Source organism: Nelusetta ayraudi, unplaced genomic scaffold, assembly GCF_046127955.1.
Source record: "Nelusetta ayraudi isolate G7.1 ecotype Tasmania unplaced genomic scaffold, CSIRO-AGI_Nayr_v1 ptg000033l, whole genome shotgun sequence".
Taxonomy (NCBI): Eukaryota; Metazoa; Chordata; class Actinopteri; order Tetraodontiformes; family Monacanthidae; genus Nelusetta; species Nelusetta ayraudi.
Genome location: NW_027466083.1, coordinates 7,210,016 through 7,331,911, shown reverse-complemented (window position 1 = coordinate 7,331,911; position 121,896 = coordinate 7,210,016). Strand labels below are relative to the sequence as shown.

The window sequence follows — 121,896 nt, the reverse complement described above, 5'->3', positions numbered from 1 at the left end:
AGGACCTGTAGCTCATATAGCTCTCTTCATAACACTGACGCAGGACGATTCTTTTAAAACGGGTGTTTATTCATACTCTTGACGGATCAGCACGTTCACGCCGTGAGAACTGAAATATAACAAATTAACACATAATGCACATCAAGAGAATAAAACACAAAATAGCGCAAGGCGCCAACATCAAAACTGCATATACAAGCATATTATCTCGCTGGGCTGCTAGTCATGAATAGAGGCTTTAAGTATGCTTTGGAGGAACAGTCATATCAAAAATAAAAAGAAAAGACCCTTGCTGCTGTCGGTAAGGCCACCATGCGGTCTCAAGAAAAATGCACGTCAAAAGGTTTCCCCCCATGGAACAACAAAGAACGTACTCTGGTTCCTTCTTGTATTTCAACAAGAAAATAAAAAACTAGAACCTGAAATTCTATTTTTACTTTACAATTATTTATTTATTGCTGAATGAAATTATTAAACTTATTTATGTAATTAAATTATGCTCAATACCAAACATTTATAAAACATCATTTACAGCTCACCTGTGGTCTTTTGAGATCTTGTCTGTCTTGAGTTTAGCCAACTTGTTCGGCAGGCGGTTTGGTTTATGACGCAGTACAGCAATTAGAAATACTAGTACCAACATGTCGAACATTGGCATGCCGCCACCTATCACAACCACAAGATGTGCTCTTTTTCAGGGCCTGTTTACACGAAGACGGGTTTCACTGAAATCGGTAAACTGTAAAGCCGCCACTTCGCAACTTCAACGAGCCGCGATATGCAGACAACTATTCATAATAACGACAGTGGCAACAGATTTGTGTTACTGCTACAAAAGACCATCAGACTGAAATCTACTTTAAACAACAGCGAGATTAAAACGCGGTGCTCTTGGGTTGACCATGGATTGTGTGCCATGTGAAAATAATCACAACAAAAAATATTTGCAAACCACTTGGTTTCCTCTTTGTTTATTTTTTCTCTACTGTATATAGGCTGACTGGGATAATGAGCCAGAAGACCTAAATGACCAAAACGTCAGCGAATTGGCACAACTCCCAGTCAACCTCTTAATGAGCTTTGAGCCTTTGTATTCTAAAGTAAATTGAAGCAGGAGTTCAATTTTGTCATCTACCCATCCTTTTCAGTGACTTCAACTAAATGTTAATATTTTCTAGACAGATTTGTTTTGATTTTTTTTTTGATTTTTATAAACGGTTCAAAAATGGTTGGTTTCAAGAAACATTGTCTTCATGTAAATGGGGCCTGAGAGACAATAAACTAGCTTGGCCTGCACTCCACTTGTAAATGTCATCAGAGGTAGTCAATGCAAAGTTGTTGTTTTTTCCGTTTTCAGACTCAGAAAGACAGAGAGTGAGAATGTCTTTGTTCCTTTCCCAGTCCCTTGGGGACATGACGACTGGATGAGTCAACTGTCAACAATCATGTCTCCTAAAGAGGAAGAGTTTTTGGGTTGGAGGTTGAATCTTTCCCTCAGGGCCTTCCTTGCCTCTGGCACCAATTAACACCATGTTATTCTAACAACACAAAAACAATCTGCAGCGGTGGAAATGTCGATGCTGAGTTTACAATACTAAGAATAAAATTTCATGGGACAAAATTTCATGAACTTTTTTGCCAAAAGGGGAACAATACATACACTGACCCCTTTATTTGCAACCCTGTTAATGCAATAAACACAACTATTAGGGGGTTGAGTCAAATGAAGCGAAGGTTGCAAAGGTTGATAGAATAGAATTGTGAAATGACTGTGTTCAAGTGACATTGTGCAACAAGAAAACACTCTGTGTGTCTGTTTTCAAATTTGCAACGACTGAACTTGCTGCCAGGATTGTTAGGCAACAGAAGAGAAAGTGACTTAACATTAACATGTAATGCCTCATAAATTAGTTGTTACCATCATTTAAAAGTGAGTCATATAATTGTAAAATAATATACATACATACATACATACATACATACTTATTTAACATACAATTTCTGCCACTGGACAGAGAAAGTGAAAAAAGTCTGCAGCTACATCAGATTATCGTGACCTCGTCTTGGTCCTAAAGCGGTGCTCTTCATAGCTGGCATTGCTGGTTGACCTACAAGAACAATTACAACTTGGCCATCTGGTTTATGCTTGAATCTACAGCTGGTCCAGGATGTGACGCATAACATCACCAATTTTGTGTTTTGAGAGTCTCTATGGTGACCAACATGGCAACTAGAAGTGACAGCAGCAAGACTGAACCAGTGTATAAAGGCTGATGGAGGCGGCAAAGTCCTTGGAAGGAGGCAGGCAGGTGTTTGTGAATGCAGGCAAAATAAGACTACAGAAGTGAAGGTGATAACAAAATCTTTGACAATTTATAAAAATGACGTGTTTCAAAACGATTTGTTTTCCTGTGTCTTGACTGTGACTTTTTTTTTTTGTCTAAGAAGAATCTCGTTTTTTATGAGGTAAAAAAAAAAATCTACATTATTATTTTTTTTTTCAACAAATGTGTGATATTGAACTAATGGTTGTTCATCTGATGCAAAACATCCATCTGCATTATAATATATCCCATTCTTCTCTTTGCAGCTTGAGGCTGATGGAAAACTACACCATCAACAGTTTGACCCTCCAGCTGGAGGGGCTGAAAGTGACTGAGGTCTCTGTCTACCCTGTCTTCCTCTTCTTCTTCTTCTCTTACATGATCATTTTGCTGGCCAACGTTTTCATTGTTGTCCTCATCTGCATGGACACCGGCCTCCATCAGCCCATGTATCTCCTGTTCTGCAACCTGCCAGTCAATGACGTCATCGGCAATTCCATCATGGTCCCCCGCCTGATGATGGACCTGCTACGGCCCCCTGCCGAGCGCCTCATCACCTACTATGAATGCGTGGTCCAAGCCTTCAGCACTCACATGTTTGGAACCACCTCGCACACTGTGCTCATGATCATGGCCTTCGACCGCTACGTGGCCATCTGCAACCCCCTTCGCTACTCGTCCATCATGACCAACAGGATGGTGGTCAAGCTGACCGTCTCGGCCTGGGGTGTGGCTCTGGTCCTAGTGGGGGTCCTGCTGGGTCTGACCATCCGGTTGAACCGCTGCAGGACTCTCATCACCAACCCCTTCTGCGACAATGCCTCCCTGTTCAAGCTCTCCTGTGACAGCGTAGTCATCAACAACGTGTACGGCCTCGCCTTCACAGTGGTGCTGCTCACCTCCTCCATTGGCAGCATGATCATCACCTACGGTAGGATCACGGTGGTGTGTCTGACCAGCCGGAACAAGACACTGAACAGCAAAGCCCTGAAGACCTGCAGCACTCACCTGTTCGTCTACCTGGTCATGTTTGGTTGTAGCAGCCTCATCATCATCCTGCACCGTTTCCCTCAGTACTCAGACTACAGAAAATTCTCCGCCATCCTGTTTCACATCATCCCCAGCAGCCTCAACCCCATCATCTATGGCGTTCAGTCCAAAGAGATGCGAAAATTCATGTCAAAAGTTTTTCAGGGGCATAAAGTTCTGCCTTCAGTTTAGGCCAAATAATTCTGTTACATTTGTGTTCTTTTCAGTCTATGTTTGTTAAAAATAAATTACTTTCCACCTGTAATTCAAGTCAAATTCCTGGAGCACTAACTCAATATATTGGAATTCAAACATAATTGTAAGTTACAAAGAGTATTCAAACCAAACCAGGTCTTAGATAAACTCTCAACTTACTCTCTGTATCTGTCAGGATAGCGTTTACTGTTTTGCTCCCATTTTTCAGTCATGTTTATATTCCTAAATACATCATCAATGTATTATATTATTCATGATTGATACATATGTTGGAAATTAGTAACATTTATAATCTATCTTGTGAGTGAGTATCCATCAAATACTGAAGTGAATGACACATTTTTCACTGGTATGTATATATGTATAGTTTTCCAGTAATGTGATGCTGCTTATTAAAGACATGCTTTAATTTGAATGGGTTCCTTGTCTGTATGTGTTTCAATGTGGCCTCTACACAATAAGATGAAACAGTCAGCTGTGTTTCTTGGTCCTAGGAGACTCAGAGACCAACCTTCTCATGTTCATCATCCTCATGCCTTTGTTTATCTTGTTGACATAATAAAACAAATGTTTGCCAGCATCTTTAAGATGAAAATAGTGATTGTGTTGCACAAAATCCCCCCCAAATGAGAGGTAGTTAGAGGTAGCAACGACTGCTTTGACTTCGATTTACTTCGATTCGTGACTGAATTTTTATCCATTGATATTGTTGTTGTGACGTGTTTATTTGCTTAAATTCTGAAAATAGTAATCCAAAATATTTCAATTGAAAGAAAAAACAGCTAGAAATTGTAATTGGTGTTTTATGATTATTTTATGAGTATACAATAAAATGTTAAAAATATTTGACTTGATTCTGAGCTTCCTTAGATATCATGGCTAGCATACCAGGAGAGGCAGTTGATGATTATGACGATGATGATGATGATGATGATGATGGTGGCGATCATGTGGATGTTGTGTACTGAGTGGTTGTCAGGCAACATACAGCATAGTAGTATATAAAGGTCTAAAAGTGTAGTTTAGGGCAGTGTGTGTTGTGTATGTGTGTGCACATACACACCGGGGGTCTGTGAGGATCGAAATTTCATTCATCATGTCATATGTCGAGTATGTGTGATGTCTGACAATAAAGTTGAGTTGAGTTGAGTTGTGTGTTGCGGGGGTGTTCCTCCCTGCTGGCATAGTGTGCTTTGATTTGTTTCATTGCCACAGACTGGATCATGGTGGAACTCAGTATGATGGCAGTTTAAAGAAGGTGTGTGTTTCATATGCTGCGGCCGCTGACTTGAAAAGGTCACTTAACACTGTTCAACCTCTTGGTGTGCAGTTGTTGTTTTTTTTTGTTGCTAATGTTCATGTTTAATTAATGGCTTGATTGCCTATTATTTTTTGTTCACTTCTTAAGGTGCTGCTTAATGTCTTAGAGGTCCAGTGTGTTTGCTTTGCCAGCCCAGAGCAGATGCACTTTATGGATTGGTTTCAATCGATATTTTTAAAGGTTACACATGGGGGTCTTTAAAAAGTCTTTATTGGTGTAATGAGAAACACAATGAAGCACATCAGGAGTTTTGCAATGTGCCCTTTGTCATTCTGCAGAAAATGCAGTGTACCCTCCTCATCTTTTCAGAATTATTTGTGGAGAAAACCTCATTAAAATGCTTCCTGTGCCGTCCGCTTGCAACGCGACGCGGTAAAACATGGGGAACGAGACGGTAGCAGGGGATGTCTTAGTCCTTGAGGGCTTTGCCATCACCGCTCACATCTTTCACATCTTTTCACCAGTCCCATCTTTCATCCTCCTCTTGCTGGTTTACCTCTTCATCATGGTGTCTAACATCGGCCTGCTGCTGCTAATCCACGGGAGCCGCCACCTCCGGCAGCCCATGTACCTGCTCCTTTGCAACATGGTTGTCAACGACGCCTTCGGCGCCACCATTGTCATCCCCCACGTACTGCTTGACATCCTGGCCGCACCCTCACCGAGGTACATCCACTACGTGGGATGCGCAGTGCAGGCCTTCTGCGTTCACCTGCACGCCAGCGCCTCGCACACCATCCTCATGATCATGGCCTTTGACCGCTACGTGGCCATCGGCGACCCGCTGCGCTACAGCGCCATCATGACCCATGGGCTGGTGGCGAGACTGTCGGCCGGGGCCTGGGCTTCAGCCGCCATCCTGGTGCTGGTCCTCGTGGGCCTGAGCTTACGCCTGTCACGCTGCCGGACCTCCATAGCCAACCTGTTCTGTGACAACGCCTCCCTTTTCAAGCTGTCCTGCGAGAGCGTCCTCGCCAACAACATCTACGGCCTCGGGTACACCGTCGTCCTGCTGGGCTCCTCCATCGGCAGCGTCAGCGTCACCTACCTGAAGATCGCCGTCGTCTGCCTGCGCAGCAAGAGCCAGACGCTGAACCGCCGGGCGCTGCAGACCTGCACCACCCACCTGGTGGTCTACGCCATCCTGCTGGTGTCAGGCTTCATCATCGTCACCTTGCACCGATTCCCATCAATGTCGGGCCACAGGAAGGTGGCAGCAGTCCTGGGACACGTGGCCTTACCCGCACTGAACGGAGCAATCTATGGCCTGCAGATCAAAGAGGTCAGACAGAGGATCAGGACTGTGTTCCAGAAGGTCGATGTGCCTCTGTTTGCGACCAAATAGTGCACAGCGCAATAGCGGAACAATGGTGCTGACTAATCTTTGAAATAGAAACAAACAATATGCATGCTTTGCTGTTGTTTGTTAGCCAATTAATACTCACAATACTATACTACTGATAATCAAGAATTTAGTGAAATACTGTGATCACAATAGTTTTTTTTTTGTGAAAATCTTGTTTCTGAAGTTGAATGTTTTCTTTTTTTGGGGGCTGAATTTACTGTTTTCACTATGACTCTTTTATTTTATTATTTTTTTGTATGTGTGTGCTGGCTAAAGTTACAAATCGTTCCTCAAAATATACAATTGTCCCATATTTGACAGTAAAAGTGTTCCGTTTTGAATCGTTACGGGACGGGGTTTGTCCCGTATTTCTGAGTTGTCTTGAACGTAGCTTTGCAAACTCACGTCAAGACCCAAACAGTACCCCAAGCATCTCTGGAAGATGATACAGTAAGTTTTTAACTCTGCTGTATTTTGTTTCTGTTTTTTCCCCCCTGGTAGATCTCATGAGTTCCTGTTTGTTAGCCAACGTTAATATAACTTAGTCTTAAATAACCACATCCCATGACTTACTACTAGGGCCAGGCTTACTACTTACTACTATGACTTACTGACTGATCAGAACTGATGAAAATTTTAATCTTTTAAAAAACTGGACATACACTACCGTTCAAAAGTTTTATGTTACTTACTCATTTCTGCATTGAACTCCATTGTAACCAGTTTTATGCAATAATGATCTTGAATGCTCTGCAATCAGTACGAGTGCACTAAAATCAGTCAAGACGTGCTTAACAAGAACATGAATATTCCAGTGTTGAGCGAAAACTACTTCCAATGTCTAACTAAAAGTGATGGAGAGAATTCCAAGTATGCAAAATTCTGTGTGAACACATTAAAGGCGGCTGTTTTAAAGAGCCATAACCCATGATGCTTGGTTTCAGCTTTCTATGGTTTAGCACAACGCAACAAAGTGTGATTATAATACAAAGCTTTGTTTTAGAAATGTTCACTCTTTTTTTTTCCTTTTCTTTTTTTTTTCTTTTAGCAATTTTAAAGCATTCAACTTCTGTAATGATATATTGGACACTTGATATACATTCTCTAAAATCACATTCAATTAGACATTCTAGGCAACAACTGTCAAAGCCATCCCATAATGTGTTCAGCACATCCTAATTGATTTTCCTGCATATGTAATATTCTTGAAGTTTTTCCAGTAGATTACTTCATCAGTCAGTGAACTAAAACCTTTGAACGGTAGTGTATTTGCTCATTAGCGCCTCCTACATAGACCAAAAACACTCACACACACTGGGAAGGTCGTAGGGAAATGGGACAAAGACCCACAGGTTTGTCCAATCAAGACCCAGTTTTCGTAAATGTCATATTAATTATTAGGTACAAGAGTTGTGAAGGATAGATAATGAAATAATAGTTTTAATAAGACTCTTTTTGTGTGATGATGGTGGCTCAGTGAACATCTGATGTGGTTTGAACTTAGATGAACACCAAGTTGAGAAGGAAAAGTTAGATAACGAGTTAGAAGGAAGAAGAGCGGCAGAGAGTGAGTCACAGCCAGAGTGTTGAAGAAGGCTGTCCTGAGAGTCAAAAGACAGAGGCTGCAGTGAGACAGGTTGAGAGAGTCACAGCCCACAGAAAATGTAGGCTGAGTAGCAAGTGTGGAGGGTTAATGCTACTCTAGTAGGTCTCTCCCTCATTCCCTCACTCACTTACAAATATGAGTGTTCCTGTCCGTATAGATTTTTTTTCTATTCACTGTTCCTCCTTCCCCATTGAGGTCTGTCACAGTCAGGGCCAATTATAAAGCTGTAAGTGGTTATACTATAAGTTATGTTGTCTTCTTCGATGTGCCCCTTTTTCATCCTTCAGCACCTGCCCCTCTAACGGTCTCTGCACGGCCCTGGCAAAGAGTCCTTGTTTTTTTGAACTGCCGACAATTTATTTGACAGGTTTTTAAAAGTGGCTTATTTTTATCACATTCATTTAAAGACAACGAGAACAATAACAATCTACGATGGCACAAACAAACACTGATGAACAGCCAGGCTTCTTTGCTGTGTCTCTTGGTTGGAATCAGATGGGACTCCAAGGACTGAATACTTATTTCTGACGGTGACATGATTTTTAAATCAGAACCTGTAGTGCTGATTTGACTCCCTAGTCATGAAAACTAACAAACTGAACTTGATACTGACGGAAGGCAGGAATTCATTTATCTTCATGAATACTTTTAGCATGTATCCACTGCCCCTCCTCCCCTTTTCCCCCTCCCCACCATCCCCATAGCTGACCCTCAGCTATATGGAAAACGGCTCCTTAGGTGCAGACGTCATTTCCATCGAGGGGTTAAAGGTCAGCCCCCCAGTCCATTGTGCCCGCCTTCAACTTCCTTCTCCTCATCTACATCTTCAACTCAGGCCCTGTTTGCACTTGGTCACTTGCAACTGTTTTTGGGGATCGTATCACGAAGTAGGCATCTTGAAGCATCTGTTCGCACATAGCATTAACATGCGTCTCGAGCGTGCCACTTGTGATCGCATTAGTGCATTTTTAACCACTAGGGGCAGTAAAGCGCAAAACTACGGCTAGTTTCACCTGAAAACGAATAAAAAACAACTTCCTGTTTGTGGACTATATCAAGTAACTCGTTTTAATTCTACTGCAGCTCGTATGGATCCGAACGAGGAGTAACGACTGGTGGGACAGAGTGGTGACCACTTTATTTTCGGATCAACGGTGGCTGGCAAATATTCGGATGCAACGTCGCACATTTAATCACATGTGTGGGGAAACTGTGACCGCTGCTCCACTGACAAAATACGCTAGTGCGGAATGAAATTTATTAGCATCCTAATAAAAGAGTCCAACAAAAATTATTTGTTTTGGCTTCTTGTTTGTAACTTTATAATGACGACGCCGGGAGGTGGGGAGCCGACCAAGTACGTACACGGGAGAGGTGAGTGGAGTAGGCGGTCCTTAATGTGGACTGAGATCGCATTCTGTTCACACGTCCGTGGCGAATGCTATTCTATGCGAAGCGAAGCGTCGAAACCACCTCCCCGAGGTGGTTTGGGTATTCGGATGACAATACGGATTTGGAGTGTTTGCACTTGGTTACTTTGCATGTTTTTTGCCGATCGGAGTACGAAAAATGCTTGAAATGACCAAGTGCAAACAGGGCCATCGTCTCCAACCTGGGCCTGGTGTTGCTGACCTTGGCTGAGAGGAGCCAGCATCAGCCCATGCACCTGCTCCTCTGAAACATGAGCATCAATGTTGCCTATGACGACACAGGCGTCATCCCCCACCTACTGGCAGATCTCACCATGCTGGCACCAGACACACTGTGCTCATGGTCATGGCCTTTTGACTGCTCATCTGCTTCCCGCTGCGCTATGCAGTGTTGTGACGATTACTATGCAAATGCATTTGGTCACAATTACAAGTTGCCTTATTGAAATTGTCTTAGTAGTGTCCATCCATCCATTTTCTAGACCCCCACCCCACCCCACCCCAGTTCATTGCAGGGCCACACAACCAACAGACAAACAACCATTTGCACTCACATTCTTTTTTTTTTTTTTGGATTGTGGGAGGAAGCTGGAGTGCCCGAAAGGAGAACCCTTGCAGACACAGAGAGAACATTCAAACTCCACACAGAAAGGCCCCTAGATCGAACCCACGGCCCTCTTGCAGTGAGGAACAGTGCTAACCACTGCATCACCCTGTCACCCAATAATAATAATCTAATAATAGTGTAACTACTTTAATTACTTCAGCAAAGTAATGTAACTAATTACATTTGATTACTTTGATAAAATTTCAAAAAATGTTCTCATCTGTTTAGACCTGACAAAACAACAAAAACAACAAAAGTAACAGCCATTACATGGTCATACTTCAGTACCTCTGATACAAAAGGTCAGCAGTAACCTAACCGACCATTCAACATTTAATTTAGCACTCAAACCCCATTGAAAATGCAACCGTCTACGTGTTTGCACATTTTTAAAATCAAACTGTTGTCTGTGGTGCTAGAGCTGTCAACAGAGGATAGGCTGGCTGCGTTGCCCGTATGACCTCCAATTTGTCTGTTCGACTCAACATTTGACTCTGTTAGTTAGAACATCAACTATCAGTACAATATAAAAAATACTGTATCTTACAGCATTTTCATAACATAACATAGCAGATCACACCCAGCAATGTCCTCCATCCATCCATGCTGATTCTCATCCCAGCCACTTCACACTCGGCAAACATCAGCAACATATTTTCCTTTCCTGTAGTCAGGGGGATTTACTGTTTTAAAAACATTTCAAAGGCAAAACTCACAGTTTTCGTTGATGTTGAGTAACATGGACCATCGTGGAGTGACAATGCTTTCGGAAAACAATTTTTTTTGGCCATTTCTCATCCTGTTGCAACCAGATTTATTATTTTTTTAAACCCACCTCAACAAAAGTTCAACTTTGCTATACCTATCATACTTGAAAAGCACTATGGTCCCTTTGTTTTGTGTGTGTGTGTGTAGCAATCATAATCACGCCACACTTAGCTGAGTTTTAGGGACCAAAATTGTCTTATTTTATTCTTCTCAATCGTGAGCGACACATCTAGAAATTACCACAAGCATCATGAAAGGTGAAATGACAGAGGAAAAAAAGAAAAGAAAAATATATTCTGACATACAAACAGAAAAAAGGTTGTGACTGTTTTTAGGATGGTGAAATCTTCTTGGCCCAAAACACTTCTGACAAAAAGAGACGCATGTCTTTTGACTGCACACCATAGATGATTGGATTAAGACAACCGGGGATGATGGCAAACAGGATAACGTTTAACTTCCTGTAATCTGAGTATTTAGGTATCCGAAGTAAAGCGATGTTGATCATACCAGTGAAAACCAGGATGACAAAAATGACCAGGTGCGTGGTGCAGGTCTGCAGGGCCTTCTTGTTCACAGACTTGTTCTTGCTGACCAGACACACCACTGTGATCTTGGTGTAGGTGAAGACAATGCTGCCGATGACAACTGTTTTGAGCACCACAGTGTAAGCAAGGCCATAAACATTGTTGATGACCACACTGTCACAAGAGAGCTTGAACAATGATGCATTGTCGCAGAACACATTCTTTATCACCATCCGGCAGCGATTCAGTCGGATGGTCAGACTCAGTAAAATCGTCACGAAAACAATCGCCGATCCCCACACAGCTGCCGACAGCTTGACCACCATCCTGTTGGTCATTATGGTTGAGTAGCGAAGGGGGTTGCAGATGGCGATGTATCGGTCGTAGGCCATGATGACGAGCACAGTCTGAGAGGTGCTTCCATACAGCGACATGAAAAAAGCTTGGAGCACACAGTTGTGGTAGCTGATGAGGCGCTCTGAGAGAGGCCGCAGCAGGTCCATCAGCAGGCGGGGCAGCATGATGTTGGCGCCCAAGATGTCGGCGAACAGGAGGTTACAGAAGAGCAGATACATGGGCTGGTGCAGGTTCCTGTTCATGAAGACCAGAGCAGAGACGCCAACGTTCAGGGTGATAATTAACACATAGGAGAGGAGGAAGAAGACAAACGCAGGGTGGAGGTGCTCGGCTGGCATGGGGAGTCCCTCTATCAGCAACGTCAAACTGTTGAATGTGTAGTTTTCCATCAAGGAGAGACAAGAACTGTATTCTCACGAGCAGTGCAAAAATGATGACAACTTTAGACAGAAACTTCACACCACCAAGACAAACAGAATCACATATAGTCAAACATTATACAGAACAAGAACGTTTCAAATTGAATTCTCTGCCATTTGAAACCTTTCACCATTATATTTCTAACCCATATTTCCTCCATGAGCGATTATGATTTCAGAGTGATACAGCTATCTCATTTTATCAGAAGTGTTGCTTCAGAGCTAAATGATTGCAGGTGTGTGTCATGTGAATCAGAAGACTAGCTGGCATTGAGGAAAACATTGTCTTCTACCACACTGCTTTTATTACTAAGACTCCAACTTCAGGGACATTGGATCATGTCTGATGCAACATTGCAAAATAATCAGGAGGCTATGGCAACGGTAGGAGGAGAAAAAAGTTTCTTAGTTCTTTAATTTCAAAATCTTTGACAAAGTGTTTGCTTGGTTCCCAGTTGTTCTGATAAAAATAAAAAAAAAACCTCTGGTAATCATGTTTGGACATATGCTAGAAGTTGCTTTTCTGACATAAGGGATCAGAGGTCAGGGGTCAAAGGAAACTGTGGCTAGACATGTTAGAGAACATTGAAAGGCACCAGAAAAAAAAAAATCACTGGTTGCATCCTGAAGGATACGCACACGCACACACACACACACACAGTATATTTGTGTTCATGAATCATAACTTTGCACAAAACAGTTTGACATAAGCATTAAATGTAACATGGTAGACAAATTCATATTTTATAGGCGTCATTTAACAAAAAAGTTGCTGCATTTGTTTTTTCATTTTTACACTTTATAAGCCACTTCAAGCAAAACCTACAAATGATAGCTGTCAACGGATTCATTTTTGAATTGTGATGAATCTCTGACTTTCCACAGTTAACTGCGATTAATCACATTTTGATTTTCATATTTAAAATTCTGTTTTTTTTTCCCTTTTTGTGTCAATTTGCATGTAAAGCAATTCTTATCAGAGTCTTAATTGGGAACCAAATGAAAACATGATTTCCTTTTTGATTTTTGTATTATTATTGCTTTAAAACAGTGTATATAGACCTACTTACTACATATGCATTTTGTGGAATGAAGTTGAATGAAAGAAAACATGGCTTTTGTTATAAATCCAAAACAAACATGTCAGGAAGGTGTTAGGAACAGTTATCTTTTTTAATATGCACACAAGGAACCACGAGGAGGAAGGGAAACTACAGCTGAATCAAGCATCTGATGCAAACAAGTCCTGGCCAGTATATTGAGTTCTGGGGGGTTGGAGGGTGCGAATGAAGTCCAAGTGGGGCTGTTAGCAGTCTGACTGTGGTGTAGCCGTGAGGGCAGGGCGCAATATATATGCAGTTGCACAGCTGAGTTCAGAAATGCTTGTAAAACTACATTGTTTTCTTTGATTCATCACAATCCTGAGTGATTCATTTGCTACACTTCTAGAAATCACCACGTCAAGTAAAGATGGATCATAATCAGGGTCATGAAAGATAACAAAACACAGGAAAAACATATCAATTCTGGTACACAAGTGCGAATGGTTGTTTGTCTTTGTCTCTATGTGGCCCTGTGATTAACTGGCGACTTGTCCAGAGTGTCACCCTGCCTTTGCCCTATGACAGCTGGGAGAGGCTCCATCAGACCCCCATGGCCCTGAGCTAAGAATTAAGCAGGTATTGAACATGGATGGATGGATGGGCAGTGAGAGAAAAGAATTGACTATTTTTACGATGATGAAATCTTCTTTGACCAAAACACTTTTGACAAAATCAGTCGTATCTCTTTTGACTGCACACCATAAATGATTGGATTAAGACACCCAGGGATGATGGCAAACAGGATGATGCTGAACTTCCTATAGTCTGAGTATTTGGGTATGCGTTGTAAAGCGATGATGGTCATTCCGCTGAAAACCAGGATGATAAAAATGACCAGGTGCGTGGTGCAGGTCTGCAGGGCCTTCTTGTTCACAGACTTGTTCTTGCTGACCAGACACACTACAGTGATCTTAGCGTAGGTGAAGATGATACTGCCGATGACGACTGTTTTGAGCACCACAGTGTAAGCAAGGCCATAAACATTGTTGATGACCACACTGTCACAAGAGAGCTTGAACAATGATGCATTGGAACAGTACATGTTCTTTATCACCATCCGGCAGCGATTCAGTCGGATGGTCAGACTCAGCAAAATCGCCACAAAAACAATCGCGGATCCCCACACGGCTGCCGACAGCTTGACCACCATCCTGTTGGTCATTATGGTTGAGTAGCGAAGGGGGTTGCAGATGGCGATGTATCGGTCGTAGGCCATGATGACGAGAATAGTCTGAGAGGTGCTTCCATACAGCGACATGAAAAAAGCTTGGAGCACACAGTTGTGGTAGCTGATGAGGCGCTCTGCAAAAGGCCGCACCAGGTCCATCAGCAGGCGGGGCAGCATGATGTTGGCACCCAAGATGTCAGTGAACAGGAGGTTACAGAAGAGCAGATACATGGGCTGGTGCAGGTTCCTGTTCATGATTACCAGAGCAGAGACACCAACGTTCAGGGTGATAATTAACACATAGGAGAGGATGAAGAAGACAAAAACAGGGTGGAGGTGCTCGGCTGGCATGGGGAGTCCCTCTATCAGCAACGTCAAACTGTTGAATGTGTAGTTTTCCATCAAGGAGAGACAAGAACTGTATTCTCACGAGCAGTGCAAAAATGATGACAACTTTAGACAGAAACTTCACACCACCAAGACAAACAGAATCACATGTAGTCAAACATTATACAGAACAAGAACGTTTCAAATTGAATTCTCTGCCATTTGAAACCTTTCACCATTATATTTCTAACCCATATTTCCTCCATGAGCGATTATGATTTCAGAGTGATACAGCTATCTCATTTTATCAGAAGTGTTTCTTCAGAGCTAAATGATTGCAGGTGTGTGTCATGTGAATCAGAAGACTAGCTGGCATTGAGGAAAACATTGTCTTCTACCACACTGCTTTTATTACTAAGACTCCAACTTCAGGGACATTGGATCATGTCTGATGCAACATTGCAAAATAATCAGGAGGCTATGGCAACGGTAGGAGGAGAAAAAAGTTTCTTAGTTCTTTAATTTCAAAATCTTTGACAAAGTGTTTGCTTGGTTCCCAGTTGTTCTGATAAAAATAAAAAAAAACCCTCTGGTAATCATGTTTGGACATATGGACTAGAAGTTGCTTTTCTGACATAAGGGATCAGAGGTCAGGGGTCAAAGGAAACTGTGGCTAGACATGTTAGAGAACATTGAAAGGCACCAGAAAAAAAAAAATCACTGGTTGCATCCTGAAGGATACGCACACGCACACACACACACACACACACACACACACACAGTATATTTGTGTTCATGAATCATAACTTTGCACAAAACAGTTTGACATAAGCATTAAATGTAACATGGTAGACAAATTCATATTTTATAGGCGTCATTTAACAAAAAAGTTGCTGCATTTGTTTTTTCATTTTTACACTTTATAAGCCACTTCAAGCAAAACCTACAAATGATAGCTGTCAACGGATTCATTTTTGAATTGTGATGAATCTCTGACTTTCCACAGTTAACTGCGATTAATCACATTTTGATTTTCATATTTAAAATTCTGTTTTTTTTTCCCTTTTTGTGTCAATTTGCATGTAAAGCAATTCTTAGCAGAGTCTTAATTGGGAACCAAATGAAAACATGATTTCCTTTTTGATTTTTGTATTATTATTGCTTTAAAACAGTGTATATAGACCTACTTACTATATATGCATTTTGTGGGATGAAGTTGAATGAAAGAAAACATGGCTTTTGTTATAAATCCAAAACAAACATGTCAGGAAGGTGTTAGGAACAGTTATCTTTTTTAATATGCACACAAGGAACCACGAGGAGGAAGGGAAACTACAGCTGAATCAAGCATCTGATGCAAACAAGTCCTGGCCAGTATATTGAGTTCTGGGGGGTTGGAGGGTGCGAATGAAGTCCAAGTGGGGCTGTTAGCAGTCTGACTGTGGTGTAGCCGTGAGGGCAGGGCGCAATATATATGCAGTTGCACAGCTGAGTTCAGAAATGCTTGTAAAACTACATTGTTTTCTTTGATTCATCACAATCCTGAGTGATTCATTTGCTACACTTCTAGAAATCACCACGTCAAGTAAAGATGGATCATAATCAGGGTCATGAAAGATAACAAAACACAGGAAAAACATATCAATTCTGGTACACAAGTGCGAATGGTTGTTTGTCTTTGTCTCTATGTGGCCCTGTGATTAACTGGCGACTTGTCCAGAGTGTCACCCTGCCTTTGCCCTATGACAGCTGGGAGAGGCTCCATCAGACCCCCATGGCCCTGAGCTAAGAATTAAGCAGGTATTGAACATGGATGGATGGATGGGCAGTGAGAGAAAAGAATTGACTGTTTTTACGATGATGAAATCTTCTTTGACCAAAACACTTTTGACAAAATCAGTCGTATCTCTTTTGACTGCACACCATAAATGATTGGATTAAGACACCCAGGGATGATGGCAAACAGGATGATGCTGAACTTCCTATAGTCTGAGTATTTGGGTATGCGATGTAAAGCGATGATGGTCATTCCGCTGAAAACCAGGATGACAAAAATGACCAGGTGCGTGGTGCAGGTCTGCAGTGCCTTCTTGTTCACAGACTTGTTCTTGCTGACCAGACACACTACAGTGATCTTAGCGTAGGTGAAGATGATACTGCCGATGACGACTGTTTTGAGCACCACAGTGTAAGCAAGGCCATAAACATTGTTGATGACCACACTGTCACAAGAGAGCTTGAACAATGATGCATTGTCGCAGAACACATTCTTTATCACCATCCGGCAGCGATTCAGTCGGATGGTCAGACTCAGCAAAATCGCCACAAAAACAATCGCCGATCCCCACACAGCTGCCGACAGCTTGACCACCATCCTGTTGGTCATTATGGTTGAGTAGCGAAGGGGGTTGCAGATGGCGATGTATCGGTCGTAGGCCATGATGACGAGAATAGTCTGAGAGGTGCTTCCATACAGCGACATGAAAAAAGCTTGGAGCACACAGTTGTGGTAGCTGATGTGTCGCTTGGAGAGGGGTTGCAGCAGGTCCATCAGCAGGCGGGGCAGTATGACATTGGCGCCCAAGATGTCGGCGAACAGGAGGTTACAGAAGAGCAGATACATGGGCTGGTGCAGGTTCCTGTTCATGAAGACCAGAGCAGAGACGCCAACGTTCAGGGTGATAATTATCACATAGGAGAGGATGAAGAAGACAAACGCAGGGTGGAGGTGCTCGGCTGGCATGGGGAGTCCCTCTATCAGCAACGTCAAACTGTTGAATGTGTAGTTTTCCATCGTGACAAGACAAGAACTGTATTCTCACCAGCAGTGCAAAAATGATGACAACTTTAGACAGAAACTTCACACCACCAAGACAAACAGAATCACATGTAGTCAAACATTATACAGAACAAGAACGTTTCAAATTGAATTCTCTGCCATTTGAAACCTTTCACCATTATATTTCTAACCCATATTTCCTCCATGAGCGATTATGATTTCAGAGTGATACAGCTATCTCATTTTATCAGAAGTGTTGCTTCAGAGCTAAATGATTGCAGGTGTGTGTCATGTGAATCAGAAGACTAGCTGGCATTGAGGAAAACATTGTCTTCTACCACACTGCTTTTATTACTAAGACTCCAACTTCAGGGACATTGGATCATGTCTGATGCAACATTACAAAATAATCAGGAGGCTATGGCAACGGTAGGAGGAGAAAAAAATTTCTTAGTTCTTTAATTTCAACACGTTTGACAAAGTATTGGATCGTTTCCCAGTTGCTCTAATAAAAGAAAAAAATCTCTTGTAATCATCTTTGGACCTTTTGACTAAAAAGTCTCTTTGTTGATGTCAGGGATCAGAGATCAGGAGTCAAAGGTTACAAAGGACAGACACACACACACACACACATAGTAAGTTTGTGTTTATGAATCTTGCATCTGTTTTTTTTCGGGTTTTTTTTCGTTCTTACACTTAATAAGTCACTTTAATTAATACCTACAAGTTAGGGCTGTCAACTGATTATTTTTGAATCGAGACTAATCTCTGACTTTCCATAGTTAACCGTGATTTATAGCGTTTTGATTTGCATATTTGAATTTTTTTTTTTTTCCCCCTATTGTATCAAAATTTATGTAAATCAGTTTTTACCGGATTGTCTTAATTTGGAACCAAAAATTCACAAACTAATGATTTCCTTTTTGTTTTTTTTTGTATTATTATTTCTTTGAAAACCTACTTATTACATATGCATTTTATGAATGCATTTGAATGAAACAAAACATGGCTTTTGTCATGAATCCAAAACAAAATGTCAGGAGGGTTTTAGGAACACTTTTATGTATATACACAAGGAACCAAGGGAAGAGGGAAAAATGTAGCTGAATCAAGCATCTTATTCAAGCAAGTCCTGGCCAGTATAGCAAGTTCTTCGGGGGTTGGAGGGTGCGAGTGAAGTGCGAGTGCGGCTGTTACCAGTCTGCCTGTGGCGTAGACATGAGGGCAGGGCGTACACCACTGTGTAAGCAAGGCCGTAAACACTGTTTATGAACGCTTTGTCCACAGACTTGTTCTTGCTGACCAGACAAACTACTGTGATCTTAGTGCAGGTGAAGATGATACTGCCGATGACAACTGTTTTGAGCACCACGGTGTAAGCAAGGCCATAAACATTGTTGATGAACACTTTGTCACAAGATGCATTGTCACAGTACATGTTCTTTATCACCATCCCGCAACGGTTCAGTCGGATGGTCAGACTCAGCAAAATCGACATAAAAACATTATGAAGATAATTAAAAAAGCAAGATTAAAAAAATCTATTTTTGATTTTTTTTTTATTGAATAACATCATAAATCAGGCACAGGGACTACTTTCAGTGTGTTTTCCTGTTGACATCAAATTGACTAATAATAGTCTAATATATGAATTATTTAATTAATTACAGTGTTGCAGTGCAATATTCTATCAACTCACAGGCACTCACACTTCATTCTGAAATCACATACAAAAGGTCAGTCTGCATTTTCTTTTGAATTTTTGGGCATTAACCTTTTCTTGTGCAGAAAAAGTTGGACAGACACTTATTGATTTCTTGCGACTGCATTCCATAGATGAGAGGGTTCAGGCTGCCAGGAATGACAACAAACAGGAGGACTGAGATCTTCCTGTACTCGTCGTAGTGTGGCAAGCGATGGAAGATGATGGGTATCAAGCCGCTGATCAGCATGATCAGGTACAGACTGAGGTGCGTGCTGCAGGTCTTCAGGGCCTTGCTGTTCAGAGACTTGGACCTGCTGCTCAGACACGCTGCCAGGATTTTAGAGTACGTGAGAAGCACGCTGCCGATGGATGCGGTGAACAGGGTGACAGTATAAAAGAGGCCAAACACGTTGTTGGCAAAGACGCTCTCACAGGAGAGCTTGAAGAGCGAGGGGTTGTCGCAGTACATGTTGCGGATCAAAGTCCTGCAGCGGTTCAGCCTGAGGGTCAACCCCAGGAGAACTGAAACAAAAACAACGGCCGTACCCCAGGCGGTCGCAGTCAGCTTCAGCACCATCTTGTTGTTCATGATGGCCGAGTAGCGCAGCGGGTTGCAGATGGCCACGTACCTGTCGTAGGCCATGACCATCAGCACACCGTGGGCGTTGGTGCCGAATATGTGTGCAGTGTAGGCCTGTATCGCGCACGCGTAATAGTGGATGAGGCGCTCCTTGGGTGGCAACAAGACGTTTGAAAGTGCCTGGGGGATCAAGAGAGAGTTACCCACAATGTCGTTGATGGAGAGGTTGCAGAAGAGGAGGTACATGGGCTGGTGTAGGCTCCTCTGCATCCAGATCAGTGCCACCATGCAGCCGTTGGCCAACATGATGAAGACGTACGACGCCAATAGAAGGAAGAAGACCGGATACTTGCTGGTCATGGTGACCCTGAAGCCTTCCATCTGTAGAATCAGGCTGTTGTACGTGAAGTTCTCCATCCCAGCTGCATTAGATGGTGGAAGCAATGTCATTAACTGCACTCAAAGGGAACAGGATCCCACAAAACAAATGCAGCTTTTGCATCCAATTCAATCTATTCAGAGCCTGCAGTTTGAAATTGTTGAACCTTCAAGAGGTGCAATAAAAATACACAGTAACTGAAATACCCACTATTTTTCAACAAGTTTCAATTCCTTTATGTTCAAATATGAATGAAGGACAAAATGTTGAAAGCCCCTCAGCAACCTTTGGATTAAATGCAGAATCAACAAGGTGATCATCCAAACGCCCTGCTCCCTAAACACAAAGTTGTGGACTGCTTAGTAACGTGCAGTTTTCCTCAGGAGAACGGTCGGAGTCGATGTGAAGTCAGATCCCCACCAGTCAACTTTGTGTCCCTAACTACTCTCTGACGCGGATCTGATATTCTCAGCAGTCTTTTATAGGTCTCTGAAGGTTCTTCTGGGAATGGCCAGTTCGTCATCAGAGAAAATAATGGCGTAATGTACAATTTGTGGCTTACAGAAGTTAGTTGTTGCAACTATTAACTTTTGTTGCAAAATACACATCTTCCAAGTTACAACAAAAATGTGTTATTGGTATGTGTCTTTTGTGGTTATTTCAAAAGTTTTGGTTTTCTTGTCTTACTGATATCCTGAAGAACTGACGAAATGTTGACGCTGCAGGTCCACCATTGATCGGCTGCATCATATTCCAATATCACATTTATGGGACCTGTACTTAAAATTTGTCGCGTGTTGGTTTGTCCAAGGAGGACATTGTGCTTATTTTTCCCAATGTGGACAATGTGCTCAATCCTTCTTTGCTTCTCTGTGTGCTGTGTCTCTGTTTCGTGACCTTACAACGTTTTGACAGGGCAATGCTGCACTCGGTTTGCTGGTGAGGATTCCCTGTTTTTCCTACTTATCCGTCAGTTTTTGCTATTTTTTGTAACTCTTCTGAAAGAGGAAAAGGGATTCAAAACTGATGGGCACCAAGCCTTGATGCCACTGGAACTGTAAGTCATATATTACATATATACATATTTATTGTATATATGTATTTATTGTGTATATGTGGGTAACGTTAGATTCCTAGTTCATGTTGTAGTTATTACACGAACACATTGACAACTTGCGATTGCATTTAGTAACTCCCAAAACATATATTATTATATTATCAGGCATTACTAAACTCAAGAGGTTGAAATGTAGCCGAGGATCACATGCACACATGGGTTTTTCTCCCACGGCTCTACTACGTTCACACTAGCCGTAAAAAAAAATTATTGTGAGGGCGTTGTTTTTTTTGCCTGTACATGGCGCTATGGAAAACCTAGAGCTGTCATTGTTGGATAAAAAAAAAAATTTCGTGTGCCAAATTTCGTCAAAATTGGACGGGGCTTAACGGGGTCATAATTGGGTCAAAAGACGCGTAAGATGATGAAGAATAATAAAAAACAGTGCTTGAAGCACGTTGGAGCACCGTTGTTCGTCGGGCACATTCGAGCCCCGTCGTTCCTCGGGCCCAGCCCCAATAATAATAATTTTCTAGTGCATCTTGGCTCCACACCCAAATCCTGATTTTATCTATCACCTTTGTCTTGAAATTTACATTTTCTGTTGTGTCTGCTCACTCCGTTTGTTTTACCTTCTCTCTGTTAACTCAGAAGCCGTCCTGCATAAACATTAATAGCGATGTCAACTGATTTCATCTCTCTATCTAACAGATTTCAAAGACAAAAGTCACAGCTTTAGTTGATGTTGAGTAACATGGTCCACTGTGGCGTGATTGTACCTTTGGAAAACATCTTTTTGGTCATGTCTCATCCTGTTGTGACCACATTTTTATTTTCCAACACAACTTGAAAAAGGTTCAGCTTTACTTTACTCTTTACATAAACTGTGGTCGTCTTTGATTCGAGTGTAAAGCATCCATCATCAGAAATGCTTGGGATTTTTTTTTTTCACAATCCTGAGCAGTTCAATTGCTACAAATCTAGAAATCACCATGTCAAGTAATCATAATCAACGTTATGGAAGATGACAAAACACAGCAAAAAAAAAACATATATATATGAATAATGCATGCATTGATTGCTTTTAGGATGATGAAATCTTCTTGGCCCAAAACACTTTTGACAAAAACAGTCGTATCTCTTTTGACTGCACACCATAAATAATTGGATTAAGACACCCAGGGATGATGGCAAACAGGATGACACTAAACTTCCTGTAATCTGAGAATTTTGGTATGCGATGCAAAGCAATGATGGTCATTCCACTGAAAACCAGGATGACAAAAATGACCAGGTGCGTGGTGCAGGTCTGCAGTGCCTTCTTGTTCACAGACTTATTCTTGCTGACCAGACACACCACTGTGATCTTGGTGTAGGTGAAGACAATGCTGCCGATGACGACTGTTTTGAGCACCACAGTGTAAGCAAGGCCATAAACATTGTTGATGACCACACTGTCACAAGAGAGCTTGAACAATGATGCATTGTCGCAGAACACATTCTTTATCACCATCCGGCAGCGATTCAGTCGGATGGTCAGACTCAGTAAAATCGTCACGAAAACAATCGCCGATCCCCACACGGCTGCCGACAGCTTGACCACCATCCTGTTGGTCATTATGGTTGAGTAGCGAAGGGGGTTGCAGATGGCGATGTATCGGTCGTAGGCCATGATGACGAGAATAGTCTGAGAGGTGCTGGCGTAAAGCGACATGAAAAAAGCTTGGAGCACACAGTTGTGGTAGCTGATGAGGCGCTCTGCAAAAGGCCGCACCAGGTCCATCAGCAGGCGGGGCAGCATGATGTTGGCACCCAAGATGTCAGTGAACAGGAGGTTACAGAAGAGCAGATACATGGGCTGGTGCAGGTTCCTGTTCATGATTACCAGAGCAGACACGCCAACGTTCAGGGTGATAATGAACACATAGGAGAGGAGGAAGAAGACAAACGCAGGGTGGAGGTACTCAGCCGGCATGGGGAGTCCCTCTATCAACAGCGTCAAACTGCTGAATGTGTAGTTTTCCATCAAGGAGAGACAAGAACTGTATTCTCACCAGTAGCGCAAAAATGATAATCACTTCAGCCAGTAACTTCACACCAACGACACAAACATTGTTACATGTATTAAAACAATATGCAGAACACTCGTTCACTGTAATGTTTTACCTGACGTTTCCTCCTATGAGCCAGTGTGATTTAACGATTAGTGTTTTTTAAATCTAATCAGAAGTTTTGCCTTAGACCTTATTAGAAATTTATCAAGCTGCTGAATCGAGGGTGCCTGTCTCAGTGTGAATCAGAAGACAAGCTAACACTGAGGAAAACATCTCCCTCTGCTGTAATGCTTTTATTACCAAGTCTCCAACTTCAGGGACGTTGGATTATGTCTGATGCAATTTTAGGAGGCTATGACAACTCCAAGACAATGGAAGTTTTTTTAGCGTCCTTGTATCAAAAAAACGTTGACACTTGATAGTTGTTCAAAAAAAAAAAAAAAAAAAAATTTGCAGGTTTCCAACTTTGGGATAAGAAGTTGCGTTGTTGATGCCAGAGATCAGACGTTAACCTTCAGATGTTACAGTGGAGAGGCTGGTTGGAGACAATGCACAAGAAAAAAAATCACTGATTACAACCAAAGTCTGTGGGACACAAGCATGTACACACACACACACACACGCACACACACACACACACACACACACACACACACACACACACACACACACAGAGTTTGTCTTCATAAATAATTCCTTTTCACAAAACAGTTTAATGTCAGTATAATTTGTAACACAATGGACACATTCATATTTTAAAGGTGTCATTTAAATTTTACACTTAAGACACATTGAAACGCTGCTTTCACCGAAGATGATGAGATGGTTGTCTGATCACAGTAATTTAATTTATCTAAAACATTTTCTGTTTGTTTGTGTATGTTTTTCTTCATTGGCTCTTGTATAATTTATTTCATACATTTTGCAACAACACTCCACTAGAAAAGTCTCACATCAAACAAGATATCGTTCCCAGTTCCTGGTTCAGTTCAAGGCATCCTAACAGCAGCACCTACGCTCCAAAATCACTTCTGAACTGTTTTCTCTGATTGGACTCATCTCTAGACCAACAGTAAAGGTTTTGAGATGTGTCAAAAAAAAAAAAATTTGAAACCACAGTAGGTAGGAGTCACAGTGCTGTGGTCAATTTTTTTTTATGGCTAATGCTAATAATAATAACAATAATAATAATAATAATAATAATAATAATAATAATAATAATAATAATAATAATAATAATAATAATGATGATAATGATAATAATAATGATTTAGTGTCTCTTGGCTCCACACCCAAATTCTGATTTTATCTATTGGCTTTGCCTGGAAATTAACATTTTCTGTTGTGCCTGGTCACTGAGTTTGTTTTACCTTCTTTCTACCATTGTTCTGCATAAACACGAATAAGTATATCAACTGAGTTCATTTCCTTATCTCACTTTTCAAAACCCACCTCAACAAAAGTTCAGCTTCACCATACTCTTTACATACATTCTAGTCATTTTGGTTTGTGAGTCTGTAGCAGGCAGTCTTAATCACTCTTCACGTAGTTGAGTTTAGAAGTGTTTCAAAAACGAAAATGTTGATTTTTTTTCTAAACCATCCTAAGTGATTAAATTGCTACAATTCTAGAAAGACAGAGACACTTAACATACATCGCCTCATACGGGATTGAATGTTGGGCGGTGGTCAGAGGGGCCGTGTGCCGCAGATTGGCTGCCACTCTTCCATCAGTCTACCTCAGGGCTGCTGTGGCTACACATGTAGCTTACTGCCACCAGTGTGATTGGAGTGTGAATGAATAATGGGTTCAATGTAAAGTGCTAAGAGTGCTATATAGAGTAATATAGAAAAGCGCTATATAAATCCCTCTATCCATTTTCGATACCCGCTTATTCCTGAGCTCGGGGTTGTGGAGGTCTGCTAGAGCCTATCCCAGGTGTCATTGGGTGAATGCAGGGTGACACCCTGGACAAGTCGCCAGTTCACAATAGGTTGCAGAGGCCCCAAGTTCTTATGAACAGTAAAATTTTCAAGACTTGTCAAAAAATAATGCTTGCAACCACACTGAGGGCAAGAGTTACAGCGCTGCCGTCAATCTTTTGGACCAAAGCCACAGGAGAGGAAAGAACTGGTTGCAGAGATGACTGCAGGTAGCCCTTACCTGTGCTTACGTTTAATAAACATCCTGATTTTGATCTTGTTCTGATTGTTGAATGTCCTCCATGTTCGAGCAGCCCAGTGTACTGTGCACTGTGTGTTTCCCACCTTAAGGAAGCATTTAATAGTTTCAAAATCACTTCAATATTTCATTTACTTCAGGGATCTCAAACTCAAATTACCTGGGGGCTGCAAGAGGCAGAGTCTGGGTGAGGTTGGGCCGTATTAGGTATTCAACAAAGAAAGCTTTGTTAAAAAAATTAATAAATAAATAAAAACAATCTAATATTCTCCAATGTCATTACTAACAACTCCCTGGTGTTGGTATGAATGGCAGTTTAATGTAATTAAATGCTGAAAAAATGTGTTTAGGGACCCACAGACTCTCCCTTTGGTTCTTTGGCCACTTCTCATTCACCTTTTGTTCACTGTTCACTTTCACACATCCTTAGTGCTGCTGCAACCACTGATCATGTGGATGACAGTCCTGGGGAGAAAACACCATACATCCACTTCCTTTCCAGTGGGGTTACATTGCATTATTATGCGGACTATCAGGTCCCTCAACTACCTGACGTGTTTTGCAAAGAGGCCAAAGATCGCCATGTAGTTAACTGACAAAGACAGACTCTGATCAAAACAGTAAGGCAAGAGTTTTCGCCTTGAGTTGAAATGGTGGGACCTAAAAACTTAAGTCAGGGTTCATGCAGATTGTTCATTAAGTAAACAGACTTGACTTGCAAAGTTTGGTAATAGTAAGAGGGTCATCAAAACACAAGCCTCTGTAGATCCCTAGAGCTTCCATCACATTATCCCCCGATGTCAGATAAACATCTATTAGTGTTCCTTCTGTGCTCCCACAGGGTTAATTACCCTCAGACACAGTGTTTTGCTCAGCAGCCACTGACAGTGCTAATGAAACTCAACAACACTAATTACTGGCCGCTGAGCCAAACATGCAACAGTTTGTAGTTGTTACAAGTGTGTTTACTTCACTGCTCTAAACAGTTTTCAGTACAATATTCAACGGTCCACACGAAGCAGTAGAATTAAGCAAGTTACTAATTCTGAGGTCATCTAAAGTCACGCTAGTTTTCGAGCTGATGTCACTCCTGCTTGAAGAAAGTACGATGTAAGTAGATTCCATCCACCCATTTTCAATACCTACTTCTTCCTGCACTAAGGGCTGTGGGGGTCTGCTGGAGCCTCTTCCAGCTGTGAAATGGCGAAGGCAGGGTGACACCTTGGACGAGTCGCTAGTTCATCGCAGGGCCACATATAGAGACAAACAAAGATAGCCAACCATTTGCATACACACACACACACACACACACACACACACACACACACACACACACACACATTGGATTGTGGGAGGAAGCCAGTGAAACCGGAGAGAACCCACGCAGACACAGGGAGAACATGCAAACTCCACACAGAAAGGTTCCAGGCCCGGAATCAAACCTACAACCTTTTTGCTGTGAAGCGGCAGCACTAACCACTCTGCACCACTGACAAAACATACACTCAAGCAATAAACCTTTTATAAATTGTTCTGAAGCAGAAATGGGCAGTGGTTGGCAACAAGGGATGTCTTGTATTTATTTATTTTGGTTTTGCAGTGTCAAACATATTAACACAGCCCCAACAACAGGCTCAGGCTCAGATGTTGCACAGCAAGCATATGTGCTGAGCATTTTATGCAAAAACTCTGCAGCAGCGCCCTCTGTTGCAGAACTGCAGGGCTGCAGGCTGACTGCAAAATAAAAACAACTAAATATGCGGCACAATTATTTGATGGGAAGAGAAGGGGAAAGAGGAAGAGCCTTTTCTCCATGTTTGAAAATCTGTTTTGTTCAGTTTTTAAGTTTAAAAAGCACACTCCACAAGTTATTCTCATAGAAAATCTTTATTGTCTGTCATGACATTAACAGCGATATGTGCTCAACACCACACACACAATACACAGCAAGTTATTACAGTAATACATTTGGCATGTTGTTTTGTTGCAATTACCGTAAAGACACTACACTAACAACACATTTGGTTTTCCTCATATCAGAAAATTACTTCTAACTAATCCCTTTTTTTGCCTTCTCCCCTCCTATTTTTAATTCACTGTGTCTGAACGCAGGGGATGTGGCTTTACTCACCTGTACACCTGTCACTCTTTACTTTGTGGCCAAGCTCATTTTTGCACTTTTCTCTCACAAATTGTGGGTTTCTCACTGTCTTTTGTGTATTTCAAGAGTGAATATTGCAAACCTTTGAAAACTGCAGCGTCACAAATGAGAAATGTGTGAATACTGAAATTCTGCTATGTCTCACACTGTGTTCATTGGCATTTATTATGGCTAATACTGTTTACTTTTAATACGATTACAAAAATCTTGCATGCAACATTAAGTTGTCACAAACGAAATAACTCACTTTTTTTTTTTTTTTTTTTTTTTTTTTAATAAAAACTAGTTTAAATGTTGACACTGGCACTGTGTGAATGTTTGTTCCACAGTGAGACACACCGAGCCATTCAGCTTTAAAGTTAATCACAAAATGTAATGCTGCGTTTAATCATTGATTTAATAGCTTGGTGTGCAGATAAAACTTTTACTGAAATCAGGAGTTATTGTTGTTGAAGTCTCTAAATAATCAGCCTACCAGTATTTTTAGGACTAACTGTAAGATTATATAAGTGTATAACAGGAGCCAATTTAAAAAGCTTGAAAAAAAAGCAAAGTGAATAGTGTTTGTTTTGATTTGATTTTTAACTTTCGAACTGATGCATTAAGCCTTGAAACCCTTTAAAACCTTAACTGCTCATCCATGTTATCAAACTACACGTTCTTTCATTCTTAATGGGCAAAACAATATCCTGGTTTATCTCAAAGAAACGAGAAATATCAAAAGTAATAAATAGAAAGAATAAGTGAGTCTTCTCTCAAATAGTTGAAGAAGAGAAACTACTATTTTGCCAATAGATGACAGTAGAAGCAATAAACTGCAACATGAAACCAAAAACAAACCAAGTGGTTGCTCTGAAAACACAGTACTTGGCAAGCTAATGTTGTGGCGACTGAGGCCAAGGGAGAGTTTGGCTCTTTCTAATTTCTTCTCGCTACGTCCATGTTGCCGTGCATCGCAGGAAAACTGTAAAGGCGGCGTCAGCATGAGCAGCTGTGATGTGTGTTCAATATTTGCTACACCACACGTTATATAGCAAACATGTTTTCCTCTCAAGTTTCAACATTTAATGTTTATAGGATAAAACAATTTTTTTGCATGGTTGAGGATTTTGTTTTTGTTGCTTAATTATTTATCTTTAAATTCTATCAACTTTTTTTGAGGCCACACGCCAATCAGGGAGACGGACACCCAAGACACCATGTCAGTGTTTTGGTCTGCCATTACTTTTTCGACTCTCACTCAGATGGCCTTTCCCAGAATGAGGATGCTCATGAAGAAGACCAAGAGGAAGAAGAGCCACATGAAGAATCGATCCATGACTTTGGCCACTTTCCTCCACTCTCCAACGCGGAGCTGTGCAGCTCGCTGGTCCTGGTATGAGCTGGTGATGAACTCGATGTTACTGCTCAGTTCCGGGTGCTTGCAGATGCACCGGGGCTCCCTTTGGCTCTCCTTGGCTCCACCTCCCACACCTTTCTTTTCCTCGCTTTGCTCTTTCCCTCCTCTCACCCACTCTGCTTCTCCGGCTCCTCCCACCTCTGCACGGTCGACCGTCACAAACAAATCCTCCTTCCAGTCTGCCGGGGAGGTCACACCTTGTCCGGCTTTCAACGACTCCCTGTCCTCCTCCACCTTGTGTCCCCACATCTGTCCATTCACTTCCCAGTTAGCGCCCTTTGCACTGGTGCCATTGGCAAGCGGGGCCCCTGGCTCATCCTCTGTCAGAATCTGCGCCTCAGGTGAGGCCCCACTCAGGCAGTTCTCGCCCACCTCGTAGACAAAACAGATGCGAGCCAAGTAGTTGAGGATGAAGCGCTCCACCCACTGTGGCACTGGGCGAGCCTCGGGGCCACAGTGGTGGATGTTCATGATGAAGATGGTGAGAGCGGTTGACGCAGTGACCATGGTCATGGTGGCAATGTAGTATTTTCCTGTAGGAAAAAAAAACATTGAATCTCAGTATACAGGCAATTTTACATTTACTTATAATTGTGTGTACCAGGATGAGACACTCAGCGCCAAGTTGGTTTAGTTGTTAGGCAACATGCGTCTTTCTATCCTGTTGACACTCTCCTCAAAAAGAGGAGAGTCCATCCTTTATCCTTCCTCTGTCCACTTTTCAGAAGGTTTGCGCCAAAATAAACAATGCTGGAAATGTTTGCAATGATGTTTGAATTACTGAGCGTGCACAGTTAAGACCAGTTTCATTTTGGGTTTATGAATTTCAACTGAAAGAGTAAAACAAAAAAAGAAAAAAGATTTATTTTCTCAGTTTTTACTCTGGCCAAAATGTGCAGGAATTCAATCTATATTTGGCAAAACGGTCCAACGCGTTCCCTTTACAAGCACCAGAAAAGATCTCTCCTCCATCAGCCAAAGGATTCCTGGAGTTCCAATGTGGAACACATAGATGAAGCTTTCAATTGTGTTTAACAAACATGCAGTGGACAGAATGTGTTTCTGTTTCAAAACAGATTTTACTCTGGCTCTGGCTTTTACTGCAGTGTCAGAACAGGCAAAGCAAACATAAGGTGTTGAACAGGTTTGACATTTACAGAACCTGGCTGCAAATACTTCACTGGTCACGTTACCAATCTCAGTATTACAACAAAGAAGGCTGCCATGTCTCCTTGGATACCCATAATACCGCTAAGTAATTGTATCTAGACGCAGTACTAGTTGTGGAGATTTGAGGTTAGAACACCAGCACTTATCATTTTTGCTCTTAATTCACACTTTTCCCTAATTTATGTAAAGACAACATGAAAGACTCCTCAGTCTGCTGACCTATCAGTGGGACACTCTCAGATGGTGGCATGCTCTCGGCCACCAGTAGCTGAAACACGGTGAGAGCCAGCAGCACCGTGACACCCAGTGACACCTTCTCGCCCGAGTCGGCCGGCAAGTAGAACCCCAGCGGAGCCAGAAAGGAGATCATCATGCAGGGGATGAGGAGGTTGAAAATGTAAAAGGAGGCCCGTCTCTTCAGGTGGAGGGTGAAGGTGATATCTGGGTAGGGGTCTGAGCAGCATCCGTACAGGATGACGTTCTTCTTGGCCGGCATGCCCAGAACCTGGTTGTGGAAGAGGAGAGTTTGACCAAGAATTTGGACCGTGAGGAACACAGCGAGCTTCTGAGCAACGGCTCGAAGCTTACCTCCCACTCCACGTTGGGAACAAAGTCAGTCAGGTCGGCGGTGTCCAGAGCGTTGAACAAGTCCATTTGGTTGCCATTATGCGTCCACGAGCCGAAGGTCAGATGGCACTCCTGCACATCAAAAGGGAAGAAGGCCACGTCCACGGAGCAGGAGCTCTTAGTGATGGACGGCTGGTCCCACATGACCTGGCCATCGTTGCGAATCACCACGTTGGTCTCCATGGTGCTGGTGAACTCATCATCCGCGCTTGAGATTATTGAGAATGTAGAAGCATCTTTGAAATTCCCAGTACACATCCACTTGAGCTTTTTTTGTGTGTGTGTGGTTTTTTTTTTCATTTGTGGTTCAGACACGCCTACCTGTTATACAGGACAATGTCAGGGCGCCACACGTAGCTGCTGGGTATGCGGATGGTGTCCAGACCATCATAGTCCTCCGTCTTCCAGGTGAGGTAGGCATCCATCCACACCTGCCGTACCCACAAGTAGGTGGTCAGGATCTGGTTGCGCTCATCCTGATAGATGGACACACACACACACACACACACACACATACACATACAAGCAAAGGTATAGTGTGAGGTGACAAGTGGCCCCGGCTTATGGGCAGGCCGGATGGATGCCATTACCATGTCGATGATCTGTGAGAGGGTGATCTGCAGCGTGACGTTGATGATGTGGTCTGTGTCGTCCACGGGCCGCAGGGCATTGGTGTAGTTGGTGAACAAGTCGGTCATCAGCTTCTGAGCGTAGCGGCCATGAGCGGCCAGGTAGACTGGATAACAGGGTCACAGGGGGGAAAGTCGTGAAATAGCTGTCTGTTTAAAGTGTAAACGGCGTTTCTGTGCTTTGCTACATCATCTTCAGCTTGTATGGAGAGTTTTTCTCAATTTTCTTTCGATTTAGTCCTCTGGGTTTAAAGCAATGATGATGTCACGCTCCATGTTTCCAAAGTTAATCTGAAACTTTGACATCATTTGAGGTGTTACAAAGGTCAGACTGCAGGCTGCTCCAAGTAGGTGTCCCTGCTGTTTCCTGTTCCCTAGTAATGCACATTTAATCCTGAAATGTCCCTTCAAACACACACACACACACACACACACACACACACACACACACACACACACACACACTACTAGCCTTATTCCCCACTTCAATTAACCTGATAACCTCCTCAGGTTTTTACACATTCATCAGTCATCAGAACAGATTTAAATCCTGGAGATAATGACGGTGATGATAAAGATTGTGATGATGATGATGATGACGATGATGATGATGATGATGATGATGATGATGATGATGATGATGATGTATTAAGGATGAAACCAATATAGTACACTTCATCCTGTGTGGACAAAGTTGACAGCAAAAATAATAATAATAAAAGCAGTGTGGACCGTCCACCAAAAACCTGTTTCAGCACTTTGAACAGCAGTAAGACTTAATGATGATAAAGGCAAAGATAAGTGGTGCTAATAACACACAAACACACACACACACACACACACACACACACACACACACACACACACACACACACACAGATGCACACTACATGCTTTGCTCTAAAAAGGGAATGGGCGCCACAGTTGGATCAGTGACCTTCAGATGATCAGAAAATAAAATACCAAAGTCAGACGTGCGACTAGAGACACACAGGGACGTGGACGGTCGGAGTGTTCACATCCTTTGGACTAAAATGGAAATGTGGATGTGAAGCTCCAAGATGGGACGCGACTCGGAGGAACTGGGGGACCGAATTGCCTGATTATCCAGGCTGATTATCATCAGGGCTCCAATTTACATATTACATTTTTAAAATATCTGGTGTCAAGTGAGGGCCTGAAGTACTCTTCTGAGAACTTCCACCTGGCCTCCCTTTATATCCTGTTAAATTACTCCAGAACCAGGATGCTGCCAAACAATTATCATAATCCTTCCACAATAAAGGTAGACAAATAAAGGTCACTGTTTTGCTTTTAACCTTTGGTTTTGATCCTCTTGAAGTCCTGTACACTCAAGGGCTGAACTGTTCACATCACTGTTGTGGTGCAAACAGGGCCCTAATTTGAGGTCAACATATTTTCTGAATGAACGAAAATTGGTGTGGGGGGGGGGGGAAACAATTACATTGCAGAAACCACCGGAACAATTGAAATTATATACTGTTTTAAAAAAAAACTTGTGGAGCAACCAAATAAAAACATCATAAACTGATAACTCATATTAGTTAAAAGCTCCACAAAAAACAAAGAGTCTTTAACCAACAATATTTAAGACAAAATGATTCAAGATTCAAGATACCTTCATTGTCATTCCAACTAATAAAACAGACAGGAAGACGGCAGAACGAAATTTCGCTGTGACTGGCTCAGGAGGGTGCAAAACAACATGGTAACATTAAAAAGGCAATACATTTTTTGAATTATAAAAGTGATCCTGATACCAAACTCTGTCATCATTAACATCATCAACATCAGGTGGTTGATTATTAATCAACAAAAACACTATTCATTTTGTGAAGAAAAGTACTGAAATTTAGACTTAGTAACAATCCTGACACAAACCTTGTCCATGATCCTATTGTCTGAATTTAACAGAAAAGCTCACCTGGGAGGAAGAGGAGCAGGACCGAAGCGCTGAAAAGAGGTTTCATCCCGTCAATGATCAACTGGTCAATCAATAACAATCAATTGCTGGACGTGATGATAGAACACCAGAGTCTGACCGGCTTGTGGGAAGGATGTGAGGCTGTGAGGGAAAGCGGCTCGGTTTGTGCTTCATGTGGGCTCTGTAGTGCCACCAATAGACTGGATGAAGAACTACAAAAAAAGCGGGCCATTTCCATTTGGCCTCTGACCTCTGACCTGTCCTTTAAAAAAAAATTGTTGTTGTTGTTTGTTCATTTGCTTGTTTTTTTTTCTTTTCAAAATTATGAACAAGAAAGCCTGAAATTGATCTGTATGTAAAATACAATTGTATTAAAGGGCAGCTCACGGTCTTGTTCATTAATAAACCATTTTGTACGGTGCATTAAGAATATAAAGCTCTTGTAGGTTGGCTTTGTGTGTGATGTATGTTTTACAGAGCTTTTAAAATTCATCTGTGAGCCTGACCTGAATAATTAAAGGGCAGCACTACCCACTTGTCTTATTCCTTTGTAACTGGAACCAAAGGTTGCCTGGACCTCCAACACCTCAAAGTTGGGTGTTGCCAAAATTGAAATAGGTAATTAAGTAACCCTGACTCTGTTATAGCGTCAGTGCTCATTTATAGACTCTAATGAAATAAGATTCCAAGCAAAATACAACTCAAATTTCAGCTCTCAAATCTTATTGGTTAATTTAAATAAGGGGATTGGTATGGAAAGTTCTGTTTTAACGTATATTGTAACAGTTACTGCCAATCAATGAGACGCACCTTTTGTGTGAACAGCTGCCACTCAGGGAGGTGGGTTATAAATAATAAATAATGTGGTATGAGAAGTGAAAATTAAAAAGTAGATAAATGGATTAGCAATAAAATAAATTGTACATGAGACATAAAAGTCGTCACTGCAACTGCAAGCAGCACTGCATTTACTTGATAAGTTAGGCCGTCAAAAAACAACATTTTTTTCCTTGTACAGCTTTAGTTATTTAAAAAAAAAAAAAAGAATTGTATTGTATAACTTATGTAGAACAATCAAAAACCTATGTATCTAATAATTGAATTAGAATTATCCTTTAACACCATTCTGTGATAACCTGAATGGATAATTCCATTCAGGGCATCATAGAATAGCCTGAATAGAATTCTCATTCCCTGAATAGAATTCTCATTCCATTGTTTTCATTTTTTGTTGAATGTTGTATTTACTTTGACACATTATCAAGTGTTTATTTTTTAAATAAAGTCTAAAATAGCGTCTGTGGACCCTTCCCTAACTCCCCCAGTTGAATTGTTTCATTATTTCTATCCTCTAACTACTTTTGTTGAAAAAAAGCTGGAAGCATCAAAAGGTTAATTAAACTGGGACACCCTTGCAGGACATTCCTTTAAGCCTTCCTCAAAATAAAAGTATTAAAAAAGGCTATAAGCTGGTGTGGACCCACACTTGGGAACAGTTTTTCTCTATCTGGTATATTCATTCATTGAACTCTTCAGCATTGCCTATTTGATGTAAGTGAGCAGTAGGTTTTTTTCGAAACAGGGTGGAAAATATATTTGCCACAAGTACTGTTGGATCCTAAAAACACAGTGGCTTGAAATGGTAAATCAAAAGTCATTTAGATTAAAAAAAAAAAAAAAAAGAAGAAGAAGAAGAAGAAGAAGAAGAAGAAGAAGAAGAAGAAGAAGAAAGAAAAAAAAAACTAGGGTGTAATTACAAAGAGACTCCACTAAGTGACGCCAAATATTTATTTCAACAGTATTGCGTACTTACTTGGCATCGGTGTGGTCTTACTGTCTGACGTATGTTAACAGTAGGAAAACCTTTTTTTTTCTTTTCTTTTTTTTTTTACAACTGTTGAAACCAGAATAAAACGAAATTATTTTACAGATATCCACGATTAGTTTTCACGAAGGAATAACAGATAAAAAGAAACACAGTACAAATACATGAATACCGACAGTGGTTTTATTCAAATAATAATCTCTAATTTTCTGTTTAAAAAAACAAAAAAAAACTGCTTTCATCCTAGTGACGTAATTCTTCTATTTCATTGGCTCGATGCCCTGTCAATCTACAGTGGCGCGTCCAATGACGGCGGTCGGCAGGCGATACAAACTGGCAGCCGCCATGTTGTGTCTCCGGGGGGTTCGGAGCGACGTCCGGTAGTAAACACTAGATGACGTTACCGCCCGCTCGGCAGTTCACAGGAAACTGACCGCAGCTGGAGATTATGAGCCGTCCGTCTTCAGCCGGGGCCGGAGCCGGAGGATTGGGAGCCGGGAAAGCAGGCGGCGGAAAGCACGGGGGATCGGGAAGTGCCGCTGCCGCCTCCTCCGCAGCAGCCGCCGCCGCCGCCGCCGCCGGTGTGGGCTCCGTGGCCGTGTCAGCCGCCCCTTCCTCCACGGTGTCCCAGAGCTCGACCACTCTGCCCGGGCAGAGTCCCGAGCTCACCGCGCTGTTTGAGTGCCCGGTATGCTTCGACTACGTCCTACCACCCATCCTGCAGTGCCAGTCGGGTCATCTGGTGTGCAACCCGTGCCGACAGAAGCTAAGCTGCTGTCCGACGTGCCGAGGCCCCCTCACCCCGAGCATCAGGAACCTGGCCATGGAGAAAGTGGCCTCCACGCTGCCGTTCCCATGCAAGGTAAAAGCCCGCCACCGCCTCACAGTCGGACAATAAGAACATTCCCTTCTCGAACTTGCTCCCCACGTCTCAAACACTTCCCCACACAACTTCCTCGTTTTGCGACATGCTACTTGAGAGGTGTGTGTGTATGTGTGTGCGCGCGTGGCTAGTGACGTCATAGGAGCACCAAAACAAGATGTTTAAGTTTGACGTCATGTCTCGATCAGCATAGGAGAGGCACGCGCATACTCTGCTAGTTGGGTGTTGTGTTGTGTTTTTTTTTTCTTTTCTTCTTCCTTTCTTCACACATTGGAAAACTCGCCCGTGTTTCGCTCGCTTCCCCAGCAGTAAAACCAACTTGCATTTGGCAAGATATGCGGAGTGCGTTAGGAAGCTGTGATAGATGCCTCAAACTAAAAGGTGACCAGATTGTGTTCACAGGTGAAGATTATCAAAAAAAACAGCAACATCTGTCTTAGGCTTTTATGTACATTCAGGAAATAATTGGTCTTGGAATGTTGAAGGTGCTTGTCGTGAACCTGCACATTGGCGACAGTTTCATTCTTTACTAAACTAACTTTAATGCTATGGAACTCGGAGCCTCCCTGGACATCAAGGCTTTCTTTTCACTTGTTTTCTTCTTCTGGAAATTCCATCCTCTGCTTGCAATGCAATTGCAATCACTATAAAGGCATACATGGAAAAATAAAGAAATCAGCAACAGTGACTTGCCAGAAGTAGCAGGTCATCATCGGTGTTAGCCTTGACGGCCTTGACGTGATGAACAGAGACGAGGTTTTCATTTCCATTTCACGTCCTCCTGGCACTCTCGTCTGTATTCACCTTGTTATTCACCACCTCGCTGCGACTGCGTTGTACCTGCGTGTGTGCCTGTGTTTGCATGTGTGTTGTGATCCAGCTGCCTTTGTTGTTGGTGTGTATGCAGTTCCAAAGGAATTTGACACCTTCAGTGTCTTCTCTTTCACGTTTTTAGGAGAATAGTGAGCCATGTTTTTCAGAGTTTTGAAAATTAATTCTGGTATTGATTTCGTTTTGCACAAGTATGACTGCATTTAAAAACAGAAATCCGCGAGAGCTGTACAGCACATCTGGACGGCCCCTACACTTCCCCTCCCCCTGGTGGCCAGCCGCAGTTTGGCACATCAGCACACACCTTTCTATGTTGGAGGTCATGAGCTGCTGAAAGCTGCTCCTGATTGCACAGGTCAGGAACTTTGTCATTACGGCTCCATCTCCTAATTGCCACTGCACACTATGTCTGTCGTGTTGTGTCCATGCCTGCGAGTGACATCACAAAAGCCAAGATGGCAGCGCCCGTGTCCAGGAGTTTCGCCCATGGAGAGGTGGCGGCCATCTTTATTGAGCTTGGCTGTTGGCTGGAAATAGCAAAAGGGGGTGGAGGGAAATGGGACAGCCAGGGAATTGTGGGAAAGGGGAGTAAAAAACAAAACAAAAAAAACAGCAGCTGTTGGAATTCTGTCTTGTCTCTCTCGCACTCATTTACATACAGGTCGAACATGATGTTCACACTGCAGGCCCACTGTGTGTGTGTGTGTGTGTGTGTGTGTGTGTGTGTGTGTGTGTGTGTGCGCCAGGGGGAGGCGGACAGATGCTTGAAGGAGGAACAGGATTGCACTCTGTTGAGCCATACTCCTTCATTCTCCCTCTCTCTCTCTATTTCTCTCTCTTACTCCCCCTCTCTCCCTCTCCCACACAGTGTGTGCGTGTGTATGTGTGTGCTGCAGCGAGGCAGAGCTGTGCGGTGGTTGGAGCATGAGAGAGAGAGAGAGTGAGAGAGAGAGAGAGAGAGAGAGAGAGAGAGAGAGAGAGAGGACGAGCATTCCAACCTTGGCTTGTGTGTGTGTGTGTGTGTGTGTGTGTGTGCGTGTGTGTGATTTACAGCCGGTCAGTGGGACGGACAGGCACCTCACTGTACAGCCGTACAGAGCGTGTGTCTGTGTGTGTGGCAATATGTTTTGACAATACGTAGGCGTGTGTCGGCGCGCGGCGTCGTGTCTTTCACCACAGCGGGAGAAAAGTGTTGGCGCTCTTTTTGTTTTTTGTTTTTCCCTGCTCCTGCTGCTGCTGCTGCTGCTGCTGCTGCTGCGGCAGAAGAGGGAGAGAGAGAGAGAGAAAGATCTGGCGAGCGACACTGAGCTGCACTGCTGCTGTTTAGATTCACCCGCCGAGGCTGGTACATGTGTGTATCTGTGTGTGTGCGTGTTTTGTTGATTATGTACTGACTGGTGTTTTTGATGCAATGTTGAGGAGAACCTGCCGATGTTGTATTTTCATTTGATCGTCGCAGTGTCTTGGTAGCTTATTTTAAAAGTGAGACAAACACTAAAATCAATTGTCTTGAGTTGGTGTTATTGAGAGGCATCCTCTGTTCATTGCCCCAGTGTTTAAAAGATGCTGCCTTTATTCTGTCTGAGATTCAGACGATCAGCATCGGCTCGTTGATAAATGCTTTCACGAATGGATAAATTGCTGAGGGTTTTTTGTCGACGGTAGATGTCAAGGAAATGTTTTGGTGATCCTACCAGATCAGCTGTGATCGTTTGTCACCTGTCGTTAAAACCACACTCTCGCTGAGAGCTCATCAGATCCATGTGTTAGCCGACCTTTCAAACCAGGACAAAGTTCTCGCTCCGTGTTTGTCTTGACTGCTTCCTGCAGCACTGGGAAGCGAACCTTGTGGCGCTGCAGGCTGGTTGCTCAGATGATTCTACACATCTGAGCCAGCGTTGGATTTTTCACTGAGATTGCATTTTGACCAAAGGGTTCGCCTCCTCGTGTTTTGCGGAAACCTGACACGGTGCAACGTGCAGCCAGTCGTTTTTTAATCCCTCGGCTATATGATCCACATGAGCCTTTGCCGTCTGTCTGAACAGCTGCTGACCGCCTGTCCGGCTAAAGTGGTAGAGGACAGGGAGGGACGAACGATACGCAAACACTTTTGTTTGACATTTAAAATTTTAATTTTAAAGGAGCTTGGTGTTTACACAGCAGCTGTGTCACTAAGATTTCAAATCTTACCTTGTTTCAAAGGTTGCCCATTTTGCCAACCTTCAATAAAATGCTTTTTCTTTTCTCAATTTGTAGTCCTAATTTTCAAAGCATTCAACTCCATGTTTCTCTATTAGTCCCAACTGGTTTTTAGCAGGAATAACATTAAATACTTTTTTTATTATCAGCAGGAAGCCTCGAGCAGCTTGAAACCAGAAGTGGCAAATCAATTTTTCCAGCTGGTCATGCAACGTAAATCCCTCAGATTAGTCTGTATTATGAAAAATGCAAACTGTTCACGACCGGTGGCCTCTGACAATATGTTAATATTGGAAGCATAGTGCAGATTTTACCATATATTGTTCATGGTGCGTTGCAACTTGTATCTGAATTGTGTTTTTGAAGCATTACACAGGGGCTAATCCAGGTGTGTGTGTGTGTGTGTGTGTGTGTGTGTGTGTGTGTGTGTGTGTGTGTGTGTGTGTGTGTGTGTGTGTGTGTGTGTGTGTGTGTGTGTGTCAGCCAGCCGAGCGTGTTCGATGCTGTGCCCGGCCTCCTGCCTGCCTCTCCTCAGGGAGCTGGCTCAGTGGCGCTGCCTGCTGGGCTGGCATCGCCACCACAGCGTCGGTTCGGCTAGCATCGCCGAGTTAAGCGCTAATGCAGGGCAGCAGCAGCAGCAGGGGTCAGAGGTGAAGGGCGGAGCCAATCGACCTATCGGACGTACTAAACCGCTGCATGGCAGCCAGGTGAGTCCTGGACAGGATGGAGCGCTTCCATCTTGGTAAAATCTGGCCTGTTGTTGTTGTAGTGCTGTTTCTCATCACCAGTAGGAGGCGGGGAACAGATTTAGCTTGATGGGTCGCTTAAAGAAACGGGCATTAAAGGTCCAGTATGTGAAATTTTGAAGGGAGCCAGGGCATCGTCAGACGGGCTTCCTTCAATACTGGGCTTTCTTAAAAATGATGGCGCAAGACGGCAGCTAACTAGGACCATTGGCCTATGTATATTCTTACATATATTCTTACATATATATATATATATATATATATATATATGTATGTATGTATGTATGTATGTATGTGTGTATGTATGTGTGTGTGTGTGTGTGTGTGTGTGTGTGTGTGTGTGTGTGTGTGTGTGTATGTATATATATATATATATATATATATATATATATATATATATATATATATGTATATATGTATGTATATATATATATATATATGTATATATATATATATATATATATATATATATATATATATATATATATATATATATATATATATATATATATACATACACACACACACACACACACACACACACACACACACACACACATACATACATACACACATACATACATACATACATACATACATACATACATACATACATATATATATATATATATATATATATATATATATATATATATATATATATATATATATATATATATGTGTATGTATATATATATATATATATATATATATATATATATATATATATATATATATATATATATATATATATATATATATATATATATATATATATGTGTATGTATATATATATATATATATATATATATATATATATATATATATATGTATATATATATATATATGTATATATATATATATATATATATATATATATATATACATACATATATATATGAACTGTTTATTATTATGAAATTATATTTTTATGGGCCATACGTTTTGTTATTTTATTTCTTTTCTTTATGATTTAATAGGTTGATGCTTCCTGAATTGTATTTAGTGCAAATGAGCCAAAACGAGCAGGATAAAATAATGGGTTTGTTTGTCAACCAAATGTTAGCATCAGTAACGCAGAGAATTCCTGTTCAAAGAACCTGTTTAGATCCAAAACTAATTGACTCCACTGCTTGGAGTCTTCTAAAAATAAAAAAAAATAACACACTTAACTGCCTGTCTTAAACATACACACACACACACACACACACACACGCATGCACGCATGCACGCACACACGCAGTGAGTGCTCTCAGCATGATTAGTATTGATCGAGCTGATGCATGCTGTGTCTGTGCAGCAGAGACACAGTGCTGCTTACCAGCAGCTCAGGTGACTCCAGAGGGTTTGAAGGGCTGCGAGTGGTGCAGCTTTTATCCAGGTGATGACTACGCTGCCGACATCTACAGTCGGTTTTCATTTGCGCATTTGGTTTGTCAGGTGGCGCACTGATGGAACTGGAGTCAGTGTAAAAGCAGTTATGCGTTTGTGATCGAAGCAGCCTGCTGTGTTGTTGTTGTTGTTGTTGTCTCCCTGCATGATGTTGCTAGCAGGAAGCTGCTGTTTCTGACCTTCAGCCGGTGAATGTTAAATGAGACCAACACTGAATCCCCTGCTGTCACCTGCCTCAGTCTTCAACTCATCACTAATGCATGCGTCTGATCAGAATTCTGCTTGTCTGGGCCGTGGTGTCGAGCGATGGAGCTCTGGGTTTGAGTTGTTTCTCCAGAGTCACTCCTTTGTTTGTCAGACATTCTATTGTTGGAATGAAGAGAGGAGAGGAGGAGAAGACGTGATTGAGTTGGAGCCTTTGAGCTTTTAACTCATGCTCTACCCAGAAATCGACTGAAGCAGATCACAAAGCTTACCTCTGACAGACCACTTGCTTGGTAAAGTGTGGCAGCTTGTGATGTCAGGCTGTGATTTGTTAATAGTCGGTCCTGATTATGTCATGATGATTTCATGGCTTGGGCTCCATCACTGCAATGATTTATCACTGGACCAAATAATTAATTCTCACAAGGTGCATTGTGGGTCAGAAAGGCTCCAACAGCGGCGCTTCTTAATGTCTGCGTTAGGATAACCAATTTATTTTTTTTCATCATAGAATCTCTGCAATTTTGGTTCTTTGTGGGTTTTTTTTTTTTTTTTTTTTTTTAATAAATAGATAAATAGATAGATGGATGGATGGATAGATAGCTAGGATGAAAGAAATGTACTTTATTGATCCCAAATTGGGAAACTACACACTTCCTAGAAATAGAAAATGGGCTCGTATTTGGATCAGATCTCATAAGAATGAATTCTTTCTGTGTTCAAATGTTTGTTTACGTTTTTATCCTAAACACTGTGTTGATCCACAGTAGAGGACGTCGAAGTGAGATTTCTGTTGGTGCTGCTCTCCTCTCCTCATGTTTATGGATGCTGTGTCTCTGTGGCGATTGGTGTTCAAACGGCATCAGTGATGCTGCCGCTGCCTTCTCCCTCAGGTCCGTCGTCTCTGATTTCACGCCTCATTTAGCTCGCTCATCTGCAGCCCGCCTCAGCCGTGCGCCGCCATCTATTCCTGGGCTATCTATAGCCACTTTGATGTCGGAGATGAGTCGGGGGAGGGCGAGAGGGAAAATCCCATCAGTACTGTGACCTTCGGCATTGTCGCCAGAGGAGGAGGCTGCAATCGTGACATTGTAATGTGCTGCTGCTGCCGAACCACCGGGATGAAAGCACCAGCTTCTCAAGCTGGCTGAGAACCTGCTTGATTTTCTATCTCAACCTGCGGAACCTGCTGAGAATATTTCGCCCGTCTTACGTCTCGTAGGAAACAAACATTTTTCCCTGATGAAGAAAACTCAGCCTTTTCATAGGAGGTTGTAAACAGAAGGCTCCATATGGCGTTTCCCAGGGAGCCGTCGACTTTTTTCGGTCATTAATTATGCACGAGGTCTCCACTGGCGTCCAGGATGGATAAACAAAGATGTTAAAATGGACAGAAAATGGGGCATTTTACAGTGATGCACAGTGATAACTGAGCTACCATCTGCTGTTGTTGTTCAGCATTTTACTCTGACTAGTGATGCCATCACTTAACACAGCCTCCAAAAGGCAGAGCAGCGGGTGATCTAAGAGATGATTATTATTAAAAGTTATATATGAACACAGAGCTGGGATTGGCTTCTGCAGACCCCTGCAACCCTGAGTGCAGGTGGAAGTGGGTATAGAGATTGGATGGATGGATGGATGGATATTTATTAACACAGTCATAGAAGATCCTTAAAGTGTGTTTTCTACTACAGTTAATAAATCATATCCCAAGATCTATTTGCTGCCTTGTATGAATCATTTCTCATTAACTGGCCTGTTAATTACTCCTTCCTTCTCCCTCCGTCTTACCTCAGTACTCGTCGGCCGGCTGCCTGCTGACGCTCCACCACAGCGAGAAGCCCGACCACGAGGAGGTGTGTGAGTTCCGGCCGTACACCTGTCCGTGTCCGGGGGCCACCTGCAAGTGGCACGGCTCGCTGGAGGCTGTCATGCCTCACCTGATGCACGCGCACAAGTCCATCACCACGCTGCAGGTCAGCACCGATGCTCCCACACGGCCCACACTCTCCTGACGGTGCTCCCCCCCCCCCGTCCCCCCAAAGCCTCCCACTCTCCAGAAAGTGTGTGCGAAGAAACCCAAACACAGTGTGTGTGTGTGTGTGTGTGTGTGTGTGTGTGTGTGTGTGTGTGTGTGTGTGTGTGTGTGTGTGTGTGTGTGTGTGTGTTTAATACAGTCTGTATTTTGAAAAATGCAAACTACTCTGGAGCAGTGGCCCATGACAACATGTAAATATTGTAGACATAGTGCAAATTTTATGACATATGGTTTATGGTGCAGTGGTTAGCACTGTTGCATCACAGCAAGAAGGCTCTGGGTTGGATTCCGGGTCTGGGACCTTTGTCCTGTGTGGAGTTTGCATGTTCTCCCTGTGTCTGCGTGGCTTCTCTCCGGGTTCTCCGGCTTCCTCCCACAGTTTAAAAACATGCATGTGAGGTCAATTGGAAACTCTAAATTATCCGTAGGTGTGCATGTGAGTGTGAATGATTGTTCGTCTCTATGTGGCCCTGTGATGAACAGGCCACTTGTCCCGGGTGTCACCCTGCCTTCGCCCTATGACGGCTGGGAGAGGCTCCAGCCGACCTCCGTGACCCTGAGCCCAGGCAGAAGCGGGTGTTGAAAATGTGTGGATTGTTTAGGCGTCGCACGGGCACTAATCCAGGCGTGTGTGTGTCCTCCGTCCGCAGGGGGAGGACATCGTCTTCCTGGCGACGGACATCAACCTGCCCGGCGCCGTGGACTGGGTGATGATGCAGTCGTGCTTCAGCCACCACTTCATGCTGGTGCTGGAGAAGCAGGAGAAGTACGAAGGCCACCAGCAGTTCTTCGCCGTCGTGCTGCTCATCGGCACCCGCAAGCAGGCCGAGAACTTTGCCTACCGGCTGGAGCTCAACGGCATCCGGCGGCGGCTCACCTGGGAGGCCACACCACGCTCCATCCACGACGGCGTGGCGGCCGCCATCATGAACAGCGACTGCCTGGTGTTCGACACCTCCATCGCCCACCTGTTCGCCGACAACGGCAACCTGGGGATCAACGTCACCATCTCCATGTTCTGAGGGGCAGCGGCAGGACGTCAGCCGTGCGCAGCGGCGGCATCGTTTCACGGGACAGAAGCGGCCGGCCCTCGCTGGTTGGCTCGATGGAAAAGCTGTCTGGATCGAACGACGAGACCGAGCTGTCCAGAGTTTCTTCCAGCGAGCAAAAAGATGGATCGCCGGACGCTGGGCTTCGCCAGACTTTCTGCTGGCCCGTGCCAACAGTGCCGGTTCGGACGGACTCCTCTTTACCGGCTCGCTCTGAATGATGGGTTTACGTGACACCATGCAGTTGGCTGGCTTCTATTAGCTTTTTGCAGATCTCTAGTGGTGTTACGGGAACGTTCGACTTTTGTTTTGTTTTTTCACTCGCCGTGTGGAGAGACGCAAGATGATTGTTTTGGGTCATTTTTGTCCCGGTTACACATCGATTGGCTTTGCTTCTGAGGTGATGCTTCACAGAAAAATTCTAATCTATCAAGTTTCCTGCTACCTGTTGGGCTCATTGCACATCTGGACATTTTCGGTGCAGATAAATTGAGTTTTATGAAATAATGCAGTTTATCAGTTCAGCTCAGAGCGGCGAGAAAAGAATCGTAACGTTACGCGGAAAACAGGTTAAGAAGTAAAACAATACATTTGCCGTGTGGTAACTCGTACTCATCTACCGACTGTCGTCCATTGTGAGGAAGGAAGGGTTTTCCTCTTGGATCCCGTGAAGGGTGGGACACAAACAGCTCCCTCTTCAGCTGAGATGTAACAACTTGCGCTCTTGATTGTGTTCAGCCGTTCAGAGGAGTAAAATGAAATAAATTCTCAGGAACTCAAAAAATAAAAATAAAAGCTGCGAACCAACTCCCCCTTCCTCCAGACTAATGGTCTGCCATAACATGTGGGGTTAAACTGTAGGTCGCTGGTTTGAATCCGAGCGCACCTTTCGCTCTCCCTCTCTCTCTCCCTCTCTCTCTCTCAGTCTGGAGGTGATGCGTTCGACCTCAGTGGGAACTCACCATGCAGTGAATTCCTGTTAATCCTCAGTCCTTTTATAATCTCGCATAAAAAGCCGTGAAGTGGAGGATTAAACCTGCGCTCACGCTCCTCCTGCAGTCTGTTTAGCCGCCAGCGCCTTACTTTTCTACCACCGACTTCCTCCTCTTCCTGCTCACGCTGTTTTGCGTGGGCGTGGCTCTGCTGAGGAGCTTGAAATGGAGACTGGGTTGGCTTCAGGTCATTTCTGCCACTCACCAGGGAAACGCAACCAAGGATGAAGATGTACTTCGAAGAAGAAAAAAAAACAGAAAACCTGCATGTTTAAAGCCACACTGTCACAATGGGCAGACATGTTTATCTTTCAAAGCTTGTGTAAGTTGGATTTAAAAATAAAAAAAAAATAAAAAAATACAATTCCCAACATTCCACATCTTAAAATTTCTGTAGCAAGAAACGTGGGATACCTCTGAAAACAGGCACGTCTGTATTGTAAACCTGAGACCTCAGTAGCGTTTCCTCTGTCTTAATGGCTTTGTAACTATGATGCTAAAACATCTGTCATGCCCCCTGGTGGACGGTTGCATTATAGTTCATGAACCCCTAATTAATTAAAACTACTACAGAGGAAACGCTGCTCTCCGACAAACACTTCCACTCGACAACCGGCTGATTTTCTGCGACATGTTTGAAATGACTAAAAGAAGTTCTAGTGGGGATATTTTTTCTATAAACTGAGAAACTGCTGCATTTGTCTCCTGTGCTTGTTTTGTAACACGTTTATGTTGGCAATTGCACAGCTGAAGAGAGCTTTGTCCGAGCAACTTTTGGAAAAAGCTGTTTATTTGTATTCTCTCTCTATATTCTCCCCATTGTATTTTGACAACCTGTGACAGCTTGACATCTGATACACAGTACAAAGGCAGAAGCAAAAGCGTATGGAAATATTGTGAGTTGTACACGGGGGGGAAACCCCTGGTTAAATCCTATTTCAAAGACTTCATTTGGAAGGATAAAGTAATGAATGGGTGTCGCTGCCTTGTATCGTTACTGAGCAAAATCATTCTCCGAAACTAAACAGGTAATTTATGAGCGAGGTTACCCCCACCCCACCCCCACCCCCGCTGTATTGTTCATCACATCATTTAGACTAGCCTGCTAAAAACATAATGCCTCGTGTATTCTTGCATGTTTTTGCAGTGATGTTCGCTTTGACTTTGACCTCTGTGTTGTGGCTGGTCGTGGTTGTTTGACATTAATGGAATATTACATAATTCTTAGCTGGTTATGTCTGCCCTGGTGTATGAACGGACATTTTGATTCTGTGGCATGTCTAAACTAAGCTCGTCCAACAAATGAGGGAAACGACATAGACTTTTTCTTCTTTTTTTGTTGAAGTCTGACAGGATCTGGATTTTTGCAATTCACCTCACTGGCAATACTTTGTGATGTTGAGCTCTGCAGACTGTCAGTCTCACGTTTACTACCTTTTTACATCTGATAGTTAGCTCTCAGATTTTCTATTGTGGCTGCAGGGCAGTTATAAAAAACGAGACAAAAACCAAAAGACTGAGCGACCCCTTTCATCTTCACATCAGCTCAGTATGATATGAAGATGTCGACTGAATGTTTGTTCCTGTGTTCTGAGCAACTTTGTGTTCTTTCTACAATAAATCGGTGCAGTTTGTTTCTATCTGGGGGTCTTGAGTCTTGAAATCATGGATGTGCTCGTCCTGTAATTTGAGGTTAAAAAGCCAAGCATGTAAATGTGTTTGCCTTACTGAGCAGCAACAGGAGGTCTACTTGATCATCTACTTGGGTGTCAACTTTTATTTTATTACAAACATACAAAATTTGAAGAACTTTACAAGATCCTAGAATTCACCCAAGCAATATTCACACAAGTCGTTTAACAATGAAGTGGACTCATGACTACTAGTTACAGCGTAGCCTGGAGATCAACCACCTTTAGACCAGTAACTGAATTAAATCATTCCAGTTTGGGATCAGGGTTGATTCAAGACATCAGCTGCCACTAGGTGGTGCTAAGTGACTTTCTTGTGACAAAAATAACAGTTTTACATCTTAAATCTACATTTAGACAAACTCTGTGTTATTATGAACGGCCTCTGTCTCTGTCCGTCTCTCTTCGTCTTTCACCATCTTTGTATCTGTCTGTCTGTCTCCTGTCACCATCTCTCTCCCTTTCTGAGTCTCTTCTTCTGTCATACTCTCTCTCTGTCTCTCTACTTCTGTGGTATTCTCTGTCCCGGTCCGTTTCTCTTCTTCGCTCGCTGTCCCTCTCCATCTCTCTTCCTCTGGCAATGTCTCTGTCCCGGTCAAACTCCCTCCTCCGGCTGGCATCTCTGTCCATGTCCCTATTCCTCCTCCCTTCCTCCTCCCTCCGCTCTCGGTCTCTCACCCGCATTTTTTCCTCCTCGTCCTCCCCACGGAGTCTCTCGTTCTCCCTTGCTCTCTGCCCGTTGGAGCTTCCACCGGGTGGCTGGTTGTACTTGTCGTAAGCGGCGTCCTCCTTCTCCTCTTTGACTCTGATGGCACGAGGTGGAAGAGGTGAGGAGGAGGAAGAGGAGCTATTTGCTCGGCTTTCCCGTTCTTTCTCCTTCTCTGCCTTCTTCTTCTCCTTCTTCTCTTTCTTCTTTTTCTTCTTCTCTTTCTTGTCTGAGGCAATGACAGTTTTTGTTACGAAAATGCAGTGTTCAAAAATAAAGACGACGGTGTGTCACAAAAGTGAGTGCACCCCTCACATTTCTGCAAATACTGAATAATATCTTTTCATGGGACAAGGAAATGACACTTTGACACAATGTAAAGTAGTCTGTGCACAGCTTGATTAGCAGTGCAAATTAACTGATAGTTAGTTGCTAATTTGGACATTTTCACTTTTGCTGCCAGCAGTTTAGACATTTATTGCTGTGCGTTGAGTTATTTTGATGGAACAGTACATTTGCACTGTCTAACTACTACTACTTCACATTGTATCAAGTGTCTTCTTTTTTTCTTAGTGTTGTCCTATGAAAATATATAATTCAATATGTGAAGAAATTAAGAGGGTTGTTCTCACTTTTGTAAGATTACTGCGTATACACTGTGTGCACAATTATTAGGTAAGTGATTATTTTGACCAGATCATCATTTTATCCTTAATTTCCAACTCCAAGCTCTATGAACTTGAACGCTAAGAGGATATAATGCATATCAGGTGATGTGTATTTGTGTAACGAGAGAGGGTGTGGCCGAAGGAGATCAACAAGGTGTGCTTAATTATTAGGCAGATTCTTCTCCTCAGGAAAAATGGGCCAAAAAAGAGATTTAACTGACTCTGAAAATCTAAAATTGTAAAAAGTCTTTCGGTGGGATGCAACACTCTTGAAATATCTAAGAGATCGGGCCGTGATCACAGAACCAAACGTTTTGTTGCAAATAGTCAACATGGTCGCAAGAAGCGTGTCGAGAAGAAAAGACGCAAATTAACCGCCAAAGATTTGAGAAGAATCAAACATGAAGCCACCAGGAACCCATTTTGTCCTCCAGTTCTGCAATATTTCACAACTGCAACCTACCTGGAGTGTCAAGAAGTACAAGGTGTTTAGTTCTCAGAGACATGGCCAAGGTAAGAAAGGCTGAAACCCGACCACGTCTGAACAAGACACAGTTGAAACGTCAAGAATGGGCCAAGAAATATCTGAAGACAGATTCTTCAAAGGTTTTGTGGACTGATGAGATGAGAGTGACTCTTGATGGACCAGATGGATGGACCCGTGGTTGGATCAGTACAGAGCTCCACTTCGACTCAGACGCCAGCAAGGCAGAGGTGGGGTACTGGTATGGGCAGGTATTATTAAAGATGAGCTAGTTGGACCTTTTTGGGTTGAAAATGGACTCAAAATCAACTCTCAGACCTCCTGCTAATTTTTAGAAGACACTTTCTTCAAGCGGTGGTACAGGAAAAAGTCTGCATCTTTCAAGAAGACTTTGATTTTTAAGCAAGACAAGGCTCCATCACATGCATCAAAGTTCTTCACTGAGTGGCTGGCCAGTAAAGGCCTTAAAGATGAAAAACTAATGACATGGCCCCCCTTTTCACCTGACTTAAACCCTATTGAGAACCTTTGGGCCCTTCTGAAGCAGGGACACAGTAAAGTAAAGACAGTAAAGGAACACAGTAAAGGTAAACAGTACACCTCTCTGAACAGTGTCTGGGAGGCTGTGGTTATGGCTGCACAAAAAGTTGATTCCGACCAGATCAAGAAACTGACTGCCTCTGTGAAGCCCTGTGAGTGTTATTGAAAAGAAGGGTGGCTATATTGGTCACTGTTTTGTTTTTTGTTTTTGAAATTTCTGTAATGTTTATTTGTTAATTGAGTTTTTTTTTATTATTCTCACTTTAACAGGTGGAAATGAACAAGTGAGATGGGAAAATCTTTGTTTTTCATTTAGTTGCATAATAATTGTGCACATTAATAGTTGTCGTATAATGGTGTACATAAAGATATTCTCTTAAGAAAGCCAAAACTTCACTTTTACTACTTAAATGTTCATGTTTGAGGGTTTGTTAACATTTTGGATTGACCAAGAGCACTGTATTTGAAAAATAACAAAATGAATCATCAATAATACAACTTGCCTAATAATTGTGCACGCAGTGTATATGTACGTGTATGTTTTTTTTTTCCTGTTTGACATAGTTGAGCTTGCCAGTTGTCACCTCACCTTTTTTGGCCTTCTTCACAGGAACGGCATAAACCTCTTCCTCTTCGGAAGAGGAGGAAGCCACAGGGACCTTCGGAGCGCAGCCATCCTCCCTCAAGAGTTTGGTGATGTCGTCGATGTCCTCGTGGTCTTTGGGAGGACGGTAGTCTTTGACATGATCCACACGGATGGTCCGACCTTTAATCTAATAGACACAATAGTCAGGGACAGCCAGCTGGCATGGCAAAAATCAGTGGGAGGATGTTGCTTATCTGACTGTTAAATGTTCATCAGATCTTATAAGGCACGGCGTCCGTCATCACCTTGATACCGTTTAAGTTGTCCACAGCCAGGATAGTGCTCCTCTGGTCCTCATAGCAGAGGAAGCAGAAGCCTTTGGACTTCCCTGTCTTCTTGTCACGCACCAGGTTTATGTTCACAATTTCTCCGTACCTGAAAGTGTTTGAGGAAGACAAAAAAGCAGTGTGAACCATCGTTGCTCGTGTGTCGCCGCCTTCTAGAGGAGACGTAATATTGAAAACTTACTGGGAGAAGACACAGATGATGTCGCCTTCAGTTAACTCGTAGGGAAATCCACCTACAGAAAAAAAAAAGAAAAAAGGTAGAGATACAGTGCTCAGCACATGACAGTGAAGTGTAACAACGAGACTATGACTGCTGCTAAAATAAGGTACTTATTTATCTTACCAATGAATATCCAGGCACTGTCCTTGTATACACTGTGCCAAGAAACATTGTCGTTCACTCCCAGAGAGGCCTCGCGCTCATTCAGCTCATTGATCAACTTCACTTTGGTCAGTGGACTGAAAAACAAGAGCAAAACTTACAGCTGCTGTATCGTCATCAACAGGGTCAGTACCACAACCTGGAGGCTTTTCTCGACCCGCCAATTATGTTTACTTTCGGTAAACGCTACACACCACACACTTTTTTTTATGTTTTAATGAAACACAATCTTTTAAGTCTTTTTCATTGTCGTGGGAAAAAAAAACCTCGAGCCACTTCGGCGTTCTACATCTGAGAACCTCATGTGACGACTTCACACAGCCATTTTCAAAACAACTATTTTTACGCGTTTAAAAAAAACCGATCGTAAATATAAATAAAAGAAATGGTGAAATAATGAAATATCTAGAAATCACTAAAGCGAATTGTTCGAGCTTGGCTACATTTAGGAGTAAACTGTCAAGGCCACAGTAAACATTTCCATCTAGCTGGTTGATAATTGATACATAGGTTATGTGAGAGTCGATAAACACACAGAGACGGGCGGTAAAATATAGTTTGATCAGTCAAAATGAACTTACTTCATGATGTACTACATGCAGGCATAACCAGCGGTCTAGCGGAAGGAGGTAACAATCTCCCGAATGCTCGCTTCCGTATTGTGAACACAATTCGACTGCCCCCTACACTGTGGAGGACTTTACTACAAGTGTTGTTCACGTAGATTAATAACAAAATAAACCACTAATACTATTTAACGCAATAATGTAACCGAAGTTTTATCAAAAAAATAATTATTATTATAATTATAAACGCTCCAAAACAAAAGGATTTTTTTGTGTGTGTAGCTCTGTAGGAATGTCATTCATATGTCCGCACAGCAGGTGGCGGTCTAAACTTTAAAACGAGTCTATCTCCCCGGTTTGTATACACAGTTGGATGAGTCTCCCAGAAAGAGGCTGCTAATAATTTACGAACTCCGGTTCTTTTCTTCTGATATTGGCTGTTATCAAATCATAGTTCTTTTTTTTCGTAATATGAAGGGTTTAGTGCTTGAGCTAGTTTCACTTCAGTATATTTTTGTTTGTAGATGTAAGACAGCAACATGACTAAGTTAGCTAGCGTTAGCTAAGGCTGAAGTACCTTGTTTTCTAGTTAGCCTCATATATTTAACACTTGCCACTAGTCTGTTCAACTGAACCTGAATATAGGTAAGCTAAGCGAGTTTTCCTCCTAGTATTGTTGTTTAAAAGCTCAGTGAAAACATTTGAAAGATAATGTGACTGAGGTCTGGATCCTCCACCTCTTCTGTTCAATATGAAACATTTCATTACATTACATTTTGAAATGTGTTTTATTGATGAATTTGAAATGACACTTCATTAATGTCTGTGTCTTGTCAATTTTGTGTTATTTTAGCAACAATGATTTCCCAAGTCTTCATCTTGTCCTCAAAGGGTGACCAACTCATCTCTAAAGACTGTATCCTCAACTTCTTCTTTCACAAAATAAATTAAGGACCTTTTAAAATAAGAAAAGAAAGAAAGAAAACTGTACACACACTCACAAAATAATTTTATGAACTGTATTTTGGGATTATTATTTGTAAACATGGTTGGACAGGGACCTATGTCCCCCACTGCATTAGGAACCCTTATTTTAATTCTCTCTGTTTATTCAGTAGTTGATATCTGCATGTACACCACGAGATGTCTCTGAAAACCTCTAGCCTGTCCATTTCAATATGTTCCTAAACTTAGAATCAGTTCGGGGAGAGGGAGGAGCTGATGTTCAAGCTATTTTTTATGAGAAGGTCACGGCACTGACAGGAGATCAGCCTCCAGTTGTCATGGTAACATTTTTCTTTCTTTCTTACTGTGTGTGTGAGAGTGAGAGAGTGAGAGAGAGTGAGAGAGTGAGAGAGAGAGAGAGAGAGAGAGAGAGAGAGAGAGAGAGAGAGAGAGAGGGCAGATTTGACATAATCTGACTGTCAAATCTTTTCAATTGAATTTCCTCCGTTTCTTTTTTATTTTTAAATCTCCAGACTCACAAAGACCTTCACTTTGTCCATGTAAAACAGGGAGGGCTGTACTGGGTCGCTACGACTGCAGCTGCTGACTCCTCCCCCTTTACCATTATTGAGTTTCTCAACAGGTACCTTGACTTTTGCTTTTTTTTTTTTTCTTTTTTTTTCCCAAATCTGTCATCTGCAACACAATGTTGTGTAAAATCCATTCTTACTTTATTGTCATTGTTTTTTTTTTAACTTGAGATCCGTATTGGCTGACACTGCTTGTTGTTTGTGTCTTAGGTTGGCGGCGCTAGTTAAGGATTATTGTGGCAGTTTGTCGGAGAAATCGGTGCAGATGAACTTTGCCCTCATCTATGAGCTGCTGGATGAGATGGTGGTGAGTCTGAGTGTAATGACCCCACAAACAGCACCTCTAGCCACGGCAACGTGATGCTTTTGTGTGGCTGACTATGGTGTTTGAGTGGTGTGAGTCATATAAAATGCTCAGTCATGCAAGTGTGCTTCATCAGATTTGTGTATGTGTGTTGCGTCAGGACTATGGTTACGTCCAGACGACATCCTCGGATGTGCTGAAGAACTTCATCCAGACTGAAGCGGTTTCCTCCAGACCGTTTAGTCTGTTTGACCTCAGCAACGTCGGCCTGGTATGCTCAGTTGAAATACAACACTTTGTTCTGTGCTGGGTTGCTTGGGAATATTGTCACAGGGATGATCAACACATTTTCTGTCTCTTGTGCTGCAAAAAAAAAAGTTATAAATAAATAAATATCTGAACATGTGGAATCTTCATGTCTTCCTCTGTGGTTGGTTGCAGTTCGGAGCGGAGACGCAGCAGAGTAAAGTGGCTCCCAGCTCTGCAGCCAACAGACCCATCCAGTCAAGCAGAGAGCAGGTAGGAGGGACAGGTGATGTCAGCAGCGTCACTTTATTTTTCCACTTTTCTCTGAAATCACAGGGCATTGAGGGAGGGTTTCAGTAGCGATGTTTGTTTAAGGTGTCATGTCAGGTGTTAATGTGTAAAAACACATTAACTAATCAAAACAAGACATTGCAAAAGTGTTGGGCAAGCAAACTTGCTGGAATGAAATGCATAAAAAGATGATTTTGGTTGCGGAAAGAATGTTTCTCAGTGGTACTGGAGCTTCTTTAACATGAATAACAACTTTGAACAAAGTGAGGTATTTTGACAAAGTGGTATCGTTAGGGAACAATACACTTGAACTAGTCCACGAGTTTACCGTCTGCATGTGTGTTTCCAGGGAAGTAAGAGCGAGATATTTGTGGACGTGATCGAGAGGTTGTCCGTCGTCATCGGCGCCAACGTGAGTAACCTCGAGCTTTCCAGCCCTCAAGATGTCCAAAACTTCCTCCATGCCGCTGGTCTGAATGCTGCTGGGAAATGATTTTTGCTGCAGGGAATCCTGATGAAAGCTGATGTGGAGGGGGAGATCCGAGTCAAGTGCTTCATGCCAAGCTGCTCCGGTGAGGACAAGTGAATAAGGGACAGTATCACTATTGATCATTTACTGTCTGAACCGTTCAGTTCAACATCATGTCCACCTGTTTCAGAAATCCGCATTGGCTTGAATGAGGAGTTCAGTATCGGCAAGTCACAAATCAGAGGTAAAAAAACACAACACAAAAAAAACAGAGCTCTGAAATGTTTATCACACATCTGATCTCGAAGCAACTCATGCAGTCTGTGTATGTGGGACTGAGCTCCGGCCTCACTGGCTGCTGGCGGCAGCTTGCTGTGCCCATCATCACACCATCAGTGCTGTGTGTCATTGTTCGTGTTTCCCCGTCTGCACTTTAGCCAGAGGCGTCGCTGCATGTTGAATGTTCTGTTGAGTGTTTATGCACAAATAGCCGCCAGCCAACAGTCCATAATTATTTCCTGTATCTGCCTGGTAGCCAGGCAAGCGAACCCTGCTGTTGGCGTTGTTTAAACAATATTGGCTTAATTAAGAGTAGCAGATGCCGCCATGTCCCAAGTTTGTTAAAGTGGGAAGTTCACTCTGCACAATGCGAGTGAACTGTCCAAGCACGAATCCAAACAAATAAGGTGGCAGAAGAGGCCCTAAAAAAAACTTTGTGTAAACAACAACTTTTCTCAACCATTGACACGAAGGACGGCAGTCAGGTGGGGGAAACTCTCTGTTGATCCTGGAGCCCAGACGCAACACAAAGTGAAGCCTTAAAGAAACACCAGCAATGTGTTTGAACTGATGAGTGTTTCCCAGGCCCGAGACGCACTGTCTCACGGTCTAAGACCTGACATCTATGAGACCTGAGACCTCGTCTCTTTCCTTGCTCAGGTTATGGGGCTGCTGTCCGTGTAGATGAGTGCAGTTTTCACCAGGCGGTCCGGCTAGACGAGTTTGACAGCCATCGGATCCTGCGGCTGTGTCCCAGCCAAGGAGAGGTGAGCTCAGTGTGGCTGAACATCTTGAAATGGAAGAAAATGTCAGAGTCCCAAACTTTGTCTGTGTCGCTGGACCTAAAGGAGGCAAAGCCGTAAAGAAGTGAAAGACCACGTCAACGCTTCGGAGTCGACACTCTGCTCTCCACTAGAGGGTGCTCTCATGTGTGACGAAAGCTGGTCTTTGACATGCAGGCACCTCGGAAGCAGTTGGTACCTTGCAGACGCTCATTATTCCTTGTAATCGTATATATCAACATATATATGATGACACGACCTAAAGTCTATATGTTGATTTGTAATGAAAGATGGTTGTTGTTGCAAAGAAGAAAGAAAGTTGTTTTCAGGACTGTTGAATAATAGGATTTAGTTAAACTATGTCCCAGAATCACTTTTTTTTTCCTTCCATCCACAGCTCAAATGTTACACTAAGCCCCTGCACAGACTTCCGCATTAAAGGAGCTTATCTCAGGTTTAAAATGTCGTTTTGTTTTTTTTAACCTCATTTAATTTTGCCTTAACACTGGAGATTTGAATACGTTTTTTCATCCTTCACATTTTGACAAATCTGGCACTGCGTCTATTATTGTTTTCTTCAACGAGACACATTGTGTTCAAAGTTGTGTCAGTCACAGACGAGGCTTATTTCTGACCTCCCAGCTGTGTCAGTCCTTTTGAAATGGTGCTGCCTGACGTCATATCCTGTGTGATATCTGCAGGCGTAGCCCCCCTTAGTGCCGCCGCCGCCGTTGCTCTGCTGTTATTCGGCTGATCGAATGACAACATTGTCATCGTCTGACCACCGTCTCCTCCTCTCCCTGCCGCAGCAAACGGTGATGCAGTACCAGCTGAGTGATGACCTGCCGTCGGCTCCGCCCTTCCGTCTCTTCCCGACCATCGAAAGGGACGGCGGAGGAAGGTCAGAGTGCATCGGTGCAACATCAACACAATGAAAGCATTTTGATAAATAATTTAGATTCATAGAAATAAAAAATTATTAAAACCAGGGAGACACAGAGTGAGAAGGTGGAGGATTCGATCCCCGGGCCTATAGGGCCTTTCTTTGTGGAGTTTGCATCTCTTTTTCTCTTTTCTTTTGCATCATTTCGGACCTAAATAGTCCGTGTGTGTGTGTGTGTGTGTGTGTGTGTGTGTGTGTGTGTGTGTGTGTGTGTGTGTGTGTGTGTGTGTGTGTGTGTGTGTGTGTGTGTGCGGTCCGTGTTTACGCATGGCTCAAACATTAACACAAGGTCAGAGGTTAATCTGGTTCTCGCACTCTCATCCCTCGCCTCGGTGTTCTCCCTCCCCATCAGGCTGCTGATGTACTTGAAACTTCGCTGTGAACTTCCGCCAAAGAGGTTAGTTGGCAGTTATTGTCACGAGTGAGCAATGTCTTCTCTGGTGTGTCTCTGAGCTGTCGGCTCTTCCACTTGCTCCACAGTCCGGATGCCTCAGGTTTAATGAGTTATGCTTTAAAAGCCTGTGTAATAATCTCTGTTTAAAAACCAAAGCGAAGAAAAAGTGACATTACTCAATCATTTTTTCTATTGTGTAATGGGAACTCAAGTCTCCAAACTGGAGACTTGAGTTCACTGTTTTCTGCGGTTTGCGATTGTTATTACGTAATGTTATTACATTAGATGAGGCCTGTTCCACTTCCGTTTGACTGAGTCCCTTTGACACATTCTAAAGCTGTGTGTGTTGCCCTCTGCTGATCTGCGAGCACTTAGAGACACAATTTACCATATTAAAGATTACCTTGATGATGATGGTGTCAATTGTCATTGCAGTGCTGCCATCCACGTCTCCACTACCATCCCTGTCCCCAAAGGCTCTGTGAGGTGAGGCACTCCCAGGCAAATGCAGTATTTGTTATTGAAAACAGCCACCATGTAAAAACGCAGTCAGGTTCGTCAGCTGAACACTCTCGCCGTCTCCCCCTGGTTTGCTCATTTGAATCCGACTCTTTGTTTGTCGTTTTTGACTGAGTTCGAGTCGGTGAACACACGTCAGGAAAAAATGAGTTCAGCCTCGTAAGCACTGCACAGGCGGTGTGAGGAAATCGAGGTTGCAACTGTAGCTTTAAATGGGAAGTAGGAAACCGGTGGAGGCACCCTCCAATTTGTTATTTAAAGTTATGGAAATGTGAGTCAGTGATTGGTGGAGGGCTGCCCGCTCCACGGGCAGATTCAGATCTGCTGGTCGAGTCCAAAAGCTTTTGCATGATCATAAAGTGTTGGCTGCTGGTCCTTTAGCCTCCTGTTGTCACTTGTGAGGGAAAAAAAAGAGATAAAACTGCTCGTCTGTCATTTGCTTTTCTATTCAACGCTCCCCTCTGAGGGATGCTTTGCATTCCCTTGGATGTGACAGGTGAGGAAGGAGAGGAGGGTAAAGGTCTGCACTCAGTTTGGAGAAGAGCAGCTCTGTGGGTTAAACAGAGAAAGAGAGAAACTAACAAACGCCTCTTTCTCAGCCCATTAGCAACAACTTTCCTGGCGCTCTTAAAGATTCTTCAACTTCCTGTTTATTTTCTGGTTTTGCAGCCCACATTATGTATTTGACCGTGTTCGCCTCCCGTAGCCTGCAGACACTGAGGTGACCTGGGCTTGTTTTTAATTATTTGAGGTTTTCAGTGTCACCCAGAAGTCTTTATGGTTGGTAATTGGGCAACAGGTGTTGAGCGTGCTGCAAAATAACACCAAGGGTTGGCTAACAGCAAAAACAGTCAGGATGTCGATGTGAAATCCTTGATTCAATGATGAAACACAAACCTGCAGTTCCTGCCAGGGTAAAACATTAACACATCCTGCTTGCGACACATTTCACCAACACTCACTGATGCACACGAATACAGCGTCAATTCCAACAGTAACTGCTTTTGCCAAAGCGTTTATGCGAAAGCAGTTATCATGTGAAAGCAGGATTATTCATCAAATCTGACTGGCTCACCTCCGGCTCACCCTGCCTTGCCTCAGTCACCCCTCTCGTCCCTTAGCTTAGTGCGAGGTTAGGAGTGCGCATGTGCACTAATGAATCGTTTTTGTGATCAGCTTGTCGCAGGAGCTCAGCAGCCCCGATCAGAACGCTGAGCTGAAGCTGCAGAGTCGAGCCATCCACTGGAACATCCCCCGCTTCCCCGGTGGAACTCAGCTCTCGGCTCTCTTTAAGGTGAAACACAAGTTGTCCTAATTAGGATCCCTTAAAAGAAAACAGGATCCAGTGGTGTTTCTTCTTAGAGGTCGGGGTCAGCGTTTGACGTCAAATATTTCTGGTGCAGGTAATATAATGACAGAGCTCCCTGAAGTGGAGTAAAGATGACTGATGCCCAAACCTAAAGCTAACATTGTGTTAGATTGTCCTCAGAGGTCTGAATTTTTCAGGGGCTTGCAACATGAGTTATAACTGTGCAATATGTCATTTATAAACTACATGGTCTGACTGTGTGTCTTTTAAAAGTTGCAGTTACCTGTTAGTCGTTTTTTATGTTTTTATGCATAGGTTATTTGGTCGTGTGCTGATTATGTGCACCTTTTAATTAACACTGCATAGAACAACAGAACTTTCGATCTTCTAACTGAACCGTTCACTCCAATTCAAAATCCAAAAAAGTGGAATACTCCAAAAGAAATTAAGGTTGCCCCCTGTTGGCTGGCTATGGTATATCGCAAACCGATTGTTAATTTGCCTTATGGTCGTCATATTCACATCACGCTGTTGCTGTGTCCTGGCTGCAGCTGGAGGTCCCGGGCCTGACCTCGGCCTCCATGTTGGAGGTGGGTCCTGTTGCTCTGAGCTTCGAGCTCCCAAAGGTCACCGCTACGGGGCTGCAGATCCGCTTCTTGCGCCTGACGCCCATCCAGCCCGGCCCGTCGCAGCGATGGGTCCGCTACAGCACCCTGTCGGACTCCTACACCATCAGAGTGTGACCATCAGCTCACCGCCTGACCAATCACAATCGGACAGCAACACACTGACTGACTGACTGACTTGGAACTCTAGAGAAATATAGAAATAAAGGAAAGAAAATAACATCGATGGGATAATAAGTTATGTTGTGTATATTGTATATATTTATATTGATACTGTTAAGTTTCACAATATCTTGTATTTTGAGATTTTTCTTTTCTTTCCTTTTTTTTTTACACATGTAAAAACTGGAGTGAAGAAATTATTTCTCACACTTTGTTGGGAGGCCATGACTGCAATAAAACACTTGACTGTTGACTTGTTTAAGATGTCTGCCCATAGTTTTATGGTCTGCAGTTCTAAAGGGATGGTATTTGTAGCTTGTATATTTGTAGCTTGTATACAAACACACTCACACAGCTTGTCTGTAGAAGGTGAAGAGAGGTCTGGAGAGTTTTTTAAAAAGGATTATTACGCTGTCCTTCCTTAATCATACCATTAGACAAACTAAACAGAGAATGAAGACTTTAAATTCAGATTATTTCATAAAAGAACAACGCTTTCTGGGAAGTAGAGAGTAAAGGACCTTTTTGAGATTAAAACATTTGCCATCCTTTATTGCGCTACTCATACTGCATGTACTCTGTGGTGTCTACTCAGTGTACATTAATTCAAATCACTCTATTATTGATTTGTTGTTGCGTCATCAAGAAGAGGCTTAGACAAGGGAGAGATGAGCAAAGGTGATAAAAAAAAAACCCTTCCACGCATTTAGCTGTTGCATCAAAGTAATGAACAGATAAATACGGCGGTAATCTGAATTAGGGATTGACCTGTTTGATTATTGACAGTGGATTTTTTTTTTTCTGACATGCAAACTTCCAGGAGTCTCACAGGCTGCGGTAGAAGAACCTGGTGTATTTTACCGAATATTATTAATTACAATTCCAACGGCACAGTACAGAAATATTAAACCTTTCTTAAGTGCTGTATTTCAATTAATAAGTACCCTATCGCAGTGTTAAAAAGGTAAACAATAGCTAAAAGGGGAATAAATAAAGTACTTTCCAAAGGTAAGAAAAAAACTTGTCTTGCCTTTATGTTCAATTAATGCTTAATAAGTGGTTATGAGATGAGAAGTGTGAAGCCCAAAAACTGAAGCCTGGCTAAAGAGGGATACCATATGGTCAAATGTGTATGTGTGTGTGCGCGCGCGCGCGCGCTTCTTTTTTGTTATTTATTTGAACGAACTTAATGTTGTAAATATCGACTTGCGCAGAATAAGCAGAGGACAAAATGCAAAAGCCTCAGTGAAAGGATGGGTGCAGGTTGCAGATTGGATTTGGGACACACACACACACACACACACACACACACACACACACACACACACACACACACACACACATACTGCTTTCGACCAATTTTGTAGCCTTTGGATCATATTCGTGTACAAACGCTTCTGCTTGATGATGACTTTTCAGTGGCACAATCTGTTCGTAACGAGCCTCTTCGTTGTCGGATTAGTGAGTCAGTACTCAGCACTGAATCATCTTCTGTCGTTTTACCATCAAACGATTCTTGTTGTCATTTTTTCCTTCTTCTCTTCCCCTCTCCGCGTTGCGCAACGTTATCTGCAGCCGCTGCACGGCGCACAAACACACACGTACATGCGCGCGCGCACACATAAATAGATCCTGCCTTTGCGGAAGCCGGAGGAGCAGCCGAGGCGGGCGGCGCTAAATTAAATTAGCATACTAACTAGTTAGCTGCGCGTCGATGTGGATGGACGGCTGACTGAGCGCAGCTTCCTGGGCGAGCGCACGGTCTTCCAAAGTCACGACACCGCCGACTCCGAGGTTCATTTTGTCGGGATCCTGCTCACCGTCCGCCTGCCGAGGAGATGGGGGACAAGGCGGGCACTAGGTAGGACGGCTATTGCTCGCTTCACCTAGCCTCCGCATTCACGCACTGGGCTAACTGGGCTAGCCGAGCCGCCGCCGCTGCTTCTTCTACTCCCGCCGCTGCTGCTGTTGCTGCTGCTGGTGGTGGTACTGGCTCGGGCGGGGGAGTTTTCCCTCTCCTCTCAAGCCTGTACAGGAAAGATTCGACCGTTTCCTGAAAGAGAACCCGGTATAAAGGCAACGGAGTGTTCCCCCCTCACTGCGTCGTGCTTAAAACATTCTAACGCGATGACCTCGTTCGACAGGAGGCGAAGTTAGCCCAGCAGCTGGGTGGGGTTAGCTCTCGGCGACACTTCTCCGGTGGGTAGATGGGGGGGGGGGGGGGGTGCTCCGGCAGAAAAGCTGTCAAATCTCAGTTTGCGAGCTAAAAGGTTGCCTTTGGGGGTGAGGTGAGGTGGGGTGGGGGAAACACGACGCAGTCAAGGCGATCAAGATATCGCAAGCGTAGTCTCTGGCGCCGTGCATATGTAGTGTGCGCAACAACATGTAGCCAGTTGAACGTCCTCTGTGGTGTTGTGGACAGGAATTCCCACGGTGCTTTTCCAGCGAAACACGGCCGTAGTGGGCGGCAGTGGCGGTGGCCATCTGCGGCTAAATTACCGACTTTCAGTGTTGTGACTACACCTATTGGGTCAGAAGGCTTAAACGATGCATAACACGCAGTTAACCCCCCCCCCCCGTTTAAAGCATAAGAGACGCTTTAAATCAGTACATTTTTTTTTCTCTCATTTGGAATTCCTTTTCAGGGCGCATTTTCAGGGCGCTATGTGGGTTAGCATGAAGATAATGGAGGCTAATTTCGGGTTCTGGGGGTCCTCTCCGAAAACTCCTGTCTGTCAGGTGGATGCTAGTGTGATTTTTAAGAGGTTTGCGGGCAGCCTGGAAGCGGATGATGATGGTGGAGATGGTGGTGGTTGTGGTTGGCTGCTCCCCCAGAGCAGGAGATGCCTGTCGGCTCGGCTTGTTTTTGACACATGAAAATGACAGTGTGGATAATTGTGGCGCTTCTTTTTTTTTTTTTGCACAAACGCGCAGCAGAAAACGCGCCCCGTGCACAATGTGGTGGTGGTGGTGGGGGGGGGGGGGGCAGTGTTGCGCCTCCGCCTTAATCCTCATCCCGATTGTCTCCAGGTCGCGATCAATACCGATGTCAGGGCTGTGTTTTTTGTTTTGCTTTTTCTTGAAGGAGCCGCGGCACTGATCTGTGGATATGTTTGAGCTGTTCCGCTCCTCTGACCGTGTTTTTGTCATGTGTTTTGCCGCCGACGTGTTTTCGACAGTCTGATCTCCTGCACTCTGATCTCGCTGACTCTGTGTTTACATCCTGCATGGTTCTTCTCTGGCCTCCTTGGACCGTGGAGGGCTGCAACATGACACGTCTCGCTTGACCGGCCTGTTTTCCTTCCCGCCGCTGTATTTAATCAGGTGGTCTTTATCTGTGACAGGCGTTTGACATTTAGTCCCCCACCTCGGTGTCGTCCTCTGGGGGTTCTCCCCATAAACTGTCACTTCCTGTTAGGAAGCAGGTGGGAAGCAGGCACGGGGCCGAGCAGGGGAAGACGATGGGCGTATGAATAAACAGCTGATAGACCTGCTAGCATGCAGGAACTGGCAACTTTGGGCTCCGTGGTGGTCATTTGTTATCTGTCCCAAAACCAAGCGACCTCACTGTGAAAACACCCAGGGGTGGGAAGTGGGGGTCCTCTCTTACGTTACATGGGGACTGTGGCAGGAACGCTGCCAGTTTAATTGGGACTGCCCATCCCTCCGTGATAACTGTCAGGCATCAGAAAGGGCTCATTTTTACTTTGTTTGTTTGTTTTTTGAAATGTAAACTAAGGTAATGGCATGAAGGGATCGTATGGGATGCTCTGTCTGATGGTTTGTCCTATACTCATATGGTGTTGGTATACACATTTCTATCCCCAAACATTATTACTTTAAAGAAAAAGGGATGTTTACTAGTGTTCCCAAGACGGCGCAAACACAGATGTATTTAATATGGGACATTTATCAAGATGTATCAAGATGTGGGTTTTTCATTGGCCTACACTGATATTGGAAGAATAGTTTAATGCAAGTTAAAAATGGTCTGGCCTCTCACTGAGCTATCCGGCTGCCTAAACCAAAAAAAGAAAGAAGACAATCAATATAATTGATCTCAAGATGGTCATTTGCATCTTATGAAGTAAAACTAAGTTGTGCTTTAAGCTGTGAACAGATATGTAAAAGGGAGCCGACGTCCACGGCATTGGACCAATCACAGTCATGTCTGTGAAGTTCTCTGAGGTGGAGCAGATGGCGACGGCGCCTAAACCTCATATTGGGGGAGACCCGTGGTTTTTAGGTGGAGAGGAAACCCCAAAAACTGCAGCTGCAGCCGCCAGAAGCAATAGACAGCTGTGCCTGTGCATTAGTTATTCAGGGCACAAGTAGATATGACGTGAATGACACACGCACATGTTGTTGGCATAATGACACAACCCCTTGGGGACAAAGCGAACCGAGGAGCAGGTAAAAATACACAGGCACATTCTGCAGAATGGTTCGTTGGCCCATTTCCAGTGTATAATACAACTTAATGTTTAATTATATCCTGATACTGAAATCTAGCATGGACTAGAGCATCTCAGAAAGGCCCTAAATACTGATTGTTTTTTTTGTTAAAAAAAGAGGGAGATTTCAATTCATTTTGATTAATTTTCTTTTCATACAGCAATCTGAAATGCAATCACCTGCTGGCTTTACAATCTGCCTTCCCATCCCTCTGGGGTCTCCAGTGAGGAGGCTCAGACAGGTGATTAGTTAGCGGGTTCCTCTGTCATTGGATTTGATTCTACTGTCACTTTTAGAGAGCTGGCTGTTTAACACAAGTGACCATGGTGATGTGCCCAGATGAGTAGTTCACTGGCTTAATGAGGGTAAAAACCAATGGCTTAACCTAAAGTCAGTATCTGCTTGGCTTTTTAATCAGTCTACCTCTGATGGTCGTTGGCTGGAATGATGTAGAAAGGACTGTCTGTCCTGTAGCTGTGAAAGGAACTTTTTTTCATTTTCAGCGTGCAGTCAGACCACTCGGCGTACTAATGTATTTTGAGCTTCCAAAAAGGGCTTTAATGCTCACGTGTTGCCACTGCACATTCAGATGTGGAAGTTCCTACTGCCTGTTTCCCAACACGGTGGTGAAACACTGAGAGTGACGACAGCAGAGAGCCTCGAACGGTTCGGCCTGCACGAAGACCCGAAGCAACGGCCGTTTGTGTCATGTGACGTCAACGTCGTTGTTGGGCAGTCAGTCAAAGCATCTTGCAGCGTTTCTTTTAAAAAAATAAATAAAGTACATTCAAATTGTAAATAAACCAAATTTGGTCACCCATAGATGAACAAATGATTTCTGGAGTGTTGTTCTGCTGCTTCTGCTCAGCGCTCTCTCAGATGAGGGTTTCACTGTGGAGAAATAAAAATCGCTGATGTCACGATCTGCATGATGTTGTTATTTGTATTGTCTCTTTTTCATGGCCTTAATTAACAAATAAGCACACAGACATTTTTTTTTGCATTTAAAATAAATAAAAATATTTGGTCCATTTTAACCCTTTGGCTCCATATGGAAGAATCTTTATAAGGACACATAACGTGGTATTTTGGTTTTGATGATTGTTTAAAAACTTAGGTTGCTTTATCTTTGTGTAGATCTTTAAGCAGCTGATTGTCGATGTCACAGCTCAACTGAAAATGTGCCTTTCCAGTGATCTCTGTACCACAGCGGACTTGGCCAAAATGCATTTTTGCGCAGAAAGATTTCACTCTTGCTTTTACACATCACGCTGTGACTTTCCCCAGCAGTTGTACAGACAACTGACTGACACTCAGAGACCTGAATCATAGGTGGCAGGAAGACAGGAATGAAGTGCTGTTATTGCACAGTTTAAAGTGTGAAACAGCAGCTGCAAGATAAAGGCTGGCAGGACAGACAGGAAAGAGGTGGGACTACCAAAATAAGGCTCAACGTGTGAGGAAATGGAATTTTTCTGCCCCAAAGGGATTCTGTTTCCATTGTTCCACTATTGTTCCACCTCAATTTAAAAGAGGCATCAGATGTATCAGAGGACAGCATCTCTGTGAACCACATGGGGCGGAAAGATGAGTCCACAGAGGAAGTGCAGTGAGGAACCGGCCTGTGCAGGAGGGGGAAGTGCTATCAACTCAACTTCAGCCTCACCAAGAGTGAAGCTCACTTCAGATGTGTTTGGCTAATAAATACCTTGTGTGTTCTTAGGCTAGTTTTGTGTTAAGGTGCCTAAATCAGCATGGCTGTGTTGTGCAACCGTCCGTCTAGAAAAACCTCCTCATGCAGCTCGAGGATGTTCCACACTGTCGCATATTTTTTTTTAATGCTGTGATGCAGTGTAGTAAAAGTCCTTGTCAAGTTCAGACCCGACAGCATTTTAAGTTTGTTAACCTTGATACGCTGTGAAAACAAGTTTGAACTGATAAACGTGAACCTCGATGATGGTGTGACGGGTGTCTTTGCTGCAGGTGTTCAACAGCCAGAGTTGCTTCCTTGGTTTCAGACACACGCCATTAATGGCCCAGAATTTGGTAAAATCCTGAACGTTAAAGAATCCCAGCAAGTTGTTAAAACCAATAAAAGCATCAGGTTTAATACCTGGGCACAACTGGGTGATGCAATCACACGTTTTCAGTTGAGCCCTTTGGTTTCGTCCACATGTTGATGCATCGTGTCGAGAAGCTCAAGAGTTTACAAAAACAACAATGGCCCGGTTTAGAAAGCCACATTTGACTAGCAACTAATGGCTCTTAAGGTCTAGGCTTTATTTTCTTCTATAAACTCACTTTATTGCCTTAAAATTATTTTTGCTTTACCCTTTAAACCATAATGAGACAATAAAAGTCCCAATCCGCTCGCGTCACGTGACGTTTACGAGAACGGGTGAATTAAGTGGGTTCATCATCGGAGACATTTGAGCTCTGCTGTACGCGAAGTAAACATGATGTCATTGGGCGTCATCGCTTGTTCTTGCCCAGACATGACGAGCCGCCCCACTTTCTGCAGTCGGAGGTCTCAGGGGGCGCTGGAGACGCTTTAGCAAGCGAAGATGATGCTCGGCTGTTTTCCTCCAGAGTGCGTTGCCACGGTGACGGCTACAGCCCGACAGGCCTCTCCCAGTGATAAATATCTGATACAAACGTCAGTAGCTCAGAGTGAGACCACATCCAGAGTGGAGTCCCCGTCCTGGGGTTCAGTGTCGTTTATGGGAGGTTAAAAATGTGCATCAGGCAAAAAAGAAGTTGCAACCAGAGGCTTTCCACCAAGCAGGACTTTTTTTATTATTATTCTTCATACACCTTCTAAGTTTGATGTGACTGTTGTCTCATATGATGTGAAATTCAACTTTGTCATTGCTCTTTCAAGAAATGAAGAAAGTAAATCCTTTACTCCTTTCTTTCTTTCTTTTGAAAATACAGTTGTGAAAAATTCTCCGTTTGTAATGTCACAGCGATGCCGCTTAGCATGTTTGTTGGAGTTGTGGTCATAAAAAAAAAGACTACTGCTGCCTACTACGAAGTCCTTTTTCATTTTGCTTCCTTGTTTTTTTTTTTCCTTCTTGCTCTGAAATTCACATCTTTCCTCATATTTACCATAAACTGTCAAAGCCTTTATTGATTTACTGAAGGTTGCTTTGTCACTGAATACTCGTACATAATACCTGTCATTGCCTTCAAATAGCAGGAAGAGGGCAGGAGGTGTGAGCAGGAGCCATGTTTATTACTTCCTGTTTGTGTTGGTGGTTACAAGAAGTGGCGACCTTTTCACACATCAGCCCCACTGCTTTTTTTGCTTGTTTTTTTTTAAGTCTCTAAGGCAAAATGCCTGAGTAATACTGACTGAGTGAGGACCTCTTCTGATTATTTAATCACTACTTGAATGGACTCAAATCAAACCTTTAGATTTTGCTGTCAATTCCAGTGTGATAAAGACTGGGAAGTCGAATCGAAAGCACGTCTGAATTCTGTGGGTTTTGAGAATTGTCAGAGTTGTGGTTTCCTTCTCTGCTGCTCAGCGAACCCTTGTCTGTCAGGTTTCTTGGAAACGAAGCTGACGCCGCTCAAATCCACTTATCCAGAATTGCTACTTTTGGAAGTGGGTTGTCTCGGCACAGCCAATAGTTTCTACACTAATGAAGATTTTGGAAAAAATGGCAGCTTTGACTCTCATAAACAGTCTTTTGTAGAGCCTGAGTCCAGTAGTTTGACATGTACTCCACGCTAAAGCTGGTATTTGATGTTCTAAAGGTTCTTCTGTGTAATATTTAGAAATGGGTTAAAGAGCACCACAGTTTGAGTTTGAGTGGCGATGAAATCACCAGGGTTGTCACAAGTTGAGCCTGTAAACCTTCAACTTCCTGCTGAGCTGAAATAGACCCGCAGCCTCATTCAAGGTTTCCCCTCATCGTCAATGTCACATTTCCCCTCAACAAAACATTAACGCCATTCTCCTTTTGTTCTTCTCTCTAATTCCCATCAGAGTTTTTAAGAAGTCAAGCCCCAACTGTAAGGTGAGTGTGACTGGCTCGGTCTCCGTCTCCACTGTCCTATGAAAAATTCTCATACAGTTGACTTCGCATTAGGCTACTGAAGCACATGACACGAGTATTTAGTTCTGAGTGTTGTCTAGTCGCACTTCTGTCTGTGAAGTAGCTCTTCCAACATATTGTACTGTAAATAATTGCTGTTTATGTTGTGATGTCGGCTGTTTAAAATGACTAAAGTCGAACTGTCATTGGTCTTCGCAGGTCACGGTCTACCTGGGAAAGAGAGACTTTGTTGATCACCTGGACCACGTGGACCCAGTGGGTGAGTTTGCGCTAATGATATTAGGGCCCTCTGCTGGTCGGAGGACCTCCTTGGTGTCACATGTGGAGACTTTGGGGCCCAAAGATCCCGATCGATTGCACACGCTAGCATATTGCGCGTCCTCTTGGCTGGCGTACGGCGAGGGATCAGAAACAGAAACCGGTGCTTCAGTGGCAGAGATGACGGTGCTTCTTTTTTTTTTTTTTACCGGAGAGTTTTGCAGCCGCTACTGGTTTCCACCATAGAGGTGCTGCATAGTGACTGTAAGCGAGACATGATTGCAGCCACGCAGTTGTAACCCAGGACCGTAGAGTCGCACAGGGGGCAGAGAAGTGCTGCCTTTGACACTCGGACCATGGAGTCAGCGCTGTGTCACCACTGACCATAGACGCCAATGGCATGAGGGATTTAAATGCCTTATTAAGGGGGAAAAAAGAATGTGACTAGCATACAGTTTATATATAACATAAATGTGCAAGTTAAGCCTTTCAAACGTGCTAAAGAAATACGGCAATAAGTTTCAGCTTTGGTAATTTACATTGCTTGCACCAAGAGAATCTATATGCATCTTCTCCCCTCAACACCCGTGTCTGCATCTCCATGAAGACAAACACTCCAAATGGACTGCGTGTGCTATTTTGTCCGTTTGACAGACACAATCCTCATTGCACTTGCTTAGTAGATCAGCGTGGCCATTAGTTAAAGCATCTAATGGCATTTGTCCGGGTTTTTCCACACACAGATCTTTAGTAAATCTGCGCCCATAGTGTTCGACCGGTTCAGCTGGAAAAAAATGTGCTGACTCATCTGTGCGTCTCTGCTTCCTGCTGATAGATGGAGTGATCCTGGTGGACCCGGAGTATTTGAAGGACAGAAAAGGTAGCGCAGCTTCCGCCATGTTGCTCCTCTGCTCTTCCAGATCAGGTGGTTAAGATGCACAGGTGGATGCGTCTCTCTGACTCCTCCGCTTCCTCTCTCCTGTAGTCTTCGTCACGCTGACCTGTGCGTTTCGATACGGCCGGGAGGACCTCGACGTGTTGGGTCTGTCCTTCAGGAAGGATCTCTACATCTCCACCTTCCAGGTGAGAGCGCGGACCTCGCAGGGGTGCCGGTGAAACAACTCGCTGGATAAAAACGGACAGACGGCGACACTGCTCGATTTTCCCTCTTCCTCTTTCTTTTTAAGGCCTTCCCTCCAGTGCCAGAGGAAAAGAAACCCAACAGTCGGCTGCAGGAGAGACTGCTGAAGAAACTTGGCCAGCATGCACACCCATTCTACTTCACTGTGAGTCCCTGCTGAGCCCAAAACGGCAGCCATTGTAGCAGAGAGCGCAGACTGACTGAACCGGCATGACATCATCGTTGGTTTTGTTTCTCTGCTCTTCAGATCCCTCAGAACCTCCCGTGTTCAGTCACTTTACAGCCTGGCCCAGAGGACACTGGGAAGGTACACACACACACACACACACAAACCTGAGCCAATGACCCAAAATCAGCTCATTCCATTGACAAGGCTTTTGTTTACAGTTGGACAAGTCGTCCCCAATTAACTAGCCTTTACTCTGAAACACCGCTTAAAGTAGGTTAGGGGGAACGCACGCATACACAAACACACACACACACTTATTTGTGAGCGTCTTTTTCAAATTATTCTCGTATAAAGGAAAAACTGCTTGAACTGAAATTTCAGTTCTCATTTATTGTGGACCTGCAAATTAAAATTGAATTAAAAAGGACTGCACGACAAGTAGGTCATGGGTTTAATTCCAGCTCAGGTCTTTCTGTGCGGGATTTCCACGCTTTCTCAGTTCTCCGGCTCACTAGCCAAAGGAAATTGTGTTCAGAGCATCAGAAAAAAAACCTAACCCCACCGAGCGATTCCGAGCGGGTCGCATCCGCGTCGGGTGACTCGGCAGGTTTCCAGAGATCAGAAACGAGCTGCCGTCTCCCTGCAGGCCTGCGGTGTCGACTTCGAGATCAGAGCTTTCTGTGCCAAGTCGATAGAAGAAAAGATTCACAAGAGGTGAGATCGGGCCTGCCGGAGAGCCGTTGTCTGGCGCTGCGTTGAGCCCCACAAGGCTGACTGTGTGTTTTTGTGTAGGAATTCTGTGCGACTGGTAATAAGGAAGGTTCAGTACGCTCCAGAGAAGCCTGGTCCTCAACCCATGGTGGAGACGACCCGCAGCTTCCTGATGTCTGACCGGTCCCTGCACCTGGAGGCCTCACTGGACAAGGAGGTACACACACACACACACACACACTCACCTCACGCTAATGACATTGCTAAATACTTGAGTGTACGTATTCAGACGACTTATCTGCAGGTTGTCTTTTACTGGCAGAGGATGAGAAGGTTTAGCCGCTGATTTTTTTTATTTATTTTTTGCTATTTTCTTTTCTTTTTTCCCAAATGATTATGAGGCTACTGGGGCACTCAGGTTGGTTGCCATAGACAACAGCATTGTGGGCTTCAGGGACAGGACATGCCAGAGGTCTAGCACATAGTACATGCAAGGTATCATGGGAGCTGAACAGGATGTGGATGGACTTTTAACTACACTGATGAGCAGATAATGAAAAGCAGTGTGTCTGTGTGGGTTGGGGGTGGGGGGGTGGGGGGGTGTTCTTTCTCTCAAAATTTGATGCAGTTCACTAATTGAAGCCTCTCTTGCCCACAATGCATTGCCGAACAGCTGTACTACCACGGGGAACCCATCAGTGTCAACGTCCACGTCACCAACAACTCCACCAAGACGGTCAAGAGAGTCAAGATCTCGGGTCTGTTTGTCCTTCTGTCGCTGATCACCACAGTTAGGAGTCTAAGAGCTTTTCTGTAATGCAGAAGCCTGAAGAAGAATCCTTCAGTTTAAAGAACAACTGCTTTTGATGTTTGGAGAGAAGAGATTTCTCGTTTATTCTCACTGAGATTAAAAACTGTTGTTTTTTTGTTTTTTTTAAGAAGGGGGCGCTAGCGGCTTCCTTCTTACTTTCAGTGATGACATCACACAGGGCTTGTTTCCAAAATGACTAAACTGAAAATTGGAGCAAATTTAGTGGAAGGGCCGGAGTTCATGTCACATGACTATGTTTGAGACTGAGGCTTTGACCATCATGTCCATCACAGCAGCCACCAGCAGAAACAGCGCCACCTGCTGTTGGTAGGCAGAGTCAAACAGCATGAGGATTTATTCTGAAGGTTCACAGGATGTCGGGTGGCACATGGTGATGAACTTCCTGTTGCTCACTTGCTCGCTCTCTCTCTCCCTCTCTGTTTTTCCCTGTGTCTCTCTGCAGTGCGTCAGTATGCAGACATCTGCCTGTTCAGCACCGCCCAGTACAAATGTCCAGTGGCCCAACTGGAAGCAGAGTAAGACGAAGCTTCAACAGCGACCTCAGCTCACACTTTCATTCAGCTCACGTCTTGAATTGTCCTAAACCCGAGGTTAAACTTGCGCGAGACAATCTTTAATGTTGTTTCATCAGATGAAGAGGAATTAAAATTCGGATGAAATTCCTGATTGGACAAATGTTTGACATATAACGGATGATTCTTACTGAGGTGTCTGTCTGTCTGTGTGTCTCAGTGACCAGGTGTCATCCAGCTCCACCTTCTGTAAGGTGTACACTCTGACCCCGACGCTCGACAAGAACCGTGAGAAGAGAGGCCTCGCTCTGGACGGCAAGCTCAAACACGAAGACACCAACCTGGCCTCGTCCACCATGTAGGACACACACACACACACACACACACACACACACACACACACACACACACACACACACAAGCACTTGCCTGCGTGTCCACGAATGTGAACGCAGCTGTGTGTCACTGCAAGTCACATGACCGCAGCACTCTCTTATGTGCGTCTCAGTGTGAAGGACGTCACCAACAAGGAGGTCCTGGGAATTCTGGTGTCCTACAGAGTCAAAGTCAAGCTGGTGGTGTCGCGTGGCGGGTATGACACACACACACACACATACGCACGTGGGCACGGCTGTTGTGGCTCAATTTTTAATAGCCTGTGTGTGTGACGGTGCACATCCAGGCCTTAAGTCGTCACACTGCTGATCTCACATGAGTGTGTTTGTCCTCAGAGACGTGTCGGTGGAGCTTCCCTTCATCCTGATGCATCCTAAACCCGTGGAGCTGCCTGTGTCCCGCCCACAGTCAGGTGACCTCGCGTTCCGACAGCCAATCGGCAGAGCGCAGCCACACTGACACACAAGCGCTCGTTTGTCGGCCGTCTCCGTCTCCATCTACGTTTTCACGCTCTACATTTCCATGGATACGAAGCAGTTTCCATGGCAACGGCAGGGTGACATCCTAATGCGTGTGTGTTTTGTGTATTTGTTGTTCCAGCTGTCCCAGAGATGGACCCTCCCATCGACACCAATTTGATAGAATTTGACACAAAGTGAGTTCCTTTACTTGTCTCTCAAAACCTCTTAACACATTTTTTTTTCTTTTTTTTTAATTTCTTTGGGGATCTTTATATAATAAGTACCACACTAATATAAGTACCACAGCTAGGCAGGAAATGTGCATTAGAGTTGTGATTGAGATAAATCAAATCTCATGCTCAGTAGAGCAATGGTGACAAACACACACACACACACTCACACTCTTATCTTATGTCACAGCTTAACACATCAAAACATTTGAACAACATTTGACTGGTTGTGGACTGAAACAAAAACACTCATTCACAACTTACTATTCAAGGTCCAATGTTTAATATTTGGCTTGAGTCATGATTTTTTATATCAGTAAAAGCTTAATATACTGCTCATAAATACATGAATAAAAGTGTATACTCGCAGTACAATATAAGTCATTTGGTTTTCCTACCCTTACAACAGTTTTCATATAAGAATATACATAGTTAATGGTTCTTACTCCCAGTTAGCTGCCATCTTTCACCGTCATTTCTAAGGAAGCTCGGTGTGGACAATCCAGCTGCCTGACAGCGCGTTTAGTAATTAGGGTGACTGCTCCCATTTAAATAAACCAAGGAAGAAGAAGGTGGACAAGGTAACCAGGTTTGGGTGCGCAGGCCACCGTAGTTCACAGGGAAACACAGGAGGGGGGAGAGTCAAAGATGCTGCAATCTAAAATGTAAACACTTGATGTCGCTGTTTCTTTTTGTTTTGTTTTGTTTTTTAAATCTCCAAATATTACACACTTAACCTTTGAGTCTTGCAGCTGTTGGCATTAGCGCAGTCAGACAGAAGCGGTAGTTAATGTTTAACAATGCATCCATCCTCTTCCTCAACGTCCTTCTCCTTCTCCTTCTCCCTCTTCTACCTTCCCTCACCCCCCCCACCCACCTCCTCGGCCTCCTTCACGTCCTCCAGCAGCATCTCCCAGGACGACGACTTTGTGTTCGAGGATTTTGCCCGCCTGCGGCTCAAAGGCGTCGTGGACGACAAGGATGAAGACTGCTAGGAGGTCGACAACCCTCTTCATAGGCTCGCTTTGAGACCACCACACACACACACACACACACTTGCGTTACATTCCCCAGTGGAGGGGATGGATGGATGGATGGATGGATGAGGGCATGTTTGGATGGAGGTGTCGCAGGGGCATCGCCGGTGTTCTTCCTCTCTCGCTTTAGACATTCGTCACGCGCCATCGTCTTCTCCATCCGTCGTCTCCTCGTTCACTGAAGGGCAAAAAAAAAAAAACTTAAAAAGAAAAAAAAAAAAAAAGTCACGCAGCCACAATGCAGAAAACCGTTTGTCAATTAAACATGAAGGATTAATCAGCCAAAAGATAAACGTAGAGAGTACAGAGTCCTCTTAGTTTAAAATATTTTTGCAGACAAAAATTTATATTTGAAACTTAAAAAAAAGAAAAAGATTGCTGCATTTAATTTCACCTTAATTCTGCCGACTCGACGCTGAAGGGAAGAAACACAAACGCACTCATTCTTACAGAATTCACCAGCATCCACCGAATCAACGTCCATCTCGTTGATCTCTGTGTTGCCCATTCGTAACATTTCCATCAGTCTTAAGTTTGAGAAAAAAAATGGGTTTAGTTTTCTGTAAGTTTTCATAAAAGTTGCTGATTAGTCTTCAGGAACCTCAGAACAGAAGCTTGGTAATAATAACCGTGAACGGCTGCACTCGCATCCTGCAGCTTTTTAGAGGCCACAATTAAATGAAACAGAATGTTGAATAAATACAGCAGTATAAAGGTACATTGTGTGAAATTAATTTTGTTTTTGTTTATTTAAACATGCAAAAAATTTTACACACTGCACCTTTTTATTTTTGCTTTTTTTTTTTTTTTTTTTTTTTTTTTTAGAAATGTTCATGATAAGTACAACCTTTTCAAATTAAGCTAGTTTTCAGTAGAAGTTTAATACGTTTACCAAAAAAGGTCATTGTCAAGTCACATGGCAGAGAAGATTAAAGCTGGTGCACCGGCTGCGTCGGTTCTGTCCGCAACACTTTGAAAGTCGTCAGAGTTTGGGGCGGTCATCGGTCGTTGATATCACTTTGGTTTGTTTTGGTTTTTTTGTTCTTTTGAAGAAATTTTCTGGAAGGAGTGGGGTTTTTTTTTTTTTTTTTTCTCCCCCCCCAAAGCTTCATTTTGGTTCTTCCGCCTGTGGGGGCGCTCTTGTTCACGGTGCTCCGAACTGCGGTTCCGCCTGGCGGCTGATCGGAGGGCGGAAATGAGAGCTCTGACCCGACCCCGCCTGCTTCCTTCCCATCGGTTCGTTGAAGGGAAACGCTGCTGTTACTGGTCCCGGTAATATGGCAAGTTGAAACTCTGCAAGGTTCAGAGCCACAAACTCCAGGCTGTGCCAATTTTTAAGAAAGTGTATTTTGTGTTTGTGTTTTTGAAAGAAATTTATGACACGATAACAAAAAGGAGAAAATGCTAATTGTACTTGAGTGACTTCAGCCAAAAATCTGTTGTTTTTTTTTAATTCAACGTCCACCATCAACTGAAGTGATTATTGGTAATTTCAGAAAGATTCCCGCTCATTTTACAATTGAAAGGGTATTGTACTCTATTGTGCTGTGGCCTGAATTTTGCCTGTCAAGAAACTGTACAACTTTTGTTTTTTCATTCTAAGAAACCAAAACGTGAAAATCCCTCTAGTAAAAGTCCAGTTGTGGTATCTTTGTGTTATTGCAGATTTTAATTTTTTTTGATAAAATTGCCTTTTCTTTTTTTTCTTTTTTTTTTTTTGCCAAGATTCAGGGGTGTGGGGTGGTTAAATCAGAAATAAAGTGTAAATGTAATTTCCAGGGTTTTAAAAAAAAAAAACCTGTGGCGCTGCCTTTAAAACTTGTTCCATTTTCCTCCATGTAATTATCTGAAGAAACCTAATAAAGTGCCAGCTTGTTCGCAACAAACCAACCAGCAGCAGCAGTGTTTCCCCTCAGACCCTCCGCTGCCTCCTCAAACATCCTCCACCTCCCAGCCCTGTGTCAGATTCGACCTCTCTCTCTCTCTCTCTCTCTCTGCCTCGCTCTCCCTCTCTCTCTCTCCCTCTCTCTCTCTCTCTCTGCATCACCACAGGCAGCCCCATGCCCACTGGCTGCCTTCCTTCTTGGCAAGTCGGTTTTGTTTTTTCTTCATGTTGTGATTCCTCCCAGAAAGCTGCACAGATCAACATTTCCCACAAGCACTGCACTTTGATCAGACGGCAAACCACCGAAACCACACGCCTCAACTTTAGTTTTGTTGGGGGGGACGTTGATCTATTTTTATTCCCCTCAAATTTCGTTTTTGTCAGTACATCCAGAAATACTGCCATGATTCCCTTGTTTGCCCAGTTGGTCTCTGAAGCTGCGCGTGTCAACCAGAAGGGAAGAAGGAAGTAAAATTAAAAATAAATAAATAAATAATTGAAGCATGTTTTCTTTATTTTTGTTTTTTGTTTTTTCTAAGCAGTGCTGTGAATCGTACGAGCTGTGATTCTGTCCTTATTTTGTCGTGCATATGTGGGGTAAACTTTTTTGCTAAGTGTGAAAATATTTGACAAGTGCCACGCCCCGGCCTGTGCGATGCTTACCATATTGTCTGTAAAAACAGGAAGTGATTTCTGCTGCTGGGATGAACCAGAAAAGCTAGAATTCTGATTATTATGCTTCTGATTATTATTATGGTGACTTATTACTTCTACTGTATCATCATTGCGACCATGATTATTCTCATAATCATTTAAGAGTCTATTGTTTTGTCTTTGCCATGTATTTTTTTATTTTTGAGATTTTTATTTTAGTTTTCTTTTTATTATTAAAGGCAAAATGAACTAACAAGCCACATTTCAGTCTAATGTTGTACAATGGCTTTGGTTACACCCTTAGTGATGTCAACAGGATTCCTCAGCTGAGTGACCACATACACACAATACATACAAAACCATCTGGTTTTTCACCCCCATCAAACAAGTCGACTTCTCATGGACATCCAGTGAGTTTGGGCGTAGCAAAACTTAGGAGGGAACATGGTTAGAATGCAGGACTTCATTAAAGCACAACCCAGATGTGTTTAGCCTGTAACATTTAGCTTTAATACATGAAAGACTTCCAAAACTACATGATGTGTTACAGAAAGGTCAGGGTTGGCAAACAATGGCAACTACACCTGATGGTGAGGTCAAGGACCACTTAGAGGTTGTTGTCTAAACACATTCTTGCACATTGTTCCTTTTAAGCAGAAACGGTTGAGGTTTTCGGTCCAGTTTTGGCCTCAGCAAACTGCTGTGGCTCTTGTTGGAAAACAAAAGGGGGGGCTGCCACAGGTTCTCACTGGCATCTGGTCCAGCAGTTTGTCTTCTTCCGTCATACGGCGTCATAGTCGTCGTCGTCTTCGTGCTTCCTCTTCAGCGAGTCTCCGCTGGAGTTCTGCGACGCCATGTTGGTGGTGATGAGGATGTTCTTGGAGCCAATCAGAGATGGATTGATGAGGACGTTGGAGACAGCGGGTGTGGTGGGTGTGGCTGTGGGGGCGAGAGGAACGAGTCGTTAATGTCATCGTTTTTGTGATGGCTGACATCTTAACCTGCGGTTTTCCACTTTAAGGTTCTGTACAACAAAAAAGTTCAATTTATGTCGGCAGAAACGGTGAAATGAGTCACAACAGACATTGTGTTTCCAAGACTTAAAATGACGTCACTCAAATGAAGACCCAATATGTAATAATATAATATTGTTTTATTTGTCAACGTGCTCTTACTGGTTTTGGTGGTGACTGTTTGAGAGGGAGGAGGAATCTGCACTGTGAACCTCTGAGCCGTCAGAGACACCGGGGTGCCGACTTTAGAAGTGACCGACTGCACTGATGAAGTTCCTGTGAGGAAATGCAAGAGATCAGCTGTAGAGTTTCAATTTTATACAATCACAGTATAGTTTGAATTACAAACACTGCTGCCCATATGAAGGTCCAGGTTCTTCACAGAGCTTTCCGACCCGGGCTGCTCACCTAAAGTGGGTGTGCTGGGCCTGCTGGAGACGGCGCCGACACTGAGGCGAGGCACGGATATCCTGCCTGCGGTCGAAGACACCTGGACGCACACAGACAGGGTTGTCATGAGAAGTGAAAGACGATTTGGGGGTGCGGGGGTCCACAAGTAAAAGCTGACTCTTCACCTTCTTCTGCACAGTCTTCAGCCTGTAGTTGGGGGCCGTCAGGCAGTAGCGATCTGGAGGAAGTCGGGGGCCTGTGTAGGGTTTGATTAACGGCAGGGGGGTCTGGTTCTTCTGTCGGGCCACCTCCAGCAAGAACTGAAGCAGAGCACATGCAGCGTCATATTTTGAGCCCGCGCACAAATACTGAACTTATTTTGCTCAGTGTTTCCATTGAAGACGATCTCATTGCATGAAATTGAGACAATGACGATGGCGTACATCACGTGGCGGCGGCGAGGTGAAGGACTGATCCATGCGACACTGGATGGCCAGTTTGATGTCGTCGGCGTCCACTGTAGACTTCTTGGCGTGTGTGGCGTAAATCTTGGCATCCTCGATGATGGTCGTCACATATCCTGAAGGCAGAAGAGGAAAAGCAGAAGAGTCAAGCAAAGCGCTGGCAAACCAGAGTGGGGCGCAAAACACTGGCAGGAAACGCACTGTAGGTGAACTCCAACATCTGGTTGATGACGCGGGGCTCGTACTCGGTGATCCCCATGTCCTTCAGGATCTGGATCATCACCTGTGGCAGAGCAAGTTCGAGCAAAAGTGCTGTGACACTTGGTCATTTATTTCAAACATGCTGTAGGTGGTCGGCGTCCTAGGGATGCCAGCACACCTTCAAAATCAACGGCACACCACTGCTGAATGCGGATGAAACTGAATGGGTTAAAAGGTACAAGCAAGTACAGGCAACAGGTGTCGTGTCCCTACTGGTTTCCTTGCCGAACAGCTGCAGATGTGCTGCGCCACCGTCAGCAGATTCGACACAAATTCTATGATTCTTGATGGAGGAAGGTCGAGTCCAACTCGACGCGAAATTGTTCATTTCATATTTTCTTTATTTTCATTTTTTACATTTATAGATATATATTCGCTGTGGTAGATGTGGGCTGCGACTTTAACATTGCCGGTAACATGTTGTGCATGTTTGTGAATTTGTGTCGAATCTGCTGACGGCGGCGAAATACATCTGAAGCTGTTCGGCAAGAAAACCAGTTCGATCGTAAACTAGTCGGGACGCAACACCGGTTGAGTTTTGGTCACTCGGAGCCGGATGGCGAACACTGCTGGCGTAAAAAAACAACAACATTCCGCATCATATTGGAATCGCGGAGAAACGACTTTTAACAACAGAGAAGGTCCCGACCTTTGACTGGCTAAGCCAGAAGAAAATCTGACTGCTATAGTTTCGACAGTCGACCGTGTTTGCGAAAGATGCGAAGATGCGGGGGTGCATTTTGAATGAGAGTTGAAACGCCTCCAAGCAACCAAGAAAAGAAGCGCGGTCGCATAGAACTCAATGTTTATAGATTAGCTAGCTACATGGCTAGCCGTCGCAGTTCTGGAAATAAACCCAAGAACAAAGTTTTAACGACGATGTCTCAATAAGCACCCGGTGGGGGGAGTCTCCCGGTGTTTCGAACGTTTGATTTGAGTTAAATAGTTGAATATTATACGATTAGTTACCTGAGCATCTTTCGGGATTGTTTTCGGAGAGGACATTTTGACTTTTGCAGAAACGGCGGTTCTTCTTCTGTGGTCTCGCACACGCTGGTTGCAACTACCGGGCGCCGCCTACTGGCCCTTATCACGGCTCCCATCCAGCCTTGCGTAAATCTTTGGCGTAACTTCCGGTGCACGCCAGAATTAGTTGGTTATTTGTTTACATGCCGTAATTACGCAGAAAGGGGATCCTGTTCCGTCTTTATTTTCTAATCCCCTCTTCCGATCAATGTGTGTCTTTGTATTAGGACCAAAATAAATAGTGGTCTGACAAGTAGCACAATTCAAATAATATTTAGATAGATAGATAGATAGATAGATAGATAGATAGATAGATTACTGCAATATATATACAATTGATTTGCCACATTTAACCAAATTAATAATAAAATGTGTCAATAAATACTTGCATAACTTTTTTCCAGATGTGAAGCATGAAGCATGTCCAAAAGCAAACAGATATCTCTCCCTTGTTAGTGGCAACACCTGAGCCAGATGAATCAGAGACTGGAGCGTCTCTCTGAGCTTTTCAACCTGCTGCCCATACTTCAAATGACCTCATATCCAACTTTGTGTACTGCAGCATACTTTAGCTGCCCTTCTTTGGGGAAGTTTTAGAGAGAAGTGGTCGACACCTTCAAGGAGAATGGATTAACGAATTAATGAACGAAGAAGCACAAAAAGGACAACAGAGGATGGACGTTAAGTTTTAATTGTAATTCATTTTTTCCCATAAAAAACCTTAGTAAGTAACGGTTATTATTATTATTATTATTATTATTATTATTATTATTATTATTATTATTATTATTATTATTATACCCAGGCTCCCTAAATCTGAGATCGTATACCAGCAGATGGCTGTGGCTGTAAACTGACACACACTGAACCTTCATATTTTCAGTTTTGCATTTTAGCATTTTTTCACATCTGCAAACATGCCGATGACAGATTGATAATTTCTATGCAGCAAACAACTCAGAGTTCCAACCAATCACATCTTGAGTGAATAAGGTTATGCTGGCCAGCCATTTATTATGTCAGACAATACACTGCACACAAGATGATGACCTGGTAGATAATATACTTGATGAATAAGGTTAGTAAGATAAGGGTGCAAAGTAGCAGAGTCTGCAGGCCCTCGTAATGTAAAGCATCATCAGCAGGGTTTGTGGAAGGTGTAGCAGGAGCAGTAAAAATGTAGACTAGAAACCTGCTCAGTGCCCGCAGTAGAAACCAACCAGGCACAGAAAGGTTTTGTCCCAGAGGGTCGTGAGGTGAACTTCCTGTTTCCTCGGGTGTGAAGTGCATCGGGAAATTTTTCAGGTGGTGTTGGGTAACAAATGGAAAGGTACATAAACATTGTGCGCTTGCTGAAAGAAAATGAGAACATCAGACTATTTAAAATTAACATTGGAAATAATATTGAAGTTTTCATTTTTTTAATTATTTTTTTTTAAAAAGAAATTTGCTAAGCAGGTTTGAGATTTTGCATTGTACCCCTCCATCTCTTGCTTAACTATCATAGATGGTCATTTCTGTGAGTTTCAGTCTGTTTAAAGTCTTTTTTCTGTCCCTGAACAAAAACTACGGGCATGTCCCACCGGGAGGAGGCCTCGAGGAAGACCCAGGACACGCTGGAGGGACTATGTCTCCCGGCTGGCCTGGGAACGCCTTGGGGTCCCGCCGGATGAGCTGGAGGAGGGGACTGGGGCCAGGGAAGTCTGGGCATCGTTGCTGAGGCTGCTGCCCCGTCGACCCGACTCCGGATAACGTGGCAGAAGAAGAAGAAGATTTGAAATTGGTACTTTTTTTATATACACTACAAATCAAAAGTTCGGACACACCTTCTTATGTAATTTTTTTTTTTTTTTATCTTTACAACTTTCTACACCAACACCAGCGCTGGATCAGGGAGTTTATTGAAGTAAGGAGACGGGGCCCTAAGACAAGGACAAGGGCGCATACATGCTTTCACGCACTGTTAAGGCAAACAGACAGCGGCAGGTGTGATATGGCTGGCTGGTGTGGTTAAAAAAAAACAACTTTTTTTTAACAGGTTGGTCACGCCCCCAGCCTGTTGGACTAAAATGGGTTGGTCACACCTCCATCGCACCAGCTGATAAACTCTACTCTATGAAATAAAAAACTGTGCAAATCGGGCTCAACAGTGCCCCCTAGAAAAACTAAAATGGCCTGAGCCTTTCCTAAGGTTGTAGCGACATGGGGTAAAAACCCAAGTGTTTGTCTCATCAAGACCTACATCTCATACTGTACATACACACAACATAAACGGCCCTAATTTATCTTAGAAAAAAGCTACAGTGATGTAACTAACACCCACATGTTTGGCTCATCAAGCTCAATCATTCACTTGTGCACTTTTATGACGTCACATAAATCGGAAATGCGCCTAATAGCATAATATGCATTTGACACAATTCCTGATTATGAAAAATTAACCCGGTCGACCCAACAGTTCCACCTATACAAATAAACACAGCTGGCTTGCGCAAACATATTACCATAGCATGTTTAAATCCCTCAAACTCCGAAGCCCTTCACTTAATCTTCTTCAAACGTCAGTATATCACAGCAAAGACTTTGATGAACCCTTGGGTCATTTCACGAAAACCAATCGTTTTCATTTTTCAGCTCTTCAAAAATCAGACAGCAAATCCGATCCCTTCAAAATACAGAGCCTGTAATCTACCCCGTATTACTGTCCCTTACTTATATTGTTTTTGTGAGTTGGGCAGATTTTACATGGATTGATTCCTCTCAACCGAAACTTAAAGACAAAATCTATATGTTTCAGAAATGGTCCTGTTAGAAGCGTTTGTTTCCCAGGTTTCAAAACACAACTAACAGCAAAACTCTGCTAATGATCTATAGGGGGAGACATGGGGCAACTGCTGCAGGTCCTGCGCCCTGATGGCCCTCTGGAGTCTGGATCTGCTCTGGGTTTCTTCCCACAGGGGAGTTTTTCCTGGCCACTGTCGCACTTTGCTTACTCTGGGAGTCCAGTTGGTTTTTCTCTGATTGTACAAAGCGCTTTGAGACGTCCTTGGACGTGATTTAGCGCTGTACAAATAAAAGTTAATTGATTGATCGATTGATTGATGCGCCAGAGTGAGTAAAGGCAGATCATTAAAAAAGATTTCAACAAATTTAATTTTAAGTTTATTATTTTTATTCCGTTTAAAAAATTACTTGCGGTGAAATGATCACTTTCTTGCTGTATTTATGTGCCAGTGAAGAGAGAGAAACACAATGAAAGCATTTTGATAAATAATTTAGATTCATAGAAATAAAAAATGATTAAAACCAGGGAGACACAGAGTGAGAAGGTGGAGGATTCGATCCCCGGGCCCATAGGGCCTTTCTTTGTGGAGTTTGCATCTCTTTTTCTCTTTTCTTTTGCATCATTTCGGACCTCTAAATAGTCCGTGTGTGTGTGTGTGTGTGTGTGTGTGTGTGTGTGTGTGTGTGTGTGTGTGTGTGTGTGTGAATGGCTCTGTGATGAACTGGCGACTTGTCCAGGGTGTAACCCTGCCTCACCCCTGCAACCCTGACTGCAGGAGGAAGTGGGTGTATAGATGATAGGTGGAATTAAAAACATTTATATATTGTACTATTGTATTTGTGTCTGGCTAAACTGAAATGTGTATCCTCATATTTTATGTGGAATACCTTATGTGGATTTGTATTTCTTGTTTATGTTTAGGACCTCCTCGTTAAAAAGAGATGGCTGTATCTCAAGCAGTTTGTCCTATTAATAAATGGAAATTTATTTCACTTATGTGAAAAAATATGGATTGTTCAGGGTAATATAAAAGGTTTTGTATATATAAAGCAAATAATAATAATAATGATAATACTTTGGTTTTAAACATTAAGCTGTGAAGAATAAGCCAATAAAATGGTGAAACAGGAAATAGATCTAAAGAACAAATGAATTGATGGTGACCCTGACCTTTCGTCACTCTGACGGACACACTGCGGCTTCCTTGGCACCTTTGAAGTGCAAGCATTGGGCTGTCACTTATGCAAATAACCTGAAAGTGGAGGCAGAAGGCTGGGAAAGGCCCAGAGGAGGCCAAAGGAGGACTGATGGAGGTCACTGGGGAAGAACTGATGAAGGATTGGAGGAGGCCGCATAGGGCAGCTGTGGAGCTTTATATATTGTCTCTTGTCGCTTATATTTTGATCTTACCTTGTCTTTACAAATAAAATCATTTTGGGGGGAGGGGTTGTGAGGAGGAAGGAGCTGATGAGGTGAAAGGAGGAAGAGGAAGAAAGAAGACAGTGGGAGAGGAGGAGGAGGAGGGAGGAGATAAAAGAGCAATAAAAGCCGGCCATGTGACTGTGGCGCTCTTAACGGGCACCTGACGCCCAGATCTCCCAGAAGCAGCGCGAGGACAGGTGGACTGTGGACAGGTTCACACACCAGGTGAGACACGGAGCTGGATACGCACTATGCTGAGGGAGCCCCCTCACCTGGAAAGATGTACGTGAGCTACCTGCAGTTGGACAAGGACCCCGCCATGTACCCGCACCAGAACCCGGTCAGTCGCCACCCGGGTCTCAGCCTCAGCCCGCAGAACTACGGGGTACCGGCCCCGCAGTACTCGGACTTCTCCAGCTACCACCACCACCACCACAGCATCAACAACGACCTGCATCCGGCGCAGCAGGCCGGACCCGGTGCGGGCGGCTGGAGCCCGGCTTACCCGCCCCCTCCTCCACCCACACGGGACGAGTGGTCGTCCCATCACTACGCCGCCGCCGCCGCGGCTGCAGCGGCCGGCGGCCCCTCCGCGGCAGCTGCCGTGTCCGGCGCCGTGGGGCCCAACCTGGGCTTCAGTCCCGCGGAGTTCCCCGGGCAGCCCTCCGCCCTGTTACCCGCCTCCTTGAACGCGTCGGCGGGCCAGCTGTCGCCCGGATCCCCGCAGAGAAGGAACGCATACGAATGGATACGACGCAGCTCCGCTCCGCCCAGCAACCCCAGTAAGAGGCTGAAATGAAAATAGAAAAAAATATATATATATATATATACATAATATGCAACAAATAACATCTAATCAAGTGACACATGCCGGTCAATCTACTGAAGCAGAATCAGGAGGGGGGGGGGGGGGGGGGGGGGGGGAGCCTGTTTTTCCCAGTCAAAATCAAACTTTTTTGAGGGGGATACAAAAAGACAAATTTGTGTGTGATTTCATTCGCCCAAAACTAACAGATCATGAGAGATAAATATTTAAAATATATTATGCGCAACAAAAAGTAATATGAAAATTAAAAAAAAAATACTAGCATATACAATATAACTTTATTGCCGTTTTAAATAATGTAGTAATTTGCTAATAACTGGCATAATTTCAGTAGTTGCAAATGACAAATGATATATTGGTTATCGGTTAAAAAAAATATATATTTTCCTCGTAATTTTGATATATATTTTTTTCCTTCACCGTGTGAAATTACGTTGTCTTTGAATTCAGTCAATTTCGCCGTGTCAGCGTTGCAGCGTTAGCAGAGGTGTGACATCCTGCTGATGCGTCATGTCCGTGTCCAGACCACCAGGCCTCGTACCGACGCGTCGCCCGGATCAAACGCGAGAATACGGTTTGAAGCCTTGTCATGCAAATGCTCCCACTGGATGCGACTCGGCCGCCGCCGCCCACCCTTTGTCTTGAGCTTGTCTCCAGGCGGAGTTTACAAGAAAGTTCCCACTTTGAAGTGTGTGAATTGCGACTCCGACGTGCGTGGCCTCGGTGCGTGTGCGGGATTCGGGTGCAGGCAAGAGGTGGAAGAAGGGGGTTTTTAGCATCAAAATAGGTTTTTACTGTTGTAGCAGTAAAAGTAAGAAATACAACGGTGTCAAAATAATCGGATTGTATTTCATTTTAAATCTAGAAATAGGGGGGGAGAGAAAGGTGCAAATTATCTTGCTTCATGCAGATCACAATTTGTCCTGCTTCGATTATTCCGAGCGGGAAAACTGTTTTTTCAAATTAAAAATTTAAACCAAAATTTTAACAAATTTATTTTGTTGTTCCGTTAAAGTGTTAACCTAATCACGCCACCGCGTAAGAAGATTTTGAGGAAGACAGTTTTGTGAGTAAGCAAAAGCAGGAAACAATGTTGCTTAAATTAAAAAAAAAATAGGAAAAACTACATTTCTAAGTAAAAAAACCCAAAACAAAGTAGGTCTTTTTTTTTCCAGGAACGATCTGAAAATTGGAAAATATTGACGGTGAATTTTCATTCAAAAGCTTTAATTGAGTGAGATTACAGTATTTTTTTTTTAATGAACCCAGATAAACTAAAACAGATTACTTGGGTGCAAGTCAGAGGTAATGTTAGCCTTAGCATCAGACCACTGACGTGACAGCAAGACCTGTGATCAGTTTGATGGCGCCAGAATCAGTTGGCATCAATGAGGGCAATCTAGTGTGTTAGCTTCATCCTCAATTCTCTAGCACCTCAGACTCAGACCTGCTAAGATTCAATAAATCTGGGAACTGTTAGCCTTTGTCTCATGTTTCTAAGCATTTTTACCCAAGAGCGGTTAGCTCAAGTATTTTTCCGTATGCATTGATAGTTCGTTGTAACTATTGCGGAATGTCCCCTGCAGTTTCACTAAGACAAAGCAAAGTTTTCCTCAGTGGACACAGAGTAAAATGTCTCTTAAGTGGAGGAAAGGGACTGTGGTGCAGCAGCTGGAAACAAAAGCTGCACTTGAGTGTGTGTGTGTGCAAAGTAAATGTCTCCCTGACAGAGTGGAGAGCGTTTTGATTTACGCTCCTTCATTAAGCGTCTCACCACTCTTTATTCGACTGACATGAAATTAACCAGCGAGAAATGAGGCGGAAGCCTGGTGGTCCGGGGCAGATGTTCCACCACAAACTCAAATGTTTGAGTTGCAGTTCGACCTGGTGACCGCTTAGAGGACAGACGGCGCTTGTGTTTGAAGAGGCGTCACTCGTTAGAAATTGCTGTTTTTAGCATTAACACTGAATCAGAGTGTGTTAATGAGAGCTGAGAGCCAAAGAATGAACCGTCTCAAAGTCTGCTAGTGTTTGGATGTTGCCAAAGACTCATTTGGTTGCCAGGTTGCCCTGCTTTGCCTTGACACTTCTGCTTGGTTCTGCTTGGTTCTGCTAAGACCGGTCAATGGTGAACAAAGAAGAAGTTAAAAATCTTTTGAACAAAATAACCTTTTACGTGCTATTAACCGAAAACATACCAACATTAAGCATATTTTTTGTGTTCTCCTTTCCGGACTAGATTAACTGTTTTCTCTAATGCACTTCACTACTGTCTGTCATTTTATCACCATTTTTTCCCGACGACATTGGGATCATTACCAGTTAACTGCAGTGAAAAACGGCGTCAGTGCTCAATGTGGAAATGTTTGCGTGTCCTGACAGATGGGAAGACGCGAACCAAAGACAAGTACCGCGTGGTCTACACCGACCACCAGCGGCTGGAGCTGGAGAAGGAGTTCCACTACAGCAAGTACATCACCATCCGGAGGAAGGCGGAGCTGGCCACAGCGCTCAGCCTATCAGAGAGACAGGTAAAGAAAGAAAAGGGGCCTTGTTTCACGACCAGAAGGTGTCTGTCGTGATGCTCAACACCAACATGCAGTTTAATATTACTACATTATTGTATTAGTAATGTTCAGTAATAACATTTGATTTTGGGTCAATTTGCCAGAACTGTTGAGGCAATCAACACACATCTGCCGCAGTTATAGTTCAAATCAGGTGGAGCAAGAGTCAACCAGTGGCCACAGGATCCAAAATAGCAACCTATTCACTCACTCACTCGACACATACTGCGAAAAATGTTTGGCTTCCTGGTTACTTCCGCATTATGCAGGCCATAGAGCATGTGCAACAGTGTCACTTCCCATTATGCATCAGGACGCATCAGTCAATCAGAACGAGCTGAGACACAGAGTGTACAATGCCGCGAGGTCACGCTGGAAACAAAACTTTTTTTTTTGGGGGGGGGGGGGGGTTTCTGGCCTTTATCATGCTTTTAAAAAGATTGAAAGTCCATGACTTAAAATATACAATAGATAAAGATTTGTTATGAACCATGTTCCAGGTTGCAGCCGACCATTTTACACAACTTTATTTTTGTATTGCGGTCAATGGGGAAAATTCTTTTTGGGCTGCAGTACCTGGACTGACCACTAAAGGGAAGGGGGGGGGGGCAGGCAAGTATCCAATTCTTATAATACATCCACGGTGTACACTGCCGCTATCTTCCACAGCTAGTTCACACCTCCATGGGCATCCGTGAGCCGAGCTCAGAGCCTCTGATGTTTTACAAGCTGCAACAGCACAGAAGTGGTTCAGCCTGAAAAAAACAAAACATTTTTATTTGAACTTCTTTTTGTCCTCCAGGTGAAGATCTGGTTCCAGAACCGCCGAGCCAAGGAACGTAAAATCAACAAGAAGAAGCTCCAGCAGCCGGCCTCGTCCACCACCACGGCCACGCCCCCCAACGGCGCCAACAGCAGCGGAGGGGGAGGGGTCAGCGCCGGCCTCCTGGGGAGCAACGGCAACGGAGCCGCCATGGTGACCAGCAGCAGTGGCAGCAACGGCCTGGTGTCGCCTTCGATGGCGCTCAACATCAAGGAGGAGTACTGAGGAGGCTTCCCATTGGACGACCGTGGCGGGAAATTGGATTCGTATCGAACCCCTCCCCAGAGGACTGAAATGAAGAAAAACTATCAACGTGGCCCCCCTGCTCTCCTTCTCCTCCTAAAGCTAAAGCTTGTTAATTTTCTATTTTCTATTTTTTCGGGGGAGGGTCCCAGAAATGACCCCAGTCAACTCTTCTCCTCCTCTCATCAGACTGCGGTCACACGTGACTAAAGAGGAAGTTCAGCGTCTTTGGGTTGCGCTCGGGTGAAGATCGTCTCTCCTGAACTGTTTGTCAGCTGCCACAAATTGGCAAAGCCATCACTCAGGCCCTTAAGATAAAGTGTATGCCAAAATGAAGGAAGTGTTTCATGTTTCCATTAAATGGAATGACACATTTGTAAAAAAAAAAAAACCAACAACAACAACAAAAAAACAAAAAAACTTTTGGTATTTGTTGAAAATCCCTTCTGTTAAACTCCAGCAAGCGCTGAATAATCCCTTGATGCAGTCAAAAGTTGGATCTGTGAGTCTAAATCCAGTTTCTACAGATGTTTTTATCACCTCTTACTAAAAAAAAAAAGAAGAAGCTCCTACTTATATACTCATTGACAACTGCGGACCACTAACCAGGTTGACTGAGCAAGATGTCAGGACGACAGGCTTGACAGGCTGCTGGAGACATCGTTCCACATCTGGCCAGACGACGACATCCTCAAAGTTACTGAAGGCAGAAAATCCCACAGAATTGAACTGGCAGCAACAACATTTCTGGTGTAGAGTATGCTGTTTTTTGTTTTGTCATCATTATTATTATTTTTTTTTTCATCTTCTTTGTTAAGGAAAAATGAATAAAACATGTAAATAACTCTCATTTTGTGATGAAAAACAAGACTGTTATGTAAATATTTCAATTAATAAATAAGAGAAACAACATTGGCTCGTTGATCTGTGCCTTTCAAGAGAATCGCCTTGGCCCCGCCTTCCCGTCTGCTCCAATGAAGCTCCAGGTGGCTCGATTAAAGAATAAAACCTCAACCAGCAACCACATGGAGCACATTTTCACTGACATTCAAATCACTTCCAGGCCTGCATCCCATACATACTTTTTTGTTTGCCATCTAGAAATGGAAAACAATGGAATTCACACACTGAAACCACGTGATGTGAATCCCGTTCATGTTTGGCTAATATTGTATCTAAGAAAAAAAATAATAAAGCACAATCTGATATGAACTTGCACTTTTTCTTTTCTGGGGCTTTTCCTTTTACCAGAGTGAGTAAAGATTCATTTCATCACATTTCTGATGATAGTGGCAATGGTCATCCAGCCAAAAAAACACACACCTTTTTAAAAAACCATACTTTGCACTCCTCTCTTCATTGACCCCTCCCAGTGCGGGGCGGCGCCAGCAGACCACCTGCCTCCATCGACTGACGCCATCTGACTCTTAATGAAATAGAAAATACAGACAGAATCAACACAGACAAGCAGTCGCCAGAGACAAAACTTCAGAATGATGGAAAGATGATGGATGTGGAACAAAAAACAGCGCACACACACACACACACACACACACACACACACACACACACACACGCAAGTGTATTTGCTAATTGATGTAGCAGTTAAGGTGTGGTGTCCAAAGGGCGAAGAGGAACACTTTGCAAATAGAGCTCAGGATCCTGCTATCTGCCACACTGTGTGTGTGTGTGTGTGAGTGTGTGTGTGTGTGTGCCCTCACTCAGACCTTTGTCCTATTGGGCCCATTTTGCCTGCAAACCACCAGCCTATCTTCACACTGATAGAGGCTATCAGCGGTCTGTGTGCATGCATTTGTGTGTGTGTGTGCGTGCGCGTGCGGGGGCGCGACGCGTCCGCGTGTGCGTGTGTCTTGTGCCGCATCTTGAACTTGAGACCATCAGCTCATGCCTACGTCAAACAACACGATGCAAAAAAAAACAAGTCACTGGCTTTAATCCAGATGGAGGTAATTGGGAGGAGTTTAAAAAGTACAGGTAATAAAAATGAGGTTTTAATAGACGGAAGACAGACACAGATAACAACAACAACAATAATAATAACAATAATAATAATGATAATAATAATAAACTATATACTATAATGGAAAATATGGCGTAGCTGCAAAGTGGATTAACAGTTAACTTCGCAAAATTACGTTACACTAGTGGGAGAGAGTCAAGAGGACGTTTTCCACCAAATCTGTTGTGGGTTTTGTTGCAGACACATGGACCCTGAAGTGTCTGTACAATTAGAGAAAAAGAAAAAGACAGCTATCAGAACTAGAATCACTTGTTTTTCTTTGTTTTTGTTTTTACCCTGTAATAACCATGACTTTTAATGCTTAAAACTACAGAGGAACTAGCAAAGCGCCCTGGGGAACGCGGCCTTTCCACCTCCACACTGATGTTCATGAAAACAGTTGCACTTCTCTTCCCTATTTTTTTTTTTCTCCTTTCTCTCTCTGGCAAAGTTTCAGCAGCTCAGATTGGTGTCCACGCCATGGAGAAACCTCCAGCCTTTTGCAGCAGTGGCACGCCGGTGTGAAAGGAGGACAGGCAGAGTTCACCTCAGGGAATCGCGTCCAGGTGTGACGGCCTCACGCAGACACTCCCAGCTCCGCTTGATTCTGTTGATGAGTTGCTAAACATTATATAAATAGGCATCATGGCAGAATGCCCGTCACCGCGACAAACACAAAAATAACTTATACCCAACGCTACATGTCAGCGTGATTCAAAGCAAAGTTCCCCTGTTTGAACCATACAACTGCTCTGTGATCAGAGTGGCCTCCCCCATCTATGACAGCTGGGGTAGGCTGCAGCAGACCCCCGCAACTCTGAGTGCAGGAAGAAACGGGTATTGAAAATGGATGGATGGATTTGGCCTTAATTTCAGTGTATCTTGATGGGAATGGGGTGAATGTGTTTGTGGGAAGAATTTCTGTCACCTTTTGGGACAGACCATAAAGTATATCTCAAGCAAATCTATCCAGAGAGCAAACAGCTCGAATCAATTATTTCTGTGTGCCAGAATTATGAGCTGAGAACACCTGAAGCAACTTCTACCACCGGCTCTTCTACTTGGGTGGAGAGGAAACAAGTTCTCCAAGTCAAAGTCGGCACATGCAGACTGGCAACAGTTGGTGAAGTTCCATAAAAGCTTTGAAGGCCAGTTGTGAACATGCTGCACTAGGACATTTGTGGAAATAGAAACAAATCCCTCGGAAGAAAAAAAAAAACTTTCACTGAGATTACAGAGAATTGTATAGAATCCAAACATTCAAATATTTTTTGATTTATTTATCAGCAGGGAAAAGACGCGGTGCTACCGCCAGGGTTTAGGTGTGACAAAATTAGTGGAAAATGGCAGAGCACTAATTCCCAACGTTCCCAAAATTTCAGCGTTCACCAAAACAGGGGTGTGAGCAGAGCGGCGTTGTGAGTAGCAACGGCTGCGCTCGCGCCTCATTTTTGGGTAAACAGAGCGTAATGCGAGCGGAGCTGCTCGGTCTTTGCCTCTTGACCACCATAAATCTTTATTGAGGGGTGGCTGCAGTAAAAAAGGGCTTCATCCACAGAGACACAGATATGTTTGCCGAGAAGGCGTGACGAGCTCCGATAGCTGCGACGGACCACAGCAGCGAGGATCCACCGCCCAGGAGCTTTGGATGGTGCAGGGTGTGTGTGACCGTGAGTCACGCCAAGTTTTGTAACCAGCGCAGTAAATGACATTCAGCAAACTGCACATCTTCAGGACTGGCAGGTTTTTTATGTGCATGATGGAATGACGGCGAAAAGACAGAAACGAGCTAGTGAAGCTAGTTTAGCTAGCGAAAAACAACAAACCAAAACCAAAAAAAACATTGCCTGCTTTGGCTACAGACAAATCTCACCCGGAGCGAACCAGTTAATCAAACCACCCTGAAATGCACCAATATCTGCTGCGACTGACCCGACACCCTCACCCTCATTTATATAGGCTATAACTGTTACGGAAGCAGCTCTGTGCGACATAAAGTGAAAGAGTGTTTTACATTTATGACCCGCGAGCCGGCATGGTGTTAACGAGGAACAACACTCTCGGTTGTTATCGGCGGGTCAAATGTTCAACCTGGCAGCCAGTCAGAGGCACAGGCACAGAGCACGAGGTGCGCCAGTTACTTCTGGGTAAATGTGCTATCTTGCTATATAAGTTTTATCAGCCGCTCGGTTTCTCCCCTAGATTGTGACGCAGCCCGGAGGGTTACGAGGTGGCATCAGCATGGGGCTTATCAGGCCAGGCCTTCCGAGAACTTATGCGCTGGCACACATTTGTCGGGGACGCAGCCGCGTCAAGCGGCGGCCATTTTAGGGCGCAGCTCCCTCCACCGAAACAAAATGGTTGACAGAGCAGCACGCTCTGCTCGAGGAGTCCGAGTGTCCGCGAAAGACCCCGAGACTGAGTCGCTGGAGCTGCGATAGCTTTGGATTAGTGTCTGTTTGTCTGGACCAAACACCAAAATAAAAGCAGTTTCCTGTCTGTTGAATAATCGCAGTGAAAGGCAACAACATGAGCAAATAATAACCCTTGACGTCCATAAACGCAGCAGCGGTGGCGGCGGCAGCAGCTCCACACTTATACAGCCGCATGTTTATGAGTCATTTTACCATAAACTTTCATTTACAATATACTTACTGCCCCTGATACCCCCCTGTATTGGCTGCATTGATTGAGGTTAAACAGCGGAGTTGTAAATAAGTGTTGGAACGGTAGTGAGCTGTGTAAAGGCTAGATAATAGTCCACACCGCACCAGGACTACTGGTATTCCCCCCCAACTTGGTTAAACCAGGGAGGCAACAGAAGTCTTATTTAAAATAAAACACATAAACATACCTTTTATGACATTCTTCTTCTTCCTTTTCTTCATCATCTTCTTCTTCTTCTTCTTCTTCTTCATCTTCTTCTTCTTCTTCTTCTTCTTCTTCTTCTTCTTATTATTATTATTATTATTATTATTATTGTTATTATCATCATCATCATCATTGTCAATAATAATAATAATAATTATTATTATTATTATTATTATTATTATTTAACCTATATTATGTTTTTCCTTATTCAACTTTTTATTATTGTATTATTGTTTAATTCATTCATTTTAAAAACAAAGGAGAGCCTCTCTTATTTGCCCCCACATGAGGTAAGTCTGTAAAATAAATAATAAAAAATAATAACAATGATAATATAATGATAACACTGTGTGTGTGTGTGTGTGTGTAAAATTGTAATTTTACAGCAGCAGTGTGCGTTCAGGAGAAACAGAGTTTTATGAACAGACTGATTGCCGTCTATCAGTCAGACTGATTGCTGTCTCCAATTACAGCTCATCTTACAGTTAAGTGCTATAGCCCTATTAACCTACATCACACACACAGAGACACACACACACACACCCTTATCAGCTTCACTGTTTCAATTAATGTTGTTATTAGCTGTGAACTGCTGTATATGTTATTAGTTTACTGCCCTCTATCCTGAGTCAACCCTCAACATGAAAGTTTGACACTTTTATTGGATTTGTGTACATTGCATCACAGTTTGGACACATTCAGAATGTGTCAGAGAAATAAGACGTCAGTCATGTCACCTAACAAATCTTTTGTGTGTGACAAAACCAAACAAAAGTCCTTCGCTCCTTCAAAAGCCACGACGTGAACACATTTCAACCATTTAATAAAAAGTAAACTCCCAACTATCAAGTAACCAAGTAACCAAGTAACACAAGTTACAACACATACTGTGTCACAGGAAATTCTGAAGAGACAAATGTCTTAGCTTCTTGTGTGGGAACACGAGGAGAGACGCCGCCGCCGTATTAACCGTAATCTCTGTCACATCCTGCGCCAGAAGTCATAAATATGCTACATTCTGTATGTCAACTGGTCAATGAGTAACGTGACTAAACAACAAGCCTACGCTGGACGTGTTCGGCCGCCGGCCTCGCTTTGTTCAGATAACAGCCGTTAGCTCCATTAGCACAGAGACTCTCAAAAGCTGCAGCTCAGAGGATGTGAGGGTCTTTCGCCAACGTAGCAATGAACAGAGACGAACGTTGATTATTAAGTCAGGTCACTATTCAATTACGGTAACAGGCAGCAACACGTGAGCACGGCTGAGACGTATTTAGTACGTTTGGTCTTTCTCTCTGGATTACTGGATTACCGAGATTCATTTGTTTGCAGATAACGAGAGAATTAACAATGTGAAAAACAACAACAACAACAACCATAATAAAAATAAATATTAGCACAAACAAGTTGAGATAAGATTCTGTCAAGAAAGGAAATGTGCAGGAGTAGCCAAAAAACAAAAACAAAAACCCCAACAACCTAAAGTGAGGCATAAAATCTAGAAACACACTCAAAGATTCTCTTTGAGTGTGTTTGCCCCGACTGTACTGCAATATGACACGTAGGAATAAATCAGCATGTTCTTGTCACCAGATGTCTTATTATTCTGATGATTCCAATGCTTTCACTATCTTGTTGAAAAGCCACGTTAGATAATTATTTTCAACAGAGACTTTGATCGATGAGGCATTCAGTGAGGGAAAGTTGTTCTGAAGTAGCATTTGTAATTGTTTGATGGGTTCTAGGCATAAATATCATGTCAGGCCTAGAGTATCATTTTATCATTTTACTTTTCTACATATATACAAATATATATATATATATATGAATGAATCATCAGCAAACAAAATTAGAAACTTTAGATGCAGTTGTACCAGTCATTAACATGAATAAGGAATAAGAGAAGTCCAAGAATCCTCGCGGCATTTTTATCAACTGCTCATAAAAGCACCGTGTGTGTGTGTGTGTGTGTGTGTGTGTGTGTGTGTGTGTGTGTGTGTGCGTGCGCGTATACGTATACGTGTAGAGGGTGTGATTTGCTCACCTTTCCCCCTCACTAACCTTCGTCCCGGTGATAAGGTCAGGGGTTTCAACACGGCACGGCAAACTTCTGATTCTTTTCCAAGTTCATGTCTGCCAACGGCAGGAGGGACCGATTTCTGTCCGACTCCTGTCTACGAAGATCGTAAACTGAGTGCAGCACTCATCTTCACATGCATTAGAATCACAGTTCAGGGTGGTTGTTCTGTTTTTATTTTTCCAGGCACATGCAATTTAAAAAAAAAAAATCGTATGAAAGTGACTTCTCGTTAATTAGTCTGTAAATTTTCACGAGTAAATGCGTCAGAAAAAGACTGAACTTTCTGTCTTTTTGGATAATTCAATGTGAACGTGCGGTTATTCTTCAGGATTCTTTGACTGGGCAGTTCTGTCATTTAAAAAAAAACAACATTTAAACATTTAAATTACATTTTACGACATCAAACAACATTTATTTTTTGCATTCCTGGTCTTTTTCTTCTCTGAAGCCTCATCTGTGACTTTGGGCTGTTAACTAGCAGCAATAATTAACCAATGAAAAAGTAAGAGGAAGTAACAATGCTATCAGCTCCGTTGCAGTTTTTACGTGATGGTGATGTCCTGGATGTGACCCCAATCAAGTTGTGGCTCAGCAAGATTTCTGTTTGGATGTTAGATCAACAGTATGAATAATTGACACTATTTTAATCTTACCCAAGCACGCCTTGACTTTTTAAAGTTGACTGTGACAGTTCCACAATATGCTTAATCATTTTCTGCCATATTATTATTATTATTATTCTCTCTGCTAGTATAACTTCAAATAACGATTGTCATTATATTTATAACGACAGGAAACTCGTCAGCTGTTATCTGATAGTGAGGCCATGCAGCTAAAGTTCAGCAACACACACGTCTCCGTCATTTAAGCGGGACAATGCAGGTTGCCGGTTAATGTATGTTTTCTGTCTGACACACACACACACACACACACACACACACACACACACACACACACACACACACACACACACTGCCGTGCTCCGGCCAGAGGCCCGGCTAAGGTTTGTGGAGGCGGCTCTAATCTGACTGCGAGTGTGTCTCTGTTTACCTTGCAATAATCCAATAATTTGACCTTTGACCCCAGCTGATTGGCGACATTCTACCAACACTCCCAAACTGCCCTGCACTCCGCTTGGGACAAAGGTCGCGACCCTGCAGCGACCGAGGACTCGCGCCTCCAAGCATGCTAGAAATGCTAATATGCTAGAAATGCTAATTCTCCAAAAGCATGCTAACGAGAGGGGAGGCGGGGGCAGCCGGCCCGTCTCTTCCTGGCCCAGGTTTCTCGCCATTGTTCAGCCACGCTGCACCTGTGAATTTTGACACCAGGAAGGGCAGCGGTGGGAAGAGGCGGAGGAAGACGACGAGAACGGCAGAGACAAAAAGAAATGATAAATAACGCAAAAGACGCCATGCCAGCTAACAACTACATAGCAGGTGAAATTCAGTAAGAGGAAAATTTAAACTGAAACAAGAAACTGTTAAAAATCTCTGACTCAAACATTTTTTCGTTATTCATTAGCCTTTATCCAACTGACATTTCAGGTGTAGCTCTCATTATTAGGCTCCTTTGTTTTACTGTTGGAATTACTATGATTTTTTTTTTTTTTTTTCCTGTCAGATTTCAATAAAGTAAATATCAGGGAAAAAAACGTAGGGTGGAAAAGCAAAAAGAAATACTATTAACTGAGGAAATGAATTAATAAAATGTATAAAATAATAAAAAGCTACATTTAAAAAGTATAAATAGTACAAAACTTTAGAGGCAAATTATTTTTGAAAGCTTTCAAAAAAACGCTGCAATCTTAGCTTTTCGGGGGGTCAAGAGCTCAATTAAAAATCAATAGCGAAGCAATAAAAATCAAGCAAGACCGACAGTCATTTTTTTATGAAAAGAAAATAAATCAGTCACATGTGGTTCGCTTCCTGCCACCAAGTATGTCGGGAAGACTCTAGTGACAGGAACGCCTTCGCTTTTTACAACCCTGAAGAGATGAGCAGGACTGGTCGGGGTGAGCAGGCCGTAAAGGTTAATCATTTTAAACAGTGGTGAACTACGCACACACACATTCGGGCGCGCACACACACGCACACACACATGCTCGTGCGTGTGCGGACAGCAGCAGCAGGACCAGGAGCGTACAGCTCGAGAGGTGTTGTGGCTCTTATAGTTTTATAGTGAAGATGCCAGTGGCTGACTTTGACGCAGTGAATACATTGTGTTTTTGGCAGGACATTTCTCCAATTTGTAGTGGGGTTTTCAACTTCATATCAAGAACTTTGGCAATAAAGCATGAGAGGGAACTTCAGCAAGTTTCACAAACTCAAACAATTTTGATTCTATCATTATACGAGCTGGGGTGAAGGAAATGACGTTGGGTTGACCTTTAAGAAATTGTTGAATTAAAAGTCCAGAACAAAAAAATCTACAAATTCTGAATTACAGGCTTAAAAGTTTATATAATCCTAAATGGCACCCTGACACCCATTCCATTTGACTGAGAAAGAGGTGAAGTCCTATTTCATGGGGGGGGGGGAGAACAAAAACACGTGATGCATTTAAGATTATTTTCCCCAAATTCAAACAAATTATAAAACCAATAGAAGGAATCACCTCGCTCCCGGCCGAGGCTCCAGGGGTCTGAAGCAGCGTCCCACCGGTGGCAGCCTCGGTCCTGCCGCCAGTGCGGCCCCCTCGGCCCTCCTGGAGAGGAATTATCTGCGTCTTTATGGATTTATGGGAGATTTATTGTTTTACACTGATGAGTATTTCGTTTAGTCTGCTGCTGTAAAAATCACATAAAAGCCACAATAATTCTCATTACACACAAGTATTTGTGTTTTCAAGTGTTTAATAGACGTTATATTGATGTTGCATAATGTGAGCGGCGACTGCTGCAAGCACCTCAGCTCCTAAACTGCTGGGTGTCAAAGGCTCTCGGTTTTAATCCTCGTACGTTTTTTTTAACCTCCAATTTAATTCGTACCGTTTTGCCTATATGTGTTTCAGTCTCGGCTGTCTGGGAAAACTCAGTTCATTTCTATTTGCTGACAGGTTTTTCTCAGCGTTTTCCAGTCCCGATTAAAGTAAACCAGAGTTTATTAAAGGGAACTGCCATAATAAAGATTTGTTCTTAAGGAGAATTATTAGATTAGATAGAAAGATATAAGTTCAAAAATCGTGTTTTAAATAATATTAACAATAACGATTCTAAAGCAGTAGCAAATATTCAGGAATATTATGTTTTCAGACACATTCATTAAAAGTATTGATGAAACAATTCTTTTTTCATTTATTTATTCTCTATCTTGAAATCATCTCGAATTCCGTTTCCCAACAACAAAATAGTTGCACAAGGTGTCCACAAAATAAACACAAGTGTGTAGGAGCACAACCCTACAATGATAGTTTTTTTTTTAAATAGCTGAATTTAAATTGTTTAAATTTAATCTGTTGAGATCATAAGTAGATAGACTAATCAATCTATCAATCCATACATACATACTGTACGTACACACATACATACAATAGCTGGACTAATAAAGCAAGGTTTCTTCTATACGGATCTAGAAATATAGGTTAAACACTAAAGATGAAAAAAAAAATAGAGTTTCAGAAAAAAAGAGATAAGGTGTGCGTGCGCGTGAACTGCATCCATTCTCGCTGAATCTCCACCATCACCTGTCTCTAGGTGAACCATTAACCCAGCTCAAAGCCATAAAACTCTACTTTATGGAAAGTTTGATGATGGCGGCGGTGTGGGGGGGTCATAAACACTGCAGCCTTTTCTCACCCGGCTCGCTGTGGCTGCTGCCCTACACACAGTCTGGATTAAAAAGAAAAAAGAGAGAGCAGGCCTATTTTAAGCCCTAACAGTTGAGCTTTTTCTATGATTGATGCCTTCTCGAGCAATTTAGCATCTTAGCATCTGGCCACAGGAAACAAACACCTGTGTCATGTGACAAATGTAACTGCAGCAGCCCATAGCAGCCTTGCGGGAGGAATTGTTCCACTAGTTTATAGTGACTGTTGATGCCTGTGGCAGGCAGCAAGCATCGGACGTCGCCTGGTGACAAAGTGGCCACACCCCTTTGCCCTTACCAGAGACAGATAGTAAAAGAAAGATGTTATTTTCTATACATTTCTCTCCAATTACTGCTAAATCGTACAAGCTGTGGCCTTAGCAGTGAATTATGCAACAAAAAAGATTAAAAAAAAACAACCAAAACAAACAAAACAAAACAATTCTCATATACATATTATTTTGTATATGAGACCTGCTCTAAGGGTAGGAACCCCGAATTACTTTTAATGCACTACGAGTTCACAATTTTCCGAATGTATTTCCGGACAGTATGTTAAGCTTTAACCAATACAAAATGTTATAAATCAAGCCAAATTTTTACACACTGGACCTTTGAGACGCAATAAATAAATAAATAAATAAATAAATAAATAAATAAATAAATAGAACAGAAATTTCATGGAAACTTGCGTCTTCGTTCTCGGCTTATCAAGACACAAGTCACGCCTGCCATCTAGTGCCCCACATTTCCCAATACAAGGAACTGAGCGAAAGCGAGTGTCCTCTTGAACAGTAGGTGGCAGTGCGGATGTTAAGAGACTCGCCAACAAATAACACAACGAAGAAGAAGCCGCTCAAACCCTGCAGTTTGTAGTCTTTCACACATGCTGCAGCAGCAAAAACTAAACTAAAGCAGAACTAAAAGTGTTCCCGGTGACTCAGTGAGCAGACATTCCCCGCCATGTTGCCACGGTGAGTCGCGTTCATCGGAAATGCTCATAAATCAACGCAGTCGTTCTAAAACAAGCTTCATGTTATCACATGGTTTCTGTTTCTTGCCTTGTTAGCTAATGCTAATGGGTGTGGTCTGCTGGAAGCGCACTACTATCTTTCCGGTGCTGCTATTATTTTAAGTCATTTTGTAATTTTTAATGTTATATCATATATTAATAATACACATGCTGAATTCATGGGAACAATCGTCACCAAATGCACGCGTCGTCCTGTGACGTGCAGTGAGTTACACGGCTAGTAGCCAAACCAAACCTCAGTCAAGAGCAGGAATTTTTCAGAGTAACAAATTCAATAGATGTCACAACGGCAACTTAAATAGTTTTTTCAGGGCTCAAGTGAGTCGTTCTGAATTCGGCTGCTTTTGTCTTCTCATCAACATTTCAACACGAAGAACGTTTTACTTCGATTACGCTGATCGACTTGACACTGATCAGGGAGCAGGCCAGTTCCAACTCTGAATCACTGAGAATGACAAATCACACTCTCCCCAGAAAAGCTTTCTATCAGCCTGTGAACGAGCTCCCCAGAGAGACAACAGCACTGGAAATCACATCTTAGATTCTAAAGAGATGCTCCTAATTCCAGCTGATATCAGCTGTTCTAAAGTATCTCCAGATGCTCACGTGCTCAGTTTCTGCCTCTCTTCAACAGGCAAAGATGGATGAGGTGAACTTGGTCCTTCTCACCATCGGCAGATTTGCCAACACGTGTGGCCTCCTACTCGACCTGCTCATTGGGACCTTTGGCTGGCTGATTTGCTCCCTGTCCAGCACACTGTCGGCCCCATGCGGGCCCACGTTGGCTGAATACTGGAATTTTGCCCTCTTCTCTTTCCTCACCACCACGGAGGCCGTTTCCACTGTGGGCTATGGAGCCCTGCGTGCGGTGGAGAGCTGGCTGCAGTCGCTGGGGGGAGCCTTTGAGATCTTCAAGATGGTGGGACACCTCCTGTGCCACGTGGCGTGGCACCTCAAGGACCTGCTGCACCGCGGCCTCATCTCAGGAGGCTGCGTCCTGCGGCAGACGTGGGAGGGCCTGTGCATCGTGCTCAGCCTCGTCCTCTACTTCATCAACACGGTGGTCAACCTGCTTCTCATCAGCACCCAGAACTGTCTCCATGCCGTAGCGGGAGTCTGGGAGATGGTGGCCGACCCGGTGCACACCATGCTGGAGCTGGCACTGACTCTGCTCACATTCCTGTACAGCTGCGTAGTCGGCGCTTCCATGCTGCTGTGGATGCCGTGTCAGCTGATCCTGGACCTGGTGGAAGGGCTGGGGCACGTCTTCTTCACCGTTTTTGAAATGGACATCCGCTCTTTGTGCGTCACAGCAGCGTCTGTCTTGCTAATTCTGCTCCTGGTGAAACATGGACTGCCTGTTCTCGCTGCACGGCTGCACAGAACTCGCAGTGTGCAGACCACACTGGACTACGGCCTGAGCCGTGAAGAGGTCCACACTAGGGCCGCACAAGGCCTGGCGCATGGGGACCCTCCCATCACAGAGACTGGCCTGTTGGCAGCCGGTGAATCGAGCCCCGTTCGGGAGGTCAGAGAGTCTGCGAAGCTGCCAGCGAACCGCGGCATGGGTCGCACGTCCCGGCCGAAGTCGGAGCTGCTCAGCCTGCTGAAGGAGCAGGAGGAGAGGAAGAGGTGCGTCATCTGTCAGGACCTGAGCAAGACGGTGCTGCTGCTGCCCTGTCGTCACCTCTGCCTCTGCCGCCACTGCGCCGACATCCTGAGCCGGCGCCGACACGTCCAGCAGCGGTGCTGTCCGCTCTGCCGGCAGCCCATCACACAGACCATGGACGTCTTCCTCTGATGCGCCGTAGAAACAACAACAACAACAACAACGCCAGAAAGACTGCAGAACATGTCAGGAAGAGGCTTTGGGCCTATTTTCTGTCAGCGTTGGGAATGTGTGTGTTTTGACCTTGAGTGTGATGAGAACGACTGAATTCAGTTGAGTTTGTGACGCCTGCTCACAACCCTGTTAGTATTAATGCAGTTTCCTCATTCATGTGTGTCAGCAACTTTGCCATTGCCAAATACCAACAAAAAAAAAAGTAGTTCTTGGAGTCCATGCAATCAATGGATCACAGCATGTCTCAACAAATGATGGAAGACTTGTGCCAAAGACTTTCCAAAGGTGACCTACATTTTTGCACTTTAAGTTATTTGTATTTAAATTTTTTATTGACATGACAGTAATATCAGCAATAGCTGCTCCATATGTTTATCTCTACTTTCATATTCATATTTATTTTTGTCTATTGTTTTCGATGAAAAATAAGTGGGTCAGATGAATGTGAAAGGCGCTTGCAGTTTACTACCAGTTAGCGGATACTAGCTAAAGTTAAACTTCGCTTAGGTCAAGGGATGGAGTCTCTGGTGCCTGGATACATGTTAAAGGTACAAAGCCTTTTTTGGCCACCAGAGGGCATCCCAGACAGCAGCCGCTAAGCCCCTCTTTTGCTGCCTGTTTCAATTCTCAGTGCTTCCTGGAGTGGGATCGTAAATACGAATGAACACTTTTTGCCTTCATTTCACATTAAATGCATTTAGGACAGGATCCTCTCACAAGTAGTGCTTTTTATTCTTCTGTTCAAAACTCTAAGCTCCACTCTGCTACTAAAGTCTTATCTCAGCACTAAGATGTTCAATAAAAGACGCAACAGCAGCGTGCTGACACTCGTGTTTACTTCCGTGGGTGTTCGTGTCAAGAGTGCAAACGTCTGAAGCGGTGTCTTACTCTCTAATGAACACTGTGCCATGCTTTAAAAACAACGATAGACTCACGTTGGTTCATTATGGTTACTGTTGGGTCTGCAGGGGTTTACAGGAAGGCGTTTTAACACCAAGATCCCTGACACTGCATTTGTACGACGCAGCAGTTCCGGAAGGAGGTTTGCTGGCTTTATCAAATAAATAAATGTTATGAATAATAAATGATAAATAATGTTTCAAGCTCATGTTTTAAGACCGCTTAATTGTTTTCACACACCAACTCGACACGATCAATAAAGTCATACGGACAAAAAGAAGATTTCACTTTCCTCGGTGTGCGTGGTCATTGGCTCTTCCATGGTGTTTAATTCCAAGAAGAATCTTGCCACGTCTCGACCTCAGCACTGAAACTGAAGTTGGATGAAATGTGCAACAGTATATTCAAAATTATATATATATATTGCTGTTAATACAATAGAAACACAAGATTCTCAATATAAATTATCATGTTATAAACTGGTAACTTGAAACAGCAAAAACCTCTTTCACATGACAGAACATTGTTATGATAAAACACGTCTGTGTTTGGTCCTGGATGCCTGTCAGGAAGACTGTTGAGATGGACACTTGAGTGTTGCGGGCTGTTTTTCATTCCCTGGGCCTTGCACGTCTTTAATTTTTGTTTTTTTAAATTTGAGAGTTTGTGTTTCTATCTATTTTCCATTTCTTTTTTTTTTTTTGTTTTTTTTAAAATGACGCTGACGTTAATTAAATGACCCTTACTGCTGCAGGTGGCCATGAAGTCTAAATTTAACCCAGGAAAGCCAAGGGATGCTTAAAGAACGAAAGGTGTCGGTTCAACCTGACGTCAACGCAGCTAGACTTGTCCAGAGACTGTTGAGTGGGACTGATGCCACGAGGTTCTCAGCCCTCCTCCGTCATCCTGGTGACGCTTGTCACGGTTAGTTGGGCGCGTGACAAACAGGCTGTAAGAGGAGCTCCGTCAGCAGGACATGAGACCATTTAGCACTCGGCGTGCCAAGTGTTGGCCTCATCACATCTCCGGCTTTGTGTACTCAGAGTCTGGCATGCAGGTGGACGGGGCGGGTCTGGGCGGGATCAGCCATTCACATCTTTGATTCTGGCTGTGAGGTCTGCAGTCACATCTCTAACAAAGGTTTTGAACACTGGTTCTTTATGAAATCACATCAGCAAGTTTCAGCTTCTTTTGCTTGTGTTTGAAAAGCATTTTCTTACTCTTCCTGCACAATTTTAGCATTTCTACCTTCTCTCTATGTTTGGACTCCAGTTTAATGAATGTGAACAGATTCTGATATATGAGCCACACAAACGTTTGTGTATAGTTCATGTTGTTTGAAATGCTGAAACACAATGGCACCGATGCAGGTTCCAAGTAACTGATGTCAGTGTTTCACAATCTACAGGTACTACCCGAAAAAAATTAGAATATCAAGTAAAAGTTGTTTTATTTTGGCAATTTAACATAAAAGATGAAAGCAACAAATCTTATTGAGCCATTACAGGCAAATTGACATATCTCAAGCAGTTCCTTGTTGTAACTTTGCTGATTTTCAGCTTATTAAAACCACAAACCCACAAACTCAGAAAATTAGAATACTGTGAAAAGCTTCAGTTTTCTAGGTTCAAAGAGTCCAAAGAATCCAAAACACCCGCAAAAGGGTCCTGAGCCTTTAAAAAGTCTGTGTTGGGTTGTTGGCTCAGAAGTGTTCAGACATGGGCAAATACAGCAACCTTTTCAGGATATTCTAATTTTCTGGGTAGTACAGTATTTGTAGACTCAAGACAACCTCAATATGTTTTTGTAAATTCTATCTCAAAAGCAACAAATAAATACTGTCGCAACTATTAAATTGTGGTTAATTAAAGTTTTGATTTACTAAGTAAATTAGTGTTGCCTCAAAGCCAAAGCCTCACAAGCAGGGGGTGCGAAGGCCGACTCAGCTCTCCTTTTTACAACTGTCCAGGACAACATACAGCTGTCTATCTTAATATTCAATAATTGATTATGTTTTATTTACTATGTTTTCCCTTTCTCTTACATCGGACCACTTTCAATTCTTACTATCATGAGATAACAGAAAAAGAGGACGCTAAAAAATCAAGTCGGTCATGCTGTGGTAACGTGTGGCCCAGCGTCTCGTGGACAGCTGATTAACAATCAATATTTGACTGTTGGATGTGATCAGATCATGTCGGCTCATTAGCTCAGTTTGTTTTACTAAGTGACTGTATCCAGTCAATCAGAAATAAGCCACACTAATGTGTGACCACACACACACACACACACACAGAAGTGGGCATGTCCAGGTGGAGGTGTTGGGGGATAAAAGGAGACATGGCCTTCTGATCTGCCTCACACCAAACCAGCTCTCCAGCTGATCTGCTCCTCCTCTTCATCACAGTTCTTCGTCCTCCTCCTCCTGTCATACAGGTGAGTTGGTTCCTCACGTCCTCCTCCAGCCTTCTTTCATCTCAGCCTGATTTTATACTTTCATCTCCCGCTCCTGCAAGTGAGTTGTCATCTCCAAATCTCTCTCTGCACCTCTACCACCTTGTCCTCCTCCTCCCACTTCAAAGTTCCTCCAGATCAGTCTCCTCTCTCACCTGCCTGCTCCTTCTTCACATCTCCGCCTCCATCCAGGCTAATTTTGTTTCATGTTAATATTCCAACGGATTTGTGTGTACAGTGTAGTATGATTTTAGAACTACAGTCCAAATCATATGTTGGTGTATTCTGGACAATATAGTCAAAATTTTTGACAACTGGTAGCCTGCCACCTACATTAAAAGCCTCAGACTATACTGAATGGTGGTTCTGTAAGTTTCTGAAAAATTGTAACAAGAGAAAACATGTGTGTGTGTGTGTGTGTGTGTGTGTGTGTGTGTGTGTGTGTGTGTGTGTACTTACTGCCCTCCAGCATGGCGGCTTTGTGGCTCCAGTCGGTCTCTCTGCTTGTCTTACTCATCGTCTCATTGCCGGGGACCCAAGCCGTGCCCCCGCCTCAGCACCTGTGCGGGTCCCACCTGGTGGACGCCCTCTACCTGGTCTGCGGGGACAGGGGCTTCTTCTACAACCCAAAGAGAGACGTGGACTCTCTGCTGGGTGAGACTGCCAACCTGAAAAAGCCACAGTGAAAACCTCCTGTCAAAAATGAGGGTGATTGGAGATTCATTTTCTATTCTCACTCTCGTCAGGTTTCCTTCCTCCAAAGACAGGCGGGGCAGCGACAGGCGGCGATAACGAAGTGGCCGAGTACGCCTTCAAGGATCAGATGGAGATGATGGTGAAACGGGGCATCGTGGAGCAATGCTGCCACAGACCCTGCAACATCTTCGACCTGCAGAACTACTGCAACTAAACAGAGCTTTGCATAGGTTATGCCTAAAACAGCTCAGCTTGCATAGCTTTGCTAACTTAGCTCATGTACTTCCCCATCCCTTGCCTCAGAAGAGTGACAGTGCTGTTGTCACTCTGAAAAATAAATAAATAAAAAATGGCTGTCAAATAAAGTGCTGAGAAAAGGATGAAATTATTTTTCCTAGAAAATAAAGTTTTGTGAATTTGAAAGAATATCAAGTGTTGATTGTCTTGTTTCTAAATCCCTCCGTTGTAACAAGTCTGTTTAATGTGGGACGGCTCCTTCCTTTTTGTGACATTCATGTTATTAAACTACGGGGGGTGGGGGGTGCATGATCATGTTAATACTGCAACCCTCCTCTTTCACCGTGCCTTCAACACTGCAGCACCAATCCCGCTTTTAACATGGCATCAGTGAAAAACAAACTGTGGCAATCAAGAATCCTCAAACCTGCTACATTATAAAATTCAAGAAAAAAACCCAAACAAATCCTTCTTTTCTCACTAGACGCTAGAACTCAGTGGACGTGTGGCAGCTAGTTTGTTGCAGTGTATAGGTTCCGAAAAATAGCGACATCTAGTGGTGAAATGATATGACCCATAGCCCCTGCAAATGCCCGTAGCCATGCGGAGAAGCCAGAATTGATCTCACCAACTGCCAAACATTATGTGCACTTAATTTATGATTATATGCTTTTTCTGTTTCTAAAAGTCACAATGGTTTAGCACACATAGCTAAAATCCGCGCACCCCCTTTTCCACGTCGAGGGTCACTGGGCGGGAAAGACGAGACGCTTACTGTGTGTCACGGCCCGGCCCGACGGGGCGGAGCTAGGCGGCATCAGGTGTCACTGTGTTTACCTGCACTACCTCTTGGCTTTGTGTATTCAGGCAGGTGGAATCCTGGTGGAGGAGAACAACGGGACGTAGCGTCCGGAACCGTCGCCGTATCAGCGAGGCCACAGGTGGACACATGCAGGCCGGCGAGCCGGTGTTCGGCTGGTGGAGCCTCCCTTTTTAGCGAGGGTTTCGACCGTCCTGTTTACCCCTGTTGGGTTCAGTGACTCCGGGGAGAGTCGCCGGAACAACGCGTCCACACGATGCAGGATGTTCAATTGAGTAACGAGACCTGCAGAAACGGTAAGAACTTCATTCTTTTTTTCTTTTTTTAAAAAAAAATTAAATCACATTTTCCTTTATTTTCTGGTTGAAGCGAGGCAGTTTCTGTGGATGATAGGGTGAGTTTGACAACAGGACCACAAGCCAGCGGTTTTGTGGCAGATGATTTAACTTTTTGAAATAATCCGTCTAAAAATTAAATATTCACATAACAATGTTATTAACATATATTTAGAACTATCATGCTTGACAAAGTTATAACCAATGGACAGAATTCAGGGGAAATGACTGAACCAAATAAACTATCTGGCACACAAATGTGTGTGTGAGTTTATAATACATTTTTACATAACATAATTTAGTGTAGCCACAGTATTACGTTGCCTCAAATGACTTCAAATGTAGGTTGTAAATGATTTCTTATTATACACTTAATTATTAACGTATCAAAAGAACAACAATCATGATGATCAATATTCATTGGACAGTGACACTGTCAAAAAAAACTCACAAAAAATAATCAATCAAGCGTGAAACTTGTTATGCTTTCAAAGGACCGTCCCTTCTTTCATTATTGATTTAAATTCCAGTATAGGAGGTGCTCACACCCGTGTATTTCACCTCCACCTCTATCTCACTGCAAATAGTTTTTGTATCGCTATAAGTGTTTGCCCTCCCTTAAATCATTTGATTCTGTGAGCCATTACAGCCTGTGTACTCTGAGTCCTCTGCGTTGACAGAGTAAATATTGAAGCGCCTCGTGTTACAGTAATCAGCACAGCGGTCAAACCAGTATTACTCTGCAGTGAGTGTGACTGTGGTGCAGTGTCTCTGAAACTCTGGGACACTCACATTTTTTTCCTCTGCCATCGGGAGTTCAAACACTAGATTAGATTTAAAAAAAAAAAAAACGTTTATGATAAATTACATTGAAAATGTACAATCATTTTAAGCAAAAGTGAGGCCAAAAAGAAACGTGTTTAATGGTGATTTTCAAATTATAGTTTTTAAAAAATAATTTTTCATTTCATTGACTTGTTAAAGGTTACAGTTACAGTGGTGCAGTGGTTAGAACCATGGTCTCACAGCAAGAAGGTTGCGGGGTCGATCCCGGCCCTTGGGCCTTTTTGTTGTGTGAGTTTGCATGTCACCCTTGTGTCTATGTGGGTTCTCTCTGGGTTCTGTGGCTTCCTCCCACAGTTCAAAAATGTACTTGGTGAAAACTGGGGACTCTAAATTAGCCGTGGGAGTGTGAATGATCGTTTCTCTTTATATGTGGCCCTGCAATATGAACTGCCGACTTGTCTAGGGTGTCACCCGTCTGTCCAATGACAGTTGGGACCTGCAACCCTGAATGCAGGAGGAGCAGATATGGAAGACGGATGGATGGATGAGTTGTTGAATAGCACCCCTGCCATTGACACAGCGCCCCAAATGGCCTGGTGGAGAACTATGAATGATGATATAAATGACCAAGAGCACCAAAGCTTTGTTTGAATGAAGTTGAAAGCTGAACAGGTGGTGATCCTGTCTGCAGGCTCCGAGGTCCGACTGTGGTGTGGTTCTCAATCTTCACTGTGTGTGATATACACTCAGCTGGACAACAACACTCAGATATCAGGTAAAGAGCACCACGCAAGGACGCACACTCACACTCACACTCACACTCACACACACACACACACTTACCCACACACGCTGGTGGATTAAACTTTTGTAGAATGATTAAAGATTAAAACTGCTGCAGCGATGCATGAAGCTGATTCAACTACCGTCCTCCTGGACACACACACACACACACACACACACACACACACACACACACACACACACACACACACACACACACACACACACACACTGTCAGCTGACTAATGATTAATGTTTGTTTCCAGACCTGCAGACGATTCACAGTTACAACCATTGGCTGGGTCTGACGTTGGCCCTGCTTTCAGCCTTTCTGATTGGAGGGAGCGTCATCCTAAAGAAGAAAGCCCTCCTGCGATTGGCCAGCACCGGCCACACAAGAGCAGGTGAGCGAAGTCCAGTGACAAGTTTTTCTATCTATTTATATAATTTATTTATCTATTCCATCTTCTAAAAAATCTGTTTCATTGTGTAGTATTCAAACACATTCATTCATGTCCATCTTTCCCCCTGCGGTCCAAAGACTCTGCTCAACACAAACTTTATTTGGTCTCCTGGTATTCAAACAGAGAGTTGAGAACCACGATAAAGAGTTCATCCACTTGGACAGAAGTGTTTTTAGCTTGCAGATTTGTAGCTTCTCTGTTAAGGAGTCAGCTGTTTATTACCGCAACATATCGGAGTGTTTTTTTTATGTTTATGTGTATGCTTTATAACCCCAATATGATTGTATTCTTTGTGTGTGTGCAGGTGATGGAGGTCATGGCTACCTGAAGGACTGGCTGTGGTGGGGAGGCCTGGTGACCAGTAAGCATTGTTGTTTCTATAACTTGGACCTCCAACACCTTGTGACAACACACATGCATGCTTGCTTTCTTATGTAACAAGGACAAATGAGCACGGTGACATTTGGAATTTGTTACCCCTTCAAGCCTTTCACTTTCTTCGCTTTGAAAGTCATGGAATGTGAAAGTGAACCTACAGACTCGGAATTACATAACCGGAACCAAGTAGTAACAATAAGATTTTTTTTTAAATTGGAAATTTCCCCACTGTCGGACTAATAAAGGAAATCTTATCTTATCTGAAGCTTTCCTTTCCGTATGATGTTTACATTAGCTTACAATCTTTGTGGGAATATGTCTTTGATTAGCTTCTCATTATCTTGTTGTCTTATTACAGCTTCTGCAAAGCTCAAAAGAATTTGAACGAATTTCAAAATGTTGGTTTGGTGTCGCTGCAGTGGGAGCAGGAGAGGTCTGCAACTTTGCTGCCTACATGTTTGCTCCAGCCACACTGGTGACTCCGCTGGGAGCTCTGAGTGTCCTCATCAGGTAGCTGCAGCACACAAAAAGCAGCGTAAAAAAGACGTAGTTGTACAGATGTGGAGACTCACAGAGTTGCACGTGCACGCTTCTCTTTGAATTTCAGTGCAATTTTGTCTTCCCACCTGCTGGGGGAGGTGCTGAATGTCTTGGGGAAGTTGGGCTGCTTGCTGTGCCTGCTGGGAAGCATCCTTTTGGTTATCCATGCCCCAGAAGAACAGGAAGTGACATCACTGCAGGACATGACCAATAAACTGCTTGAGCCTGGTGGGTTGACAGCATGCTTTGACTGTTGTGATTGGGTTTGCTTCGTTGGGGGGTCAGAGGTCATTACATACACTGGCGTTCAAAAGTTTGGGGTCACTGACTGATTTCTGCATTGATCTCCAGTTTAACCAGCTGCATGGAATACTCTACCGGAATGCTCTAAGAACATTACTAGAGCACAAAAATCAGTAGGGATGTGCTGAACACATAGGATGGCTTTGACACTTGTTGCCTTGAATGTCTGAAATATGATTTTAGAAAATGAATATCAACTGTGCAATATGTGGCTATCAGTACAGAAGCTGAGTGCTTTAAAATTGCTAAAAACATTTCTAAAACAAGGCTTTGTGTTATAGTCACCCTCGTTTGCGCGCTAAACCATAACAGCGTAAACATAGCATCATGGTTTATATTTTAGGCGCTATAAAATAACATCGTTTTTGTGGGTTCACACAGAATTTTCAACACTTGGAATTCTGCCAATCACTTTAAAATTAACATCAGAAATTGTTTTCCTTAAACACTGAAATGTTACACTTACACTTGTTGCACAAGTCCAGGGTGTCACCCTGCCTTCACCCAATAACAGCTGGGATGGGCTCCAGCAGACCCCTGCAACCCTGAGTGCAGGAACAAGTGGGAATTGAAAATGAATGTACTAAAACGCTACCATACTTGTGAAGCACATCCAGTTGACTAATTTTCGCACATTAATCGTGATCGCAGAGCACCCAAGATCATTATTTCATAAATCACTTTCAAATGGTAGTGTATAGCCTGGGTTACAAATCACATTGATAATTAGCCAGCATTTGAAATCTTAAATGTATCTGATTATTGGAGATCAGAGACATCTGAAAGTGCCCTAGTGGTCGGTTGCAGTATTGTGTATGAACCGCTCTGCCTCCATGCCAACAGAAAGGTAAATTCCAATATAGCCCTTTAGATGTTCTAGAGCCACATTTTTTTATTTTCGTTCACCCAGATATTCCCTGTGTGTGAGTGTATGTGTCTGTGTTCAGCTCTGACTGTTGTGTGTTTTCATGCCACAGGTTTCCTGGCCTTCATGTCGGTGGTGTTGGTTCTGTGCACAGTTCTCATGTTTTGTCTCTCACCTCGGTTCGGTCCTTCCAACATCCTCATCTACATCAGCATCTGCTCGCTGCTCGGAGCCTTCACTGTCTCCTCAGTGAAGGGTCTCGCCATCGCCATCAACACTGGTCAGTGGAAACACAGCTGATAGCTCTGCTTCAAAACATATTGGAGAGGGGTTTTTTTTTTAATAAGAAGTAGCAATAAATTCATTTGCATAACATGATAACATTTGGTTAGTCATTGGTTGGTGGCTTTATAGTCATTAAAGATCCAATAATCTACTATAGTTCCCATTTCAATTCTTTTTCTTCAATTCACGCATCAGTAAACTTTGCAGAAAATGGGAACTTTGAAAGATGGCGGATTTGAGAACAAGCAAAAGAATTCCTGCTGTAGCTTTTATCCTTTGCCCCAAGTGATCAAGACGTAGCCATCTCAGGTGCAATATAACTGCAGAGCTGTATGCAGTTGACATGCATTGTGGAAATGTAGTCTGTCTGGCTTCTACTAGTAATTCTGACAGCAAACTCTCTTTTTTAACTGTTTCTCCAGTGGCGGATGATATTTCCGTGCTTGCCAACCCCCTCACCTGGATCCTCCTGGTGACTCTCGTCGTCTCCATAGTGACACAGGTGAGCGGTAAACACCTGTGCTTGCTCCTTCACTGTGTTGCCCGATGCCGTCGCTCAGTGTGGTGTGTTTTGGCTCAGGTGAACTACCTGAACAAGTCACTGGACACCTTCAACACCCAGCTGGTTTACCCCATCTACTACGTCCTCTTCACCTCTGTGGTGCTGTCCACCTCCATCATCCTCTTCCAGGAGTGGAGGAGCATGGCCACGGTGGACGTGGTCACAACACTGGGGGCCTTCATGGTCATCGTGGTGGGCGTGGCTATGCTCCACCTCTTCAAAGAGATGCAGGTTTGTCAATTGGCCCCTTCAACTTCTTGTCATCTTATTTTTAGGGGTTGTTGGACAGTGATTCATCTGCACGCGACTATGACAAATCTGTTCATCTTCTTAAGATGACGATGAGAGAGCTGACCAATCAGCTGTCTCATCCGATGGAGAAGGAGGGGCTTTCTGAGGAGGCGCCATCCAGTGGGCAAGCAGAGGGAAACCAAGCAGGGAAGAACAAGAAGGAGGATAAATACGGCTTGGTGGAGAACATAATGATAGAAAGTCTTCCTCCCATGAGGGACGAGGGTCCCCGAGTTTTCATCATCAGCTGATAAATGCAAATGAAGAACAAAAAACAATGCAGCTTCATGTTGTTGGGAAGATAAATCCATTTCCACTCATCACAGTCTTGTCAAAGTCCCACTTCCAGATGACACCTGAAGGCTGTCTGTCTTGGCAGCAAATATAAAAAATAAAAAAAAATTTAAAAGATTAAAAAACAACAAAAAAGCATGAACATACTTTACGCACCGTCGATCATCAGACAGACAGAAACATCTGCATCCATCCTTTAAGATTAAAATAAAAAAATAATTTCCCCTCACAGCACTTTAATTTAGAGCTTAGTACGACAGGAGCCTTTATCAAGATTTGAAAATGAGTTAACATGATGATATTATGATAGTTATTGTTGATACTGTAGAAACGGTCAGTTGTTTCTTTAGTTCATTCCACGTTTGAGACAGAGAGGTGATATCAGACGGACGTTCTGTAGACATCATCCTTCGCTGACAATCACCATGATGACGTCTCTGACCAACATTCAGTGTTTTTCTGCTTTTCTTTTAATTTCTTGGAGGCCAAAGTTGCCCAAACTTTTTCTGAACTTTTGACTTTTCATTACTTTTTCTCAATAGGTCTTTAACCCAAGAATCTCACACTCTGACAGAACTTTCAGTAAATGGTCGAGTGCCTTATCACAGAAAGGTGCCAGATGATAAAAATGTAACTCTTTTAGTTGTTATTATTGTCTTTTTTTTTTTACATTTAGTTGTGGGTGTTCTTAATTATTAAGGATTTTAAAGAAATATCGAGAGAAAAAAAAAATCAAAAACTTGCTCTATGAAAAGCTCCAGAATACCGTTACACCGGATTGTCAGTGACTGACAGGTTGTGTCCACGCTATTAGCAATGAGCAGGAGTGTGAGTGTGTGTCTGAAGACTTCATGTTTATGAAGCTCAGACGAACAAGCTTGTTCCTCCCAGTGCACCGATGCTGCTGACCTTATTTCACCTTATTGCTTTTGTTGATTTGTCACACTGATTCTTACATTAAGGTCCATTGTATTATTATTATTATTTTTTTGCACTGTGAAGTTTGAGATGAACGCTTTGTGTGAGAGTCTGTGTCATCAATGATGGTTTCAGTGGTAAAACGGGAAGATGAAGCAGTCAAACAAAACAACAAAATCCACCTCGGTGACCTTCAGCTGCAGAAGGTAACAGACAGTCTGTCCTGTTACTGTTGGGTTAATGTGATCATAACGCGTAGTTTTTATTTTCATGCCATTTTTAAAGAGAAAAATGGAAAATCTCACTGAAACCAACAAAACGCAAACATTTTCTTTTCTTTTGAATGTATGTTGTGTTTTGGTTCTTATATCAATAAAAAATAAAAAGCATTAAAAAAAAAGCATGCTTGAACTCACTGATATCATACTCACGTCATACCAGAAGTAGCATTTTACTGTGAAACAAAGATAATTGTTACATTTGTTATTTTATTTCAACTTTGTCAGATTTGTTTTTGCATAACTGGTGCTTTGTATGTTTGTAAAGAGAACTTTTTTTTTTTTTTTTTTAGCTCTTCAATCTATTACAAACAAATTTAAATACACTATGTGGCATTAGGTCCAATATACAGTTGCTTGTAAGTTAAAACTGAATTCATAATAAATTGTAAAAAACGAAGAAAAAAAAACAGAACAAACAACAACAAAAAACTGCAATATTCTAGATCTACAGCAGCTGCATAAAAAAAGTTGAACTGGAGAACTGTCAAGATTGTTCCACATCTTCTGCTAAGATGATCACATTTTCACAGCAAGATGGTGCTGTTAAAGTGTGCTATGATAATAAAACAATGACATGTTGGAAAACTGGGTAAAGCAACAGCTCCATACCTCCACCGTGTCCTGCTCTGCCCTCTCCTCTCTTCATCTGAGCAGTGTTTGTGTTTCTCCGTCCCAGAGGACAGCCGAGTTTTGTCTGTCCTCAGCGGACTAATTATGCCGAGTAGAGCCGTCAGCTGCCGGAGACTCGCTGACAGTCTGCCGCTTAGTTACTGACGAGTTCCTGTTTCTCCTCAAGCTTCCACCCTGGAGCTGCGGCGCAGTTTGAATTGCAAATTGTGTCTAATGTGTCAGTCAGTCAGCAGCAGTTCCCTGAACGCCTCATATGGGGCAGAGTGCAGTGCAGAGGTACAAATGTGCTGAGAGTAGTAACGATGTCTAAATACTTTGTTACTTTGTTACTGTTACCCAATTTTGATTAAACCAGGATAGTTATTATTACATTTTACTTTTACAATACTACATAGATGTGAAACACTATTGGTGTTGTTGATGTGATTTAACAGAACTGGAAAAAGTCTTTCAGATGAGAGGCGAGATATGTTTGTGCTTCCAAAAACCAGCCTTAACATTCAAGACTATGGCGACCTGGATGAATCAGGACCCTCACAGACATTTGATGATTTATCGCACCGTCTCGAGTTAAGCCTGAATTGGCTCGGTGTGCAAATGCAGCCGTCTTACAAACGTCATTTCGTGCCAACGTAAGCTTTTTACTCACATAATTAGGCGGTAGCATATCTGCAGTGCAGGCTGAAAGGCCTTCTTCTGAGCACCTCTTCCACTTCTGGAACTCCACCGATTCGACTCATCCATCACACCTCCCGCAGTCTACACCGTGGCAACCAGCTGGAGAACTCCAGTAGTTCTCCAGCTAGCCACCAGATGTCGCTGTGACACTGGACAACGAAGACGGGGTTTTTCGTTTGTCCGTTGCTGGGAGCTCAGAGGGGCAGCAGGTGACTGTGGCTACATTCATCTCGTTAATGGACATTTCGCAGTGAACACTGACCGGAATGTTCTTCACTGAATGCTGATGTCAAACTTCCTGGTGTGTGTGTGTGTGTGTGTGTGTGTGTGTGTGTGTGTGTGTGTGTGTGTGTGTGTGTGTGTGTGTGTGTAAAACATGGAAATATGTGCCGCCCAAATTTAACGTAAAGTGGCTACTTACGAAGCACGGTCCCACTGTTCCCCTAGTTTTGAAGCGGTTATGATGTTATTGAACAAGAAATCGTTGGTTTCTGCCCGCATTAGCAACTCTTCAACAGCTCCAGGTCTACCCGTTGCTAGTTCCGGGCGACATTAGCCGGATGTCACCACCGTGTGGCAAGAAGTGTCCACGGTTGTGAAAACCCGGTCTTCTTCCTTTAAACAAACAAACAAACAAACAAAAAAACGTTTTGTTGCCGCTTTAGTAGCAGCCACGTTCACAACTTATTCTGGGGCTTCTCGGATGAACTCGAAGCAGTTGTTTGTTCCTCTCGTAACTTCCACTTCTGTGTCTATAAGTGAAGCTGATTGGTTGTGGAATTGAAGGACTTTACATTACAAAGTTAAAGTTTTTCTCAATTGTTAACTAAAAAAATCCTGCCACTTGAGACACATGACCGCAACATGTAAGTTATGCGGCAACCCACTGAACCAATTCCGCTAAACTACAAAAGACACTTTTTTTCAAACCCTACTCACATTTCTCTGCATTTATCACAATGTTCATTAGGGAAACTCTCATTTTCCCAAGGAACACACTGTCATTCATAAGTTCATTGACCTATTAATCACACTGACTCATCACTTGGGCAAACAACTGTCACAGTTTTACAATTAACAATCAGTGCTTTAGCATATAAGGGCAACAGGTGAGCTCTTCGGTTTTGGACCAATGGATGCCAATATCGATGCTTTTCATGGCTGGATTCCCTTTTCTAGGCGATATTTTCCCCACTGCTTTGCCAGGGAAAACATTGCTTGTCATGTGGAAGAGGTGCTGTGGCCTGACTGAAACAGAAGAGAGGAAGCACCATTTTAAAAACAACAACAACTGTAAATGTATACAGTGGATCAAGAAGATCACTGTATGTGAAACTTGTTGGTTGGGATGTACACCGTGCACATGTTTTTGTGGGGAAAATAAAATATATTGGTTACCATGTATTTATGTGTTCTGGGCATAAAAACAATATTCCAAAATATTTTACAACACACTGGTGTATGCACTGTCTGTCGTAAGTGTAACACTGAAGAAAAAAAGTCATGATGAAAGGAGTGAAAGTGTTTTCCATTCATCATAGTGTTTTACATTGAGTGCATCAGTGTTCAACGGGTGTCTATCCATATGATGGTTTGTGTCTCACTTGAAAACAAAATACCATTTTGAGAAGAAATAACGTTGTGAAAGTTTCATTTTGCAGGTTAATTCAGGGTTTTTGCCCATTGTGTGTGTGTGTGTGTGTGTGTGTTTTGATTTCTGTGGAGAGTTCTGAGAGGCACGCTTTCAGAAAATGTGTGTAAACAATTGAGAAAAACTGTAATTGATTGACTGGCTTTTGAACATAATTTTGTTTCCATCTCTACACGCATCCCTGTTGTTTGTTAACAGTGGCCGACTGGATGTGAAATTAGCTTCCCTCTCTCATTTTTGTTGCCACCGTGACGTGTCTGATGAGCGTCGCCTTTTCTGGCGCGAAGCGTCTGAATAATCTCGACTCTATCTGCCTTTGCTGATAACGTCCCTCTCCGCACAAAACCCGGAGACATAATTACATTTTGCACCCTTTGATTGGCTTTTTGTTGATTCCCTGACAGCCAATCAGCTAGTCTCCACCGCTTCCACTCGCGTCCGTGTTTGATGGTCATTTTTAAAGCCCCGTAATCCTCTCGGCGACGTGGAAGCACAAAAGCCGGCTTCCGCTTCGGCTTCCTGCGACACTCTCCAGCACATCCACCAATCTGCTTCGGCTCGTCAGCCTGATTCTAATCCCACATTGCGCCACTGCGTTTTCCAGTGTTTGTGTGTCAGCTCGGGCACGCTCCTGTAAGTGTGTGATTAGTATTGTGATGAAAACTGTAATTTCCCCTTCTGAACATGGACTGTGAGATTTAACACATGCACGCAAGCACGCACACTGTCCAGTTTGGTTGGCCAGTGCTAGTTCCTCTGTGTTGGTTTGATGCACCAAATTCTATCCAGCCATCCATTCATCCATCCATTCAGGTTGCCTTGGTTTTGTGCCCTTCCAAACGTGTGATTGGGAGAGAATTTCAGAAAACGATTGGTGTGAGGGCTCTAGAATACGGGACAAAGTCCTTCTTTGGTGTGTTCTCTCCTCTTTTCCGTGAGTGTGAGTGTGGATGGTAGTTTGTCTGTATGTATGTGTTGGCACTGTGATAAAGCAGCAACCAGCATCCAGTGACCTTGAGAGCAGGAAAATCAGTGACAGAAAATTGATGGATGGATGGACAGGTGAGAATGTGGTGTATTCAGCTCAGTTCAGTAGGACTGCTTGACGTATGTTGTGCTTCAGTGACCATATTTCTTTGATGAACGTGAAGCGGTGGCACGGCAGTTGCAAATAGATGAGGTTATTTTGTGGGTAATTGTGGCAAAACCCCAAAAGTCTGGCTCCTGAACTGTTCTTCCACTTTCAGACACTAGCAGGGTGTTTTCTGGCATCTGTCTCAGAGCTCTCTCGTGTTCTCTCGACGGTCTGGTGTTTGCCCCCCTCAGGGATCCAATCCCTGTCGTTATTGCCACTCTTCTAGAAGTTTCTAGTGGAAGGTAATGGGCCACAAACTCCTAATCAGGGCCTTTTTCTGGGGCTAATTGTCAGCTTTGCTTTCAGGCCCCGCTGTTTCCAGTCCCCCTCGCTGCTGGGGGGAGTAATGAGGCGTCATGTAATACGACCCTCCTCCCTCCGGACAACACAGCCACTCGATGAAATGTCTTGAGCAAGCTGGGTGGAGGGAGAGGGGGGACAGAAGCTAATGATGAGAAACAAGGAGTGTAAGATGCGAGAGAGGGAGGGGGCTGAAAGTTTCCTAGGCGATGATGAGGGGTTTGTGCTGGCAGTTGGCGTTTCGGCGGGAAATTAAGGCAGCAGCCGGAGACGGATCAATAAAAGCAAAAGAAATATAAAAGGAAGAAATGGAGGCAAGAGTCCCCCAGGCCTCACAGCTACACTGTTCTCTCTCTGTGAAGTTTTTTCGGCATGGAACATATCATTTTGAAAAAAGGCCCCTTGTGCTCCACAAAGTCTCCCGGAGTCTGCAACTGCTTAAAACGTTACCGCAACGACGAGTTGTGGGCGGAAACGGAGGTTTGGCTGCACTTTTCTCTTTTTTGAAACGAGTTGCTTCGTGTAAGACATCTACCTATGTCTGATATTTAGCGAGCGTGTGCAGGTCCCACACTTGCTATAAAACCAGATTGTTTGGCGAGTTTTTCGGTGAAGAGGGAACTTGGTGGTGGTGGGGGGGGGGGGGGGCTATGAAAGCTGTTCTGAAATCAATTCTTGGTTATTTCGATGCTCTTCTTCTCTTTGCACAGCAGCCTTTTTCAATAACTCTTTGTTTTGGTGCAATTTGGCAGCCTTTCTAATGGACAGACGCAACTCCAAATTCATCTGCATTAATTGTATTTCTCTGCAATCCGTTTTTCAGCCACTGTTCCAGTTTTTGTAATTTACATAAAAGTTCAATTTTTTTTTCTTCACTGACACTCACATCTCTTTCTGCTGGTCGCTCCTCTGCAGCTGAAGTGCCATTTCTGGCGATTTGTCACGCCAGATAACGGCAGAAAATTAAAGCGGGTACAGACTGGATATTGGTTGCCTGACGGGTGCCGCGTTGCTCCTCAGAAGGAGGATTTTTTTTCCTTCCTTTTTCTGCTCTCATCAATAGACTAGAAATAAGAAGTTCTAATGCATCTCATGTAGAGATACGAATGTGAGATAAAATCTGATTTAACCTCCCATCTGGTGTCGCCCCGAGGCTTTCGGGAGACAACAAATGATTTCACGAGCTTTCATAACATGACAGATGAGAAAAATATTCTGAACGGCGCTGCTGGTGCTGCAAGCAGAAGCTGGTTTTAAAATTCAACCCAACTCTGTTAACTCGTTTAGCAGGGAGAAGAAAAAAAACCTCTGCAGTTTTGAAAACCAGCCGGGCCTAAATAAAGACACTGCTGATTCCTACCACATACTGTCGAGAACGACGTGACTGCAAAGACAAATTCACACCACGTTGCTGTTGAAGTGCAACACTTGGTAGAATGTCACAGGCTTTATTAAATAGAGGAACCAATCTGAATGTAAGAAAAAGAAAAAGACCCAAATTAACACAAACAGAAGAATCAGGTAAAAAAAAAAAAAAAACTGATCCAAAAAAACAACAACAACATTAACAGGTGTTGTCTTGCACAGGTGGCCTTCAGACTGTAATATGAACACATTGCTCCTGATTGGAGCATTGGGTCGGAAGTATAAAAAGCAGTCATGTGTTCGTCATGTGGCAGTTTCATGTCACAAAGTCTATCTGCCTGTCTTGCCTTGTAATTCCACTCTGAGCCTCTGGGGTGACAGTGCAATAGTTTGAGTTGGAGAGAAGGACACAAGCAAGGTCTACGACTTGGTAACAACAGTAAAATTACATTTTTCATGTAATTTTTAGATTCATGTTCTGTCAGCTGTGCACCGTTAAAGCTGCAGCACACCAGTGCAAGCAAAATCACCCTGTTAACTCTGAGAGTGAGCTTGAGAAAAAAAAAAACATGAAAATAAAACAGCACAAAAATAGTTAAACACATCTCGCTGGAACACTTTGGGTTGCATTTCCACAATCATCTCATCTCCCATTTTACAAACTGTGTCTTTTACTCTGTGAACACTTTGTGCTACTGTCCTGTATTTTTGTCTATATATATCATATATTTGTATATAAAATTAGTGACAGATAAAGGAGAAGAAGGCCTCATGATAATGTCCTACCAGATATAAGTCAACACATCCCCAAGAATATGACACTTATCTTAAAAAATCAGAATACAGCTGAAGCTCACGGCGTTGTGTGTGATCATGTGGACGTTGTGTTTTCGGAGCTGCTCTCTCATTCGTAAACATGAGGAAACAAAATGAATCCTGGGGGAATAAAACTGAAGAGAGGTCATCTCAGTGACTATATGGATCATTTTGATGCCGCAGAAGTCGACCTTTTGTGGCAGGGTGTAAAAAAGAAAATCTGATAAAATAACACGACATTTTAACTTTTAGCAAGTTTTAAGTATTTTCTCACTTTCAGACATTTTGTCTGTTGATGAGACTTTTCCTAATTTGTTAACTTTTTTTTGTACAATTTTCAGGAAACATCGCACACTGACATTTGCAACAAAATACTCAGAATAGAAATACTCCTGAAGGAAAATGAAAAACACCAACCATGTGATAATGGCGGCAGCTAATACAGTAAAATTCTTTTCATCATAACTGACACGGGTGTTTGTCTGACATGCTCTTGTTCGACGTCGTCGGATGTTTACTGGTGACGGTGACAAAGCCTCCAGTGTTCGTGCTGCGCCGCTGGAGAGGCGGTGCATTGAAGAGTTCTTCTTGAAAAAGAAAAACAGGTAATCTCCTCGGTTGTTTTATTGCAGAAGAGAGCGAGTCGAGCTTGTGATGCTTTGTCTTTAAAAAAAAAAAAAGAAGAAAAAATCTGCTCAGTGCTTGCATTAGTTTGATTTTTGGATCCACTTCAGGTGCCCTTGGTTTATCAAAGCTCCGAGTTGTTTGTCCAGCCTCTGTTGAAATCCTCTGCAATCCTCTGATGCATTAATCTATAACTTCTCTTCTATCATCTGTTTTCTCCTTTTACTTCCCCGTCTCCTATTTATTGTCCGTCCTCCTCTTTCAAGGCTCCTTTTCCTCCGTCTTACTTTCCCCTCATCCCCCTATCAACAGACAGGCTAACCAAATGGGAACGTTTTGTCCAATCAAGAGCCTCCGTCGCGGTCACATGCCCGTGGAGGACAGACCGAGTCCGGCAGTTTTGCTCATGCAGGGCAAACCCTGAGCTCCCACTTTGGGGAAATCGTGCGCCACCACGCGGCCGTTCTCGCCGCCGAGCCCCGACGCCACCCCGCCTCCCCCGAAACCGCCCACCATGGCGGCTCCGCGTCCTCCTCCTCCGCCTCCCACCATCGCACTGAGGCTGGTGCTCCTCATGGCGGCGTCGATGAGCTCCTGCGGGATACGGGTGGAGGAAAAAGAAGGCAGAAATGTAGTTTACCTAAGTGAAAACTTCAGAGCTCCTCGGCTAAAGGGAACGGTACGCCTGACACCAGTGCTGCCATCTGATGTCAATGTAATTGTCAATGTCAGGTTTATTTATATAGCACACTTCAAAGCCAATGGCTGACCAAAGTGCTTTACAGAATAAAATCAACAACAAACAACAGATGAGAAAAGCAACAACAGTAAAAACAGTGACATTAAAAGAACAGATAAAGATGTTCAGCAGGTGACTAAATTCAGCCAAAAATCTGCTCTTGTTTTCAGGAGAGATCGAGGGACGTCTAGGAGCATCTGGTCAGCTGACCTCAGGTCCCTAGTCAGTCGATGCACCTTAATGAGGCCCTTTAGATATTCAGGAGCCAAATTATATAGGGACTT

At 43.3% G+C, this 121,896-nt stretch overlaps 18 protein-coding genes across 22 annotated transcripts in view; 9 read left to right on the top strand and 9 right to left on the bottom strand.

The window, feature by feature from the left end:
* Window positions 1–2,549: 2,549 nt before the first annotated feature.
* Window positions 2,550–3,695, top strand: or70b1 (olfactory receptor, family 70, subfamily B, member 1). The gene has a single exon (XM_076032052.1). The coding sequence runs from the start codon at window positions 2,601–2,603 to the stop codon at window positions 3,543–3,545; it is 945 nt and encodes a 314-aa protein (XP_075888167.1). The 5' UTR covers window positions 2,550–2,600; the 3' UTR covers window positions 3,546–3,695.
* Window positions 3,696–5,107: 1,412 nt separating this feature from the next.
* On the top strand, window positions 5,108–6,359 carry LOC142892032 (olfactory receptor-like protein COR4). Its single transcript, XM_076032051.1, has one exon. It carries the CDS (start codon window positions 5,270–5,272, stop codon window positions 6,233–6,235), a length of 966 nt encoding a protein of 321 aa, XP_075888166.1. The 5' UTR covers window positions 5,108–5,269; the 3' UTR covers window positions 6,236–6,359.
* Window positions 6,360–10,977: 4,618 nt separating this feature from the next.
* On the bottom strand, window positions 10,978–11,919 carry LOC142892034 (olfactory receptor 1500-like). The gene has a single exon (XM_076032053.1). It carries the CDS (start codon window positions 11,917–11,919, stop codon window positions 10,978–10,980), a length of 942 nt encoding a protein of 313 aa, XP_075888168.1.
* A 1,761-nt stretch (window positions 11,920–13,680) lies between these two features.
* Window positions 13,681–14,622, bottom strand: LOC142891615 (olfactory receptor 1500-like). Its single transcript, XM_076031272.1, has one exon. The coding sequence runs from the start codon at window positions 14,620–14,622 to the stop codon at window positions 13,681–13,683; it is 942 nt and encodes a 313-aa protein (XP_075887387.1).
* A 1,777-nt stretch (window positions 14,623–16,399) lies between these two features.
* On the bottom strand, window positions 16,400–17,341 carry LOC142891614 (olfactory receptor 1500-like). Its single transcript, XM_076031271.1, has one exon. The coding sequence runs from the start codon at window positions 17,339–17,341 to the stop codon at window positions 16,400–16,402; it is 942 nt and encodes a 313-aa protein (XP_075887386.1).
* Window positions 17,342–19,095: 1,754 nt separating this feature from the next.
* LOC142892109 (olfactory receptor 52N5-like) lies at window positions 19,096–20,028 on the bottom strand. The gene has a single exon (XM_076032162.1). The coding sequence runs from the start codon at window positions 20,026–20,028 to the stop codon at window positions 19,096–19,098; it is 933 nt and encodes a 310-aa protein (XP_075888277.1).
* Window positions 20,029–22,131: 2,103 nt separating this feature from the next.
* On the bottom strand, window positions 22,132–23,073 carry LOC142891612 (olfactory receptor 1500-like). The gene has a single exon (XM_076031269.1). It carries the CDS (start codon window positions 23,071–23,073, stop codon window positions 22,132–22,134), a length of 942 nt encoding a protein of 313 aa, XP_075887384.1.
* Window positions 23,074–28,573: 5,500 nt separating this feature from the next.
* Window positions 28,574–33,378, bottom strand: LOC142892025 (neuronal acetylcholine receptor subunit alpha-10-like). 2 transcript variants are annotated; one of them, XM_076032040.1, is made up of 6 exons: window positions 33,214–33,378; window positions 31,230–31,375; window positions 30,961–31,115; window positions 30,601–30,847; window positions 30,232–30,517; window positions 28,574–29,375 (listed from the first exon to the last, which is right to left on the bottom strand). In XM_076032040.1, exons 1-6 carry the CDS (start codon window positions 33,257–33,259, stop codon window positions 28,684–28,686), a joined length of 1,572 nt encoding a protein of 523 aa, XP_075888155.1. In that variant the 5' UTR covers window positions 33,260–33,378; the 3' UTR covers window positions 28,574–28,683. The 2 variants fall into 2 exon arrangements, with proteins under 2 accessions (XP_075888155.1, XP_075888156.1); XM_076032041.1 differs by lacking the exon at window positions 33,214–33,378 and adding an exon at window positions 32,588–32,710.
* A 1,983-nt stretch (window positions 33,379–35,361) lies between these two features.
* Window positions 35,362–44,999, top strand: siah2l (seven in absentia homolog 2 (Drosophila)-like). Its single transcript, XM_076032050.1, has 3 exons — window positions 35,362–35,900; window positions 43,093–43,272; window positions 43,985–44,999. Exons 1-3 carry the CDS (start codon window positions 35,487–35,489, stop codon window positions 44,354–44,356), a joined length of 966 nt encoding a protein of 321 aa, XP_075888165.1. The 5' UTR covers window positions 35,362–35,486; the 3' UTR covers window positions 44,357–44,999.
* A 2,140-nt stretch (window positions 45,000–47,139) lies between these two features.
* rbmx2 (RNA binding motif protein X-linked 2) lies at window positions 47,140–51,478 on the bottom strand. The gene is made up of 6 exons (XM_076032049.1): window positions 51,361–51,478; window positions 50,741–50,856; window positions 50,579–50,630; window positions 50,356–50,485; window positions 50,054–50,237; window positions 47,140–48,001 (listed from the first exon to the last, which is right to left on the bottom strand). The coding sequence occupies exons 1-6, from the start codon at window positions 51,363–51,365 to the stop codon at window positions 47,439–47,441; spliced, it is 1,050 nt and encodes a 349-aa protein (XP_075888164.1). The 5' UTR covers window positions 51,366–51,478; the 3' UTR covers window positions 47,140–47,438.
* A 208-nt stretch (window positions 51,479–51,686) lies between these two features.
* On the top strand, window positions 51,687–59,466 carry ap4m1 (adaptor related protein complex 4 subunit mu 1). The gene is made up of 16 exons (XM_076032020.1): window positions 51,687–51,990; window positions 52,199–52,261; window positions 52,546–52,631; window positions 52,824–52,933; window positions 53,091–53,187; window positions 53,345–53,455; window positions 53,626–53,703; window positions 54,071–54,133; window positions 54,227–54,293; window positions 54,381–54,434; window positions 55,130–55,236; window positions 56,061–56,152; window positions 56,547–56,591; window positions 57,024–57,074; window positions 58,284–58,401; window positions 58,968–59,466. Exons 2-16 carry the CDS (start codon window positions 52,204–52,206, stop codon window positions 59,157–59,159), a joined length of 1,329 nt encoding a protein of 442 aa, XP_075888135.1. The 5' UTR covers window positions 51,687–51,990; window positions 52,199–52,203; the 3' UTR covers window positions 59,160–59,466.
* A 1,380-nt stretch (window positions 59,467–60,846) lies between these two features.
* LOC142892018 (arrestin red cell) lies at window positions 60,847–76,271 on the top strand. 2 transcript variants are annotated; one of them, XM_076032022.1, is made up of 16 exons: window positions 60,847–61,065; window positions 67,654–67,684; window positions 67,922–67,982; window positions 68,817–68,861; window positions 68,967–69,064; window positions 69,169–69,267; window positions 69,370–69,429; window positions 69,938–70,005; window positions 70,084–70,219; window positions 70,676–70,760; window positions 71,277–71,349; window positions 71,567–71,704; window positions 71,855–71,938; window positions 72,078–72,154; window positions 72,343–72,397; window positions 73,335–76,271. In XM_076032022.1, the coding sequence occupies exons 1-16, from the start codon at window positions 61,043–61,045 to the stop codon at window positions 73,426–73,428; spliced, it is 1,227 nt and encodes a 408-aa protein (XP_075888137.1). In that variant the 5' UTR covers window positions 60,847–61,042; the 3' UTR covers window positions 73,429–76,271. The 2 variants fall into 2 exon arrangements, with proteins under 2 accessions (XP_075888137.1, XP_075888138.1); XM_076032023.1 differs by having other exon boundaries at window positions 60,848–61,065; window positions 73,338–76,271.
* Window positions 76,272–76,496: 225 nt separating this feature from the next.
* Window positions 76,497–79,234, bottom strand: taf9 (TAF9 RNA polymerase II, TATA box binding protein (TBP)-associated factor). The gene is made up of 7 exons (XM_076032024.1): window positions 79,107–79,234; window positions 78,078–78,159; window positions 77,856–77,992; window positions 77,598–77,732; window positions 77,431–77,512; window positions 77,185–77,298; window positions 76,497–76,948 (listed from the first exon to the last, which is right to left on the bottom strand). The coding sequence occupies exons 1-7, from the start codon at window positions 79,140–79,142 to the stop codon at window positions 76,791–76,793; spliced, it is 744 nt and encodes a 247-aa protein (XP_075888139.1). The 5' UTR covers window positions 79,143–79,234; the 3' UTR covers window positions 76,497–76,790.
* Window positions 79,235–83,245: 4,011 nt separating this feature from the next.
* Window positions 83,246–88,220, top strand: cdx1b (caudal type homeobox 1 b). The gene is made up of 3 exons (XM_076032019.1): window positions 83,246–84,152; window positions 86,579–86,727; window positions 87,566–88,220. Exons 1-3 carry the CDS (start codon window positions 83,651–83,653, stop codon window positions 87,809–87,811), a joined length of 897 nt encoding a protein of 298 aa, XP_075888134.1. The 5' UTR covers window positions 83,246–83,650; the 3' UTR covers window positions 87,812–88,220.
* An 11,203-nt stretch (window positions 88,221–99,423) lies between these two features.
* On the top strand, window positions 99,424–102,546 carry LOC142892015 (E3 ubiquitin-protein ligase RNF26-like). Its single transcript, XM_076032018.1, has 2 exons — window positions 99,424–99,580; window positions 100,274–102,546. Exon 2 carries the CDS (start codon window positions 100,280–100,282, stop codon window positions 101,438–101,440), a length of 1,161 nt encoding a protein of 386 aa, XP_075888133.1. The 5' UTR covers window positions 99,424–99,580; window positions 100,274–100,279; the 3' UTR covers window positions 101,441–102,546.
* Window positions 102,547–104,776: 2,230 nt separating this feature from the next.
* ins (preproinsulin) lies at window positions 104,777–105,958 on the top strand. The gene is made up of 3 exons (XM_076032015.1): window positions 104,777–104,818; window positions 105,306–105,490; window positions 105,583–105,958. Exons 2-3 carry the CDS (start codon window positions 105,307–105,309, stop codon window positions 105,744–105,746), a joined length of 348 nt encoding a protein of 115 aa, XP_075888130.1. The 5' UTR covers window positions 104,777–104,818; window position 105,306; the 3' UTR covers window positions 105,747–105,958.
* Window positions 105,959–106,604: 646 nt separating this feature from the next.
* Window positions 106,605–113,779, top strand: nipal4 (NIPA like domain containing 4). Its single transcript, XM_076032005.1, has 10 exons — window positions 106,605–106,885; window positions 108,402–108,485; window positions 108,760–108,897; window positions 109,262–109,318; window positions 109,755–109,845; window positions 109,943–110,103; window positions 111,156–111,323; window positions 111,751–111,830; window positions 111,909–112,121; window positions 112,226–113,779. The coding sequence occupies exons 1-10, from the start codon at window positions 106,846–106,848 to the stop codon at window positions 112,430–112,432; spliced, it is 1,239 nt and encodes a 412-aa protein (XP_075888120.1). The 5' UTR covers window positions 106,605–106,845; the 3' UTR covers window positions 112,433–113,779.
* A 6,382-nt stretch (window positions 113,780–120,161) lies between these two features.
* Window positions 120,162–121,896, bottom strand: part of LOC142892006 (glutamate receptor 1-like) — a 43,674-nt gene continuing 41,939 nt past the window's right edge. For 2 of the 3 annotated variants that reach the window (XM_076032003.1, XM_076032004.1), the window contains exon 18: window positions 120,162–121,467. In XM_076032003.1, coding sequence (XP_075888118.1) covers window positions 121,237–121,467 — 231 coding nt within the window. In that variant the 3' untranslated portion in view covers window positions 120,162–121,236. The remainder of the gene's footprint in view (window positions 121,468–121,896) is intronic. The other variant, XR_012927357.1, reaches the window with a different exon arrangement.

Coding starts and splice junctions, on each gene's coding strand:
- cdx1b (XM_076032019.1), top strand. CDS start 83,651: ATGTACGTGAGCTACCTGCAGTTGGACAAGGACCCCGCCATGTACCCG. Junction 84,153..86,578: donor CGCTCCGCCCAGCAACCCCA/GTAAGAGGCTGA, acceptor GTGTCCTGACAG/ATGGGAAGACGCGAACCAAA. Junction 86,728..87,565: donor TCAGCCTATCAGAGAGACAG/GTAAAGAAAGAA, acceptor TTTGTCCTCCAG/GTGAAGATCTGGTTCCAGAA.
- LOC142892034 (XM_076032053.1), bottom strand. CDS start 11,919: ATGGAAAACTACACATTCAACAGTTTGACGTTGCTGATAGAGGGACTC.
- nipal4 (XM_076032005.1), top strand. CDS start 106,846: ATGCAGGATGTTCAATTGAGTAACGAGACCTGCAGAAACG. Junction 108,486..108,759: donor CAACAACACTCAGATATCAG/GTAAAGAGCACC, acceptor GTTTGTTTCCAG/ACCTGCAGACGATTCACAGT. Junction 111,831..111,908: donor TCGTCTCCATAGTGACACAG/GTGAGCGGTAAA, acceptor GTTTTGGCTCAG/GTGAACTACCTGAACAAGTC.
- LOC142892015 (XM_076032018.1), top strand. CDS start 100,280: ATGGATGAGGTGAACTTGGTCCTTCTCACCATCGGCAGATTTGCCAAC.
- rbmx2 (XM_076032049.1), bottom strand. Junction 50,486..50,578: donor ATCATCTGTGTCTTCTCCCA/GTAAGTTTTCAA, acceptor AAACACTTTCAG/GTACGGAGAAATTGTGAACA. Junction 48,002..50,053: donor TGTGAAGAAGGCCAAAAAAG/GTGAGGTGACAA, acceptor TCATTGCCTCAG/ACAAGAAAGAGAAGAAGAAA.
- LOC142891614 (XM_076031271.1), bottom strand. CDS start 17,341: ATGGAAAACTACACATTCAACAGTTTGACGTTGCTGATAGAGGGACTC.
- ins (XM_076032015.1), top strand. CDS start 105,307: ATGGCGGCTTTGTGGCTCCAGTCGGTCTCTCTGCTTGTCTTACTCATC. Junction 105,491..105,582: donor AGACGTGGACTCTCTGCTGG/GTGAGACTGCCA, acceptor CACTCTCGTCAG/GTTTCCTTCCTCCAAAGACA.
- or70b1 (XM_076032052.1), top strand. CDS start 2,601: ATGGAAAACTACACCATCAACAGTTTGACCCTCCAGCTGGAGGGGCTG.
- LOC142891615 (XM_076031272.1), bottom strand. CDS start 14,622: ATGGAAAACTACACATTCAACAGTTTGACGTTGCTGATAGAGGGACTC.
- LOC142892032 (XM_076032051.1), top strand. CDS start 5,270: ATGGGGAACGAGACGGTAGCAGGGGATGTCTTAGTCCTTGAGGGCTTT.
- LOC142891612 (XM_076031269.1), bottom strand. CDS start 23,073: ATGGAAAACTACACATTCAGCAGTTTGACGCTGTTGATAGAGGGACTC.
- siah2l (XM_076032050.1), top strand. CDS start 35,487: ATGAGCCGTCCGTCTTCAGCCGGGGCCGGAGCCGGAGGATTGGGAGCC. Junction 35,901..43,092: donor CGCTGCCGTTCCCATGCAAG/GTAAAAGCCCGC, acceptor GTCTTACCTCAG/TACTCGTCGGCCGGCTGCCT. Junction 43,273..43,984: donor AGTCCATCACCACGCTGCAG/GTCAGCACCGAT, acceptor CTCCGTCCGCAG/GGGGAGGACATCGTCTTCCT.
- LOC142892018 (XM_076032022.1), top strand. CDS start 61,043: ATGGGGGACAAGGCGGGCACTAG. Junction 69,430..69,937: donor GCCCAGAGGACACTGGGAAG/GTACACACACAC, acceptor GTCTCCCTGCAG/GCCTGCGGTGTCGACTTCGA. Junction 70,006..70,083: donor GAAGAAAAGATTCACAAGAG/GTGAGATCGGGC, acceptor GTTTTTGTGTAG/GAATTCTGTGCGACTGGTAA.
- ap4m1 (XM_076032020.1), top strand. CDS start 52,204: ATGATTTCCCAAGTCTTCATCTTGTCCTCAAAGGGTGACCAACTCATC. Junction 52,632..52,823: donor ATCAGCCTCCAGTTGTCATG/GTAACATTTTTC, acceptor TTAAATCTCCAG/ACTCACAAAGACCTTCACTT. Junction 54,435..55,129: donor CGGCAAGTCACAAATCAGAG/GTAAAAAAACAC, acceptor TTCCTTGCTCAG/GTTATGGGGCTGCTGTCCGT.
- LOC142892109 (XM_076032162.1), bottom strand. CDS start 20,028: ATGGAGAACTTCACGTACAACAGCCTGATTCTACAGATGGAAGGCTTC.
- LOC142892025 (XM_076032040.1), bottom strand. CDS start 33,259: ATGAAACCTCTTTTCAGCGCTTCGGTCCTGCTCCTCTTCCTCCCAG. Junction 31,376..33,213: donor CCTGCTCCTCTTCCTCCCAG/GTGAGCTTTTCT, acceptor CCTGTTATCCAG/TCTACCTGGCCGCTCATGGC. Junction 30,518..30,600: donor TTCCCAACGTGGAGTGGGAG/GTAAGCTTCGAG, acceptor TTCCACAACCAG/GTTCTGGGCATGCCGGCCAA.
- taf9 (XM_076032024.1), bottom strand. CDS start 79,142: ATGTCCTCTCCGAAAACAATCCCGAAAGATGCTCAG. Junction 77,513..77,597: donor TGAAGACTGTGCAGAAGAAG/GTGAAGAGTCAG, acceptor GTGTGCGTCCAG/GTGTCTTCGACCGCAGGCAG. Junction 77,299..77,430: donor GCCCAGCACACCCACTTTAG/GTGAGCAGCCCG, acceptor ATTTCCTCACAG/GAACTTCATCAGTGCAGTCG.